Here is a 144,179-nt window from a genome sequence, read left to right as displayed (position 1 = left end):
AAATTTACCAAGCCCACCTATATTTTTAGCTCTCTTTCTCTCCACATCAGCGATTCAGCTTCAAAAGACAAAATTTACAGAAATGAACCACAATCTGGGAGTGGCGCTAGCAAAACCAACGAATGAGAGAATGATGATGGAATTGATTGAATTTACCAATCATACCCCTGCAAGCCACCGAAACATCTCGGATATCTCTTCTCCGACGCGCCCTGTTTCCAAGCTCGAATCGCCGGGGATAGACACCTCGCTCCGGCAGCTACTTCCAGTGTAGAATCTTCCAGAGCTCCGAAATGACATATCTCGGGACGAGAGGGTGCTGGACAGTTGATCAATGTAGTCTTTGAGCCAGCTCGACTTTCCCGAGCCGACCTCCGCGGCGAGGATCGACGGCGGAATTGACGGTTCCGGCTCTGCCACTACCAAGACGACCTCATCTTTCTCTCGCTCAGCATTGCTCAGCCGCACTTCCGACGTCTCCTCATCTGCACTGTAATCGAAGGAGCCGACGGAGTAGGAGTGTCGATTGGGGGAATTCGTCGTTGTCGTCTGATTGTTGTTGCGGAGGCTCACGTTTCCGATTTCGAGACGGAAGCGTCCGCTACCGTTCGCTGTGGCTGGTTCGGCATTGGAGGAGACGAGCATCATGAGCTCGGCGTCGGAAGCGGCGATCGAGGAGCGACATAGCGGGCAAGTCTGCTGCGACTTTAGCCACGGGTCGATGCAGACGGAGTGGAAGGTGTGGCAGCAGAGCGGGAGGAGGTGGACCTCGTCGCTGGGCTCGAATTTCGACAGACACACGGCGCAGTCGGCGGAGATGGTAGAGGAAGATCGGCGGGCGATGGAGGAGAAGGTGTAGAGAGGGAGGGAAGGAGAGGTATCGGGATTGATTCGGCGAGTGGATATGCGGCGGGAGTCGGAGAATGAGTCGGAGGTTGAGGGAGCAAGGCGACGGATGCACCGGCTGTTGAGGTGGCGGAGGATGAGGCAGATTGAGGCCACGAGCGTGGCTGCGAGGATGACGATGATGATGAGGAGGTTCGGGCTTAGGGTTTTGAAGGAGGAGGAGGATTTTCGGTGAGGTAGTAATGGCGGTGACGGCGCTGGTGCTGGTGCTGTTGTTTCCGACATTTTAGAGAGAGAGAGAGAGAGAGAGAGGGTGAATAAATTCCTTGTTTGCTTTCGGTTTTTATTTTGGAGACTGGGAGGGGGATGGTACGTGCCTATCACGTGATGTGGATGGTGTTAGGAATGTCGGTACTACAAGATAGAGAATGCACAAAGTAAAGTAGAAAATGGACGCCAAGAATTTATGTGGTTCGGCAATTTATGCCTACGTCCACCAAACAAGGAATCTTCACTATATGAAAAAAGATGAATACAACAAGAGTAGTCTTACCAAGCCAAAGACAAGGCTTGATGGATACAAGAAAGTATAACACACACTTTCTATCACTCTAAACTTCACTCACACAATGTGTAGTGGAACACTCTCACTCTCACTCTTGGAGTGGAACTCTAGCTTTGGACTTGATCCTTTGCTACTCACTCTTATCTTGATTTGTTACATCACACCCATATTTATAGGTGAGGGCTTGGCATTCTACTAGTTTCTAGTTCCTTCTTCAAACCTCTAGTATAGAAAAATCTAGACTAGCCACATACTTGTAGCTTCTAGATCTTTCCATTTGCAACCAAGGAAGCTAGTACTCTCTAGCTTCTTCCATCAACTTAATAACATGCTAGAATTGTCTAGCAAGCTCCAGCCTCATCTCTTGCTTACTAGAATATTCTAGAACATTGATCATGGGCTGGACCATATACCAACAATCTCCCCCTCCAGTCCATGAGGGAGGAATTCCGATCATGACTCCAAGTTACCTGGAGTTCATCCCAGCAGCCTTAATGCAGAATTCCAACTTTGATTTTGTGACTACCTTTGTCAACATGTCTGAAGAATTATTATCGGTATGAATCTTCTTCAGCTGTAGCAACTTGTTCTCGATAGCGTCTCTAATCCAGTGATAACGAATATCAATGTGCTTAGTGCGTGAATGATATGTAGTGTTCTTGCTCAAATCCAGAGCACTCTGACTATCACAATAAACGCCATAATCACTTTGCTTCAAACCCAACTCTTGGAGAAACCGCTTCAGCCACAACAACTCCTTGCATGCTTCTGTAGCGGCTATGTATTCAGCCTCGGTTGTAGACAAAGCAACACACTTTTGCAACTTGGATTGCCAAGACACGGCTCCCCCTGCAAAAGTAAACAAGTACCCAGACGTAGATTTTCTGCCATCCAGGTCACCTCCCATGTCAGCATCTGTAAATCCTTCCAAGATTGGTTTGGAACCGCCAAAGCACAAGCACATCTTAGAAGTCCCCTTCAAATATCTGAGAATCCACTTAACAGCTTCCCAATGGTCTTTCCCTGGATTAGAGAGAAACCTGCTCACCACACCTACTGCATGAGCAATATCTGGCCGTGTGCACACCATTGCATACATGATACTTCCTACTGCTGAAGAGTAGGGAACAACTGCCATTTTCTCCTTTTCTTCATATGTTTTTGGACACGACTCTTTGCTCAACTTGATATGATTGGCTAAAGGTGAGCTTACCGATTTGGCTGCTTTCATGTTGAACCTTTCAAGCACCCGTTCAACATATTTTTCTTGTGACAGCCACAACTTCTTGGATTTTCTGTCACGAATTATCTCCATGCCCAAAATCTGCTTGGCTGGCCCTAAGTCCTTCATGTCAAAGGACTTAGATAACTCTTCTTTGAGCTTTTTAATCATAAAAGCATCTTGACCGACAATCAACATGTCATCAACATAAAGCAACAAAATGATGAATTTACCTCCAGAAAATTGTTTGATATAGACACAAGAGTCAGCATGAGTTCTCTTGTACCCATTACTCACCATGAATGAGTTGAACTTCTTATTCCACTGTCTCGGAGCCTGCTTAAGACCATATAAGCTTTTCTTGAGCTTGCACACCAAAGTTTCTTTACCCTTGACTTCAAAGCCTTTGGGTTGCTCCATATATATCTCCTCTTCTAAGTTACCGTGGAGAAATGCAGTTTTAACGTCTAACTGCTCGAGCTCAAGATCCATGCTTGCTGCCATACCAAGGATAACTCGAATGGAAGTCATCTTCACCACCGGTGAGAAAATCTCATCAAAGTCAACTCCTTTCTTTTGACCAAAACCTTTGACAACCAAACGAGCCTTGTACCTTGTCATGTTGTCGTCATTTTTCAATTTGAACACCCACTTGTTTTTCAATGCTTTTCTGCCCTTTGGAAGCTCCACCAGCTCATAGGTATTATTCTTTGATAAGGAATCCATCTCTGACTCCATTGCCTTCATCCATTTATCACTGTCGTTATGAGCTCTGGCCTCCTCATAAGTTTCGGGCTCTCCATAATTAGTCAACATGATATACTCTGATGAAGAATACTTGGTAGACGGTCTTCGACTTCTGCTGGATCTTCTGACCTGATCTTCATTCTCTTGCGGGGCTAGAGGCTCCCCCTGATTGGATTCTCCTTGAATCTGCTCTTCTTGACTAGGCTCCCCCTGATCAGCAATCTCATGGTCTGGCACATCTTGATCAGGCTCCTCTTGATCAGCATTATCTGATTCTGCAGGCACTTCATTGGCAGTTGCTTCAGGGATGTCATCGTGACTTTCTTCATCTGAAGCTAATGGATCAACTCCTCTGACTGCGCCATCTGGTTGTGCCTCTTTATCCGAATCCCCAATTGTTTGATCTTCATAAAAGACCACGTCTCTACTTCGGATAAACTTCTTCTGGTATGGGTCCCATAATCTGTAACCAAAATCTTCACCGCCATAACCAAGAAAGATGCACGGTGTAGCTTTGTAGTCTAACTTCGATCTCTGCTCTTTGGGCACATGCACAAAAGCTTTGCAACCAAACACCTTCAGATGAGAGTAAGACACATCATTACCAGTCCATACTCTCTCTGGAACATCAAGACCTAATGGTACTGATGGAGATCGGTTGATCAAATAGCAGGCTGTCCTTACAGCTTCACCCCAGAACTGCTTAGATAACTTTGCAGTCCTCAACATACACCTGACTTTCTCCATGATGGTTCGGTTCATTCTTTCAGCAACACCGTTATGTTGTGGAGTTCCAGGAACTGTCTTCTCATGACGTATGCCATGTTTTACACAATACTCTCTAAACTGGTGAGATGTGTACTCGCCGCCGTTGTCGCTACGAAGGCACTTGAGAGGTTTCCCAGTTTCCCTCTCCACCATGGCATGGAACTCCTGGAATGTCTGAAACACCTGGTCTTTGGATTTCAACAAATACACCCAAACCTTTCGTGAAGCATCATCAATATAAGTAACAAAATATTTATTTCTTCCGAGTGACTCGACTTCCATGGGACCACACACATCTGAATAAACAAGATCTAACAAATTTCCTTTCCTTGTAGATGGAATCGAAAAACTAATTCTTCTTTGTTTTCCTAATAAACAGTGCTCACAAGAGTTTAACGACGTACCTTTGGCAAAGGGAATATGAGACTTCTTTGCCAAAACTTGTAGGCCTTTCTCGCTCATGTGGCCTAGCCTCTTATGCCACAAGTCTAGAGATGAGTCTTCCACAGCATTCAACTCACCTTTCAAAACCTTGGCATTTGACCGGTACAACGTACAACAAAGTCGTGCTCTTGCTACCACCATTAAGCCTTTAGTAAGTTTCAATTTTCCTTCGCCAATATGGTGATAATATCCTTGTCGATCAAGGGTACCGATGGATATCAGATTGAGACGTATATCAGGAATATGTCTCACATCTTTCAACATCAATTGGCAGCCGAGATTAGTTCTTAAGCAGATATCACCAATTCCAAGAATTTTGGAATAGCTTTCATTCCCCATCTTCACTATGCCAAAGTCACCTTCTTTGTATGTACTGAAGAACTCCCGTTTGGACGTAGCATGGAAGGAAGCTCCATTATCAAAGATCCATTCAATGTCTCTGTCAGAGTTGCCCATATGCAGACATTCACCAACAGACAATATTTCTGGTACATCACCACATATGACAGCGGTGGTATTGCCAGTATCATCTTTCTTCTGATTGTTTCCTTCCCTTTGCTCTCTCTTCCAAACTCGACAATTTTTCTTCATATGGCCTTCTTTGCCACAATGGTGGCATGCACCCCTGAACCTTGACTTGGATCGGCTAGGACTCCTGCCATGACCTCTAGGCCCTCTACTCGTGCTTCTTCCGCGGTTCTCTGTGACAAATACTTGGCTGCTATCTGTGCCAGAAGTCTTTCTCCTTGTTTCTTCATTGAGCATGCTATTTTTAACATTATCAAGAGTAAGAACACCATTAGAAGCAGAGTTACTTATACTCACCACAAAGGTCTCCCAACTGTCTGGCAAGGATCCAAGTAACAAGAGCGCTTGTAGCTCGTCCTCGATCGTCATTTTCATAGTAGCCAACTGGTTGATGATATTCTGGAAATTGTTCAAGTGTTCTGCTACACTTAAACCATCCTTGTACTTCACATTGATGAGCTCTTTGATCAAGAAGGCTTTCTTGGCTGGGGTCTTCTTCTCGAACAAGGACTCAAGCTTCGTCCAAAACTCGCGAGCATTGGTTTCATTAGACACATGGTGAAAAACACTATCATCCACCCATTGTCTAATTGTGCCAATAGCCTTGCGATTCATCTTCTTCCACTCGGCATCGGACATGCTCTCGGGCTTAGCGGCATCTCCTTCAATTGGCTCATGCAAATCCTTGCAATAGAGAATGTCCTCCATCCTTGGCTTCCATGTTACCCAATTGGAGTTGGTGAGTTTGATCATAGTGCCACTTCCTTCCATCTCGTAGTACGAGCCAACCGGGCTCTGATACCACTTGTTAGGAATGTCGGTACTACAAGATAGAGAATGCACAAAGTAAAGTAGAAAATGGACGCCAAGAATTTATGTGGTTCGGCAATTTATGCCTACGTCCACCAAACAAGGAATCTTCACTATATGAAAAAAGATGAATACAACAAGAGTAGTCTTACCAAGCCAAAGACAAGGCTTGATGGATACAAGAAAGTATAACACACACTTTCTATCACTCTAAACTTCACTCACACAATGTGTAGTGGAACACTCTCACTCTCACTCTTGGAGTGGAACTCTAGCTTTGGACTTGATCCTTTGCTACTCACTCTTATCTTGATTTGTTACATCACACCCATATTTATAGGTGAGGGCTTGGCATTCTACTAGTTTCTAGTTCCTTCTTCAAACCTCTAGTATAGAAAAATCTAGACTAGCCACATACTTGTAGCTTCTAGATCTTTCCATTTGCAACCAAGGAAGCTAGTACTCTCTAGCTTCTTCCATCAACTTAATAACATGCTAGAATTGTCTAGCAAGCTCCAGCCTCATCTCTTGCTTACTAGAATATTCTAGAACATTGATCATGGGCTGGACCATATACCAACAGATGGAATTTGATTATGGTGGAGGTGGAGGTGCTGGTCTGGAATTGAATTCTGGTACCAGTCCAGAGTAAATGCGCGCGGGTTTTTGAAGAGAGACGTGGGAAGCAGGAGGAAGGTTCTGAAGTTACAATTATGCCCCTCTTGTCGCCTGGAAGTTATGATTGTGCCCCTCTGTTGGTATGAGAATGTGATTTGACTTGCGTTTGTGAGTGGTTTATTTTGTTTTTTTTAAACGATAACATAGGTTAAACTGATGGTTGTTAAATAAAAAAGAGAGAGTTAGAGACCGAGTATAAAAATTATTGTTTTTCGTTATTGTAGTAATGCGCCTTTTGCTTATGTTAGTGTTTGACATGTTGGATTTCATTGGATTATTGTAATTGGGATGGTTCCCAATAATTGCTTGTGGCATTTTCCTCGATTCATTTTTTCTATTTTTCTAATTAAATTTGATTTTTACTGGAGATTATTATAAATTTAATCATTAATTAACCATAAAGGTTTTAGTCATACTCATACCCATATGGAAGTTTCGCTGAAGATTAAACTTTCCACGTTTAAAAGGTTTTGTTACATAAGATTATATTTGGAGAGGATATGCAGCATAGACATATAACAGTAATAAATGACGTATCATTTATTTTAATCAAGATGTCAAAGTTGACATGAAAAAAAAAAAGCTAGCTGGCATAGACAAAGAGATTTCAAATTGGAAGCTGCTTTCAAATATGATTTTTGTTATTTCCAAAGGCATTCCACTTGCTTTAACTTAATTGCTAATATACTTGAGAATTATTTTATTATTTTTAAACCAACAACAACCCAACTTTTATTATTTTTGTTTAAAAAAAACATAAATGGAGCAATAATTTTGGTAAATCAGAAGGAAAGAAAATATTGGCAATATGTCAAATTGACTAGTCAGCCATTAAATTGAAATTTGATATTTTAAATTTGACGTCTTCTTTAGAGATGCTCTTAAACCTTCTAATTATCATTAATTATCTTTCATAGATGGCCCACCTTTTGTTTTTTGATACAAGCGATTAGGGATGAGAGATTAAAACACAAACTCGGATGCAAAGGTATGTATAATTAACCACTCGACCTGAAGTCTTTGTGGTTACAACACTAAACCAAGTATTATTCTTTTTAATTTCAAGAATGAAAACTAATGAGAATAATTAGGTGAGGGCGTCTGCTCCACGTTCATTTGTATAACACTTCGCACAAAAGCATAAAACCCTATAGGTTAGTTCATTAAATCTCATTTTGGTCGTCTGGTATTAGAGCTGCACTCGTCAAGCTAAACACGTGTCTTTTTCTTGAACTTCATCAATTGCATTTCTTTTGTTTTCAAATAAAGTTTGCCTAAAAAGAAAAAACGACTAAAGCCAATTACCTCAAGTAACATTGTTCCATGGTAGTAGATGGTACTTAGAATTAGTGGTGGTAAATCAACTTATTGGATTATTAATGCGTACCCATTAAGACTTGTTTAATTTGATATCACCGTAATATAAGAGTGACATTAATAGTGATGATGATGGTGTAAGGTGAAATCAAATTAAATGTCTTAATGTGTACCTATTAACAACTCAATGAGTTAATTTGATACCTCTACTTAGAATCACAACCATTTGATCTGAGAGGAGCTACTACAAAAAAATGTTGGATTAAGACCATCTCTAACCTATGAGATAAAACTTAAAATATAAGCTTTAAAACCCTTTCAAACCTCTCAAACCATCTCCAACCATGAGCTAAAATAAGCCATGAGGAGAAAATATATCTCTAGGTTAGATTCCTCTCAGGATTTAAGTTAGGCTTAAATTATTCTGAACCCACCAAATTATCATATTTCAAACTTTTTTTTTGTTTTTTACTTATAATCTAACAACTATAATCAAATGAGATCAAATCTAATAGTAAAAAAAAAAAAATTTTGACAGCCCAAAATCAAATCAACGTCTAAAATAATTTAAGAAGATTATTTAAATCAAATTTAACTTAAACTTTGATAAATACCTATGTATTTGTATGATTTTCAATCACTTATCGAAATTTAAATATTTTTAGACTAAAAGTTCATAAAAATAAATTAAGATAATCTTGTTAAATTTTATTTTTAAAAAAAAGTTACCGAAAACAAAAAGTTAGGCTAAAATCATTATTTAATCATCACATGCTAAAATTTTAAGTCACAAGGGTTGGAGAAGAAAAACAGTTTCTGGCTTATGGCTTAAATTTTTAAGTTTTATCTCCAAGAGTTGGAGATGATCTAAGTAGCAACAAAACGACGTTGGATACTTTTTGCTCCACATGATCCAGATCCTTAAATCAGTTTCTTTCTGGTACTAATTAACCATTGATTAAATTTGATCTGATGGAGCATGTTCGTATTAGTCATTTATCACTGGATTAGTGGACTAATTAAATTAGTATTTGACATTCTTTTGGTACTTTGTCATTATTATCAGAAATTCTTTTGGGTACTCGAAATCTAATAAGAAAATAGAAAGAAAAATAAAGCATATGGTATATAATTATTTTAAATAATGAGATTTTCTAGGAGCATGAAGTGCAGTGCTTTCTGGTATGGAAATGGAATGATCCAAATGAACTGGAAATTTGGAGAGACTCTCTCTCGCTGCCACCACCAGTACTAGTAACTAAAAAATAATTAGGGACTTGTCAAATCTATGAAAAAATTGTATTGAAGAGACAATCGTTTTGAGTGCCAATAACAGTTGTAGAAGATTGATTTCTATAACATCTTCCTCTTGAATATAATGTAGTGCAAGAAAACAGATTGTATGCCATATGCTTTTAGTAAGTTTAATTGACGAGAGCTTGGAGAGGTTTTTTTTTTTAGAATTAAAATTTCACCCTCATCTATGGAACAAGAATATTAGGTTTCATTAAAATGTTTGGAAAGATTAAATCATTTCACACAATTGTGCTAAGAAAGTGTGCGGAAATTATTTGTTAAAATAGGATTGTGAAATTGACAGAAAATGACTATGAGGCATGTTAATACGTTTTCTATAAAGTAATATTTGCCCCACTCTAATATGATTTTGTTAATCGGTATAAAGCAAATCACTTTCAGAATACAACAAAATTTGAAATTTTAGTTTAATAAGAAATGAAATTCCATGAAAAGAAACTCTATGGTTATGTTGGATGAGAGAAAAAGGATGCTGGGTATTTATGGAAGATGATGACACCCATTCAAAGGGTTGACATGCATTCAATTTGGGGTGAAAGTGGTGCATCCAAAAGTCATATATGTTCATTAGATAGAAACTGTTATAGTTTATCACACCACATCTTTTTTTCTGGCAGCTATTGAAAGAATCATGTCTAAAATTTCTGACAAATATATATATGTTCGTATATTTTAAAATATCCCACATCATTTATTCTCCCTCATGTGTGTAGTTACGATTAAGCCACGTTAATATTTTATATTATTATTCATTTTTGTCTTATTATCTTTATAAAAAAATTAATATAAAATGTTGACTGGCTTAACCGTGATCACACAAACAAAAGGGCATGACACCGAAAATGAAAGGGCAGACAATCCTTGTCCTTCTCAAATACAGAAGACAAGTCAGATTGATAAAGAGAGTTCCAACAACTTTGGGTTCACATGAATACGTAATGGATGATGCAATGACTTAAAGCCACACACAATGTATCATTCCCTTGTCACATTTCGAAAATAAAACCAAGATAAGAACTGCCTGGGGATTAATTAATATATTCATTTATTTAATTAATCAGTCAAGGATGCGACTATTAATTACAATAAAATGGTCAATTCATCTTTCAATGAAATTTACACTAAAATTCCATGTAATTTAATGACTGATGTAGCATTGATAGATGCTTGATCATTTATCTACGTGGAGTGCACATCCAAATCTTTTGGTTCTTGTAAATTAAAGTAATAAGCATTGATGACCCTACTTAAGCAAAGTCAAACTACAATTTGTTGTCGTTTTTGGCCATACAGGCTCATGCATCTACGTACGACAGCAAATACGGCCGCGACTGAAGTGGACTAAAACGACCAACGTCCCTACAAACCCGCAGATTCACGACATAACAAAACTGGATACTAGTAGCTTCCATTCGTGCTTTCTCGCATTCCAATTTCCATGCCTGGGACTAAAATTCCTACTAAATATGTGTATTTTCTAAGAGAACTATTATTGGTATTCTAAAAATTGTTTTCTTCCTTCAAACTTTCTATATTTGAAAAGAAAAATACACTTATAAAGAGTGTAGAATAAAATTTTTGAAGTGCCAATAATACTTCTCTTTTTTAAAGTGAGAAGTTGCTTGACGTTTTCTTAGCTAATTAGTTACAACATATTATTGAGGGTTGTGATTATTTTTAAAATATTCTCGTTAAATTATTATATAAAGATTACGTGACTAACATTCCTACTAAATATGTGAATTTTCCAAAGTGGGAAGTTGCTTGACGTTTTCTTAGCTTTTTTTTTTTTTTAACAATTGATATTATCTACACTAAGAGAGAGTGGTGGAGTTAACCTCACAATGGGTTAGCAATAATATGATTCAAATTCATCTTTAGCGATAATCAAATCTAAGACCTCTCACTTACAAGTAAAAAGGAATATCACTAGACCGTAATACTAAGTGGCTTTCTTAGCTCATTAGTTATAACATATTATTGAGGATTATGATTATTTTTATGATATCCTCGTTAAATTGTTATATAGCGACCACGTGACTAACATTCCTACTAACTATGTGGATTTTCTAAAGTGGGAAGTTACTTGACGTTTTCTTAGCTAATTAGTTATAGCATATTATTGAGGATTGTGATTATTTTAAAATATCTTTGTTAAATTGTTATATAATGATCACGTGACTATCTTTTCAAAAAAAAAAAATTGTCAAAGTGATTTCACTTAAAGAAGATATTGACAAATTTTTACAGAAATATCAAAATGATTTACGGTGAATAAACTCAAGACTTCTTTTATTAATTTTTATTGTCAATAGTCAAAATGATAAGTTATGCCAATTTCGAATATCAGTTTGATTAAAAATCCTTTTCATTTTTTATATTACTCTCTTGAACATTAAATAACCATTTACTATAAATACTCATGTTAATCAAAATCGGGTGAGAAAAAAGGTTGTTTATAGCGTTGTCTGATCATCTTTTATGAGTGGAATATAAGGCCATCTCAAACCTAAGGGCCCAGAAGGCTAGAGAGCCGAAAATAGCTTGAAAATCGTCTCAAACCGACGGCCAGGGCAAAGGACTCGTGGGCCCCACGAGACAAAAAAAGGTCAAAAGGCCAATCGGTTGGCCATCTTTAGCCAGCCAGCTGACTAGCCCACTTTTTTTTTCCGTTCTTTTCCATTTGCCCAACCCACTTTAGGGTTTAGGATTTTTTTTTTTTTTATCCCAGCCCACTTTTTTTTTTGGACGTTTTTTTTTTTAATTTCTAATTGTTTTTTCCTACACCATTTTTCACCATTCTATACTATCTTACCTCATGTTATTTCAATTCTTCACATTCCATACTATAGCCCTTTGGCCCTCGGTTAAAGATGGTTTTTTGTCATAGAGCTATGTTTGACCTATGGTCCTCTGGCCCTTCGGTTAGAGATGGTAAGAAATATGGTCACATACTGTTCATTAAAATATTAATTTCTTTTCTTGGAGGACCATAGAGCTAAAACGAGCCATTTGACCTGCCTTCAGTTGGAGATGGCCTAACTTGCTACGTAGGCAATTAATGGAGTCGAAAATAGTTAGGTATTTGAGTGGTTTAAATTTTAGTAATTTAATAGTTTAAGTAGTAATTTAAAAAAATAGAAAAGTTATGGACGTATTTTATAATTATCTTCTTTTTCTATGGGTAGAGTGAAACAGAAATAGTGGACAGGCCACAGCCCTCAACCAAAACTATATAAAAGGGAAATCTTAGACTTAGTTTTATTAAAACTCCACATATTGTTTATACCCCCATATACTTAATACACTCGATATTTGTTTTTTCAATTAATTTTTACCCTTTTTTTAGAAGAAACAATAGTGATTTTTTTTCAAAACTATCAAGAGTGCATACAATCTTGTATGAGGACATCCGACAATAGATTCAGAGGTTCCTCAAACCAACAAAAGTTAAAATCAGAAATTAAGGCTAACTTGGTCAAACTGTGTGCCACATTTCTGCACCCACATTTTTGTAATACCCTCACAACCCTCATTCTCAATATACACTCCACTTTTCTGCATACTCACCACAGTATTCACATCTTCGAATTATGAGTTTTTTTTGTCTTCCCTTTCACATAATGAATTTTTAAATTTGAGAATCTATCATTGTCGGCAAAAAAATAAAAATAAAAATTTGCAAATCCGTCGCTTTGTAGCAAAAAAAATCTAGAAATACATTAACTTCATGAATACTATTTTGAGAATCCATCATTGCCCCCTTCTGAGTAGGGTTGATAGACAATTGAAATCATTGCCCCCTTCAATTTTTTACATGACGCTGAGTTATTTGATAGTAGGGGTGGGTTCAAAAGACCGAAAACCGAAAAAAACCGAAAACCAAACCGAACCGAAACCGAAAAAACCGAACCGAACCGAATTCTTTTAGTTCGGTTCGGTTTTAGTGATCTAGAAACCGAACCAAACCGAACCGAACCGAATTAATTAAATTACTTTTTTTATTTAATTATTTGTTTTGGATATTATTTTCTAAACCCAATTTGTAAGTTAAAATGTGCTAAACCCAATGTGTTGCCAAACTTTAAGCTCAAAATATTAAAAAAAAGTCCTATAAAAACTCTAAACCCTAACCTATTATTTATCCCCCATATAAGGTTCCGAAGCCAAACCTCATCCTGAAGTACCTACATCCATCTCCATAGCACTGTCTACTTCTGTCTCAGCTTTCTTTTCCAAATCTACTCTCATATAACATGTAACAGAATCCATAAACATTTATTTCGGGTAGATTACTTAGGGAATTTGTGATGGAAAATAATCCAACACACACTAAATAAATCCACCTACGCATTTCTTTTACTAATCAAGTTGTTAACATGCAGTTACAAGCAAACAACCCTGATCTTTGAACAACATCATACAATTTAACTTTTCTAAGTCATTTGCACGATTTTTGTGTTGTGAGGTTGTTAGTTTGGACTTTGGAAGACTTGATTGATGATTTTAGTTCAACTTTAAATGTTTATTTTCATTGTCTTTGATTATAGTTAGAATGCTTATGTTATGATTGTGTTGGATATGTTAAAATTTAAAATTTCAATGTTTTTCATTTTTTGAAAGAAAAAAAAAACAAAAAACCGAAACCGAACCGAAAAAAACCGAAAAAAAAATGAACCGAACCGAACCGAACCGAAATTTCGGTTTGGTTTCGGTTTTGGCAAAAAACCGAACCGAATTAAACCGAACCCACCCCTATTTGATAGCAAAGTCTTTAGCTGTCAAATTTAATAGCAGATGTCAAATTTATTAAATAACTTTTTAATAGACTAATATAATATATAATAAATGTTGTTATGTTTTTTTTTCAATATTTGATTTTTTTTCTTTTGGTCATTAGTTAAATTTGGGGATGGGGGGAATCGAACTTGAGTGAGGTGGGAGTTTTCCTAGCTCTAGTGCCACTGCAAGTCTGCAACTAGGCCACATCATATTTTTCAATATTTGATTGGTTGCCTTAATCATTGGACTCCACAATTTTTTATTTATTAAATGATGTGCATTATTTAACATATGGGGTGAAACAAAATGTTGTACAAAATGTCAAATTGCCACTTAAGCTATCAAACATCATCTTAATGTTTAAATTTGACATCTCTTTTGGAAATGCTCTAAGCTGTCATAGACAAAAAGATTTCAAATTTGAAGCTGCCTTCAAATATGGTTTTTGTTATTTCCAAAGACATTCCACATGCTTTATCTTAATTGCTAGCATACTTAAGTATTATTTTATTATTTTTAAACCAACAACAACCCAACTTTTATTATTTTTGTTTATAAAAAAACATAAATGGAGCAATAATTTTGGTAAATCGGTTGGAAGAAAAATATTGACAATATCTCAAATTGCCTAGTTAGCCATCAAATTAAACTTTGATGTTTTGAATTTGACGTCTCATTTGAAGATGCTATTAGACCTTCTAATTATTGATGTTATCTTGCGAAAAGGTGGAGACAGTAATTGGGTCCGGATTACTGGAGTATATGGAACTCCTTACAGGGAGGAAAAGGCTGATTTTTAGGATTGGATGTCGAATTATTTTACACCTTCTGATATTTCGTGGCTATGTGCCGGGGACTTTAATGAATTTCTTTGGGATCATGAGAAGTCTGGGGGTGTGGAGGTCCTCTACAATAGACCTAGGTATCTGGAGAATTTCATGCAGGCTACTAATTTGTGGGATTTGGATTTTAATGGTCCTGCTTTCACTTGGCGTGGTATGCGCCATGGTCATCTGGTGGAGGAACGGATTGACCGGGCTTTGATCAACGGGCTATGGCAGGATTTGTGGCCTAATTCTTTGGTTACGCATGGGACGGTTATGGGGTCTGATCATTGTCCTCTCATTATTCAATCTGATTCGGAGAGTGTGCGGGGGCGTAGGGCGTTTAAGTTTGAGGCGTTCTGGGCTAAGGAGGATGAATGTAATCAGGTGGTGAGCTCTTGCTGGAATAGGCAGGATCCGGGTGAGATTTTGGTGAGGTGGACGAAAAAAATAAACGATTGCAAATCCAGTCTCATTCGATGGAGCCGTAATAAATTCAAGAAGATGGGTCATCTAATTTAGGAACTCCTTCATCAGTTGCAGGAGCTTCAAAGGGATTGGCGTTCTAATATTGACGTCATTAAGCAGAAAACTCAGCTTGTTGATGAATTAAGGGCTCAGGAGGAAAGTTATTGGATGCAGCGATCTAGAGTTAAATGGCTTCGTGATGGGGATGCAAATACAAAATTCTTTCATAATTCTACTTTGCAACGAAGACGACGCAACCAGATTATCAAAATTAAGGATGAGCTTGGGAATTGGGTGGAGCAACCTGGTCGTGTTTGGAAGTTGGTGGAGGATCATTTTATGCAAACGTTTACTTCTGGAGGAGCCCGGAATTGGGGATCTTTGTTGGAATGTATTAGCCCGAGGGTGACTGAGGATATGAATCAGGCTCTTCTAAAGCCGGTTTCCGAGGATGAAATTAAGGCAGCGATCTTTAAAATGGGTGGTCTTAAAGCTCCGGGACCGGATGGTTTTCAAGGTATATTCTATCAATCCTTTTGGGAGCATGTTTATGCGGATGTTTGTGCTTTGGTGAGGGAGTTGATGCAGGGAACGAGTAGTCCGTCTACTCTTAATGCTACGTATATTGTTCTGATCCCAAAGGTTCCTCACCCTGAGACGGTCTCGCAGTTCCGGCCTATTAGCATGTGTAATTATTCTTACAAAGTGTTGTCCAAGGTTTTGGCGAACCTGTTAAAGGTGATTCTTCCAATGCTTATATCTCCCTCCCAAAATGCTTTTGTGGCGGGTCGTCAAATTCAAGATAATATCGGGATTGCTCATGAAATGTTCCATTTTTTGAAAGGGAGAACAGCGAAACGGAAGTTTGATATGGGTATCAAATTGGATATGCAGAAAGCCTATGATAGAGTAGAATGGGATTTTCTTGATGCGGTTATGGAGAGAATGGGGTTCTGTTGTATGTGGAGACGACTTATTATGGGATGTGTTTTCTTCTGTTAATTTTGTTGTCCTTCTCAATGGGCAGCCAGGTGACAAGTTTGCTCCGTCTAGGGGTCTCAGGCAGGGTGATCCTTTATCTCCATATCTGTTTATTATTCTGGGGGAGGTTCTTTCGTGCATGATTCAAGCAGCGGTTGACGATAAAAGGCTGGAGGGAGTTCGGATTGGTGTCTCGGGGCCCATTATCTCTCACTTGTTTTTTTGCGGACGATACTCTTCTTTTTTTTAGAGCGGAGGTTAATTATTGTAGGAATTTACTTTCTATTCTTGAAAGGTATTGTGAAGCTTTGGGGCAGAAAGTTAATCTGCAGAAATCTAGTATTTATTTGGGGGCGAATGTTCCGAAGGGGGTGGCTGCCAATTTGGGTGGCATTCTTGTTGTGTCTGTGGTGGATCATCCTGGCACTTATTTGGGTGTCCCTGCCATCTGGGGTCGTTCCAAGAAGCGTGGCCTTGCTTATGTGAAGGGCAGAATTTTGAGGAAGCTCCAAGGGTGGAAGCAGAGTGCGTTGTCACGGGCGGGAAGAGAAGTTTTGATTAAGGCTGTGGTCCAGGCCATTCCTGCTTATCCTATGAGCATTTTTAAATTTCCTGCTGTTGTTTGTCAGGAGTTGGATGCCTTGGTTGCGAGGTTTTGGTGGGGAAGCCATGGGGAGGACCGAAAGATTCATTGGGTGTCTAAGGAGGTTTTAGACCTTTCTAAGGATATGGGTGGCCTGGGTTTTAGAAATTTTCAAGAGTTTAAGATGCGTTACTTGCTAAACAGTGCTGGCGATTAATTACGGAGCCGAATTCGTTGTGGGCTCGGGTTATTAAGGCCCGATACTTTCCGCATTGCTTTTTTTGGAGGCTAAAAAAGGGGCTAGGGCGTCGTGGGCTTGGTCCAGTCTTCTCTCGGGCAGGGAGCTTCTTGCCAGCGGATCTCATTGGCAAATTATGGGTGGGGAAGATGTGAGGGTTTGGGTGGATAGGTGGTTGCCCTCTCTCCCTTCGGGGCACCCTATGCCGCTTGGTGAGGTTACTGTTACGTCAAACTTACGGGTTAGCTCCCTCATTGACTCCTCTTCCCGGCAATGGGATTTTGATTTTCTAAGACCGTTTCTTTCTATGGCGGATCAAAGAGCTATTTAGGAAACGATTAGTGGCGACTCGAGGTGGAAGGACCGGCTTGTTTGGGCTACTAACCGAAATGGTAAATACTCTGTGAAATCGGGGTACAGGTGGCTTCAAATTCGTTCTATTGATGTCAGGGATCATCGGCTGCCGGTTGTTCGCTCGATTTCTAAAAATCTGTGGACTTGTATTTGGAAGCTGGAAGTGCCTCCCAAAATTCGGAACTTCTTATGGGTTTCGTTGCATCTTGGCATGCCTACTGTATGGCTCTTTTTAAAAGGAGGTTATCCCCCTCTCCCTCTTGTCCTCTTTGTCGGAGTGCTGATGAAACTGTGGAGCATGTCTTTCTTCGCTGTCCTTGGGTGGCGGCTGTTTGGTTTGGTGGAGCTTTGAATTATAAAGTTGACGCTGCCGGTATTGATTCGTGGGCTCTGTGGTTGCAGACAGTGTTCTCTTCTAATTGGGGATCTTCGGCTGATAGGAAGTGGTTCCAAGCTTACGTTGCGTTTACTTGCTGGTTCATTTGGAAAGCTCGATGTGATTATTTGTTTAATCAGGTTTCTATCAACCCTTCTAAGGTTATTTTTTCGTTGTCGACCGCTTTCGGGAATTTTTTGCATGATGTGTCTTGTTTGGGTGTTGCTCGGCCTGTCTCAGGTTCTCGGGAGGATGCTGCAGTCAGGTGGTGTCCCCCTTCTTCTCCTTTTGTTAAGATCAATGTGGATGCTAGCTGGTCTAAATCTTCTCGGAAGGGTTTTGCAGGGGTGGTAGCTAGACAGGACGGTGGGCTTTTTCTGGCAGCAGTAAGGTCCTCTATTTTGGCTCCTTCTCCTTTTGTGGCTGAGTCTTTTGCGATTCTGCGTGGATGTGAATTGGGTGCCTCGTTGGGTTTCAGCTCTGTTATCATTGAATCTAACTCTCTTCAGGCTATTTCCTGTTTAAATGGTTCTCTTGAAAATGGCAGTTGGGAGGCTTTCCCCATTTTGGCTAGGGCTCAAAGGTTGGGTTCGGCTTTCAAGAATTGTCGCTGGTCTTGGGTTCCAAGATCAGCCAATATGGCAGCAGATGTTCTTGCGTCAGCTGGTCTTACGGAGATGTGTGATTTTGTGTGGGTTGACAGACCCCCATCTTCGTTAGTTCATGTTTTATGTAATGATGGTCTTCCTTGTCCTCATTAGCCGGTTGTGGTGGGTTTGGGGTGACACTTTCTCTTAGTGATTGTGTCGGTTGTTGTATCCCTGCTCACTGCTTTGCTTGGTGCTTAGCTTCGCTGTGTTTGCCTCGTCGTAGGCTCTCTTGCTTCTGTTTGGCTTCTTAGCCTTGGGTTTTCTTAATTTAAAACTCAATTCTTCAAAAAAAAATAAAATAAATAAAGCATATGGTATATAATTATTTTAAATAATGAGATTTTCTAGGAGCATGAAGTTCAGTGCTTTCTGATATGGAAATGGAATGATCCAAATGAACTGGAAATTTGGATACTAGTAATTAAAAAATAATTAGGGACTTGTCAAATCTATGAAAAAATTGCATTGAAGAGACAATCGTTTTGAGTGCCAATAACAGTTGTAGAAGATTGATTTCTATAACATCTTCCTCTTGAATATAATGTAGTGCAAGAAAACAGATTGTATGCCACATGCTTTTAGTAAGTTTAATTGAGGAGAGCTTCGAGAGATTTTTTTTTTTGAATTAAAATTTCACCCCTCATCTATGGAACAAGAATATTAGGTTTCGTAAAATGTTTGGAAAGACTAAATCATTTCATACAATTGGGCTAAGAAATGTGTGTGAAAATCATTTGTCAAAATAAGATTATGAAATTGACAAAAAAATAATTATGAGGCACGTTAATACGTTTTTTTTAAGTGATATTTCCCCCCCCACTCTAATATGATTTTGCTAACCGGTATAAAGCAAATCACTTTCAGAATACAACAAAATCTGAAATTCTAGTTTAACAAGAAATGAAATTCCATGAAAAGAAACTCTATGGGTACGTTGGATGAGAGAAAAAGGATGCTGGGTATTTATAGAAGAGGATGACACCCATTCAAAAGGTTGACACCCATTCAAAAGGGGTGAAGGTGGTGCATCCAAAAGTCATATATGTTCATTAGATAGAAACTGATATAGTTTATCACACCACATCTTTTTTTTTTCTGGCAGCTATTGAAAGAATCATGTCTAACAGTTCTGACAAATATATATATATATATATATATATATGTTCGTATATTTTAAAATATCCCACATCATTTATCCTTTCTCAAAAACAGAAGACAAGTCAGACTGATAAGTTCCACCAACTTTGGGTTCACATGAATACGTAATGGATGATGCAATGACTCGGAGCCACACACAATGTATCATTCCCTTGTCACATTGCGAAAATAAAACCAAGATAAGAACTGCCTGGGGATTAATTAATATATTCGTTTATTTAATTAATCAGTCAATGATGCGACTATTAATTATAATAAAATGGTCAATTCATCCCGAACTTGCAATGAAATTTACACTAAAATTCCATGTAATTTAATGACTGATGTAGCATTGATAGATGCTTGATCATTTATCTACGTGGAGTGCACATCCAAATCTTTTGGTTACTTGTAAATTAAAGCACTAAGCATTGACGACCCTACTTAAGCAAAGTCAAGCTACAATTTGTTGTCGTTTTTGGCCCTACACTACAGGCTCATGCATCTACGTACGACAGCAAATCTGGCTGCGACTGAAGTGGACTAATACGACCATCGTCACTACAAACCCGCAGCTTCACGACAAAACAAAACTGGACACTAGTAGCTTCCGTTCGTGTTTTGTCGCATTCCAATTTCCATGCCTGGGACTAAAATTCCTACTAAATATGTGTATTTTCTAAAGTGGGAAGTTGCTTGACTTTTTCTAAGATAATTTTTTTAACAATTAATATTATCTAAACTAAGGAAGAGTGGTGGACTTAACCTCATAATGGGCTAGCAATAATATGATTCAAATTCGTATTTGGTGGGAATCGAACCTAACACTTACAAGTGAAGAAGAATACCACGTAATACTAAGTGACTTTCTTAGCTAATTAGTTATAACATATTATTGAGGATTATGATTATTTTTATGATATCCTCGTTAAATTGTTATATAACGATTACGTGACTAACATTCCTACTAACCATGTGTATTTTCTAAAGTGGGAAATTACTTGACGTTTTCTTAGCTAATTAGTTATAACACATTATTGAGGATTGTGATTATATTAAAAATATCTTTGTTAAATTGTTATATAGCGATCACGTGACTCTCTTTTAAAAAACATTTTGGTCAAAGCGATTTCACTTAAAGAAGATATTGACAAAATTTTACAGAAATATCAAAATGATTTACGGTGAATAAACTTAAGACTTCTTTTATTAATTTTTATTGTCAATAGTTAAAATGATGAGTTATGCCAATTTCGAAGATCAGTTTGATTAAAATCCTTTTCATTTTTTATATTAATCTCTTGAACATTAAATAACCATTTACTATAAGTACTCATGTTAATCAAAATCGGGTGAGAAAAAAGGTTGTTTCTAGCGTTGTTGTCTGATTGTCTTTTATGAGTGGAATGTAACTTGCCACGTAGGCAATTAATGGAGTCGAAAATAGTTAGGTATTCGAGTGGTTTAAATTTTAGTAATTTAATAGTTTAAGTAGTAATTTAAAAAAAAAATTGAACAGTTATGGACGTATTTTATAATTATCTTCTTTTTATATTGGTAGAGTGAAACAGAAATAGTGGACAGGCCACAGCCCTCAACCAAAACTATATAAAGGGGAAATCTTAGACTTTAGTTTTATTAAAACTCCACTGTTTGTATCCCACATACTACATACTGTTTATACTTTATTTACTTAATACACTTCACATTTATTTTTTCAATTAAATTTTTCTTTTTTTAGAAGAAACAATAGTGATTTTATTTAGAACTATCAAGAGTGCATATAATCTTGTATGAGGACATCCGACAATAGATCCAGAGGTTCCTCAAATCAACAAAAGTTAAAATAAAAAATTAAGGCCAACTTAGTCATACCGTGTGCCACATTTCTGTAATACCATCACAACCATTCGCAATATGCACTCCACTTTTTTTGCATGCTCACCACCCAGGGCAGATCTATTAAAGGACCATGGTGGTCCCGGGACCACCTGGAAGCTCAGATAAATGGCTGTGAGGACCTTCAAGGACCACCCAAGGCTGGGCAGTGGTGGAGAAGAACAACAGTTATGGCTGCTGCACGCTTTGCAAAACAGGATGAGGAAGAAGAAAGCCATTTTTTTTAAATGACTTGGCCAAAATGATGTTGTTTAGAGCTAAGGCATTAAAAAAAAAATTAAAGACTCATGTGAGAACCTTCACGCGATAGAGCACTCACCGTCTTTTGTAGAAAAATCAAACCATTTAATGTTTAATAAAAGCCCAATGACTTTTCATTAGTCAGATTGCTTTCAATCAAATTCACTTTACCAATTCTAATTTATATAATACCTAATTGTTTGCCGCTCTTGTTCCTCACGCTACCCAAGCCAGTCAAAGGCCATCAGCATCAACTTTAGGATTTCTGTAAGTTTTCTAATTTAGTGTTAGGTCTTACTTATTTTTAGTGTTAGTTGATACAGATTTATTGTTAATTTGTTAGGATTTTTAGTTCTAGTTTTTTTTTTAAAGAACACTAATTAAAAACAAAGGGGCCGAACATTGGATACATATAAAGGTCATCAAAATTTTACATCAAAATTTTCACTTTGACATTTTCCAAAACCGAATAAAAGATCATCTCCCAATATTTCTGACTTGGTGAAATATTTTGCATTTTCGGCCGCCGAATGTGTGGAACAAGTATTATGCCCCCCAGGCATAATTTCGGCGTTTAATTCAAACAACTTAGCCGAATAGGATTTCTCCATATCGACTTTATCGCCAATAATCATATCAATTGGCGTAGATTCTTGGGCTAGGCCAATATCTCGGCCTCGTTCGTCATTGGAGCATTCTTTTGACGAATTATTTTCTGAGTCGATTTGTGGCTCAAAAACTTGAATTTCTTCATCTAGGCCTACCACACTTTCAGTCTCGACCGAAAAAATAGGTGGCCTAGGTTTGTCTTCTTGGCCGACCATATTTTCAGCCTCGACCGAAAAAATAGGTGGCCTTTGTTCTTCGGCTAAATTAACAATTTTCTTAGGCCGATGTCTGATTACGGCCGGAGCGGAAAATTGCCCCCCGGCCTTTGGACCTAACCATTTTTCAAATGGAATTGATCTGTAATCAGAAACGTAAGGAAAATTTTCTTTATCTAGCCAGGCATTAAATCGAGCTCTGTCTTCATTTACCCATTGCTCTTGCAGGGTAACATGAGCTTTTATTCTCAACATGCAAGCGAATGACTTTTGCATCTCTCCATGGCCACGAAGAACTTTTTCCACTTCCAAAGATCTTTTACATTCCTCATTGTGTTTTCTCAATTCCTCTAGGAGCTCGTACAATCGGCTACGTTGAGCCAGATTGGAATCTTGATATATCATATGAACTTCGTAGTATTAGCACTGGGTCCCACTGGGCGTGCCAAAATGTTGACCCTAAAATCTACCAAGCCTACGTGGCGCGCAGGCCGAGTATATTCTAAGCTAACTACGTCCTTCGGTGATTGCGGGGCGTGCCAACTCGTCGGCCGAGGCTCGGCCGAGGAGTAAATTTGATGATGCTGCGTTGGGTCGCGCTACTGACTTCTGCGTCTTGCGATTGCGGCCGAGAAAGGAACACGTCTCGGCCTCTTGGGTTCTCGAGCCTGAAGACAAGGCTGCTATTTCTTACAAAGTTCACGAACCGAATTCGGCTTGCAATGTGCCGAATGTAATAACTGTGACACCTCACCTTGCCAAGAAGGCTAATGAGATGACCTCGACCAACAAGGATTCGAAAAACCCTTCTCGACCGAGACTTGGATAAGTAATCGACCGTTCTCGCCGCAGTGCTGTTGATGCCAACGGAAGATACTGCGAGACCGACCGACTCTACGGTGACAGAGCTATCTATGCCGACTTAAGATATCACCGGTTGCTTCCACAGTGCTGTTGATGCCAACGGAAGATGTGTCAGCGAAAAAAGGAAAAGAAAAAGATCTCAAGTTGTGAGAGTTTGCGCAGGGCAATTTTGTATTGATTTTGTGGGGGCTGGAGGTCCTTTGAATGATGCACAGCCTCCTCTATTTATAGCACTAGATACCTTTGAAGTCGAGTCAAAACCCTACTCGAACTAGGTCTTCTTCTCCGGATCAAACACCCACTCGACCAGTCCTATGTTTACTAGGATTGTGAGCCTAGTCCTCTATTGAGCCGGATTCACTTCCGGGTTATTACCCTTGCCGAGACTCCTTATCGCGTTAGGACTCGACTAGTAAATGTAATATGACCTAGCCGACCTAGGTTTAGGAGCCCACGTACTAAATGATCCAAGGCTCCCCTGTCGCCAGGCCTCCCGGGCCGAGAGTGGTTCTATACTCGGCCCAACATGTTAATTTGAGCCCAAACACTCTTACTTGAGGATATAATTTGCATCATATCCATCCCGTTTAAGAATATGTCAAGTTATGATAAAAACCATAATATTATCTTTTAACAAAAATATTTTCACTTTTCCATCCGACGGCTGAGAACTATGTTTACTCTACGGTCTCGATTACACGGGCCGATGATGTAAATTTGGGTCCAAACAAAAGGTCTTTGATGATTCTTTTGTAGCTTTTGACAAAGAAAAGCTAGTTCCCCTTGCTCAATTGTACCCTCATATATTTGGCTAGTTTGAGTCCAAATGATTATTTTGTAGCTTTTGACAAAGAAAAACTACTTTGCCTTGCTCAATTGTACTCTCAAGATTTTACGAAGCAAGACCTATCGGCACTTGAAGATCAACTCGATATTTATATTCATTATATGCGTTCAAGAAGTGACATTTCTCAGTTGCAAAGCATTAGTGATCTTGCTAAGAAAGTGGTGGGAAAAGGGTTGCAGAGTATTTCAATATGTGCATTTACTTATTGAATTGACTTCGGTTTTATCGGTTGCAACTGCTTTAGTAGATAGAGCATTTTTCGCCATGAATATCATTAAGAGTCCACTTTGCAACAGAATGGGGGATCAATGGTTAAATGATAGTTTAGTTGTTTACATTGAGAAAGATGTTTTTTCTTGTATTGACAATGAAACTATCATGACACGTTTTTAAAGTATGAAATCCCGTCGTGGACAAATTTAGTATTTCTAGCTTGTTTAGCACAAAGATTATGAATGAAAAGTTATAGTTTGCCATTTATTTGTTCAAAGCTTTTTTTTTTTGGAATTTTTATATTAGGATCACCCTATGTTAAAATCCTGGATTCGCCACTGCATGAGACAAATACTAAAAATCGGAAAAATTTGGTAGAAAAGCATATAAACAATACCATATACAAGTACCAACACACAATAGCCGAATCTTTTTGATCAGATATGGCTAGGGTTTATTAGGTGTGTGATGCACGTACTTTTGAAAATTATGAACGAAAGTTTTAGTTGATAAATAAACCTAAGTTTAACTACTAAACTTGAATTTGACAAAAAAATAAAAATAAATGAGAAATGGAATATTAAGACATTAGTTTTTACTATTTTTATTACTTGTAAGGTGGTTCGGTATGAGATCCCATACCGAAACCCTTGTCCCGATTCCCAAACCAAAATTTTCGGGAATCCCAATTTCAATATCGATCCCAAACCAAATTTTTGAGAATCCCAATTTTCGGGAATCCCGAAATAGTTTTGGAATTTCGGGACAAATCGGGAATTCCGAAATGGTTTTGGGCTTTTGAACTAAAATTTAACATATTATGCTTTTGGGCTAAAATTCAACCTTTTAACATGTTATGCTTTTGGGCTGCCAGTCTGCCAGTGCCAATCTGTTTGAACATATAACTTGCACCCAGAAGCCAGTCCCCTAAATAGACTGCTTTACATATCAAAACAAAGCCATTGGCCCATTCCTCTACAACGTGGAGAAAAAGTGGCAATTACATAGGGACCAAAATATAATAAAGCTAAAGGGTCTTTGTGCCTTTTGATTCAAATAGGGTCAAAACAAACATAATATTCTCTGCTACAACAGGTCTAATCTAACACACTCCCTCGCTACTTTGTTCTTTTTACTATTAAATCATTTGTACTGCAATATGTGCCACTATTGAAGCCTTTATTTTCTATAAATTGCAGTATTAAATCATTCGTACTGCAATATGTGCAACTATTGAACCCTTTATTTTCTATTGAAGCCTTTATTTTCTATGGACTCCCCTTTATTTTCAACAAAATCCAATGGCCAATTAAAATTCTAAATATATATTTAAAAATTAAATAATATATATATATATATTTTTCGGTTTGGTTTGGGATTATCGAAATCCCAAAAACTTGAGACTGATTCCCGTACTGAAATTTCGGGATCGGTTCGGTATTGGGTACCGAAATTTTCGGGAATTTCGGTTTGGTTTCGGGAATTTTTCGGTTCGGTTTGGTATTTTTGGGATTTTTTTCCAACTTGTAACCTCTAGATAGAAACTAGAGGTTAATTGAAGCACTCTTGCTACTTAACACTACGGTTTAATGATATTCTTCTTCATTTGTAAGTAAGATGTATTAGGTACGTTTCTCGTCAAAGATGAATTTGAACCACATTATTACTAGTCTATTATGAAGCTGAGTCCACCACCCTCTTCTCCTTTAGTGTAGATAATATTATTTCAAAAAACAAAATAAAAATAGAAGCACTCTTGATGGCCAAATATGCATGTGTGTCCTGTGAGTGTTTTAGGTCCATTTATATATGGGACCATTAAATGGTATATATGGCCGTTACTCTAATGACCTGAGCCCTGAGGTTTAGTTAATGTGCACTCGTAGCTCTATATAAGGTGGTGGATAAGATGTTTGGTGGTGGATATGATGTTTAGTCTGCATAAATTACCTCATTTTCTAATGGGAGATCGGAAATCTTCAGATTTCTATATGCTTCTTGGACTTAAAAAATTGAATGATCAATAGAGATGAATAAATATTGTAAGAAGAAAGATTAATAAAACCACTCAAATTTAGGATATGTACTTCTAAAATACGGATACATTGTTATCGTAACGTATCATACTAATAGACTAATAGTGTAACGATATGTATAGGTTTTTTTTTTCCACATAAGAACTACATAATATTAGTGTACATGTACCATATAAGACTATAAGTTGCTCTTCTTTATTAACTGTTCCAAGTTTTCAAGACTTTGTTTCGGTGATGCTATGGACAACCAATTTAGAGTGTCCTTGAATAGAATCATCCTTGTTGTGCAACTGAAATTAATTATGCCCATCATAACCTAATTTTCTAATTTAGTGAAATAACAAATATCCCTAATCTGTTGTCTGTTGATTACTAATAACAGCTTCAAATCTCCCGCACTGATTAATTTTTATTTCAACGATAACTTTACACTGAAGAGGTGGAAGATTTAGACTAAATCATATAATGAGTATACCACAATAATAATGATATCAACTTGTTATCCACGAGATTCAAATTTTTTTTTTCTTTTTTTAACTAATTGTCTTAAAAACATGTAAACATTGTAGCTCTAGCCTAATCCTATATTTACACTAAATGATGGATAAAATAAATTGGTTTCGAACTCACTATGTACACAATTCTAACATGAAACGTCTCACTTGTAAATAAAAAAACTTTTTAGCCAAGATAGTCCATTTGAGATTTGAAATCAATAGAAGACGTCATTGTGTTAGTCCACCATAAATCATTTTGATCATGTAGTGAAAAATTCTATTAAATAAGGACCAAAAGTAACAAAAATACCTTCAATTTAATAAACATTAGCCAAAATGATTTGACAATAATTGATGGTATTTTTATCATTTACTGGAGATTTTTCACTGAATAACCAAAATAATTGATTGTGAACAAACACATAGATTATTTTTATCTATTTTAAATCTCCAAAAATCAAAATAAAGAGATATATCAATCATATTAGCTAAAAACCTAAGATACCAACATGGTAGAGCTTTAGCGCTTGGTAGCCCATAAAATTTAAACTTAATTGAATACCAGAATGACCAGCTGTGCACAACCAGTTGCAATCCTCTCCTCTCTGCTTGTTCTTCGTTTTGTTTTATTTCATTGGGGTCCCCGGGATCATGATCCATGAACTTTCTCTATGTTGGCTTAGAAATTTTTTTCGTTGTGATCAGAATACAAATAATACATCATGTATTATTATATAAGAGATGAAAAATTTTATTTTTTAAGTTATTAATTTTTTAATACACATATCATACTATTTGTATATAGTAACATATAAGGTACTATTCCGTATTTCGATCACACTAAAATATCTCTTGGTAGCTTGAATTCAGAGTCATCATCGTTGTCATACATTTGCTACCATATACGTTGTTTTATGCAACTTAGTGACATGAATGCGTATAATTAAATATATATACAAGTGTCATTTTATTTCAAGACACTTGTCTCTATAATATCCACGTAAATGTGGAAATGTAACAAATAAGAGGACCCTTATTTTGTCTCTTGAAGAATCAAGGACCATGAATATTTATTCCACTTTAATTGCGAAATGAACTTTATCAATCAAATTATTGAACAGGAGGAGTAGTAGTTTTCCAGCAACACATGGACAAATGGAATATGATAGTTGATATGAAAAAGAGAGCTTGTTGGCACTGGAAAAAAAAATAAAAATCATTCTTCACTGTTATCTGTTTAAAAGAATAAAAACACTGATTTTCACCCCTTTTAGCCTCTTTCACACTTAATTTTTATTTCTGGTTATTGAATTGAATGATTAAAGTGAAAATAATGGATAAGACTAAACAAAGGTGTATAAGAGAAGAAAAACATGTGTGTTTATTTTTCTCGAAAAATAAAAAGAAAAAAAAATGCAAGATTACTGTTTTAGAATTCTAATAACAGTTTCCTAAAAAACGCTTTTTAACGGCCAACCATTATTGTCTCTCATCTCAGATGCGGTCGTGTGCTCCGTTTTTTATATTTTCAATTATGCAAATGTTTGAAAGTATTATATTCTTCATTTACCTGATTGTTTTAATGCTTGCATCTGCCTGTGAAAAATGCACATGACTTAACTCTTGCGAATAATGTATATTTACGATATAAATTTTATATCGATATTGTTCAACTTTTTATTCTTCATTTAAAGATCATCTCTATATAAAAAAAATCATCATCTTGAAGATCATTTATGCATCCAAGTGTATGGAATAAATCGATTGTGCGAGTATAAGGAATATATTTATGATAGACCATCCATTTATTTGATACATTAGGATACTAAATAATTTCTAATTCGAATGATTATTTTCTAGAGATGATCTTCATCAAAGATTAAAAAATTACAAGGTTTCGTTTTATACTGTAAAAATACATTATTCGTAAAGGGGAAATATATATCCATTCCCCATGGAAGATGCAAGAATATTACCCTACTTAATTAGTGTAATCCAGGAAAATGTGGAAATTTAAACAAAAAGAGTTTTGAGTCCCTAATGAACGGATTGTTGGGTGTTATTTGATGTCAAATTTCAGCTTAAATTGAGTACCCACCAGGATAATAAGAGGCCCAAAGCACAATCCCGCTCAAGTCTTGTTGGAGTTTGGAAATCAGGCCTATACCATACCTAAACAATGCCATTCTTTTCTGGCCAGGAAACACAGTCCTGATTAAAATGAACGATAGTGCGGGGTGGCTTAAATTCTCAACTTTTATCATACAAAAGGGATGATATGTGACTGTTCTATCACCAGGGACAACATAGGTGGGTTGTGCCAACTTTTTATAGCAAGAAAACTCATGAAAGAACCTAACAACGGAATCAAAGGGGATCAAAAGCAAAAGCATAAATTGGAATCCATAGTTTTTGGTCTATCTGTGTGTGTGTATCACACTCTTCTCAAGTCAATCGTAAAAAAAATTTCGAGCATTCTCTAGGGAAATAAATCAGAGTTGTAACCACGAATCATTAATTGAAGTGCAACTGTTGGAAAAGATAAACAGCACATAGAAAAGCGATGATAGTAACATCGTTCAACAGCGAGGAATCATTCCTTTGACCTGCACTGCATGGTATGCTGCTTCCACTGTAGCAACCTTTCTTTTGATGGATCCCTTCACCGCGATTTTCCAGTACAAATGTGGAGTTTGTCTTCCCACTGCTGAAGAGAACACACCAAAAAAATGGCCCTTTGTGAGCCCGAACCATGCCTACTCCCACCTCAGTATGTGATTTATTTCTCAGAATTGATAAAGCCTTGCTGTCTCGAACAAGAACATGTTCAAACGCCAGTGAGGGCTCGAGATACTTGGATTGACAACCCACAATGTGGGCAGTTATGGTGTCGAAAGTGGGTAGTTCCACACCACAGTTGGGGGCAAAAACTTCGGTGAAGTCATCTTCAGACGGTTTGCAGTTCACGGTATTGTTGCTAGTGCAGTTTCCCTTGCATAACTCAGCATATTGCAAGGCAATGCACCCGAGTCCTGAACTGTCGTTTAGTTTTGGAAGTTTGTGAGCTGTTCGATTGTTGTTGATAATGTCAACAAGATCATTTGCAGGGTTTCCTGAGGGACAAACCGCACTCAATGTCACAAATCAACATATGTTGCCATACAAAATACAATAAACGACACGCTTTAACAAATATGTATTTCTATCTTATGTAATCATGGAATTAAAAATCGATAAAAATCGTTTACACTCAACAAAATGGTGAAGAGTGGAATGGTAATGTTTTAACTCAATCCATATGCATTAATCTTGATAGTTTGGGAATTAAATACCGGCAGGGACAAGGTCACCAATGATGCTATTCTTTCCTACTCTCACCAAGTAGTCCTGCAAGTTAATATTTCACTTCAACTTCAACTTTTCAAATTGTAAAGCCAAAGACCAGTGTGGTGCTAAGGGTCCTACTGTAAGAACCAAGTTATGAAACATCATAAGGACCAACTCGTGTTCATCACATGTAGAGACCGGAATTTCATGATTGGTATAACCATTCATTCGGACTTCTCCCTAGTTCGGTTGGGATTCTTGTCAGTGGTCACTCTGCATTTTGTTAATAATCATAACAGGGGGAAGGAAACACCGAGAGTACCTTGACGAACAACGTTAAGATTGTGGCGGATGAAATGCTTTTGACATTTTTGAATGACGGATTACTATTCGAGAAGTGGAAAGTGAATAAATGCTAGGTCGCTGAGATAAGAAATGCAATTTAATCCTCTAACTTGTAGAACAATAAACTCTTTACTGATGAGTGGCTGCTGCGCATTTCTTATTCAGCACTGGACCTTCTAATTAACCCATCATCAGTGGACAAAGTGCACAAAACAATCTAATAATTATTAGAATGTGAGTATCCAACTACTTTAAATTCCCGTTTTGGGAATCACACTCTAAACCCGCCCCCTCGCGTGTGCGGTTACTTAAGTCAGACACGGGGACAACACTCAGAAACAGTACAAGCAAAAGTACTGATAGAAAATATCAGAAACAGAAGCTCTAATTGAGACAGAGAAAAATAGAAGAAATACAAGACAAATGCAGTAAATATATTGCAATGTGCTACATCAAAGTTGAGTTTGGAGAACAAGCTATAATTTTGGAGGAAATGTATATGCATAGTTCCTAGAAAAAGTAAAAGCTCAAACAAGTTGGAATTTTAGAGGAAAGATAAAAAAAGAATCAGAAAAGTTGAGATTATATTGTACCATGGCTTTTGGAGCAAACAAGAGCTGCTGGTAGCAGATGAGTGAAGATTATGAGCCACCCCCAGCAACAAAGCTGCTGCTTCTTCACCATAATCTCACCTGTGAGAAAAAATGGGGGTTTTGCTTTACTCAGAAAGCTGAGTAGAAAAATATAAACTAAGAAAAAGAAGAGAGAGAGAGAGGAAAGTAGAGAATAATATGAATAGGGTATTGATTACTTTTTCATGAAAAATACAGGAGAGATGTGTTTGGTTGGTGGGAAAATGCAGGAATAGGAGTGGGAAAGCAGAGGGATTTTCCAGGAGGAGAGGAAAAGGGAAAAACGTGTGGGGTGGAAAGTGCTTGAATACTGATGAAGCATTGCAGAGTTTACGGACAAAAAGACGACTGGTGGTGGACCCTTGTAGCCGTTGTGTGTTCTGTGCATGGATTTCTTTTGCATAAGAAAATGCCGAGGATTTGAAAAATTGGAACTGGGTGGGGCCTAATTTTGGGGATTAGTGAAGGGGTGAGAGGGTTTTTGGGCCAAGTGATCACGTCATCCCTCGACCCAATTAGGTGACCACTCGGATCCGGCCCGACGTTATTCTGAGACTGACCTAATTCGGTAGACCGACCTGGTGGCTGCCGAGCCCAAAGAGATGATGCTGAACCCCCAATGTGAAGATTCTCGAATCAATTTGGAGATTGTCGACCTGACACTATAACCTCTGAATTTGAATAACAACTTAGATTGACTAGATATTTAGCCATCGTGGCGTCTTAGTCCAATAAGACAAGTCATGTGTTAATCTCACTCCACATGACATTGTGTTCTTGGACGCACGCCATTGTAACAGTATACCCAATTCACATAAGCCCACCTCCTAAACTTGACTTGGTGATTGTTGTGTTTGATCGGGTGTCGCTAGACTTGACTTGCTAACTGTTGGACACGACTGATTGACCACAAGAGATGACTTGGTAACAGATGGACCTGACCCGAGAATAGCCAGGTGTTGGAGTGAGATTTCTTACGAGAAGAAATACCTCCACAGATTTGTTGATCGCAATCCTCACGTTCACCGAATCCTTCTTTGAGACGTCCCACAATTATTTTCCTCTGTAGCTTGCCCAGGCAGGGTACCTGCAAAAGATACTTCGACGCTCAAGTTAGTTGATTGGTCTCTATTTTTTGGATTCCCTTGGGTGTTTTTTTTCGTCCCTGGTTATTTGGATCCTCTCCCTATTTATAGGACCGCATGCTTAAGGATCAAGTCCCACCACCAGTCCTCCTTCCCACTTCCTTAATGGTCATCCGTTATGTAACTGCATGCCCTGTCAACAAATACCACGTCTCGTCTCCCTCTCCCACTTCTCCTCTGTAGTGGGGAATTATCTAGGCACGTTCCTTGCGTATACTTCTTGTGGGCTTTTGTCTTGCACACCTCTTTCTCCTCGGATGATTGGTATTGGCCCATTGCTATTGGTCCATGAGTCGAAGCCGGATTTTATCTTCCCACACCAGGTCATACACTGTGACCATCAAACCCGACTAGGTTTGACGGTGACTACCGGGTCCAACCCGAGGACAACTATCGGGTCAAGGGTGATCGGGTCGGGCCACTTTTGCATTACCAAAACAGACTTTGACCTACTTCTATTGCCAACAAAGCTTAACTGGCCCAGCCCATGAAATCATATTCGGGCTTTAAACAAAACATTATAGACCCAAAGCCAAGCTCATTTTTGCCAGCGCACACAACATAACAGAAAACGTCGAGGAACCGAACCATCTAGAACTCTGCCTGTTCCCGGTTCAACTACTCTCTCCTTATCTCACACACCACCAGGCACCAGGGTTTAAGATATCTTCCCTCACTTCTTCCATCCCCAACATTTCTTCACTCTCTCTGCACTTCCACCGAAACCCCTCCATCTTTCTTCGAGCTCTGCCATGGCTTCCACTTCCGTCACACTACCAACTCCTTTGCTGTACAAACCTAACACGGCTTCTCTGTCCAACAGCCAGAAGCTACTCCCAGGTGTGTTGAATTTACCTCCTTTCCAAACCCTTTTCTTAGTTTCTTGTATCTTCCCTAAATTTCTGTACTTTTTTTTTAAATTTTATTTATAAAATGTTGTTAATTTTGATAAATTGTGATGGATTTTGCTCAGGTCTGCGAAGAAATTCATTGAGAGTCAATGCAATTGCCCAGAAATGGGAACCCGCCAAGGTTTGTGGGGGGTTCTGTGCATTTAGTGTTTGCTTTTCTCTTTTATTTTGGTGATGAATTGGTGTTTTGGATTTTGTGGTTTTTGGGTGGCAGGTGGTTCCGCAAGCTGACAGAGTGCTTATTCGTCTTGAGGAACTCCCTCAGGTATGCTGGTTTTTGGGCTTACCAATTGTGTTTGAAAGTATGTAGTGGAAACTCGATGCGATTTTCTTTTATTAGTCCGAATGCAAAGCATCTATGTCAATTGAGAACTTGAGCTTTTGGCAGTGACAGGTGTGAAGATCCGTAGCGTTGTCAAATTGCTTAATGTACTGCTACCAGTCGCATTGCTATGACAGTTTCTGAGCATTTCAAATTTTTCTTTCAAATAAAGAGTAATTTTCCTTTGAATATAAATGTGAATCTTTTGTCGTTCTTTCAATCTTTATGTGGTGAAAATCACCCTACAAAACCTAAAATTATATGCTTATATTTGTGTATCACCTCTACGACATCCTCCCATTATCATGTCATTGTGATATCATACCATGATGCATTCAATAACAAATTATGTTAGGCATTGTAGATATATTTGATTGTATAGTATCATCTTGTGGAGTATGTTATTCTTGTATCTGCAGAAATCCATCAAGTTAAGCCATTGTATGAGGTCCTGTGAAATGGGGATAGTGTCATCGGAGAAAACTTGATAGTGGAATGGTACCTGGCCATAGATTTTTTTATAGTTCTTGAGAATCAAGTGGAGATAGCATTATAGTTTGTTAATGATTTTTCACGGATTGAAGACACATTTATAGTATAGTTCTTTACAGTCTCATAGATTTATTCTTCTTCTTCTTTATTGGTTGGAGGCATGGGCAGTTTTCTTCTTTCAAACTCTAACTGAAAGACTGAGTTAACCGTCAAAGGTTATTTCCCTCCAAGATTTTCAGTTAATAGTTTTTTTATGGTTTGTATTTCCTGATTAGGTGGTCCTTCTTAATTTAATAGTCTATCTTTGTTGGATTTTAATCAAGATATGGTAGGAAAGTATTCTGGCATTACCATTTGTCTCGGATCGTATTAGGTGGATTGGGTATAATCTTTTATATGTGTGACTCCTGGATTTTCAAGTTCCAAGTAGTTTGATAACCGGTGTTGAACTTGATGTAGGATCTTCAGATTGACCTGGAGTAAAGCTTGATCAGAGTTGAAAAACTAGTTTGAATTACCAGTTTAAAACTTGAATTAGGGGGATTGGATTTAGGAATAGTACTAACTTTGGTATATAATGGATGGTTGTAGGGTTTATGTATAGTCCTCCATCTGCTTGAATTTTGAGTGTACGAATAAAAATCTTTCACCGTTTGGGATTGAGTTCAACTACAGGTCTTGAACTTGATCCATGATTTGAGCTTGAACTTTAATGGTGTGAGAAGTCATCCCATCGTATTGGCTTGACTCAAGTGACGCTTCACTCACACTGGTGGCAATTTGAGTTATATTTCCCCTTATGTGTCTGCGTGGGTCTGTCATTTGAAGGTGGGCACCCATCTTACCCAAGGTTGGCTTGAACATGGGGCACGTGATTCAAATGCTCTGTCGTGATTGTTGTGTCATGCTTCCTTATGCGGTCAAAGAGATGAAATTACCCTATATACCCTCACAAAATAGTTAGTAATGGTGTTAGTGAGACTTATAGTGTTGTATGCATCTCATGCTTTCTTTTTCATTATTGAGCAAATGGCCCAATAGTATCCCTATCACCATATTAATTGCTTAGAACAACATGTTCCAAAGGATTTCATGAGTTATTTCAATTCGTCTTAACTATGGCACCAAGTAGCCTAGGTTGCACCATGTCCTTGTAAACTGGATCCTTCACAAATCTGTTTAATTCATGGTTTTTTTACTAGACATATATTAAGTTTTAATAGCTATAATGGTTGATTACAATGAAATGCATTCAAAATGAAAACAGTTTTTATTGCCTCTTTTTTTTTTCTTTTTGGACTTGTTGTTTTGCATTTGGTATGCTCGTCACATGAAATACCTCAAGAAATTTCATGTTAATTGCTGGCTGTTAGTTGAGTTGAAAGCAGTGGGTATTACAGTTGACTTCATTGTTTACCTTTTCTTTTTCCTTATTATATCAAATGGAGAAATATATGTGTAGTTGTCTACATAATACCTTATCTGTTATAAGACATTATCTTATGATAAAATGCTCTGTGTCACAGAAATCAGCTGGAGGAGTTTTGCTGCCCAAGTCAGCTGTTAAATTCGAACGCTATCTTATGGGAGAAGTATGCCTACTCTTTCTTTTTTGCATGGTTCTTGTTCTTTACTTTAAAGTAAGAGACTCAGGATAATTTAACAAGCATTGTTATTCTCAGATCCTTTCTGTTGGTGCTGACGTTGGGGAAGTGAAGGCTGGGAAAAAGGTGAGTAATTAAAAAGTTCCCAAATAATGACAACTTTTTTCTGGTGTGAATTAATGTTGATTTTGAAAAGTAGACAAGTTTCTGACCAACTGAAGTTATCTTAATGGAAATGCTTATCATTTTGCAGGTTCTTTTTTCGGACATAAATGCATATGAGGTAAGTAGAATTAGTTTGTGTTGAAAATATCACAGAGTCCTGATGTAGAGAGTCTAAATAAACATTCAAGAATGGACTTCCCTCTATTCTATACATGTTGCCGGGCCACCTTTCTTTCATCTTTAGTTTTCCGAGTACGCTCAATTGTCTTTAGTTTCTTGTTGCATAGAGAACCATTTCTGAGGGTTTATCTTGTGACGGGTCTAGAACCTGCACAATTTTAGTGTAGAACATTGCTGACACAAAATAGCCACACTTTGCTGTGTTGCCGCCCAATAGCGGCCGACTGTAAAACATGGTACAGAATAGAGACATAATAGAACTGAAGTCTATGTTGCGGAAATGTTCTGCTGGTGATGTATGTACTGGCTGCATATGGATGCTTGCACGATGAGTTGACATATTCATGTAATTTTTGTCTCAGGTGGATTTGGGAACAGATGGCAGGCACTGCTTCTGCAAAGAGAGTGAATTGTTGGCTGTAGTCGAATAGAGTTTCAGCTACGCGGGTAGGTACAATGGTTTACAGAACTGTTTCTTTAAAACTTTTCGTTGTCAGGTTGGTTTTCCTTGTAGTGTCTCCAACTTCCAAAACTATATATTCAGTTCAAATTTGTTAACACCACCACACTGTTTATGCATTTAATTGCGTGAATCGTGTATTATTTAACCTCCATTGTGAAATGCAAGCTATGATAATCTAAAGTAACGACGGAAAGCTCGAATAGGGCAAATGTAAAAATGGCGGGGAAGGAAGCTGGAAAAAATTCCTGAAAATCTCGAACCTAACCAAAAAATTCCCGATCCCAAAACCGAACCAAAATTCCTGAAATTTTCGGGATGACATACCAAACCGATCCTAAAATTTTGGTACGGGAATCGGTATTGTCTCCTCAATGTTTCGGTAATCCCATACCAAACCAAAAATAAATATATATGTGTGTGTGTGTGTATTATGCATTTGAATTGTTGCTAACTACTAGTAGCAATATAATTGGTGTAGCCTACAGGTAGTAACCATAGCCCCTTGCACCATTTGTTCAACGCTCCCATCCAACTCTTGGATTTCTGGAATTTTAACTCTGACATTGGTCTACAGGTAGTAACCATAGCCCTTTATCGCTACATCTGCCGGTACGAACTTCCCACACACATTTACCCTCAGCTTCTCAACCAAATGTGTCTATTTCTTCAACATGAAATCAAAAAATTGTATTGTTAGTTTTGGAACTTGTAACTTATTTTTTTGCTTTTGGGTTTGTTACTTATTTTATTTTGGTTGTATGTTAATTTGACTTGGTATGAATGATTGGTAATTTTGAGAATCCCGAAAATTGGAAATACCGAAATTTTGGTTCGGGGTCTTCAAATTCCCATCCCGAAAATTTTCAGTTTGGGACGGAATCTCATTTTTGGTTTGGGATCTCATACCTAATCACCCTAAAGGAACGCTATGTGCGAGAGTATATTTTTTGGTTAGTTTATCAACATATTTACACAAGTTCAGCCATCCAGATATTTCAAAAACTGCCTAATTTGAGAAAACTAAAAATGAAACTTTGAACGAAAGTGAACACCCTAGAACTTGTTGAGAGTGCCAGAGTGTGAATTCTCCGTTGGAGAGATGAGTAGGAAGTATACCAAACGGGTTAGGAAGTTTGGTTAACTTGGAGAGCTTTCGGCTGTCTGTTGCAAATCGACTTGCATTTGCCAGAATGCAGGTTACAACATTTAAGGAAGGAAGGATTTAGTTAACCTTTAAATGGGTAATCTCTCTTATTTTGGGCTTCTTGGAGTCACGTTTGCCATCGTGCTTTGGTACATTTGTAGCGTAAGAAGTGAAAGAAAGGTTCACACTTACAAGTGATTCGGAAGAATTTCTCTGGCTATCTTACCAAAGTCTTGTAAATGCGACTAATGAATTCTCCATTGCCAGCTTGATTGGTATGGGAGGTTTTGGGCCTGTTTACAAAGGAGTACTTGAACAAGGTGAAATTTCATTTGCCGTCAAGGTAATTAATCTCGTTCATCGGGGGATTTCGTAAGTTTCATTGCTTAGTGCGAGGCTTTGAGAAATATCATACAACATAATCTTATGAAGGTACTATGTATATTCGGGGTTTGACTATCGTGGTTGTGAGTTGAAGGCCTAGTATATGAGTTCATGGTTAATGGGAGCATTGAAAGACCAAGTATCTTGAATTTTTCTAAAACGTTGAGTATTGCAATTGATGTTGCTTTTGCATCGGATTATCTGGATCATCAATTGTGAGACGCCAACATTCCACTGCAATCTCAAAATCAGTAATGTTCTTCTCAACGATGATATTGTGGTAAAAGAGAAAAAAAATTTGCCTTCTTCAGTCTTGACGAATTTGTATCTATAAAACAAGTAAAAACTTGATTAAAGACCAAAGCTATGCATGCTCAAGAGGTGGGGGGAGTGGGGTTGGTCAATGGATCTTTGATGCCTGAATCTGTTTCTCTGAAATAAGAGAGAGTTTAGGGCTTCATTGTGTAGCAAAAGCTTGCCAGAATTCGGTACAAAATGGGATATTTATAAAGCATAAGGTTGGCCGCATGTGTAGGGTTTGCCTTGACACGTATGGACATTTGATTGGCCAAGGTGCATAATCTGTTGGATGGATGAGGAAAGAATTTCCCAAAGATATTATTTAATTAATAATATCTTGGGATTATCTTATAATGTCCTTAATTGGATGTGATTGTGATTCCTTACTTGATAGAGTTGGTCATCGAAAGTATAAAGATAAAATTTAGTAATTAATCTTATATTTAATACATTTGACTTGTCTCTCCACCATGGGCATGAGAGCTTGATAACGTTGTAGTCAACTGCTCAGACCTTTAAGGATGTTGAACTTCGCATGGATTAAATGTTGGCCTCACCAATTTAATAAGGGCATTCTCATTTTTCGCTGGTAAAACTCATCTTAAGATAGGTTCCAAGGAGCTAAATTCCTTGAGATGTACAAGCATGCAATCTCATCCGGAGTCCGCATAAAGCAGGTGAAGGAAGGAAGAAGCCAGGAGCTGATTGCCGAGGTTGCTAATGCGGGAAAGAGAGCCATCAAGTTTCATCCGCACTACTTTGTTATCTTCCATCGAGCCGAAGGCATAGCGACAACCATTGGTGAACAATGTGTGAACAAAAAAAATCACAATAAAGAAACACTAATTTACATTAAGTCTAATAAATTATAATAATTTCTAAAAAAAAAATTATTAGATGACATTATTTTATAAATTCAAACAAAAATACAAAACAAATTTCTAAAAATTCTAATATTCTTAAAAATTAAATAATTCCTAAAAGTCCTACAAATTTCTAATATTCTGAAAAGTTTCTAATATTTCCTAAAATTTCTAATATATGTTATATTTCCTAAAAATTTTCCCCCATCCTTCAACCCCAGCCCCCAAATCATGATAATTTCCTAATGACCAGTCAAGCCTTATCTTAATTTCTAAAACCTAATGGCATTTCCCAGCCTCATCCCTGGAGCCATTTCAGTCTCCCAAACTCCTTAGTTATCCCAAACGGACCCATGGAGGGGTCCTTGGATTCAATTTGCATTCTCCTTATCTTGATTCCTTACCACACTTTGCACTCTCCTTATCTTGATTCCTAACCACTATATATGATCAGTCTATCATGGCACCTTCCAAAACTAGAGACAATGTAGTTGACCCATACGTAAACACTTCTATAATCTGGAACCAGATACAAAACTAATGTACAAATGTTGATGAACAAAAACTGATCATCTTAAAGTTGGGTCTAACCCTGCCCAAGCTCATAGAGGACTTAAAACCCTTCTCTCTTTTGGATCTCCATTTATCTTTTGGTGAGCCTTGAAAAAATAAACAAAGAGTCATTTGAAAGTGGTAAATATGGGTATGGTACGAACCAAACCCCATCTGATGCTTAGTTAGATACTTAATATATAGTAATAGTGTAAAATGAGTTGGTGAATAACAGCTTTCGTGGTTACTTAGTGAAAGAATTGTACATTATATGAATTTCCGAATTATGTTCCAAAAAATTTGAGATTACTCGAATTCTAAAAATTTTGAATTTGAATTTTTTTATCCGTTCTGATCCTGATTCAAAAATTTTCAACTGATTATTTCCGATCCGATTCATGCAAAAAAAACACCCGCAAAATGTTAAACAAAACCGACCCCAGTACTGGGGCATCACTAGCTAGGACAGTAATTGTGTGTTTTGAGTGATGAATATGTCTCAACGTATGGGGTGGGTGTTGGGTCCTTGCTGCGTCTAAACTTGCATTATGCGGCAAGTTGCTTATAAATTAGATGTATTCTCCTAAGAGCTGCTGTAAGCATATAACAAGTAGCAACCACCATGGGGATGAACAAGTTATTTTCAGTTTTGCTTTCCTCGTATTTATGCTTTCATGTCCTTATTTTTCACTCATGCCTTGCCTTGAGACTGAGTGGAAATGAGACAGATCGACTGGCCTTGCTTGAAATCAAGGCGAGGATAACCTATGACCCTCTTGAAACCTTGACTTCATGGAACGAAACCAACCACTTCTGCAATTGGCGTGGTGTCACGTGTGGTCGTCGTCACAAGAGGGTCACGGTGTTGAACCTGCAGTCCTTCAAACTTTCAGGCTCTCTGTCACCACATGTTGGGAACCTGAGTTTTTTGAGAGTACTTTCTCTCACCAACAATAACTTGAGCCACCAAATTCCTCCAGAAATCGGCCGTCTCTCAAGATTGCAAGATATAGTTTGGGAGAATAATTCCCTTACCGGTGAAATTCCCTCAAATTTATCCCGTTGCTCTCAACTAACCAGAATTGCTTTTGGTGGGAATTTTCTGGTAGGAAGACTTCCTGAGGAGGTTGGCACTTTGTCGAAGTTGAGAATAATTTCGATACTCTACAACAAACTTACAGGAAGTATCCCCTATTCCTTTGCCAATTTATCATCTCTTGAGTTGCTTGTTGCACCTAATAATGATTTTTATGGGAGTATTCCAGATATCTTTGGTCAAATGGCCAATTTTAAGGTTCTTGCTTTGGGTCTTAATAGCTTCTCAGGTGTGATCCCTCCCTCACTCTATAATCTCTCTTCCATTAGTGTCCTTGATGTTACAGTTAACAGAATCCAAGGCACTTTACCTCCAAACGTAGGAATTGTCTTTCCAAGTCTAGAACATTTTGGGGTCGGCCACAACAAATTTAATGGACCTCTTCCTATTTCGTTATCTAATGCCTCAACTCTATCTTCTCTTTGGATGGAAATAAACAAATTTCAGGGGAAAGTTCCTTCTTTGAAAAATTTAGTTAATCTTGAGTCCTTAAATATTGCTTACAACGATCTTGGAAGGGGGGAAATCGATGACTTGAGCTTTGTTTGTGATCTGACTAATGCTACCCGTTTACAAAGACTGCTGTTCGATACAAACAATTTTGGGGGCAGTTTAACTCAATGCATGGCCAACTTGTCTTCTTCTCTTGTATACTTGCACGCAGAATACAATAAAATATCAGGAAGCATCCCCCATGGGATTGGAAATCTGGCTAGCCTAGAGAGCATTTGGTTTGCTCAGAACCAATTTTCAGAAAGCGTCCCCACGGACGTGGGAAAGCTTCGGAAGTTATACGAATTAGATTTGGGTTTTAACAATCTCTCCGGCTATATCCCGTCGTCATTTGGGAATTTAAGTGAACTATATATATTGAATTTAGCCGGTAACAAACTTGAAGGCAATATTCCCTCAAGTTTAGGTAAGTGCCAGAAATTGATTACCTTGATTCTTGCTAATAACAACCTCAGTGGTCTCATATCCCCTCAAGTCATTGGCCTGTCATCTTCCTATGTGGAATTGGATTTCTCTAAAAATCAGTTGACTGGTTTCCTTCCCAAAGAAGTAGGAAATTTGATAAATCTGGAGTATTTTCGTGTTTCTCAAAACATGCTGTCTGGGGAAATTCCAACAAGTCTTGGTAGTTGCATAAAAATTGAATCTCTAGACCTGCAAGGAAACTTCTTTCAAGGGACGATTCCATCATCTCTGAGTTCACTTAGAGGAATCAAAGAATTACATCTTTCTCGCAACAACTTGTCAGGCTCGATTCCAGAATTCTTAGAGCGTCTTCAAGTTTTGCAATCTTTGAATCTATCTTATAACAACTTTGAGGGCATGGTACCAATGAAGGGGGTTTTCAGGAATGCAACTGCCACATCGATTGAAGGAAATAGCAAGCTTTGTGGGGGAATTCCTGAATTGCATTTGCCAAAGTGCAAACTCCAACATTCCAACAAGGGAGGATTAAGCCCAAAAATGAAATTGATAATTTCTCTGGTTTGTGGGATTCTTGGGGTTACTTTTGCACTAGTCTTTTTGTACCTCCGTCGGCCACAGAGGGCAAAAATAGAGCGGACTTCAAGTGATTCAGAAAAATTTCTCTCAGTCTCTTACCATAGTCTTCTCAAAGCTACTGATGGATTTTCCTCTGTCAACTTGATTGGTATGGGCAGTTTTGGGTCTGTCTATAAAGGATTACTTGAGCAAGGTGAAACAATTGCTGTCAAAGTACTCAACCTTGCTCGTCTCGGAGCTTACAAAAGTTTTATTGCTGAATGCGAGGCTTTAAGGAATATTAGACACCGTAATCTTGTCAAGGTACTCTCGGCATGTTCTGGTTTTGATTATCGTGGTCACGACTTCAAGGCCTTAATTTATGAGTTCATGGTCAACGGGAGTTTGGAGGAATGGTTGCATCCAACTCATACAATTGGTGAGACAAGTCAGAGGCCAAGGAGCTTAACAATTTCTCAGAGGTTGAATATTGTTATTGATGTTTCTATGGCACTGGATTATCTCCATCATCATTGTGAGACGCCAATAGTTCATTGCGACCTCAAACCCAGCAATATTCTTCTCAATGAGGACATGGTTGCACATGTAGGTGACTTTGGGTTGGTGAGGTTCCTACCAAAAGCTGCTGAAAATTCTTCGGGAAATCAATCAAGTTCTTTAGGGATCAAGGGAACTATTGGTTATGCTCCTCCAGGTAAATACACAGTTGTTTAATTTTTCCTAGCTAGTATTTTAAAATTGTGCAGTATTTATTTTAAATTTTTCAAACATGAAATGGGCTTTTAGCACTTCACTAGAAAATTAGGATCTAATGTTCTGAATTGTGGAATGCAGAATATGGCATGGGACATGAAGTGTGGACACAAGGTGATGTGTACAGCTTTGGTATCCTCCTATTGGAAATATTTACAGGAAAGCGACCAACCGATAACATGTTTGAGGGAACTTCAAACCTTCATAACTTTGTGAGGGCAGCTCTGCTGGAGAAAGTGGAAGAGGTTTTGGATCTCGTTCTTGTTCAAGAGAGCAATTGTCATGACGAGGCTAGCAAAGGGAATCAAGTCCAAATTGAAAAAAGTTTAATGTCAGTTTTAGAAATTGGTGTTGCTTGCTCAGCGGAGTTGCCTGGAGAAGATTGGACATCAGCGATGCTATGGCACAAATCTGTCGGATCAGAAACAAACTTCGAGCAAATGGAATATGTGAATAGAAGCTTATTGTTAGTACGTGGTATAGCATGTAATATTAATATATTTTATGTGAGAGTTCTCGTATTTGTTAGATAAAAAAATACAGTACATATGGCTAGTTGATCAATGCTTGCCAAACAAACTTATTTGCATACGAATTATGCTTGATCGATGAAATTCTAGCTTTACCAAACATTACGGGACGAATGCTCTGAAAGAATACAAATAAAAATTAAAAAAAAAAAAAGTTGTGGAAAGTGTTCATCTAATTGCAAACCTATGTAGGAAAATATTGGAATTCCTCCTCAATGTTGAGAGGTTTATCCGTGGTTGAAAATGGGAAGCATTCCATTGTAGTTTTATTGCTCATTATTTTTGGATAAAAATGGTGAAGACAGAATTTAATATAAAATTGATGAAATTCCTCTAGAATTCAACCGTCTGTGCAGACTGCAACACCTACGGTTGAAAATGGGAAGGTACACGTGTTTGTTTCCGCAGAAGAATATTTCAATAATTTGAGGGACGAAGATAATAACATCAAGACGTATGGTGCTCTTTTGAATTGCTAATTTTAATTTATTTACATTTGTGACCATTATTAACTTTTGATGATTTTTTTATAATTTATTTTTTAATTGTTGAAATTTGAATCAAAACCGCAAAATTGGGGGTTTTGATTTTTGCTAGGTATCTGAAATGGGGTTCTCTACCCTGCCTTCTGCAATTTGCTTCACCGTGGCAATAACTTTAGTGTTATCTTCCATGCGTAGAAGCCACTCGATTTATTGTCTGAATCTTGCAATGTTGTGATTATCTTCCAAGGTAAATGACTTTTGTTTGTCTCGATTGGTCTGAGTTTCAAATTTTCAGTTGGATTGTTTGTTTTGGTTTCATTTGCTTCGCATGATATGAGCTTCAAAAGATTCAAATTCAAATTTATGTAATTGGTAAGTGTGGGTGTCAACACCCAATTATTGTTAGCTTTCACCTACTTAAAAGGCTAAAGCATCTTTCTTTTTTACTATCTCATTGCTTATTTTCACCAAATTTACAGTTTCTTCTCTCTCTGTATCTCTCAGCTACATCGATAACAAGAGGAAGTACAAAGGGATGAATTTGGTTCCCACTTTTGAGGTTCCTTCCATGAGCAGGCACCCAAAAACTGGACTGGTGAGCACATAAAATTGATTTTTTTTTCTTCTTAATTTGATATAAAGTTTGGAATTTGAATTGTGGGTTGGATTTAATTGTTCATTTAATTTGATGGGTTTGGTTTAAATGGAGAGACTCTGCTTTCATAAATGGATAAAATATTGATTAAATTTTAATTAAGATACGCCGATGGCTGAAGTTACTGCTTCTGTTAATGGGGATGACGGAAATCGACCTGACTTCAGATTGAAACGATATGATTATTTTAGCAATGGTGAGAATTTAGAACTCAGAACCCGTTTTTAATCTTTTTGCTAATTGTTTTAATGCATATGAGATAGGGTTTCTGCTTTCGAGGGTCCCTTTTTGATCTTTAGAGACTGCTCGATTTGGTAGTGTCAAATAGTATATGTATTTCCATGTTCATTGTGTCAGCATGTTGTTGCAGTAGTTTAATTGGATGTGATATAAGTTGAGGTGTTCACATGAAACCAGACACAAGGAGGTGTCCTCGGTTTCTCGAGATAAAGTCATAGTTTGATTTATGCTATAAATGATGAATCTTTGTACTTTAGAATTTTGATTTAAGAGATTCGACCAAGAAGTAAGCTCTGGTTGGTGGATCTAGCAGGAACTGAGCGTGTAGCGAAGACAGAAGTACAAGGAGAATGACTCAAGGAAACTCAAAACATAAATAGATCTCTGTCTTCCCTTGGTGATGTCATATCTGCACTTGCAACTAAAGCTCACACATACCTTTCAGGTTAATGAATAATTCTTTGTTTATATTGGCCAAGTTGCCACCAATGCATTCAGCTATTACTTTCTTTTACTAAATTATGTGTTATGTGCAGGAACTCGAAGCTTTCCCACTTGCTTCAAGACTCTCTAGGTACTTCATTTGGATCACAGTAGAATCAACAATTCTTATTCTGAGTTGTTTAATATTCCAAGTTCATATTTTTTTTTTATTCTCTGGTTTCTTGGATGAAATTATACTTAAACTAATGAGTATCATTCGTTGTTTCAGGAGGAGACTCGAAGACACTCATGTTTGTTCAGATAAGCCCTAATGAAAATGATGTGAGTGAGACACTTTGCTCACTGAACTTTGCAAGTAGAGTGAGAGGGATAGAGTTGGGTCAGGCAAAGAGGCAACTGGACACTTCTGAACTTTTGAGATACAAACAGATGGTAATTTACTGTACTTGACGCTACTTATTTCTCTTTCTTAGACGAAATTATCCATATGTCAAATAAACCATGGTGGGTAATTTCACTTCATTATAAATAACACTTCCATGTGCTTATTTCACTTCATTATTTTTTGCATTCCAATTGGTCTTTGTTTCATTCTCAGACAGTTATCGGCATAGATAAAGTAAATTCCGTTCTTGGCTCTCTTTTTCTTTACTGTAGCATCTGTTTGTCCATTAATGTAAATTTGGGTTATGTTAGATTTTTCAATTTGATTCTCCAATATAATTTTTTGGTGACCGTGTTAAATTTGAGGATTAAATTTATATAAAACATGACATAGTATGCCATAACACATTTATGTAAATGTAATTGAAGAGGAATGTATGCATTAGTATGCCATTAGTATGGCATGGAATGGCATCGGATACTATTTAGCTAGATTGTTCCAGGTTCAAGCTTATCCAGTGACTGCCTATCATTTTCTTATTACTAATCTCCTTAGAGATTTGATCAAAATTAATAATTTTTCCAAGACGGCTGAGAGAATTATTATGTGTCACCTGTTGACAGCCTTTTAAATAGTAAAATGCTGCTTAAATATTCATCACCTTAAGGTTTTCATGGTTATTTGAGAATATCATATTTAGGTCACTAGAATTCTTTATATAGGACTGACTGGGCTCCTATTTTAAATGACAGGTCAATCCCCAATTTTATGCATTTAAGCGGATCACCCTCCTCTTAACCCAGGAGTTTAATTTCGCTGACAGCATTCACACTTGGGATACACTTTCAAGTGATCTGAGGGTCCCCAGTTAGTATTATATATCCTTTTGGAGTGTATAGACTGAAGAGTCTGTTTTCAAGGCATGAAATGGAAAAAATTTGGCTTTTGGTTTTCGCCTCCTGAATTATCTGAGCGATTGATTACATTAATGTGTGTAGTACATGGTATTTTTAAGCCCGAGAAGGACTAAATTACTAATTTATACAAATTTTCTTATGAGAAAACTTTCTATATGTTTTCTCACTCTTCTTAGTTTATCATTGAACTTTATACTCCTTTCATTCATTAATTTATGATTTGGGTTGTTTTTCTTTTGTGATTTCAGTATTTAGGTCTTTAGTGACTGCACAATTTCATGGTTTTTTTACTATTTCAGAAGTAATTGATAGAGTTGGATGTGATTCTACTAAAGTTAGAAATCGTTGTGTCCTTCGAGCAAACAAGTCTGCAGATACCCATTTTGTTTTGATTTGGGCACCTTCTACCAGACTGTACAGGACATAAAAAAATGATTTGATTGTGCTGTTATGTATTTTATTTGTATTTTTTATGGCGGTATCATTTTCTCAACAAAATAGAAATCACTTAAATAAATAAACCACTCAAGCAATGAATCTTCAATGAGAACTTATTATCTTCTCATGTTGGACAAACCAGCAGGTGTTTCTTCACAAAATTTACTTGCCCATCTCTTAGATGGACATAAGGAACATCAATTGTGTGTCTCTTACTTTTTTTGGTTTAGCTTTAAGTTATGATTTCTGATACCGTAATGAGTTTTTTCTCATAATGCATATGAAGACCTTTGACTCTGTTGGTTCTATGTTTGAACTTTGAAGCCAGAAAAACTCATATGTTGCTTTTGCAGTTTGATTAGTAGTTGTTAATTAGAATTGGCTAAATCTTTTACTAAGAATTTGTTTTTACTCACTCTGTTGGTTCTTCTTCATATAAGTATATAGAAATTGCATCAAAGACTAATTAGAATTAGTCAGCTTATGGGTGTGTTAACATGTTTAAGTAGTAGTACTTAAACTCAAAAGATGCTGGAGTATTTCTATCATTAATAATTTGTATCGAACTCAGCATTTCATAAGCATCGAACCTGAGAGCTTTGTGGAAAGGAATAAAACTAGTTTGTACTATTTTATGTATATTTGATTACATTGCTTATAATTAGTAATAATTACATTTTATGGACATTGTAGCTTTCATGGAGTCCCCTGCTCAAACATGTGTCAAGCCGAATGACAATGGACTATAGATATCAAACAATGTGGCTCACAGAATTAAGCAAGAGATTTAGGATGGTCAGTTTGTGGATACACCCATTTTAATTTTCAAATTAATTTAGTAATTGTTTGTGAATGAATTCAATTAGAACTCACATTTCTAATTTTTTTATTTCATTGGACTATTAAACTGTCTTTTCACTTTGCTATGTTTTAAATACATATTCAGCTGACAATGCAATAACTTTTTTACAGTATCACTAACAACTCCCTTTCATAAAACCGAGAATGTAAATAGAATTAGTATATATGTTGTAAGATGCCAACCATTTATATTTTTAGGAGTATTACTTAATTGAATTTGGCACTGCAAAACCAAATGTTGCTGTAATTGTTACTTAGTTGGATTGGGTTTGGGACAAGTTAGGGTTGCATTCGGTGAGATCGACGGCTCAGTGTGGGATTGGTGAGGGGAAGACATGCGGCTTGCAAAGAGGATGTGAGACAGAGGAAATGACAGAGGGGGAGGGGGAGAGAGAGAGAGAGAGAGGAATTCGGTGAAGGGAAGGCATGCGGCTTGCAGAGAGGAGGGAGGGAGGGAGGAGAAGATGAAAAGCAACCGCAACAAGTTCATGGACAGGGTTGCAGCAATGAAGACCCCTCGACAGCAGCTTCAAGTCAACCTGGGTAAAGTCATGGGCTTCAACCCTTATTAAAGCTTCCCTTTCATCCCCTTCTCCAGGTTAATTTTTATTTATATTATTCAATTTATCTCTATTTTTGGTGGCATTTTATGCTCAGAAGAATCACATTTCTGATGACCTCTGGGAGAGAATGATTAGTTGGATGTTTAAGCTTTTGATAGGATAGAAATTTAAACATTAATTTGTGTTTGTGTGTTTATCTCTCTATATATTATTATACATATGTGTAATCATTTGCTGCTCTACTTATTTATCATATTTTTTATTTGGGTTTCTGAAGTTCCGGGACGAGTTCGCCTCGGCCAAAATTGATGCCTTACTTCGATTCCAAACTCTCCAAAACTGCCTTCTTTATAGATCATCAAAGCAGTGCTGAAATTTTGAGAAGGTATATTTAGAAACAATTATTGAGTTTTACCAATAATTTTGCTCATTTTTTTCTTCTTGATCTTATGAAATTTAGGTTTCTGAGTAATGGGTTAGGAATTAATTCTTAATCAATAATAGGTATTGAAGTTGAGTTGCAAATAGTGTTGAAAGTATTAGATGATCTTAGTTGCGTGAGATTATTGTGTTTCTAATCCACCAAATTCATTTTAAATATAGTGGTGATTCTTGGTGTACCTGAATATCTCTAATGGAGGATGAAACTGTTTTTTGGTGTTACAATTAATTTGTGTTTCTTTTAATTTTTCCATCCTTTGACTATTACTTCAATCTAAAGTAAGGATTGAAATTGGCACTATTCAAATGAACAGTGTTTCAATCTGGATTTCACTTTAATTACAACTATGCCATTACTGTTCGGGTTGATTTTAGGTTAGCAGGCCAACCCAAAGCCAGGCCCAAATGTGTTGGTTTTAGCTGAGAAGCTTGGCCCTCAGTGAGGCCCAAATTATTTAATTACAGTTTTGCCCATCAAAGATTACAATTCGATGGTGAGGATGGTGTATTAGGAAGGGCAAATTGGTCCTCTTGCTTTTGGGCGAGATAGGGGTAACTGGGTAGGTTTCATATGCTTTCGTTGAATCAGGGTTTCAGAGAGAGAGAGAGAGAGAGAGAGAGAGGTGGGTATGGTCAGACAAGAGCAAATGGGTTGTCGGGATTGGGATTTCAGGGAGACGAGGTAGGCGTCATGAACAAACCCTACTGAGAGCGGGGTGTGCCCGGATCTTGCGTTGCATGCCTCAAATCCAAAGATAAGTTCCTTTTTAAAAATGTATTCTTTAATGGTAGCTTAAATTTTCGAATTGTTTAGCATGTTAGGTCCGGTTTTGGGGGTTTATCAGTTTATAAAGAGAGATGGATAGGGAGATAGAGATAGAGAGAGAGGAGAAATTATTGCTGTGTGCATTTTTTGGGTGTAAGGATTGAAATTGACACTATTCAAATGAACAGTGTTTCAATCCGGATTTCACTTTAATTACAACTATGCCATTACTGTTTGTGTTGATTTTAGGTTAGCAGGCCGGCCCTAAGCCAGGCCCAAATGTGTTGGTTTTAGCTGAGAAGCCCGGCCCTCAGTGAGGCCCAAATTATTTAATTACAGTTTTGCCCATCAAAGATTACAATTCGATGGTGAGGATGGTGTATTAGGAAGGGCAAATTGGTCCTCTTGCTTTTGGGCGAGATAGGGGGTAACTGGGTAGGTTTCATTTGCTTTTGTTGAATTAGGGTTTTGGAGAGAGAGAGAGAGAGAGAGAGAGAGAGAGAGAGAGAGAGAGAGAGAGAGAGAGAGAGAGAAAGGGTGGGTATGGTCCGACAAGAGCATATGGGTCGTCGGGATTGGGATTTCAAGGAGACGAGGTAGGGGTCATGAACAAACCTTACTGAGAGCGGGGTGTGCCAGATCTTGTGCTGCATGCCTCAAATCCAAAGATAAGTTCCTTTTTTAAATTGTATTCTTTAATGGTAGCTTAAATTTTCGAATTGTTTAGTATGTTAGGTTCAGTTTTGGGGATTTCTCAGTTTATAGAGAGAGAGAGAGAGAGAGAGAGAGAGAGAGAGAGAGAGAGGAGAAAGTATGGTTGTGTGCATTTTTTGGGATTGTAAGGATTGAAATTGGCACTATTGAAATGAACAGTGTTTCAATCCAGATTTCACTTTAATTACAACTATGCCATTACTGTTTGCGTTGATTTTAGGTTAGCGGGCCGGCCCTAAGCCAGGCCCAAATGTGTTGGTTTTAGCTGAGAAGCCCGGCCCTAAGTCAGGCCCAAATTATTTAATTATAGTTTTGCCCATCAAAGTTTACAATTCGATGGTGAAGATGGTGTATTAGGAAGGGCAAATTGGTCCTCTTGCTTTTGGGCGAGATAGGGAATAACTGGGTAGGTTTCATTTGCTTTCGTTGAATTAGGATTTCGGGGAGAGAGAGAGAGAGAGATAGAGAAAGAGAGAGAGCGAGAAAAGGGTGGGTATGGTCAGACGATCATATGGGTCGTCGGGATCGGGATTTCAGGAAGACGAGGTAGGGGTCATGAACAAACCCTACTGAGAGCGGGGTGTGCTGGATCTTGCGCTGCATGCCTCAAATCCAAAGATAATTTCCTTTTTTAAATTGTATTCTTTAATGGTAGCTTAAATTTTCGAATTGTTTAGTATGTCAGGTCCGGTTTTGGGGGTTTATCAGTTTATAGAGAGAGATGGATAAGGAGATAGAGATAGAGAGCGAGGAGAAAGTAGGGCTGTGTGCATTTTTTGGGATTAATTAATGGGTTAGTGTGCTCTTCTTAAAATTAATGGGTTAGTGTGCAGGGTCAGTGAGGAGAGAATGACAGAGGGATGTATGGGAGGGTATGGGTTTTCTTTTTTTTTCCTCTGATTCAACAAGTTATGCACTGTTTGAAAATAATTGTTTATTGTTTTGTTTTCCGTTTGCTTTGTTAAAACCATCATTCGAATTTTTTGGTTTCACTGTGCTCATTTATGTGCTTCTTCATAATTTTGTAGTGTTTGCTTCTCATCCCTATGTTGGTAGATTTTTTTCCCATTTCTTGGTTCCTTATGTATTCATTGGTACAAATCTGTCTAATTTTTGGTTGTGTGATGATCCTTGTAGGTGAACTGTATGAAGGTTTTTTTTTGAGACGAGTTAAGAAGATCCAGCTGAAAAAGCATACAAGATAGAGAACTTGTATGCCGCTTTATTTTTTGTGTTGGATTTTGATGTTTCTGTGCTGCTATAAAGTTGATTTTATTGTGCTCTAAATCTGTTTTGTAAATGTGTTTAAAGATTGGACATGTTATTGAATATTACCCATGTTGTTTGAATTGGATATGTAGTTGAATATTAGGTAGTTGGCTTGAATTTGTGCTTAGGTTGGTTTAAAACCCAGGTTGAGTGAGTTTATCGGTTTAATTGGGGGAATGAAAAAATAAAGTTGGCCTTTCATTGAAGATGCTCAAGCAATTCGAGTTTGTTTTATTAGAAAGATGGTTAAACATTCTGTTTTATTGGGAACATTCTCGCATAGAATTCATCTAAAGGAAGGTTTAGGTTCTTTGAGGCTTTTTATCTGGTTATGTCAATTTGGAATAAAGGAAACAACAACAACAACAACAAAGCCTTTTCCCACTAAGTGGGGTCGGCTATATGAATCCTAGAACGCCATTACGCTCGGTTTTGTGTCATGTCCTCCGTTAGATCCAAGTACTCAAGTCTTTTCTTAGGGTCTCTTCCAAAGTTTTCCTAGGTCTTCCTCTACCCATTCGGCCCTGAACCTCTGTCCCGTAGTCACATTTTCGAACCGGAGCGTCAGTAGGCATTCTTTGCACATGTCCAAACCACCGGAACCGATTTTTTCTCATATTTCCTTCAATTTCGACTACTCCTACTTTACCTCGGATATCCTCATTCCCAATCTTATCCTTTCTCGTGTGCCCACACATCCCACGAAGCATCCTCATCTCCGCTACACCCATTTTGTGTACGTGTTGATGCTTCACCGCCCAACATTCTGTGCCATACAACATCGCTGGCCTTATTGCCGTCCTATAAAATTTTCCCTTGAGCTTCAGTGGCCTACGACGGTCACACAACACGCCGGATACACTCTTACACTTCATCCATCCAGCTTGTATTCTATGGTTGAGATCTCCATCTAATTCTCCGTTCTCTTGCAAGATAGATCCTAGGTAGCGAAAACGGTCGCTTTTTGTGATCTTCGCTAGATTGCTCCGGTCATTAGTGTGGATAAGTATATAAATGGATAGAGATAGGAAAGCAAACACAAGATGTACGTGGTTCACCCAGATTGGCTACGTCCACGGAATAGAGGAGTTCTCATTAATTGTGAAGGGTTTACACAAGTACATAGATTCAAGCTCTCCTTTAGTGAGTACAAGTGAATGATTTAGTACAAATGACATTAGGAAATATTGTGGGAGAATGATCTCGTAATCACGAAACTTCTAAGTACCGGAGTGTGGTATCGTCTTGACTTACCTTATCTGTCTCATAGGTAGATGTGGCATCTTTTCTAGAAGTACTATTCCTCCATCTAGGGGTGGTATCTTTAACTGGTGGAGATGCACAAGGTAATGTATCAATTTCACTTGAAGCTTACTTGTAGTTTCAGGCTTGATCAAGCGTGATACAAACCATGTAGTAGGAGTCCCCCAAGTCGCCGAGCTAGGGGATCTGCTGAAAGAGGTGACAGACAAGGTAATCAATCAGAGCTCCGGCTGATTGTTCACATTCTCCCTATCTTGCAGGCAGCATGAAGGATAAAGAGAAGAAAAATGAGAAGAGATGATATGGGATACTTTTGCTTTTGAAGAAGTAACTTTCCACAGGCTTATTCTTGAACTGGGCTGGAGGGTTTTCTGGTTTCCTCCAGAGTATAAGGCCGACTGAAGAATTTGAGGGTCAAAACAAGTCCATCAAATCTAGAGTACGTTCGACCCTGCTGATATGGGATACTTTTGCTTTTGACAGAGTAGTGGATGTATCGGCACGTGTGCTGTTACGCTTGTCTCCACATGCTTCTTTGTATCCTTCTCACTTGCCCTATCTGTTCCTTAGGCAGATGCGGTATCTTCCCTGGAAGCATAAGATGTTGAAGATGAGTACTCGAGAGCAATGCCAGGTAAGTACTCAGGTAAGGGGTTCCAGGCAGTCAGTTCATGGCTGGAAGCTTGATTCCAAATGCTGACTGATTGCTCTCTTTCTCCTTGTCTTGCAGGTAAGAACAAGGCCAAAGGAAAAGACAGGGAAAAAGCATGATATGAGATACTCTTGCTTTTAACCCTGATGATATGAGATATTCTTGCTCTAGTATAGCTTGTTTGCAGAGGTATTATCGGGGGGAAAGAAAGTTGAATATTTCGAAAGGCTTCGTTGGGAGTGCCCTCTCAGATAAGAGGAAGAGTTGAGCATTTTTGCAGGTCTGCCTATCCGTTGGGGATGGAGGTCGACATATATAGGAGTCTCCCTAACATCAAGTAATAATGCTATTCCTTTACCCTGCTTGGTTATAGCTCGGTAGTGGGAGCTGCCAGCTTCACATGTTTTAACTCTGTCAGAGCACTTTGAAAAAGTGGTCTGTGGTATCTGGAAAGCTGATGTTGCGTGTGAAGATTACAGACAAGCTTTATCCAAGGAGATCCAGCTCTTGAAGTTGGGAAAGTGGTGCCTTTTCGGTTTTCGAACAAGCAATCCTGTCGGGGATCTGGCTCTCGAGATTCGGAGAACGATGCCTCTTCGATTTTTGAGAAAGCAATCCTGCTGGGGGTCTGGCTCTCGAGATTCGGAGAGCGGTGTCTCTTCGATTTTTGAGAAAGTAATCATGTTGGGAGTCTGGCTCTCGAGATTCGGAGGGCGGTGGTGCCTCTTCGATTTTGGAGCAAGCAATCTTGTTGGGAGTGTTTTCTCGAATGTGAGTAAAGGTTGGGCATGTTTGCTAGTCTACCTTGCCACGAAGCACAGAGGTTGACACACAAGGACTTTCCAATTATCCAGTAGTGTTACTGTTCCTTTACCCTCTCTTCGATTTTTTAGAAAGTAATCATGTTGGTAGTCTGGCTCTCGAGATTCGGAAGGCGGTGCCTCTTCGATTTTGGAGCAAGCAATCTTGTTGGAAGTGTTTTCTCGAATGTGAGTAAAGGTTGGGCATGTTTGCTAGTCTACCTTGCCACGAAGTACAGAGGTTGACACACCGGGACCTTCCAATTATCCAGCAGTGGTACTGTTCCTTTACTCTTGTGGGTAATAATATCGTAGCTAGACCTTCAAAATTTATGTGTCTAAACTTTGTTAGTGTTGTTTCTTTGCTATTCTTTTACCATTCTTGGTCAGAACGATGTAGTGGGAGCTGCAAGCTTCACGTGTCTCAACTTTGTCAGATAACTTTGGCAAAGTTATCTGTGGTACCCATGAGCTACTGTTGCGTGTGGGAAGTGGGTGATTGAACAGTACGATTCATGTGCTTTCTACTTCACCAGAAATCTTCGACAGAATGCCCATAATTTCCGCAAAGCTGAGTGTGCGTGTGGCAGGTGCTGACAAGGCTGGAAAAGTATGTGCCTCTTCGATTTCTGAGATCGACCCTCGTGGTCTCTGAGCAGCCCAGCTTTTGAGAAAGCAAGCCTCTTCGATTTCTGAGATCGGCCTTCATGGTCTTTGAGTAGCCCAGCTTTTGAGAAAGCAAACGCCTCTTCGATTTCTGAGATCGACCCTCGTGGTCTCTGAGCAGCCCAGCTTTTGAGAAAGCAAACGCCTCTTCGATTTCTGAGCAGGCGCCTCTTCGATTTTTGAAGCTTCGTCGAGTGCAGATTTTTATACGGGCTGGCATTAAGTTCCAAAGCACACTTGAATCTCCACCAGTAGAAGCTCCATTCTTGCACTTCTAAGATCTTGATTTGTCCGACCTCTTCTCTCTTCAACACCTTTGAAAATGTCTGGCCCCTCCGACCGTCGTTTTGACTTGAACCTTGTTGAAGAGGCAGCCCCGCCTTCTCCAGACAACATATGGCGCCCATCCTTCGTCAACCTTACTGGTCCTCTTACCGTTGGGGATTTCGTGATGAAGAATGATATGACCGTTGCGGTAGTGGCCAGGAACCTTCTCACTCCCAAAGATAACAGATTACTTTCCAAACGGTCTGATGAGTTGGCTGTTAAGGATTCTCTGGCTCTCAGTGTTCAGTGTGCAGGTTCTGTGTCTAATATGGCCCAACGCCTATTTGCTCGAACCTGCCAAGTTGAATCATTGGCGGCTGAAGTGATGAGTCTCAAACAGGAGATTAGAGGGCTCAAGCATGAGAATAAACAGTTGCACCGACTCGCACATGACTATGCTACAAACATGAAGATGAAGCTTGACCAGATGAAGGAATCTGATGGTCAGGTTTTACTTGATCATCAGAGATTTGTGGGTTTGTTCCAAAGGCATTTATTGCCTTCGTCTTCTGGGGCTGTACCGCGTAATGAAGCTCCAAATGATCAACCTCTGATGCCTCCTCCTTCTAGGGTTCTGTCCAGTACTGAGGCTCCAAATGATCCCCCTCCGGTGCCTTCTCTTTCTGGGGCTCTACCGACTGCTGAGACTTCTCCTAAACAACCTTTGTGAAGGCTCCCTCTTGTTTGTTTATTTTGACTCATGTATATGTACATATTTGTAACTTATCGGGGATATCAATAAATAAGTTTTCCTTCATTTCAACGTATTGTGTTAAATACACCAAAGCCTTCTTTGCTAAGTTCTTTGAATTTTCTTTTGTTGAAGTTTGTATGTTGAAGCTTTGTGAGTGGAGCATGTAGGTTGAGGTAGTGTTCCCTTAATTTCCCGAGCGAGGAAAACTTCTCGATTGGAGACTTGGAAAATCCAAGTCACTGAGTGGGATCGGCTATATGAATCTTAGAACGCCATTGTGTTCTGTCATGTGTCATGTCCTCCGTTAGATCCAAGTACTCTAAGTCTTTTCTCAGGGTCTCTTCCAAAGTTTTCCTAGGTCTTCCTCTACCCCTTCGGCCCTGAACCTCTGTCCCATAGTCGCATTTTCGAACCGGAGCGTCAGTAGGCCTTCTCTTCCAAAGTTTTCCTTCAATTTCGGCTACTCCTACTTTACCTCGGATATCCTCATTCCCAATCTTATCCTTTCTCGTGTGCCCACACATCCCACGAAGCACCCTCATCTCCGCTACACCCATTTTGTGTACGTGTTGATGCTTCACCGCCCAACATTCTGTGCCATACAGCATCGCCGGCCTTATTGCTGTCCTATAAAATTTTCCCTTGAGCTTCAGTGGCATACGGCGGTCACACAACACGCCGGATGCACTCTTCCACTTCATCCATCCAGCTTGTATTCTATGGTTGAGATCTCCATCTAATTCTCCGTTCTTTTGCAAGATAGATCCTAGGTAACGAAAACGGTCGCTCTTTGGTATTTCTTGATCTCCGATCCTCACCCCTAACTCGTTTTGGCCTCCATTTGCACTGAACTTGTACTCCATATATTATGTCTTTGATCGGCTTAGGCGAAGACCTTTAGGTTCCAACACTTCTCTCCAAAGGTTAAGCTTTGCATTTACCCCTTCCTGAGTTTCATCTATCAACACTATATCGTCTGCGAAAAGCATACACCAAGGAATATCATCTTGAATATGTCTTGTTAACTCATCCATTACCAACGCAAAAAGGTAAGGACTTAAGGATGAGCCTTGATGTAATCCTACAGTTATGGGAAAGCTTTCGGTTTGTCCTTCATGAGTTCTTACGGCAGTCTTTGCTCCTTCATACATATCCTTTATAGCTTGGATATATGCTACTCGTACTCATTTCTTCTCTAAAATCCTCCAAAGAATGTCTCTTGGGACCCTATCATACGCTTTTTCCAAATCTATAAAGACCATGTGTAAATCCTTTTTCCCATCTCTATATCTTTCCATCAATCTTCGTAAGAGATAGATTGCCTCCATGGTTGAGCGCCCTGGCATGAACCCGAATTGGTTGTCCGAAACTCGTGTCTCTTGCCTCAATCTATGCTCAATGACTCTCTCCCAGAGCTTCATTGTATGACTCATTAGCTTAATACCCCTATAGTTCATGCAATTTTGTACGTCGCCCTTATTCTTGTAGATAGGCACCAAAGTGCTCGTTCGCCACTCATTTGGCATCTTCTTCGTTTTCAAAATCCTATTGAAAAGGTCAGTGAGCCATGTTATACCTGTCTCTCCCAAAACTTTCCACACTTCGATTGGTATATCGTCTGGGCCTACTGCTTTGTTCAACATTTCCTGTCATATGGTTGCTACAACCACTATCAATGTACCAATTTCCATTCACCCTTGCCTCAATAATGGCACTGTTAGTATATAACAGGTTTCCAGTAACTTCCATTTGATTAACACAATTTGCCTTCTAGATAGCCTTGTCTATTGTACATTCCTTGGCCCAATGTCCAAATTTGTCACAGTTATAGCACTTAGGCTTCCCGTTATATCGACATTCACCAAAATGGAATTTAGAACACACTTTACACTGTGGTTTAACTGCATCTTGCTTTATGGACCCTGAAGGAGTTGATTCTGTGCAGGACCAGGAAATGTTTTATGTTGGAACCTAGGCTTAGACTCCCATTTCTTCCCTTTTGAATTCAAGTTTTTATGTGGTTTGAATGCATCAGAGTGAACATTACTATTGTTTTGCCATTTTGAGCTCACAGAGAGTGAAGCAAAAGCCCTCTCAGTGGTGTCAACACTTTGTAAATTGAACCGTTGCTCTTGACTCTTCAAGATTGCTACAACCTCCTGCAATTCCACAGTCTTTAAACATTTTGTATTCTCAATAACCAGGCATATAAGATCATATGGCTTACGAAGACTAATCAAAACCTTCTGCACAAGTCTTTCATTAGAAAGAACTTCACCAAATGTTTTCATCTGATTGATCAAGTCATTTAGCCTAGTAAGATATCCAGATAGGGTTTCATCATCACGCATTCTAGTATATTCGAACTCATGTCTCAGATTTTGCAATTTTCCAAACCTTACCTGATCACCATCGTGATACTCTCCATACAACAATTTCCATGCCATCTTTGCGTATTCGGCATTGGCGATTCAAGAGAAGATTTGATCCGTAACTGCATTTTAAATAATTCCCAAAGCCTTTGCGTCTTTCATCAACACATCAGCCATTTCTTCATCTCCTTCACCATTTGATGATCCTTCAACCTTCTTCTTCTTCTTCGAATCGTGAGTTATAACTCATTTTTCAACCAGATTCCACAACCCATGTGATTTGAAGATCGTCACCATCTTGATTCTCTAGAACTTGTAGTTTTCACCGGAGAAAATTGGAGTTCTCACTTCCGAGTCTCCAGATCTAAACATTTTGGTCCGAATGAGTTGATTATCCTTCTCAGATGGTAACGAGACTCCAACGACCTTCACCAAGCTTTGATGTTGCTAAGAGGATTCACAGTTTTAAGCCCAGGCTCAATTGATCGAACCTGGCTCTGAGGCCATGTTAAAGTTTTAGTTTTAGGGAGAGTATGAATCGAAGAAGGAATGAGAGGAGAAATAACAGAGAATTGACAATGGTGATGGATGCGTTCTTCTCTGCAAGTCACAGAGAGAATGTTCTAAGTTGATTCTTTTTCAATTGCACACACTATTATGCATAACGGTTAGTTATGCTGAGGAATCCCACCAATACATCAAAAGGATCCCAGCCACACATCTAGCTGGATTCAAGGTGGTTTATCCACATGTCACTTAGACAAAATTACAATGTGAGCCCTACACTTGGCAATATTAACCAAAGTGGATACACAACTAAATACAAGGCTTATTTCTACTAAATTCAAAATTAGCTTAAAAGCTTATACACTAACCAATTAAAGTGTTGCAATTTAAATTTACAATTTCATAAGAACAATGAGATTAAATGGGAGAATAATATTGCTACTTTTCTATGGGGTACATCCACCGAAAATTAATAGGCCCAGTAAGTATCACTTCATCTACTAAGTGGATGATATGTGATGTGAATGTGTAATTAATTTGAAACTGATTTGGCATTGAATTTTTTAAGTTGGAACCTATTAACCCCCTCTAGGTCAAACTATTACCCATCCTAGAAGTTTCAATTGGTATCAAAGATTGTCACTAGACGTAATTAGTGAGATCTGAGGGACTACTGTGATGAATTGTGCTATGGTTCAGTTTCTCATCCACCACACTTTGATGGTGACAACTATGTTGCGTGAAAGGCAAAAATGAAATCATTTATGTGGGCACAAGATGACAAGGTGTGGCATGCTATTGAAGAAGGTTGGGAACCTCCAATGATCGAAGAGACCAAAAGTGAAGTAGAGTTCTCTGTGTCTATATCTAATCTTAATGGAGAAATGATGAGCGTATAACTCTAGAACTTTTAACCAAAGAGCTCTGAATGCTTTATTCACAGCCGTTTCGCCTAAACAATTCAATTACATAAGCAAGTGTTCAACTGTGAAAGAAGTTTGGGACATTCTTGAAGTTACTCATGAGGGTAACTCAACTGTTAAAGAATCCAAGCTTCAACATCTCATCACAAAATTTGAAAATATCGCAATGTCTGATGATGAGAGTTTCTTTGACTTTTATGCTAAGCTTAGCATAATTGCCAATGGCTGCTACAATCTTCATGACAATATTCTAGAGTATAGGATTGTGAAAAAGATCTTAAGATCACTTCCTATAAGGTTTCATGCGAAGAGAACAAAGATTAAGGAATCAAAATATCTAAAGATTAAGCAATTGATTATGTCTATGCAATCGTATGAGTTAGAGCTTCCTGATTCCAAGAAGATAAAAAACATTGCTCTTAAAGCTCTCAAAGAAGAAGAAAGTGATCGCTTAATTGAAGACATGTTTGAAGATGAATTGGTTGAGTTAACCATGCAAATTAGAAGGTTTCTTAAGTCTCAGAATTCCAAGGGTTGTGAGTAACGAACCAACTCAAGTTCTAACTCAAGAAACTTTTGTTCTCTAGATTTCTCACATGACAAAGCATCTAGATCCTCTAGAACTAGTGGACATAGGAGTTCTAACAATAGATTTCAATGCCATGAGTGTCAAGGGTATGGACACATTGCTTCTGAGTATGCAAACACTATCAAGAGAAAGGAGAAGAAGAATAGGGCAATGAATGTCACTTGGAGCGAAGATTATGGGATGCATCTACATCGGAAAATGAGAAGGATACAGTTACTTTCCACCTCCAAATCGTTTATATTGACTGAGTTCTGTCTTTGCATATGTTTTCATTCATGTATGCTTGCATGTTCATTTAGTATAGATATTGCATCTTTTTCTTCTTGTTAAAAAAATATGTGAGGTAAAATGAAAATTTCATATGAGTTCTAGTTTTGTTCATTTGATAACATGGCACTAGCATGATATGTTTGACAATTGTTGACAATAGCTTCATGTTGATAATATACGAATCTTAATGAGCTAAACACGTTTAACTTCAATAAATCTGCACCCATGTGAGCTTTTGTGCCTAAATATAGTGTGCATTTTTCATACTCTTATTTTTCTCATGTGTGAAATCTTGTGTGTTTTGCATCTCTAGAACTTACCTTGAGACCTCTCAAAAGTTTGTGTCATATATAGCTCTATTTCAGAGATGATAGTAGGCATTACGACTTACCACCATTGCTATATATGCTAGTGCCTTACATATTTTTTCTCTAGTTAACCATTTTGAGCCTTTATGTAAGCCGTTTGTTCTTAACCCTACATTTTCCTTACCTAGCCTCTTATATTTAAAATGCCTTACCCTACTATGAAGCTGGTAGAGTATGTTTTTCAAAGCAGAGAGATCAAGGTTGTTCAAATGTTTAAGACACAAATTTTGTGAAGAAAACCAAATTACAAAGTGAAGAGCAAAAGAAGAAAAGGGGAAAAGAGGTTATTTTGAGCCACAATTAAGCTGGCAGCATCAGAAGAAATCAAGTGTGTTGTTGTAAATGAAGACAAGAATCATTAGAAATCAATTATGCAGTAGTATTTCGTTCATGTTTCAAATCCAACTGCTCAATTTACTGCTAAATTGCATGGTTCATTGTTACATTTCTCTCTCTCGGTTACATTCTCCACCACCCTATTTGTTTCTTGGACTTTGTCTTTCCCATATCCATCATTTGTTTATCCAAGTCCCTAAAGCCCCGTTACAACCATTTGCAAAGACCGACTTGATCCAAAAAGGTAAATTTTGATGTGTGGAGATGAGATCAATTTGCAAGTCTATGATAGAGCATTCATGTAAAGATCTTTTGTGTATACACTTCACCCCCAAACACTTTAAGTGACAAGTGGAGCGTATGTCTGGTAAGGTTAAGGGTTAAAGTTAATTTGATCATGTAAGACTTAATTACATTGTGTAACATCAATTTTCGGCTATATTGTTCAAATATGTTATGTTTTAGAGAATGTGCTAGTTTGTGAAGAAGGATTCAAAACTACATGTGTTTTTGTACTCTATCATTCTTGTTGGTATAATGATTGGCTTCTCATACAAATTAATATATATATATATATATATATATATATATCATTTGCATGCTGCATTTCATTATTTTTTGAAAAGCATTTGTTTAGGGGGAGCATAACAATTTGAAGATGTGTTTCTTTCGATGTTTATATATTTATGTTTCATCAACTATTGCTTTGTTTTACTTTCCTCTTCTGAATTCGTCCTCACTTTCAAGCTTCATTCTTTTGAAGTGATTCCAATTCCTAGTAAGGAAATTTTTTTCCGTCTCATCTTGTATACATAGATAATTTATCTATTCATAGTAATCATAATTACTCTCAACGAATTTCATATTTTGGAACCATTGCATGATGTCATCTACACCATTGAAAGAATTATCAAATTCAATAGAAAGAATCACTAAAATTTTGCAAATCCTAAAACTCAAGTAAGAGGTAGGATAGAATAGAAACAAATATGTTATAGAGAATAATAGAGTTTTACCAACCTTATTGTCTTTATTCAATAAATTTGGAATTTAGAATGGCTAAATATATGAAATTCAAGAAGAACAGGGGGAATAGTTCTGCCAGGGCATAAGTGAAAGACGATTATTTTTTTTAATTAAAGTGAATGATGGGTTTTAATTTAAATGTTATTGATTTGTGATAAATGATCATTTGAAATATTATACTTAATTTTGGGATGAGATATGTTGGATGAAAAAGATAGATAATGATTGATTTTTTAATTTTTTTTAAGTATTGAGAAGGGTTGCAAAGCAATAGAAATAAGTGTACTACTAATCTTATTTTTTAAAGTCAGCTAGGGTAGGCCTTGGACTACTATAGTCCTTATGTGCCTCCGTCAGTGGTTTTACCATTGTTAGTTTTGTGAGTTTATGTTTCCTTAGAGCAACCTTGATCAAGATTGCATTTGTGACTCTCAATGCCAATTGAAGGCTCCAACAATCATCCGAGAAGACCTGATACGACTATTTCTTAAGCTTTACACATCAAGGGGAAGTATCGTAGTTAATATTATTTAGGAATGTTGTTTTGTAAATCTAGAAGTAGGATTCCAATAAGATTTGGAAATCAAATCCCTGTATGACTTGTATTACTTGTAGGGCAAGTAAAGCCCATGTAATTAATATAATGAAAGGTGTAAGGCTACAAGAGAAAATAAGCAATTACAGACAGTTGAGAGCGCTTTCTCTCTTGTAGTCCCTTTCCTACCCTCACTCTCTAAATTTTTTCTTAAGAAGTTTATTAGAAAGTTATATATATATATATATATATATATATTTTTTTTTTTTTTTAATAATGCGATAGAGTTGGTGGGTTAGACAAATAATTGTTAGGTGCAAAGGGATCGGTGAAAAAGTTTGATATTTTGATAAAAAAAACATTTCTAATTTGAAATCCAAACTGGCAATGTCCAACACTAACTTGACCCAGCCAAAGTCTACGAGCACACACTTTTTCCAACTTAACGTGTAAGGTAAGCTGGAAAATAGAAACAAAACCAACCCCTTATTTAAAGCTTGTCGGCCGGTAATGATTTATGAATGCCAGCTATATATCTACCAGTTTACCATGGCACTGTCCAATACTAGAGTGTAGAGACAATATGGTCAACCCATATATATCAAGTCCAGTCCATAATATATACATACATGTATATATATATATTAAAACTACAGTGTTTGTGAATTAAATAAATAATTGTTAAGAAAGAAAAAAGTCTGCTAAAATTATATGGATGGCAATTTCCAACCCTAACTTGACCATGGCAAAGTCTACTAGCACACTTTTTCCAACTTAGCTTGTAAGCTAAGCTAGAAAATAGAATCAAAACAGTTTAGAAGCTACTTTCCAACCTTATTTCAAGCCGGTCGGCCAGTAATATTTGATGAATGCGACAGCTATATATCAACCAATCTACCGTGGCACTTTCCAACATCAGAGACAATATAGTTGACCCAACGAGTCAAGTCCAAATATTTAAAAATTTGGAATCAGATAATTTACAACCAAAGTGTTGATGCACAAAAGCTGATCACCTTAAAGTTTGTCTTGTAGAATTATCAGAGTAATGGGCTGAATGTTTATTTCTAACAATATCGATATTGTTATCAACTTGATAATTACTATTTGCACAATTCATCAGTTGTGGAGTATTATCACAAAAAGCCTCGGTGTTAGCTCGAATGAGGTAATGATACTTAAACTCTTCTTTTGTCATTGATACGATCGACGTGAGACATTTTAACACGCTCCCTCACATGAAACCCAATTAGTGTGTCACACGTAGAAGATACACACATCAACAATCACGCAGAATTAAGGGAACTCACCTACACGCAGGGCCAAATCACCAACCATTATCGCGTGAAAAGGTCCCTCCTTTGACAAATTTGCATTAGCTTGAGTGGTTAATGCTTTCTGACAACCATCTCAGAAGTGGGGGAATTGACAACTCGACCTTTCTCTGTGATTTGAGCAAGGAAGAAAATATCGGTAATATCGGAAATATCGGTAGTCCGAAAACACAGAAATATCGATGGAAATATCGGGATAATATCGATATCGATAAAAATTACATGGAAACCACGGAAATTGTAAGAAAAACTTGGAAATTTTTATTGAAACTTTGCAGGATGTTTATTTAGTCAATTATCTATTAGTTTATCACAAAAAATTGGAAGGAAATGCATTGCATGATGGATTTAACATTATCAAGTAGTAATTAATTATAGCGAGCTGACAAACATTGTGAGTGTAGAAAATATGTAGTAATTAATTAAAGAAGTCTAAACACACCATAATTATTTATATATAATGAATTAGTACAATATTTTACACTTTATACATTGCATTTTTGGTTCTTCTCTGACAGAATTTGGTCTTCACGTGGAGAAGAAGATAAAGTAAGCAGATTTTTTGGTTCTTCTCTGACATAATATTTGGTTCTTCTGAGCAAAGTCACTTCCAAATCTTTCATACAAAACCGTGTGCCACACACACACACCTCAAAGTTTTTTTCTTTTTCTCTCGGATAACACACACACACACATAACCATACACACACACACACACACAAAGCCATGGTTTCATACAAAACCGTGTGCCACACACACACACACACACACACACACCTTCAATGTTTTTTTTTCTCTCGGATAACACACACACACACACACAATCTCTCGATCCTTCTCCCTCATTCCGCACTCACACTCCACCACAAACGCACTTCGAGACCCCCACACCATACCACACACGCACACAGAGACTGAGCTCAGTCTCTCTCTCGGTCATTCCTTCTCTCTCGAATCGTCTCGATCCTTCATTCTCTCTATTCTCTCTCTGAGTCTTCTCCCTTCCTGTAATTGTTCTCAGTCTTCTCCCTTCCCCCTTCTCCAGTTCTTCCACACACACACACAGACATCATCTCTCGAATCTCGATCCATCTCTCGATCCTCCTCGTCCGTGTCTCCCTCTGCTTCTCCCATCTCACCCGCCCTAAACCCAGCCGTCGACACCACTCCATAACCGCCTTCTAAACCACCTTGTTCCATGGAGAAGCCGTGTCGTTAGTCCCAGTCGTCAAGTCGTAACTGTCGCGTCATCGCAAATAAACGGTTGTGGAGAAACTGAGCGGAGGCAGCGGACACCGGACGATGGACCGGAATTCATCGTAGTCGTCGGTGAGGAGCACGACGTTGTCCCAGCCGTCTTGGATTCGTGAGGAAGACGACGTTCCCAGGCTCCTTCCTACTTCTCTTCTTCTCGGCTTGTAATTTAATTTTTGTACAGATTTCGAATTTTCTGCATGTAATTTCATTTTTGTACTGAATTCGATTTTAGGGATTTAGGAATTAGAGATTCAGTTCATTTGCTTTGAATTTGAATTTGGGGATTTAGGGATTCAGTTCATTTGCTTTGAATTCGAATTTGGGGATTTAGGGATTCGGTTAATTTGCTCGGATGTTCTTCTCCGATTTGAACAGTGCCAAAATATCGTGATAGTTTCGAAAATATCGCGATATTTTGACGAAAACAATTTGGATAGTTAAAAAAATATCGGACAAAAAAAAAAAACGATAATATCGGCGAAATATCACCGATATTATCGATATTTTCTTCACTGGATTTGAGCAATGCCACCCATTTAGAATTTCTCGAAATGTTTTTTTTTTTTTTGGGTCAAGAATTTCTCGAAATGTTTACCAACAAGTTTGGGGTCACGTTACCTCAATGCATAGGAAACCTATCTTCTTCTCTTCAAATATTCCATATTACACAAAATAAAATATTAGGAAGTATCCCGAATGAGATTGTAAATTTGGCTAACTTGGAGGTTTTGGGGATGCTGAGAACCAATTATCAGGTCACATTCCCCTGGGTGTAGGAAAGAAAGCTTTACAAGTTATATCTATTAAATTTGAGTAGGAACTCTTTGTGTGGCAATCTTACATCCTCTTTCGGAAATTTAAGTCAATTAAATGAGTTAAGCTTAAAAGGCAACAACTTCCAGGCAATATCCTGCCAAGTTTAATAGAGTGTCAGAATTTGAGGCTCTTATATCTTGGTGAGAACAGTTTTAGCGGTATCATATCGCAAGAAATCATTGGTATGTTGAACTTGTATATATTTAGTTTACCTCAAGATCATTTTCTCAGCTCCCTACCAGAGGATGTAGGAATTTTAATAAATCTTGAGTACATAGATATCTTTGAAAACATGTTATTCAATGAAATTTTGTCAAGTCTTGTTAGTTGTATAAAATCAGAGTACATAGACATGCATCAAAATTTCTTCCATGGGACGATTCCATCAACTTTAAGTAGCACAATAATCCTAATTCTTGTCGTGCGGCTTGTTCTTGGCAATCGACACTGAAAATCTTAAACCTAACCACCTAAGCCTATTGCAACCATGGGAGAAAAGACAATATTGTCTTTTTTTTGATCAAGTATCTCTCTCTGTTGATCGGGATAATTCAGGAAATTTGGGAAGAGTCTAAATTGCTTCTAGAGATCATGACCACATGACGCATGACAAGTCTCTCTTTCATCCATGATTCATCCTCCAAAAGAGAGTGTCGTCACTGCCAATGGAAATATTATCTCAGTAGTAGAGGCTGGTCTGATTGCACTCACCCCATCATTATCCTTACACAATACCTTGCTTCTTCCAGAATTATCAATTCATCTTTTATCAGTCAGTCAAATTACCGATCGATTGGGTTATATCGTACTAATGTTTCTATTTTTTTGCTTACTTCCGGATATCCAAACTAGAGTTGTAATTAGGCATGGTACTAAGAGAAGGGGGTTGTATTATGTCGACAATGTGGCTCCTAGCAGAGTGAATCAAGTACGCAGTGGGAATGGTGACAAGATTAAGAAGATTTAGTTAAGGCATCGGTGACTTGGGCATGCCTCGTTTGGCTATTTACGGAAGTTGGTTATGTTATTATTTACTAGTATTTCAGACTCTGATAGCAGTCTACGTGTCTTTCTTTCCCTATATGAGTTGCTCGAAGAAACATAAAGAATTAGATTTCAGGAGGTTTAGTTGGATCTTTTTCAACCACCACGGGGTGGCCTAGCGGTTGGGGATGAATTCTAGGCCCATATTCCATATGGCATGTCCTGGGTTCGATTTTTGGTGCTAGTGAATTGCACGATGGTGGTCAGGGGGAGGCTAAAATGCCTCTGTGAGTCTTCCCTGCCCCCGGAAGGATGGACTATCATGGCAAAGTCACCAGCTGGTCTCCTTTTATTAAAAAAAAAATTGGATCTTTTTCTAATGACTTAGTGGTTAGACGCGGATAGAGAACCGGAAGTGGCTCTGATCACTTGGTCAGTACCAATCCTAAGACCAAATGCTATCTCAAAAAAGTACATAGAAAGTGTTGAACGCTAACCTCGGGACCCTTAGCTTCGTCTTACCCCTTTAGACAATATGGCTTTCCTGAGTAATGCGTGAACAGCTAAGCAGTAGCTCTCTTTGCTCACTATAATCTTCCAACTCTCTCTTTGTTTTTTTTTTCTTCCTAAAGAACCTCGATATTATAAGGAGTGCACAATAAGATTTTATAGTATTAATAAAATAAGTTTTTTTTTTTTTTTTTTACTAAAGATATTATTTAAAAGTCCCTTCAAAATTGGGGCCATGTGCAATTGCACCTTTTGGTCCCCAAAGCCGCCTCTGCCGCAGTGGTTGTTTGATCTCAGCCTTGCTCATACCTAAGTTCCCATTACCTATTCTTTTGTGTATATCCTCAATCCATTCACAAGACGCAAGCACGCACCCAATCTGGAACTAGAGGAGTGAGGACGAACATAATTTGTTGGCATAAACAAATGACACAATAATACACCAAAATTAGGTATTGTCATTATACAATACCAAAGCTAACTATTGTTTTATTGGCATACTATCCATATGAACAGGAACGAGCAATTTTCGATGTATTCGAACACGATCATGTGGTGTTATTATTTCACTCAATTTATAACTCATGAATTTGTTTTTTTTGTTTTTTTGTTTTTATCAATATACATAAGAAGTAAGATATATAAACCTTGTCGTCCATCTTTATTATAACACGTAGAATAATACGCCACATAACTTGTATTTTTGGTACCCATAAAAATTTCTCAACGAGAACAACACATTCATCAAGTTAGTCGCTGTGTCATACGGTTTATAATCAAAGAGAAAAATTTCATACAAAACTAATATCTCTCTTTTTCATTTGTTTTTAAGTTAAAGAATGAATACAATAACTTCAAAAAAGTGAACATTCTTAATATTAGTTCACAAAATTAGATTTATATTGAATTTATTCAAAAAATTAAGAGAAAAGATATATTTTTTTGTCAGGACATCCCTCATCGAGTACGATAGCGATTGGGGTGGCTGTTCCACTACGTACAGAGCACTCTGATTAGGGATTATAAATTGGATGCTGCTGAAGCTGCTTGACAAACAATCAATACAGCTCAGCTTTTTTACAACTCCATTTCTACGTTCGCACAAAACAAATATCCTCATCATCGTGGGGATGGGGTTTTACAACTCCATTTCTGCCGTGTTTTTGTCATCCTTTTTTATGCATGCTTTCATACTTCACTCTTGCCTTCCTTGTTTCGCCCTTCCGGGAAATGAGACAGATAGACTCGCTTTGCTTGAAATCAAGGCTAGCATAACTCATGACCCTTTTAAAGTCCTGACTTCATGGAATGAAACCATCCACTTTTGCTCGTGGCATGGCGTTACATGTGGTCGTCGTCATAAGAGGGTCACAATGTTGAGCCTGCCGTCCTTGAAACTTGGAGGATCTATACCACCACATGTTGGGAACTTGAGTTTTTTGAGAGTCGTTGATCTCCAAAACAACAGCTTAGGCCATGAAATTCCTCCAGAATTCAGCCGCCTGCACAGATTGCAAGACCTCTTGTTAAACAACAATTCATTGAGTGGAGAAATTCCCACTAACTTGTCGCGTTGCTCTCAGCTCCTCAGGCTCGATGTTGGTTTCAATGTGCTGATGGGAAAGATTCCAAAGGAGCTTGCCCTCTTGTCAAAGTTAAGACTTTTCCACATCCACTTTAACCACTTTACAGGGGGAGTCCCTCCTTCTTTTAGCAATTTATCATCTCTTGAACAGTTCTCCGCATCTTCTAATAATTTGAGTGGCACTGTCCCGGATATTTTTGGCCGAATGACCAATCTTAGCTTTCTTGCTTTCGATGTAAATAGCTTTTCGGGTATGCTTCCCCTCTCAATCTTTAATCTCTCTTCTCTCATAGTCCTTTCTATGGTAATAAATGAAATCCAAGGGAGTCTACCCTCAAACTTAGGTATGGTCTTTCCGAGTCTCCAAGTGTTTTCCTTTGACGACAACCAATTCAGTGGATCTATTCCTGTTTCCTTATCTAATGCGTCAAATCTAATTGAATTTTCAATGGGAGGTAACCAACTGCATGGAAAGGTCCCTCCTTTGACGAATTTGCATAAGCTTAAGCGGTTACTCCTTGCTGAAAACCATCTCGGAAGTGGGGGAATTGATGACTTGACCTTTCTCTGCGATTTGAGCAATGCCACCCATTTAGAAATTCTCGAAATGTTTAACAACAATTTTGGGGGCACGTTACCTCAATGCATAGGAAACCTATCTTCTTCTCTTCAAATTTTCAATATTGCTCAAAATAAAATATTAGGAAGTATCCCAAATGAGATTGCAAATCTGGCTAACTTAGAGCTTTTGTGGATGTCTGTGAACCAATTTTCAGGTCACATTCCCCCTGGTGTAGGAAAGCTGCACAAGTTATATCAATTATCATTGGGTGGGAACTCTCTCTCTGGCAATCTTCCATCGTCTTTCGGAAATTTAAGTCAATTAAATGAGTTAAACTTAGAAGGCAACAAACTTCAAGGCAATCTCCCGCCAAGTTTAATTGAGTGTCAGAATTTGAGGATCTTATCTCTTAGTGCCAACAGTTTTAGCGGTATCATATCGCAAGAAATCATTGGTCTGCTGAACTTGTATGAATTGAGTTTAGGACAAAATCATTTTATAGGCTCCCTGCCAGAGGAGATAGGAATTTTAATAAATCTAGAGTATTTAGATATCTCTGATAACATGTTATTCGGTGAAATTACGGCAAGTCTTGTTAGTTGTATAAAATTAGAGTACCTGGACATGCATGGAAATTTCTTCAATGGGACGATTCCATCAACTTTGAGTTCACTAAGAGGTCTTTCAAAATTGTATCTTTCTCACAACAACTTGTCAGGCACAATTCCAGAATTCTTAGAACGTTTGAATTTTTTGGAATCTCTAAATCTATCTTATAACAATTTTGAGGGCATGTTGCCGATCAAAGGAGTGTTCAAGAATGCAACGGCGACATCAGTTGAAGGAAATAGTAAGCTTTGTGGGGGCATACCTGAGTTTCATTTGCCAAAGTGCAAACTCCAGCATACAAAAAAGGAAGCATTGAGCTTAACCATGAAATTGGTTCTCTCCCTCGTTTGTGGGATTCTTGGAGTTATTTTTGCACTAACCTTTTTGTATCTTTATTGCTCATGGAGGGACAAAAAGGGTCACACTGCAAGTGATTCAAACAAATTTCCCCAAGTGTCTTACCAAAGTCTTCTAAAAGCAACAAATGGATTCTCCTCAACCAACTTGGTCGGTATGGGCAGTTTTGGGTCCGTTTATAAAGGAGTACTCGAGCAAGGTGAAACTACAGTTGCCATCAAGGTACTCAACCTCATTCGTCGCGGAGCTTACAAAAGTTTTATTGCTGAATGCGAGGCTTTCAAAAATATTAGACACCGTAATCTTGTGAAGGTACTCTCGGCATGTTCTGGTTTTGATTATCGCGGTCACGACTTCAAGGCCTTAATTTATGAGTTCATGGTTAACGGGAGCTTGGAGGAATGGTTGTATCCAATTCATACAATTGGTGAGACAAATGAGAGGCCAAGGAGCTTAACAATTTCTCAAAGGTTGAATATTGTTATTGATGTTGCTATGGCATTGGATTATCTCCATCATCATTGTGAGACACCAATAGTTCATTGCGACCTCAAACCCAGCAATATTCTTCTCAATGAGGACATGATTGCACATGTAGGTGACTTCGGGTTGGTGAGGTTCTTACCAAAAGCTGCTGAAAATTCTTCAGGAAATCAATCAAGTTCTTTAGGGATCAAGGGAACTATTGGTTATGCTCCTCCAGGTAAATACACTTGGTAGTTTATTTTTTTCCTAGCTAGTATTTTAAAATTGTGCCGTATTTATTTTAAATTTTTCAAACATGAAAGCTTTTAGCACTTCACTAGAAAATTAGAATCTAAGGTTCTGAATTGTGGAATGCAGAATATGGCATGGGACATGAAGTGTGGACACAAGGTGATGTGTATAGCTTTGGCATCCTCTTGTTGGAAATATTTACAGGAAAAAGACCGACGGATGACATGTTTCAGGGAACTTCAAACCTTTATAGCTTTGTGAAGGCAGCTCTGCCTGAGCAAGTGGAAGAGGTTTTGGATCCCGTTCTTGTTCAAGAGAGCAATCATCCTAACGAGGGGAGGGCAAGGAATCGTGTCCTAATCATAGAAACTTTAATCCATGTTTTAGAAATTGGTGTTGCTTGCTCAGCGGAGTTGCCTAGAGAAAGATTGAACATCTGTGATGCTGTGGCACATATGTGTCGGATCAGAAACAAACTTCGAGCAAATGGTATATGTGGATAGAAGCTTATTGTTAATATGTGGTATAGCATGTAATAGTATTGATGTTATGTGAAAGCGTTTTTGTATTTGTTAGATAAAAAAAGGCAGTACAAATGGCTAGTTGATCAATGCTTGCCAAACAAACTTATTTGCATCAAATTATGCTTGAACAACGACATTCTAGCTTTGCCAAACATTACAGGACGCACACTCTGAAAGAATTAAAAATTAAAATTAAAAAACAAAGTTGTGGAAAGTATTCATCAAATTTCAAACCTATGTTGGAATTCCTGCTCTATGTTGAGAGGTTTATCCATGGTTGAAAATGGGAAGTGTTCCATAGTAGTTTATTGCTTTTTTTATTTTATTTTATTTTAAAACCTCGACGATACGAGAGGAATTTTATTAATAACAAAAAATAAGTTACACCTAGTCAGGGGGCAGGGGGCATAAACCTAACTCCTTGTAATACAAGAAAAAAGAATAAAAAATACATGAAAAGGAGGGGAGACATAAACCTTACTCTTCTATAAACGAAACAATAAAGATACAAAAATATGCATTCATCGGTCATCCATTCATCAACATTTATCTGAGCATTCATCATCTACACGAATCCAGAAAAGAATTTGAGGCTGAGTTCAGTCATACTTAAAGTGGGGATTGCGGGGAAGACCCCTGTGTTGCTTGGAAATCCCTTTCGCTCACTCACTCTCATATTTCATTAAAATATTGTTTTACGTATAAGTTTGGGGGTGGTCCAGGCAACACAGAGGTGGACATTCATCAAAGCCATGTCACAGATCCAGTATCATGCACAGTTTTTGCTCAATATTTGTCACATGGAGGCATGCAACCACATAGAAAATTACATGAGCATTGACGAAATTTTTAGGTGTATGAATGCATAATAGAAACATTTCACAAATCCGTATGATTTTCAGAGATACTAAACCATGCTTAATTTTAACGCAGTGGAGGGATTTGATCTACCTTTCATTTTGTAGATCCGAGGTCTGGCAGCCATCTACAGCAGCTCCATGTGTGAGCCATTGCTCCTTGCAGTTCCTATTCCCCCTTGGCCTTACTCGGGTCCCCAAGTCTGCATACAGAAAACATACATGCATGAGTCAGAATTTCGTTTTCATTTCACCTTCGGTCATGAAAACGAAAGGGAAAAATAGTTGGATGGATTTTTATTTCAGATATCGCCAAGTGGAGACCATAATCGCAGAGAGAATGAGAGCTCTTTACCTCGGGTTTCGTAGAGGAATGCACGATGGTGACAATCTGGGCTAGAATCAAAGATCGCCATGGCTGGGTTCCCTTTTTGACAGAGACGGAGCTGGATTCATGTTTTGACGTTCTGGGTTGTAGATAGAAGCTAGGATTTCAGTCCTATGAGAAACGAAGAGAGAGAGGAAATGAAGGAGATAGCTTTCACGGCTCTGGGCTCGTGGGTAGTGAGAGAGAGAGAGGTTCTCAAACGGCGCTAGTTAGGAGAGACGAGGAATTGGGCATCTGGTCGCTAAAATGGGCCTCTATTTCATGCTCCCTGTCACAGGTTCAGCTCTCCAGAGCGCTGAAATTTTGCTTCTTTTTCCAATATTTTGTTGTTTCTTTCTTTTATTTTCTATTTCTATTTTCCTAGTTTATTTTCTTTGTCTTTGTTAGCTATTTTTCAGTTTTTAAGGTTTTAATATTTTTGTTTTCTTTCTTTATTTTTTCCGCATCTTGAGGATAATGTGTGATTTAAGTTTGGTGTGGAAAAGTAAAATTTTTAGATTTCTAATTTTTAAGTATGCTAAAATTTTTCATTCTTTTTAAATTAATATTCATAGATTATTTTAAACATTATAACAAATGGACTTGGTAGAGATTAATCTCACAGTATAATCTTTTCTAATTATTGTTGTTTAGGCACTAATTCATGAGTTATCCTTTGACAATTAGCACATTGTACATGATTTGTGGGGGTGAGATTGAAGCACTTGCTAGCTTTCCGTCTGAGTTAATTTTTTTTTTGTTCTATAAAAAAGTAAAGTTTAGTTATTGTTATAAATAAAGTAATAATTGTTCCACAAGAATTTGCTGAGTAACTTGGCCAGTCCTGCTTGATCAGCAGTGATTCTCGCATCAAACAATAGAGTCTTAGCATGAGGTAAGGTGGTTAGTTGGTTTCGTAGTTTTTTCAGCTTGAGTTAGCAAGTCTTTAGGGTGTTCTACACCTAGTGCCCTTAAGCCCTTGTAGTTTGGGAGTCATTGATCTAAAACTCATTACATGGGTTGGATCGAAAGCTTAAGTGACCTAACATTGCACAACCACTACTATTACGATAAAAAAAAATTAAAAAGTCGGAAAGAAGAAAAAAAAAAGTTATGTTTGAAGTTAGTAAGTATTAAATAAAAAGGATGAGTGGTAATGGTTTTAGTCGAGTCTCTTTAACTATGTTGGTTCACTTTACACCAAAAGAAGTTTATGAGTTCTTTTCCAATTAATTCTAAATGGCTTAGACTCTGTGATGGTATTAGTTGAAATTTTTGAAAAGATGTTCAATTTTAACATTTTCTATGGATTCCAACTTAAAGGTGAAAATTGTCTTAGTCAAGTTTTGTTAAAGTTTTTAGTTTTTTAGTTTTTATTTTTTGTTTTTGAGTTTTGTTTTGCTTGAGGACAAGCAAAAAGCAAAGTTTGGGGGTATTTGATGAGTCCATATTACACCATATATTTTACTCTATTCTTAGTTGTAGTTTATTGGTTATTTTGGTAGAATTTTGATAATTTGTTATGTATTTTCAATGTAAGGCATGCGACTTCCTCTTGAGCAAAAAGTGATCAAACAGATGAATTTTATAGTGATTCCAATTGAAGGATGTTCGTGAGTCTTTCAAGATCATTCGATCAGATTTTTCTACCAAGTTGTTTAACTGTGGTGAAGAAAAGAAGGCCCAGCTGCTTTTCTAGATTGACGTTTTTGAACGTTTTGGATATTTTGGAGGTCAAGATGGAATATTTTGAGGAAGATTCCTTTTGGGGATTTGATGGGGACAACTTAAGCTTTCAAAAGAGACCTTTTGGGACCAAATCGGAGTTGATTTGGTCGGTCAAAAGTCTGATTTTCTGAGAAGTCTGAATTTCAGTTCAATAGGAAACCTTTTATTTGCTGGTTTATTATTTTATTATGTTTCCTAGTTTTATGCTAAGACCTTTTCTAGGTACGATTTTATTTTGCAATAGTATAAATAAGGCTTTTTAGCCATTAGGGTTACAAACGCATTATTTTTGGAGAATTTCAGACTTTTTACTTACAATGTGTTTTCTATCCATGTTCTTATAATATTTGTTCTATGATTGTTCGTAGCTAATTTTTTTTGCTAAGGCGATGCCTTGATCCTTAGCATGAATATGTAGTCTTTATTTAATTGCTTATGATATTATGTATGTGTGCCTTGAATTATTAATCACTGTGTTTAAATTGTTTCTATGTATTAATGATTCGCGACCATTATGATATTTAGATAAGTAATCGGATGCAATTTCTGTAGGAATATCACCCTGAAATTAAGGAATGCTTCTTGTGGTTAATAATTGTAATTTCACTTAGGATGAACACCACGTCTTAAGGGTTGCATGGTTTTTCAAAGTGTTTTCATAACGCTTAATGAGTTTTTCATGTTCATATTTGATCCGAACGTCTGGACGGATTGCATGTTAGATATACGTTCTATGTTGGAGGTTCCAAGTAGGACATATATTAGGAAAACCTGACCTTCGAAATATGCATGGGTAATTCATAAGTAATTGGAAGAACTACGTAAGATTGTTACGGTGACGGCGGAACTCCTCTTCTTTCATTTAGGAAAGCAGACTTCACATCTAGCTAGAACAAACTGAATCCCTTTTGTGCAGCCAAAGCTATCAAAGTTCTAAACTGGTGCAAATGTTTTATTGTAGTTGATGATTCAATATTATACCATATATTTTAGGGAACTTTAACGAAAACTCCCGGTATTATTCACTTTAACGAAAACCACATTTTTACACTAAAAAGTCAATCATGATACTATTCACTTTACCCTTTATTTTGTTCTTATCATTAAAACTCAAAGTTTTCAAACCCTTTTCATTAGTTTTCCTTATATTTTACCCTATTCTTAGTTATATTTTATTGATTATTTTGGTAGAACTTTGATACTTTGTTATGTATTTTCAATGTAGGACATGCAACTTTCTCTTGAGCTAAAGTGAACAAATGGACGAATTTTGGAGTGAATCCAATTGAAGGATGTTCGTGAGTTCTTCAAGATGATTATGTCAAAATTCCAGATTTTTCTACCAAGCCATTCGCACGGCAGTAAAAATCAGATTTTGACTGACCAAATCAACTCCAATTTAGTCTCAAAAGCTCCCTTTTGAAAGCTGAAGACGTCCCCAACTTTAGCTTTGGATGTTAATTGTTTGAAAACCTAACTACCTAGTGTTTGTGATCAATTTAATTATGTATTAAAGCACAATATATTATGGGACATGAAGTTTGGACAAGATGCGATGTGTACAGCTACGGCATTCTCTTATTGAAAATGTTTACAGCAAAAAGACCAACAGATAACATGTTTCAAAGATCTTCAAACCTGCATAACTTTGTTAAGGCATCTGGTAGATATTGTCGATCCCTCGTTCAAGAAAATGTTGAGGGTGATCAGATGAATGCTAGCAATCACAATAACGAGAATATCACCAGCATTGGCATCTAATTTGAAGAAATCATTGTTGAGAGAGGGTGGACACTGGTGACGCGACACAATTGCGTCAGATCACAAAGAAGCATACTGAGCAGCATTGGCATGTCAAGTTAGTAATGTTTCTTATGTAAAACTAACTTTTCCTTGGTATTTTGTTTGATCAATAAACACAGAATTGCTATTTGCTCGCAGATGACAATCTGTTCCCTTCGATCAATAAAAACAGTATTACTCAAATCTTTGTAACTACATTCTGAACCGGAAGCCTTCTCGCTTTCTACTGTCTAGCTAAATTACCTAAATGGAATACACATCAAAACATACATTTCCAACATGTAAATGAAAATCGGGAGTTAAAACTCAAAATAAGCGCAACTCAATCATCCCTTCTTTTCTTTTTGGGGAATATCAAGCAACGACCTTCCCTGTTCTTAAAAGTCTCAAGGAGTAGCTCAAGCTGTATATGAAATCCTCAATATGTGGGGCGTGTTTCCAGCACAAAGAGTCGAGTGCAACCCTGGAATCCGGTCTAAAGACGATTGACCCATAAATCTACAAAGGAAAGGTATTGTGTCAATAACAATTGGATTTTCATCCCAGTAACCAAAACATTCACCCCAGCCACGCATGTTAATAGCCATATAAAGGAGCTCAGCTTTTCATCCTCTCATTTTAAAGTTCTATGCTGATCTAATAGTCGTACAGTACAGATACATCAGCAGAAAAATGACTGCAGATTATTGAAATTAGACAGGGCAGACACGTTTCCACAAGTACCAATTAGCAAATGACAATGCAGGTTTTGCAACACATTGTGCATAGCATTTAAAAAATTCTCTTACAACTTAAGGTGCGAAACATTTAAAAAGTTACGGTATAAATAGAAATACCTGGTGCTGAAAGATTAGATTGATCCTAGGGGAGGACATCGGATCTGTTGCACTATTAGCAGAGGAACTCTTCAAACCATTAATCACCCTTTCAGCCAAAGCTGAAGCTGAACAAATATCCAGGCGAGTGTCAATCCTGGTCGGATCACCATAGAGCTCTCTAAATTTTCCATGCTGGAAAGTATAACAGAGACAGCCGAAAAAATCAGCATGGAATGGACTTCTCTTCTTATTGCTCCTAAAATTGCCCTTGTCTCCCCTCATATCAACTGCCACTGGGTTGTACCCATCCTGAAACCAGGCAGTGCAGCTTCCACCTAAAATGTAATGCCACCATTGACCACAAGAAGTGAGAATGGCATTACAATTTCATTTTGCAAACAAAAGGGAACTGTAGCACAAACAATGATTAATTTTGACAATTATAGAATTTCGTATCTGGCCTTCCCTGGGGCAAACATCAGGAAATAGTTAAAGTAAAAACCTAAAGATACCGCATACTGTCGGCAACAGATCTGGACTCATAAACACAAAATAAAAACATTGAATTGTTCTGTTAGAATTTGTCTCTAGAATTATTTTTTATTACTATTATTTTCTTTTACTGCAGTCACACCGACCACCACGGAACACCATGAAAGGAGGTGACATACTCCTTAAGTCTACTGGCTTTTAATATACTAAAGTAGAAAACTACACACATACAATATAAACGAAACTAAGAGGTACCAAAACACGTATACATGTATAAAAACATGCAAATGTATAAGCTAAAAATTATAAGATACACCTGAGTATTAGTATGAAACTTCCAAAAAAATGTAAAGAGATTATACAAGTTATCACAGAAAATACGAGTAACGTGTAAAATTACCAAAGATTCCAGATACTGCAGCATGAGATTCTTTAAGACGCATATCATAAGATGGCCGCCAACACCAACCCTTTTCTTTCTGTATCATGATGTCTTTTTGTGTCTCATTTTGCCTCCAAAGATCTTGGCTTTTTTCAAAAGAAAAGGCAGCGTTTGCGCAGAATCCAGGCATTAGAGAAATAGGTGCTTCACCAACTATGGAATTAACTGTCTGGGGATGACCACCGTTTTTACGTACACATCCAGATTCGGAGACAAGTGATGACATATCTAAGGAAATTGACTCAGGCACATCCTAGTACTTTCCTTTATGGTCAATGAACAGTTCAGGCCGTGCAGCCTCAAGTGTAATATCATGGTAAGGAAGCTGCAAACATCTTAAAGGTTGAGAAAATTTAATAGATGGCTCATAATTTAAACAATAAGACAAATAAGGGAAATATCTAATCTCTGGTTTTCCGAAAAGCCCCTCGTACCGACATGAACTTTTTCACTAAAACAGCTTAGGCAGCATATGTGCAATGTTAAAGGTATAGATATTAACTTTTTCGGTACATGGCTCTTAATTTATAGACATGAAACTTTCCAATTTTATCTATGTTCCGTGCAATGTTATCAAGGCATGTAACCTATAAATAAAAGTGGTAAACAGAAGAAACTTGTAAATTAAGATGTTTGAAGCATGTTGATATATATATATATATATATAAACCTATATCCAAGGTATGTTCAGTAAAGAAATGAAAAAATTGTGGTCTCATTTGGTCTCTAAGATTGGATTGAAATGGACAACCCACTATACTCAAGGTATGTTGACGAAAGAAATGAAAAAATTGTGGCTTACTTGAAGGTAGGAGATGGATTATTTTCCATTTCAATCCACCAAAATGGTAAGGATCAGAAGAGGATTATTTTCCATATCCCCCTTCTAATCACCTCAACATGAAAAATCATTCACTCTATCTTTAATATACCCTGAATATGGTAGTTTGTCCATTCCATTCCAATCCTAGAGACCAAACAAGGCCCTATTTTTCAACAATTAAGAAATTAGGAAACAATACTTTAAGATTATACATGCTGACAGAGTCTGGTAAGGTTCAAGTGATACATCCCTATAATTACTTATTTTTAACTTCAATTCCTATAAGAGAAATTTGACATATGAAAGGAAAAAAAAAAATCGCAGTTGGTAAACAAATTATCCACCTAGCCATAGTACAACCTAACAACAAAGCCTTTTTCCACTAAGTGGGGTCGGCTATATGAATCCTAGAACGCCATTGCGCTCGGTTTTGTGTCATGTCCTCCGTTAGATCCAAGTACTCAAGTATTTTCATAGGGTCTCTTCCAAAGTTTTCCTAGGTCTTCCTCTACTCCTTCGGCCCTGAACCTTTGTCCCGTAGTCATATTTTCGAACCGGAGCATCAGTAGGCCTTCTTTGCACATGTCCAAACCACCGGAACCGATTTTCTCTCATATTTCCTTCAATTTTGGCTACTCGTACTTTACCTCGGATATCCTCATTCCCAATCTTATCCTTTCTCGTGTGCCCATACATCCCACGAAGCATCCTCATCTCCGCTACACCCATTTTGTGTACGTGTTGATGCTTCACCGCCCAACATTCTGTGCCATACAACATCGCTGGCCTTATTGCCGTCCTATAAAATTTTCCCTTGAGCTTCAGTGGCCTACGACGGTCACACAACACGCCGGATGCACTCTTACACTTCATCCATCCAGGTTGTATTCTTCTGTTGAGATCTCCATCTAATTCTCCGTTCTCTTGCAAGATAGATCCTAGGTAGCGAAAACGGTCACTTTTTGTGATCTTCGCTAGATTGCTCCGGTCATTAGTGTGGATAAGTATATAAATGGATAGAGATAGGAAAGTAAACACAAGATGTACGTGGTTCACCCAGATTTGCTACGTCCACGGAATAGAGGAGTTCTCATTAATTGTGAAGGGTTTACACAAGTACATAGGTTCAAGCTCTCCTTTAGTGAGTACAAGTGAATGATTTAGTACAAATGACATTAGGAAATATTGTGGGAGAATGATCTCGTAACCACGAAACTTCTAAGTACCGGAGTGTGGTATCGTCTTGACTTGCCTTATCTGTCTCATAGGTAGATGTGGCATCTTCTCTGGAAGTACTCTTCCTCCATCTAGGGGTGGTATTTGTAACTGGTGGAGATGCACAAGGTAATGTATCAATTTCACTTGAAGCTTACTTGTAGTTTCAAGCTTGGTCAAGCGCGATACAAACCATGTAGTAGGAGTCCCCCAAGTCGCCGAGCTAGGGGATCTGCTGAAAGAGGTGACAGACAAGGTAAGCAATCAGAGCTCCGGCTGATTGTTCACATTTTCCCTATCTTGCAGGCAGCATGAAGGATAAAGAGAAGAAAAATGAGAAGAGATGATATGGGATACTTTTGCTTTTGAAGAAGTAACTTTCCACATGCTTATTCTTGAACTGGGCTGGAGGGTTTTTTGGTTTCCTCCAGAGTATAAGGCTGACTGAAGAATTTGAGGGTCAAAACAAGTCCATCAAATCTAGAGTACGTTCCACCCTGCTGATATGGGATACTTTTGCTTTTGACAGAGTAATGGATGTATCGGCACGTGTGTTGTTACGCTTGTCTCCACATGCTTCCTTGTATCCTTCGCACTTGCCCTATCTGTTCCTCAAGCAGATGCGGAATCTTCCCTGGAAACATAAGATGTTGAAGATGAGTACTCGAGAGCAATGCCAGGTAAGTAATCAGGTAAGGGGTTCCAGGCAGTCAGTTCCTGGCTGGAAGCTTGATTCCAAGTGCTGACTGATTGCTCTCTTTCTTCTTGTCTTGCAGGTAAGAACAAGGCCAAAGGAAAAGACAGGGAAAAAGCATGATATGGGATACTCTTGCTTTTAACCCTGATGATATGAGATATTCTTGCTCTAGTATAGCTTGTTTACAGAGGTATTATCGGGGGGAAAGAAAGTTGAATATTTCGAAAGGCTTCGTTGGGAGTGCCCTCTCAGATAAGAGGAAGGGTTGAGCATTTTTGCAGGTCTGCCTGTCCGTTAGGGATAGAGGTCGACATATATAGGAGTCTCCCTAACATCAAGTAATAATGCTATTCCTTTACCCTGCTTGGTCATAGCACGGTAGTGGGAGCTGCCAGCTTCACATGTTTTAACTCTGTCAGAGCACTTTGGAAAAGTGGTCTGTGGTATCTGGAAAACTGATGTTGCGTGTGCAGATTACAGACAAGCTTTATCCAAGGAGATCCACCTCTTGAAGTTGGGAAAGTGGTGCCTCTTCGGTTTTCGAACAAGCAATCCTGTTGGGGATCTGACTCTCGAGATTCGGAGAACGATGCCTCTTCGATTTTTGAGAAAGCAATCCTGCTGGGGGTCTGGCTCTCGAGATTCGGAGAGCGGTGTCTCTTCGATTTTTGAGAAAGTAATCATGTTGGGAGTCTGGCTCTAGAGATTTGGAGGGCGGTGCCTCTTCGATTTTGGAGCAAGCAATCTTGTTGGGAGTGTTTTCTCGAATGTGAGTAAAGGTTGGGCATGTTTGCTAGTCTACTTTGCCACGAAGCACAGAGGTTGAAACACAGGGACTTTCCAATTATCCAGCAGTGGTACTATTCCTTTACCCTCTCTTCGATTTTTGAGAAAGTAATCATGTTGGGAGTCTGGCTCTCGAGATTCGAAGGGCGGTGCCTCTTCGATTTTGGAGCAAGCAATCTTGTTGGGAGTGTTTTCTTGAATGTGAGTAAAGGTTGGGCATGTTTGCTAGTCTACCTTGCCACGAAGCACAAAGGTTGACACACAGGGACTTTCCAATTATCCAGCAGTGGTACTGTTCCTTTACCCTCTCTTCGATTTTTGAGAAAGTAATCATGTTGGGAGTCTGGCTCTCGAGATTCGGAGGGCAGTGCCTCTTCGATTTTGGAGCAAGCAATCTTGTTGGGAGTGTTTTCTCGAATGTGAGTAAAGGTTGGGCATGTTTGCTAGTCTACCTTGCCACGAAGCACAAAGGTTGACACACAGGGACTTTCCAATTATCCAGCAGTGGTACTGTTCCTTTACCCTTGTGGGTAATAATATCGTAGCTAGACCTTCAAAATTTATGTGTCAAACTTTGTTAGTGTTGTTTCTTTGCTATTCTTTTACCCTTCTTGGTCAGAGCGATGTAGTGGGAGCTGCAAGCTTCACGTGTCTCAACTTTGTCAGAGAACTTTGGCAAAGTTATCTGTGGTACCCATGAGCTACTGTTGCGTATGGGAAGTGGGTGATTGAACAGTACGATTCATGTGCTTTCTACTTCTCTAGAAATCTTCGACAGAATGCCCATAATTTCCGCAAAGTAGGTGCCTCTTCGATTTCTGAGATCGGCCCTCGTGGTCTCTGAGCAGCCCAGCTTTTGAGAAAGCAAGCCTCTTCGATTTCTGAGATCAGCCTTCGTGGTCTTTGAGCAGCCCAGCTTTTGAGAAAGCCAACACCTCTTCGATTTCTGAGATCGACCCTCGTGGTCTCTGAGCAGCCCAGCTTTTGAGAAAGCAAACGCCTCTTCGATTTCTGAGCAGGCACCTCTTCGATTTCTGAAGCTTCGTCGAGTGCAGATTTTTATAGGGGGTGACATTAAGTTCCAAATCACACTTGAATATCCACCAGTAGAAGCTCCATTCTTGCACTTCTAAGATCTTGATTTGTCCGACCTCTTCTCTCTTCAACACCTTTGAAAATGTCTGGCCCCTCCGACCGTCGTTTTGACTTGAACCTTGTTGAAGAGGCAGCCCCGCCTTCTCCAGACAACATATGGCGCCCATCCTTCGTCTCCCATACTGGTCCTCTTACCGTTGGGGATTCCGTGATGAAGAATGATATGACCGCTGCGGTAGTGGCCATGAACCTTCTCACTCCCAAAGATAACAGACTACTTTCCAAACGGTCTGATGAGTTGGCTGTTAAGGATTCTCTGGCTCTCAGTGTTCAGTGTGCAGGTTCTGTGTCTAATATGGCCCAACGCCTATTTGCTCGAACCCGCCAAGTTGAATCATTGGCGGCTGAAGTGATGAGTCTCAAACAGGAGATTAGAGGGCTCAAGCATGAGAATAAACAGTTGCACCGGCTCGCACATGACTATGCTACAAACATGAAGAGGAAGCTTGACCAGATGAAGGAATCTGATGGTCAGGTTTTACTTGATCATCAGAGATTTGTGGGTTTGTTCCAAAGGCATTTATTGCCTTCGTCTTCTGGGGCTGTACCGCGTAATGAAGCTCCAAATGATCAACCTCTGATGCCTCCTCCTTCTAGGGTTCTGTCCAGTACTGAGGCTCCGAATGATCCCCCTCCGGTGCCTTCTCTTTCTGGGGCTCTACCGACTGCTGAGACTTCTCCTAAGCAACCTTTGTGAAGGCTCCCTCTTGTTTGTTTATTTTGACTCAAGTATATGTACATATTTGTAACTGATCGGGGATATCAATAAATAAGCTTTCCTTCATTTCAACGTATTGTGTTAAATACACCAAAGCCTTCTTCGCTAAGTTCTTTGAATTTTCTTTTGTTGAAGCTTGTATGTTGAAGCTTTGTGAGTGGAGCATCTAGGTTGAGGTAGTGTTCCCTTAATTTCCTTAGTGAGGAAAACTTCTCGGTTGGAGACTTGGAAAATCCAAGTCACTGAGTGGGATCGGCTATATGAATCTTAGAACGCCATTGTGTTCTGTCCTGTGTCATGTCCTCCATTAGATCCAAGTACTCTAAGTCTTTTCTTAAGGTCTCTTCCAAAGTTTTCCTAGGTCTTCCTCTACCCCTTCGGCCTTGAACCTCTGTCCCATAGTCGCATCTTCTAATCGGAGCGTCAGTAGGCCTTCTTTGCACATGTCCAAACCACCGTAACCGATTTTCTCTCATCTTTCCTTCAATTTCGAAGAGGTCGCACTTGGTGCGATGGCAAGTGCCTTCGTCCATGAGCGGTAGGTCTCGGGTTCGAGACTTGGGAGCAGCCTCTCCATAAATGGGGGTAAGGCTAGCCGACATTCACCTCTCCCAAACCCTGCGTAAAGCGGGAGCCTTGTGCACTGGGTACGACCCTTTCCTTCATTTTCGGCTACTCCTACTTTACCCCGGATATCCTCATTCCTAATCTTATCCTTTCTCGTGTGCCCACACATCCAACGAAGCATCCTCATCTCCGCTACACCCATTTTGTGTACGTGTTGATGCTTCACCGCCCAACATTCGGTGCCATACAACATCGCCGGTCTTATTGCCGTCCTATAAAATTTTCCCTTGAGCTTCAGTGGCATACGGCGGTCACACAACACGCCGGATGCACTCTTCCACTTCATCCATCCAGCTTGTATTCTATGGTTAAGATCTCCATCTAATTCTCCGTTCTTTTGCGAGATAGATCCTAGGTAACGAAAACGGTCGCTCTTTGGTATTTCTTGATCTCCGATCCTCACCCCTAACTCGTTTTGGCCTCCATTTGCACTGAACTTGCACTCCATATATTCTGTCTTTGATCGGCTTAGGCGAAGACCTTTAGATTCCAACACTTCTCTCCAAAGTTTAAGCTTTGCATTTACCCCTTCCTGAGTTTCATCTATCAACACTATATCGTCTGCGAAAAGCATACACCAAGGAATATCATCTTGAATATGTCCTGTTAACTCATTCATTACCAACGCAAAAACGTATGGACTTAAGGATGAGCCTTGATGTATTCCTACAGTTATAGGAAAGCTTTCGGTTTGTCCTTCATAAGTTCTTACGGCAGTCTTTGCTCCTTCATACATATCCTGTATAGCTTGGATATATGCTACTCGTACTCCTTTCTTCTCTAAAATCCTCCAAAGAATGTCTCTTGGGACCCTATCATACGTTTTTTCCAAATCTATAAAGACCATGTGTAAATCCTTTTTCCCATCTCTATATCTTTCCATCAATCTTCGTAAGAGATAGATTGCCTCCATGGTTGAGCGCCCTGGCATGAACCCGAATTGGTTGTCCGAAACCCATGTCTCTTGCCTCAATCTATGCTCAATGACTCTCTCCCAGAGCTTCATTGTATGACTCATTAGCTTAATACCCCTATAGTTCATGCAATTTTGCACATCGCCCTTATTCTTGTAGATAGGCACCAAAGTGCTCGTTCGCCACTCATTTGGCATCTTCTTCGTTTTCAAAATCCTATTGAAAAGGTCAGTGAGCCATGTTATACATGTCTCTCCCAAAACTTTCCACACTTCGATTGGTATATCGTCTGGGCCTACTGCTTTTCTATGCTTCATCTTCTTCAAAGCTACAACCACTTCTTCCTTCCGGATTCTACGATAAAAAGAGTAGTTTCTACACTCTTCTGAGTTACTCAACTCCCTTAAAAAAGCACTTCTTTCATGTCCTTCATTGAAAAGATTATGAAAATAACCTTTCCATCTGTCTTTAACCGCGTTCTCTGTAGCAAGAACCTTTCCATCCTCATCCTTGATGCACCTCACTTGGTTTAGGTCCCTTGTCTTCTTTTCCCTTGCTCTAGCTAGTTTATAGATATCTAACTCTCCTTCTTTGGTATCTAGTCGCTTATACATATCGTCATAAGCCACTAACTTAGCTTCTCTCACAGCTTTCTTCGCCTCTTGCTTCGCTTTTCTATACCTTTCACCATTTTCATCGGTCCTATCCTTGTATAAGGCTTTACAACATTCCTTCTTAGCCTTCACCTTTGTTTGTACCTCCTCATTCCACCACCAAGATTCCTTTTGGTGTGGGGCAAAGCCCTTGGACTCTCCTAATACCTCTTTTGCTACTTTTCGGATACAACTAGCCATGGAATCCCACATTTGGTTAGCTTCCCCCTCTCTATCCCACACACACTGGGTGATTACTTTCTCTTTGAAAATGGCTTGTTTTTCTTCTTTTAGATTCCACCATCTAGTCATTGGGCACTTCCAAGTCTTGTTCTTTTTTCTCACTCTTTTGATATGTACATCCATCACCAACAAGCGATGTTGATTAGCCACGCTCTCTCCTGGTATAACTTTGCAATCCTTACAAGTTATACGATCCCCTTTCCTTATTAGAAGAAAATCTATTTGTGTTTTTGACGACCCACTCTTGTAGGTGATCACATGTTCTTCTCTCTTCTTAAAGAAGGTGTTGGCTAAGAAGAGATCATATGCCATTGCAAAATCCAAGATAGCTTCCCCATCCTCGTTTCTCTCCCCAAAACCATGGCCACCATGAAAACCTTCATAGTTGCCTGTCTCCCTGCCCACGTGTCCATTTAAATCTCCTCCTATAAATAACTTCTCCGTCTGAGCAATTCCTTGCACCAAGTCTCCAAGGTCTTCCCAAAATTTCTCCTTCGAACTCGTATCCAACCCTACTTGAGGTGCGTACGCACTAATCACATTGATAAGTTCTTGTCCTATTACAATCTTGATTGCCATGATTCTATCTCCTACCCTCTTGACATCTACAACATCTTGTGTCAAGGTCTTGTCCACGATGATGCCAACACCGTTTCTCGCTCTATTTGTGCCCGAATACCATAGTTTAATCCCTGAGTTTTCTAGATCCTTTGCCTTACGACCAACCCACTTAGTTTCTTGTAGGCACATAATATTTATCCTTCTCCTCACCATAACTTCTACTACTTCCATAGATTTTCCCGTCAAGGTTCCTATATTCCACGTTCCTAAACGCATTTTGCTCTCTTGAACTCTACCCTTCTGTCCTAGCTTCTTCACCCTTCCCCGTCTAATAGGATCAAAATACTTCTTTTGTGTGTCCCGTGTAAAGTTGATAGGAGCATATGCTCCCAAACAACTTTGAGTGGAGTCGTTCGAAAAGAAGTTTCTATAGCCCCCTTGCTCATTTAACACTGCATCCGGCTGCCGATGGAGATACAGCGACCCTTGCTCACTTATCACTGTACTCGGGCCACACAGCGCGCCACTTACGGGTGACGCCCTAGCTTTAGCGCGATTTCGTTCTGGATTCATTTTCATAAGGATTCGACGTAATCATGGAGTGCCGGCTGTCGACTACTTGACGCCCTCCCCTCCTCCTTTATCCGGGCTTGGGACCGGCAATGTAAGATAAACTTACACGCATTTACTTTCCTGTTTTGACCTTTAATCAAATTGTTTAAACAGTCAGAATTCCTTTTGTCCCTTGAGGGATTTATGGGTGTCAATTTCTTTTTTTACACCTAGCCATAGTAAATGTAAAAAAAGAAATTGACACCCATAAATCCCTCAAGGGACAAAAGGAATTCTGACTGTTTAAACAATTTGATTAAAGGTCAAAACAGGAAAGTAAATGCGTGCCTTATGAAAGAGCACCAATTTGTTGTAGCGTCCTTTTTTCTCACCATGCCCTTCTGTGCTCAACTTTATGGATGATAACGGAGACAAAAGAAGCTGTGTGCATAATCCAAACGAATAAAGTGACTTGTCCAATACATGCTTCACCACATCTTTCAATGTAGGGACCCCCATCTCATCATTGGTAAATTCAGCTTTAATAGAAGAAAAAAGTTTCTTCGGGCGGAACTGCCCAATTAATCCAAGCCACCTATTTTCACGCAGATCATGTAACAAGGGAATTAGTATGTCGGACAACTAAGAATGCTAACCGGATTTGATTAATATGAGATGACTTTGGTCTAAGCATAGTAACTCTTAATTCACTCCTCCAACAGAAAACATGCTCAAGGAATTAGGACATTAAACTCAACACATTTGGATCAGTAATTTCAAAAATACAATGCATTTACACAGTACATTCATTAGCGAGGATATTGTTCAGATTTCAAAACATCGAAACAAACTTTTTCACCTAAGAAATCCCATAAAAAATAGGGATAATCCCAACCAGTGCTCTGATAAACCTGTTAAAGCTTTGATGCTCTCGAAAAACATAAGAACCCGCTTGCAAATCAGTAAAATAACAACAACAACAACAACAAAGCCTTTTCCCACTAAGTGGGGTCGGCTATATGAATCCTAGAACGTCATTGCGCTCGGTTTTGTGTCATGTCCTCCGTTAGATCCAAGTACTCTAAGTCTTTTCTTAGAGTCTCTTCCAAAGTTTTCCTAAGTCTTCCTCTACCCCTTCGGCCCTGAACCTCTGTTCCGTAGTCACATCTTCGAACCGGAGCGTCAGTCGGCCTTCTTTTGCACATGTCCAAATCACCGGAGCCGATTTTCTCTCATCTTTCCTACAATTTCGGCTACTCCTACTTTACCTCGGATATCCTCATTCCCAATCTTATCCTTTCTCGTGTGCCCACACATCCCACGAAGCATCCTCATCTCCGCTACACCCATTTTGTGTACGTGTTGATGCTTCACCACCCAACATTTTGTGCCATACAACATCGCTGGCCTTATTGCCATCCTATAAAATTTTCCCTTGGGCTTCAGTGGCCTACGACGGTCACACAACACGCCGGATGCACTCTTTCCATCCAGCTCGTATTCTATGGTTGAGATCTCCATCTAATTCTCCGTTCTCTTGCAAGATAGATCCTAGGTAGCGAAAACGGTCGCTTTTTGTGATCTTCGCTAGATTGCTCCGGTCATTAGTGTGGATAAGTATATAAATGGATAGAGATAGGAAAGCAAACACAAGATGTACGTGGTTCACCCAGATTGGCTACGTCCACGGAATAGAAGAGTTCTCATTAATTGTGAAGGGTTTACACAAGTACATAGGTTCAAGCTCTCCTTTAGTGAGTACAAGTGAATGATTTAGTACAAATGACATTAGGAAATATTGTGGGAGAATGATCTCGTAATCACGAAACTTCTAGGTATCGGAGTGTGGTGTCGTCTTGACTTGCCTTATCTGTCTCATAGGTAGATGTGGCATCTTCTCTGGAAGTACTCATCCTCCATCCAGGGGTGGTATCTTTAACTGGTGGAGATGCACAAGGTAATGTATCAATTTCACTTGAAGCTTACTTGTAGTTTCAGGCTTGGTCAAGCGCGATACAAACCATGTAGTAGGAGTCCCCCAAGTCGCCGAGCTAGGGGGTCTGCTGAAAGAGGTGACAGACAACGTAAGCAATCAGAGCTCCGACTGATTGTTCACCTTCTCCCTATCTTGCAGCAGCATGAAGGATAAAGAGAAGAAAAATGAGAAGAGATGATATGAGATACTTTTGCTTTTGAAGAAGTAACTTTCCACATGCTTATTCTTGAACTGAGCTGGAGGGTTTTCTGGTTTCCTCCAGAGTATAAGGCCGACTGAAGAATTTGAGGGTCAAAACAAGTCCATCAAATCTAGAGTACGTTCCACCCTGCTGATATGGGATACTTTTGCTTTTGACAGAGTAATGGATGTATCGGCACGTGTGTTGTTACGCTTGTCTCCACATGCTTCCTTGTATCCTTCGCACTTGCCCTATCTGTTCCTCAAGCAGATGCGGAATCTTCCCTGGAAACATAAGATGTTGAAGATGAGTACTCGAGAGCAATGCCAGGTAAGTAATCAGGTAAGGGGTTCCAGGCAGTCAGTTCCTGGCTGGAAGCTTGATTCCAAGTGCTGACTGATTGCTCTCTTTCTCCTTGTCTTGCAGGTAAAAACAAGGCCAAAAGAAAAAACAGGGAAAAAGCATGATATGGGATACTTTTGCTTTTAACCCTGATGATATGAGATATTCTTGCTCTAGTATAGCTTGTTTGCAGAGGTATTATCGGGGGGAAAGAAAGCTGAATATTTCGAAAGGCTTCGTTAGGAGTGCCCTATCAGATATGATGAAGGGTTGAGCATTTTTGCAGGTCTGCCTGTCCGTTGGGGATGGAGGTCGACATATATAGGAGTCTTCCTAACAACAAGTAGTAATGCTATTCCTTTACCCTGCTTGGTCATAGCACGGTAGTGGGAGCTGCCAGTATCACATGTTTTAACTCTGTCAGAGCACTTTGAAAAAGTGGTCTGTGGTATCTGGCTCTCGAGATTCGGAGAACGATGCCTCTTCGATTTTTGAGAAAGCAATCATGCTGGGGGTCTGACTCTCGAGATTCGGAGAGCAGTCTCTTCGATTTTTGAGGAAGTAATCATGTTGGGAGTCTGGCTCTCGAGATTCGGAGGGCGGTGCCTCTTCGATTTTGGAGCCAGCAATCTTGTTGGGAGTGTTGTCTCGAATGTGAGTAAAGGTTGGGCATGTTTGCTAGTCTACCTTGCCACGAAGCACAAAGGTTGACACACAGGGACTTTCCAATTATCCAGCAATGATACTGTTCCTTTACCCTCTCTTCGATTTTGAGAAAGTAGTCATGTTGGGAGTCTGGCTCTCGAGATTCGGAGGACGGTGCCTCTTCGATTTTGGAGCAAGCAATCTTATTGGGAGTGTTTTCTCGAATGTGAGTAAAGGTTGGGCATGTTTGCTAGTCTACCTTGCCACGAAGCACAGAGGTTGACACACAGGGACTTTCCAATTATCCAGCAGTGGTACTGTTCCATTACCCTTGTGGGTAATAATATGGTAGCTAGACCTTCAAAATTTATGGGTCTAAACTTTGTTAGTGCTGTTTCTTTGCTTTTCTTTTACCCTTCTTGGTCAGAGCGATGTAGTGGGAGCTGCAAGCTTCACGTGCTCAACTTTGGCAAAGTTATCTGTGGTACCCATGAGCTATTGTTGCGTGTGGGAAGTGGGTGATTGAACAGTAAGATTCATGTGTTTTCTACTTCCCCAGAAGTCTTTGACAGGATGCCCATAAATTTCGCAAAGCTGAGTGTGCGTGTGACAGGTGCTGACAAGGCTGGAAAAGGCTGGAAAAGTAGGTGCCTCTTCGATTTCTGAGATCGGCCCTCGTGGTCTCTGGGAAGCCCAGCTTTTGAGAAACCGAGCGCCTCTTCGATTTCTGAGATCGGCCTTCGTGGTCTTTGAGCAGCCCAACTTTTGAGAAAGCAAACGCTTCTTCGATTTCTGAGATCAACCCTCGTGATCTCTAAGCAGCCCAGCTTTTGAGAAAGCAAACGCCTCTTCGATTTCTGAGCAGGCGCCTCTTCGATTTCTGAAGCTCCGTCGAGTGCAGATTTTTATAGGGGCTGGCATTAAGTTCCAAAGCACACTTGAATCTCCACCAGTTGAAGCTTCATTCTTGCACTTCTAAGATCTTGATTTGTCCGACCTCTTCTCTCTTCAACACCTTTGAAAATGTCTGGCCCCTCCGACCGTCGTTTTGACTTGAACCTTGTTGAAGAGGCAGCCCCGCCTTCTCCAGACAACATATGGCGCCCATCCTTCGTCTCCCCTACTGGTCCTCTTACCGTTGGGGATTCCGTGATGAAGAATGATATGACCGCTGCGGTGGTGGCCAGGAACCTTTTCACTCCCAAAGATAACAGACTAGTTTCCAAACGGTCTGATGAGTTAGCTGTTAAGGATTTGCTGGCTCTCAGTGTTCAGTGTGCAGGTTCTGTGTCTAATATGGCCCAACGCCTATTTGCTCGAACCCGCCAAGTTGAATCATTGGCGGCTGAAGTGATGAGTCTTAAACAGGAGATTAGAGGGCTCAAGCATGAGAATAAACAGTTGCACCGGCTCACACATGAATATGCTACAAACATGAAGAGGAAGCTTGACCAGATGAAGGAAACTGAGGGTCAGGTTTTACTTGATCATCAGAGATTTGTGGGTTTGTTCCAAAGGCATTTATTGCCTTCGTCTTCTGGGGCTGTACCGCGTAATGAAGCTCCAAATGATCAACCTCTGATGCCTCATCCTTCTAGGGTTATGTCCAGTACTGAGGCTCCAAATGATCCCCCTCGGGTGCCTTCTTTTTCTGGGGCTCTACCGACTGCTGAGACTTCTCCTAAGCAACCTTTGTGAAGGCTCCCTCTTGTGTGTTTATTTTGACTCATGTATATGTACATATTTGTAGCTTATCGGGGATATCAATAAATAAGCTTTCCTTCATTTCAACGTATTGTGTTAAATACACCAAAGCCTTATTCGCTAAGTTCTTTGAATTTTCTTTTGTTGAAGCTTGTATGTTGAAGCATTCTGAGTGGAGCATGTAGGTTGGGGTAGTGTTCCCTTAATTTCCCGAGTGAGGAAAACTTCTCGATTGGGGACTTGGAAAATCCAAGTCACTGAGTGGGATCGGCTATATGAATCTTAGAACGCCATTGTGCTCGATCCTGTGTCATGTCCTTCGTTAGATCCAAGTACTCTAAGTCTTTTCTTAGAGTCTCTTCCAAAGTTTTCCTAGGTCTTCCTCTACCCCTTCGGCCCTGAACCTCTGTCCCATAGTCGCATCTTCTAATCGGAGCGTCAGTAGGCCTTCTTTGCACATGTCCAATCCACCGTAACTGATTTTCTCTCATCTTTCCTTCAATTTCGGCTACTCCTACTTTACCCCGGATATCCTCATTCCTAATCTTATCCTTTCTCGTGTGCCCGCACATCCAACGAAGCATCCTCATCTCTGCTACACCCATTTTGTGTACGTGTTGATGTTTCACCGCCCAACATTCTGTGCCATACAGCATCGCCGGCCTTATTGCCGTCCTATAAAATTTTCCCTTGAGCTTCAGTGGCATACGGCGGTCACACAACACACCGGATGCACTCTTCCACTTCATCCATCCAGCTTGTATTCTATGGTTGAGATCTCCATCTAATTCTCCGTTCTTTTGCAAAATAGATCCTAGGTAACGAAAACGGTCGCTCTTTGGTATTTCTTGATCTCCGATCCTCACCCCTAACTCGTTTTGGCCTCCATTTGCACTGAACTTGCACTCCATATATTTGGTCTTTGATCGGCTTAGGCGAAGACCTTTAGATTCCAACACTTCTCTCCAAAGGTTAAGCTTTGCATTTACCCCTTCCTGAGTTTCATCTATCAACACTATATCGTCTGCGAAAAGCATACACCAAGGAATATCATCTTGAATATGTCCTGTTAACTCATCCATTACCAACGCAAAAAGGTAAGGACTTAAGGATGAGCCTTGATGTAATCCTACAGTTATGGGAAAGCTTTCGGTTTGTCCTTCATGAGTTCTTACGGCAGTTTTTGCTCCTTCATACATATCCTTTATAGCTTGGATATATGCTACTCGTACTCCTTTCTTCTCTAAAATCCTCCAAAGAATGTCTCTTGGGACCCTATCATACGCTTTTTCCAAATCTATAAAGACCATGTGTAAATCCTTTTTCCCATCTCTATATCTTTCCATCAATCTTCGTAAGAGATAGATTGCCTCCATGGTTGAGCGCCCTGGCATGAACCCGAATTGGTTGTCCGAAACCCGTGTCTCTTGCCTCAATCTATGCTCAATGACTCTCTCCCAGAGCTTCATTGTATGACTCATTAGCTTAATACCCCTACAGTTCATGCAATTTTGTACGTCGCCCTTATTCTTGTAGATAGGCACCAAAGTGCTCGTTCGCCACTCATTTGGCATATTCTTCGTTTTCAAAATCCTATTGAAAAGGTCAGTGAGCCATGTTATACCTGTTTCTCCCAAAAGTTTCCACACTTCGATTGGTATATCGTCTGGGCCTATTGCTTTTTTATGCTTCATCTTTTTCAAAGCTACAACCACTTCTTCCTTCCGGATTCGACGATAAAAAAAGTAGTTTCTACACTCTTCTGAGTTACTCAACTCCCCTAAAGAAGCACTCATTTCATGTCCTTCATTGAAAAGATTATGAAAATAACCTCTCCATCTGTCTTTAACCGCGTTCTCTGTAGCAAGAACCTTTCCATCCTCATCCTTGATGCACCTCACTTGGTTTAGGTCCATTGTCTTCTTTTCCCTTGCTCTAGATAGTTTATAGATATCCAACTCTCCTTCTTTGGTATCTAGTCGCTTATACATATCGTCGTAAGCCGCTAACTTAGCTTCTCTGACAGCTTTCTTCGCCTCTTGCTTCGCTTTTCTATACCTTTCACCATTTTCATCGGTCATCTCCTTGTATAAGGCTTTACAACATTCCTTCTTAGCCTTCACCTTTGTTTGTACCTCCTCATTCCACCACCAAGATTCCTTTTGGTGTGGGGCAAAGCCCTTGGACTCTCCTAATACCTCTTTTGCTACTTTTCGGATACAACTAGCCATGGAATCCCACATTTGGCTAGCTTCCCCCTCTCTATCCCACACACATTGGGTGATTACCTTCTCTTTGAAAATGGCTTGTTTTTCTTCTTTTAGATTCCACCATCTAGTCCTTGGGCACTTCCAAGTCTTGTTCTTTTGTCTTACTCTTTTGATATGTACATCCATTACCAACAAGCGATGTCGATTAGCCACGCTCTCTCCTGGTATAACTTTGCAATCCTTACAAGTTATACGATCCCCTTTCCTCATTAGAAGAAAATCTATTTGTGTTTTTGACGACCCACTCTTGTAGGTGATCACATGTTCTTCTCTCTTCTTAAAGAAGGTGTTGGCTAAGAAGAGATCATATGCCATTGCAAAATCCAAGATAGCTTCCCCATCCTCGTTTCTCTCCCCAAAACGATGGCCACCATGAAAACCTCCATAGTTGCCTGTCTCCCTGCCCACGTGTCCATTTAAATCTCCTCCTATAAATAACTTCTCCGTCTGAGCAATTCCTTGCACCAAGTCTCCAAGATCTTCCCAAAATTTCTCCTTCGAACTCGTATCCAACCCTACTTGAGGTGCGTATGCACTAATCACATTGATAAGTTCTTGTCCTATTACAATCTTGATTGCCATGATTCTATCTCCTACCCTCTTGACATCTACAACATCTTGTACCAAGGTCTTGTCCACGATGATGCCAACACCGTTTCTCGTTCTATTTGTGCCCGAATACCATAGTTTAAACCCTGAGTTTTCTAGATCCTTTGCCTTACTACCAACCCACTTAGTTTCTTGTAGGCACATAATATTTATCCTTCTCCTCACCATAACTTCCACTACTTCCATAGATTTTCCTGTTAAGGTTCCTATATTCCACGTTCCTAAACGTGTTTTGCTCTCTTGAACTCTACCCTTCTGTCCTAGCTTCTTCACCCTCCCCCGTCTAATAGGATCAAAGTACTTCTTTTGTGTGTCCCGGGTAAAGTTGATAGGAGCATATGCTCCCAAACAACTTTGAGTGGAGTCGTTCGAAAAGAAGTTTCCATGGCCCCCTTGCTCATTTAACACTGCATCCGGGTGCCGATGGAGATACAGCGACCCTTGCTCACTTATCACTGTGTTCGGGCCACACAGCGCGCCACTTACGGTTGACGCCCTAGCTTTAGCGCGATTTTGTTCTGGATTCATTTTCATAAGGATTCGACGTGATCATGGAGTGCCGGCTGTCGACTACCTGACGCCCTCCCCCTCCTCCTTTATCCGGGCTTGGGACCGGCCATGTAAGACATAGGCGGAGTTGCAAATCAGTAAAATAACAAGGCAACAAAAAATTCATGCTTTATGTGCCATACCACTAGAACTAGGCCAACGAGCTTTGTTCGGCTGTCAAGTTTTCCACTCAAGCTCTCTTTCTCACATCAAATAATTTACCAATAACCCAAAGTTTATACAACATACCAACATCTTCCTAAATATCAAACAAAGAACAAACCAAACCTAGAAGCAGAGGCTCCTTAGCAATTAGTAACATAAAAATCGTTTACAAAAATAAGAATTTGGGGAACAAAGAAAATGTTCATTTCTCAGGAAACAGGAGACAAATTATCTTTCCTAACCTTTTTCCTTAACCCAATTCAACCCCATAACAACAATTTCAATTGCTCTTCTCTCCAAACTTTCCCGGCAACCAAACAAACAACAAACGAATCACACCAATTTCCCATCATTTTCTCAGTAACCATACAAACCACAAACCAATCCATGGAAACACGTAAAACGAAAAAGAATATCCATTAAATGGAAAATAAAATAAATTTGAGAAAACCCAATAGGCAATAGCTAAGCAAATAAGTTGTAGCAGTGTACCAGTTAGAGGTAGCTGGTCTGAGCAAGAGGGACTGGAGAGAGAAAGACCAAGTCCCTGTTAGAATTGGGGTTGTAGGAAGGTATAACACCCAGAAGAGAGAGTTGCTGAATCCTAAGGGCTCGGTTGGCTCGAGCACCATTGAGAGGAAATGGGTCACCAGGAACGGCCTGTTGAAAGGTAATCTTGCTTCTAGAATGGTTGGTGCATGCATTGAAAATGCTAGACAATTCTAGCATGAATATGGCATGTGTTCATTATGTTCATAAGCAAAGTCTATGTTGGTGGGCTACTTTAAGAGAATCAAGAATAATGGCTAGGATGATTTCACACTTGGTATTCACACTTGGTATGGTTGGTTATGCTTGCCTATAAATATAGGTGAGTGTGTTGTAATGTAAGATATAAGAAGAAGAAAAGAGAAGTGAGAAAGAAGAAGAAGAAGTAAGAGAGACAAGAAGGCTCTCTAAAGTGAGAATAAGTAGAAGAAGCATTCATAGCTTCCAAGAGTGTTTGAGTGATTTCTCTTGTATTAGTTTGTGTGAGAATAAGAAAAGTTTTGAGTGTTACCTTGAATATTCTTTTTCTCTTGCCTATCAATTTCCGCTGTGTTACATTCTTATTTGTGAGATAGACATCTCCAAAGTAGAGAAGTCTTTTAAATCCCAACAAAGTGGTATCAGAGCCATGGCTAACAACGCTATGGCTGCCTTCCAAGTTCCAGTGCTCAACAACAACAACTTCGATAATTGGAGTATCAAAATGAAGGCCCTTTTGGGAGCACATGATGTATGGGAAGTCGTGGAGAAAGGCTACATTGAGCCAGAAGATGAAGCTACTCTGCCCCAACCCCAGAAGGAGAGTTTGAAAGACTCAAGAAAGAGAGACAAGAAGGCTCTCTACCTCATCTACCAAGCATTAGATGACAATGGTTTTGAGAAGGTCTCAAGTGCAACCTCCGCCAAGCAAGCATGGGAGAAGCTTCAAACCTCTTACAAAGGAGCCGAACAAGTGAAAAAGGTTCGTCTTCAAGTATTAAGAGGTGAGTTCGAATCTTTACAAATGAAAGGGTCTGAATCAATCTCCGATTACTTCTCAAGAGTTTTAGCCGTTTCCAATCAATTAAAAAGAAACGGTGAAAAATTAGAAGATGTTAGAATTATGGAGAAGATACTACGCTCGTTGGACCCCAAGTTCGAGCACATTGTTGTGATAATTGAAGAAACTAAAGACTTGGAAGAAATCAGTATAGAGCAATTAATGGGTTCGCTACAAGCATATGAAGAGAAACATAAGAAGAGGCAAGGGAATGATGAGCAGCTTCTCAAGATACATATTCAGCCAAAGAAGAAAGAAGAAAGCTTCGACAACGAGAGAAGCCAGTACGGAAGAAGTCGTGGCCGAGGTCGCGGACGTGGACATGGGCGTGGACGAAGTTGGAACTTCAACAACCATAGCAACTACGAAAGAGGAGAAAGCTCAACAAAAGGTCGTGGGAGAGGACGTTCAAACTTGAGGTATGAAAAATCTCAAGTTCAATGCTATAATTGTCAAAAGTTCGGGCATTATGCTTGGGAATGTAAAGCTCCAAACAACAGACTTGATGAGAAGGTCAATTATGTGAAAGAAGATAAAGAAGAGAATGGCGTTGTGCTACTAGCGTGCAAGAACAATGATGGAGACCAAGACTATACATGGTATCTTGACACCGGCGCCAGCAACCACATGTGTGGAAAAAGAAGCGTGTTCGTAGAGCTCAATGAATCAGTGAGTGGCAACGTTTCTTTTGGAGACGAATCCAAAATACCCGTAAAAGGAAAAGGTAACATCCTTATTCCCCTTGAAAATGGCGGTCACCAATTAATTTCAAATGTCTACTACGTGCCCAATATGAAAAGCAACATTTTGAGTTTGGGTCAACTCTTAGAAATGTTGGAAATGTGCCCTAAAGCCAATCATGTGATGATACTTTACGGACATTTCACATGTTAAACTAATCTAGTTTAACATATAAAGGGCATAGATTATTGTTTGAGCCGTCTCATATAAATGTTATATGCTTAAACGATAAAGTCCAAGGAATATGTGATTGGGAGAATGTAATCTAATGAAGTTAGATTCATGAGACCATTCTTTCGTAGACACATCCTAAACGTTCCTGATCATAGGATTGCCAATTGGGCGTTGACAGTCCGTTAAGATCAGTACGTACTATGTCTTCTCTCAGGGAGAGTGATTAGTCTCGAGTCATTGGTGTGTGTGACATCAAGACAAGTACGGTAGGTGCTCAATAGAGAATGAGTTCACTGAACGCGATCAACGAAGAGTTCTCATATTCCATGTCACGTGAGAACTCATGGTTGGGATAATGCAAAGTAGTCCTTTGACCTGAGGCATCATAGTTGTCTTGTGGTTAAGTCCTTGATCTTTGATTATGTCAAAGTCACTCCATCAGGAGGGTGTCCACGGCATCGTTGGGGTCAAGCCACTTAGCTATGGAGACAAGTGAATGCGCAACAAGGGATATCTAACCTTCAAACCGTTTGAGGGAGAATACTCTATGATATGATTTGAATCTCTGGTCAGAGTATGAATGAGATTTGGGAATGCGTTCCGAATCACATTCAAGGTAATCATATAAGCACAAGACACACATTGGATAGTAGACATGAGCAAATGAACTATCAAACCAAACAATGTGGTCAAGAGTATTAGATTAGAGAAAGACCGTATTGCATTTGTAATCCCGAACTGAATAGGTTCTCTAACCTCTTCTGATTAGCTTAGGTAACCATGATATGCTGCTAGGTGTCACTCATGGTTTGTGGAAGCCCTAAACGTGTATAATCACTAAAGGGAGAATTGAAAATAGTTTCAATTCACAATCGATGTAAAATGGTTTTAATCGCCCACTACCTCGCTAAAAGGAACCTAATGGATCGCACACCATAAGAGGTGGAGATTGAAGATTAAACGGAAATGAGTAAGAATGATTAAATGGTTTAATCATTTATTTATGGCAAATATTAATTAATATGTTAATCAAACGAATAAGTTCGTTAAAGACTTCGGGATAGTTTTGGACCTTAAGGCCCAATGGGCTTCGAACGTCAAGCCCATTAACTTAAGTTGTATGACAATTTAATGAATAAAGATTCATTAAAGCCCAAAAATCCCAATATGGCCGGCCATAGTGTGATGAATTAGGGTTTTGGTTATTTAGGTCACTTAAAGAAGTGACTATATAAATGACTTTATAGCCAAATATTCATTAAGGATTAAAAGGGTTTATTTTTGGGGAAAATTGGTGAGAATTGTCTCTCCATTTTCTCTCTAAAGAGGCCAACACCTTGGAGGGTACATCTAGCAATCCTACTACTCCAAGGTCACTCATTTCTTCTACAATCTAACCTTGGTGAAGAGACTTAGAGGTTCTCAATTTTGGGAACTTAGAGAACCTATTCTTCCATCCAAATCCATGGATCTAAGAAGCAAGGAATGAAGGCCCTATCTCTTTGGGTGATTAGCCTTTGCTTATGCAAAGAGGAATCTACAAAGGTATTAATTTCAACTCACTTTGTTTTGAGTTGATTATTGGTTCACCAATCTACTAGGCTTTGAATTTCATGGTCATGTTTTGTTTTTGAGTGCATACAAGCATGATTCCGCCTTTAATTGTTAATTGCATGCTATATGATGTTGCTCAAATGAACATGTTTTCACAAAATAATCCTTCAAGTGGTATCAGAGCCTAGGTCTAGTAGTTGGTGAATCCTTTTGTGTTTTGTAGTTCATAAGTTTGTGATTTAAAAGTTGTAATTGTTACAAGCTTTATTCTTGCTTCTTTGAAAGTAAATTTTGTTGGAAAATTTGCTATCTCAAATGTTGTAGATGTTGTTCATATGAGCATGAATATTGGAGCTAAAATTTGGTGCCATGCTTTTGGGAAAATTCGGCCAAAACCAAAGGGTGGATTTTTGGGTTCTTGTTTGACTTGTTAAAAGTGTTTTAATGTGTTCTTTGGAACCCCTAAGTACCCTAGTTTGGTTAGATGTTATTTCCCTTAAGTAAGAATGGTTTTGGAATGTTTTTGGGTGAAAAAAGTTCATGGAAAAATTTGGGTTTTTCATGGATGTTCTTCATTGTTCTTGATGTTCTTGCCAAGAACAAAAAGGTTTGGTGTTTTGATTCAAAGTTTTGATTTATTTCATAAAGTTTATGTGATATGTTTTTAAATGATTTATCATGTATTTAAAGTGTTAGATATTTGTATAAATGATGATTGAAATAATTGTGATTGAATTATTTCAAAAACTTATCTTACATACACTTGCATGATTAATTTTGACAAAACTCACAAATCAACACACACATCACTCTTATCCTCTCCCCAAAACCGGCCACTCCCTCAAAGGGAGTACTTTTGGGGCTTTTATGCAATTACATAAAGTTTTGATACTTTTGTGTATTTGCACTTTGGCCCAAAAGTTTACGTTTTTACGTTTAGGTCCAAAAACGCTAAAGGACAAATTGTTTTGTTCCTTTAATGAAGTTTTTGCATTATTAAAAGTTTGGGTTCTAGTTGTATTTACATGAAGTAGTGACTTTTGTGTATTGTACAAAGTGACCCCAAAAGTTTTTGTTATTGCAATATGGCCCAAAAGTTGAGGTTAATTGCATGATGGCCCAAATAGGATGAGAACAAAATTGTTTTGTTTCTTTAAATGAGAATTGGATTTTCATTTTGTTTAGCTCCATTTAAATCAATTTTATGGATACAAAAACCAAATGAAAATGTTGCATTCAAATTAATTAGTTAAAGTGTTAATTAATTAAAGGGTGATTATGAACCTAAGCCTAATATAATTGAGCTATGTGAAAGGCGTTTCAAATTTGTTTGAACCATGGGAATGTGTAGATTAGATTTTGGTTGTAATTTGATTTGATCAAATGTTGTAAAAGGGCTTAAGCTCTTCTTTACTTTAAAGTAATTTGTTATATGCAAATGTTGTAATGAGCATAAGCTCACCTTTACTTTGAAGTACTTCTTTCTTGCTTTATACGATATGCATGAAAATGAAGTAGTTGGGTCCAACGCCCCTAAGACAATACGCCTTAATGTGATTAAACGCGTAACTAAAATCAATCACCATCCCTAGACCGAGATTTAACACAAGGCTCGTGTTGAATCTAAACAAAGGTTCATAATCATCCTTAGGCCCTAAGGCAACTATATATAGTCCATCAAATGAATGCAAAGTTTATGTTAGTAGTATCATATACTCTTGCTTTAAAAATCGTTTTAAAAGCATAGTGGGAGTATTATGTACAACTAAAACAATGAGATGGACCAATAGTTGTAATAGGACCAAAATTGTTTTAATAGAGATTAAAATGTATGTTTATATGTGATGAGACCTAAAACCCTCAACCAAACCAATATTAAGTTGATAAGCGGAAAGTGCTTAGAACACTCTTTCGTGGCCTTCCACCGTGGTGGGATCCAATCGTTTATGACTTGTACACCGGCTTCACCCTATCATGGGGGAGTACAAAGTGCATGCTTATACTCAGGAGGAATCCATATACATATGATGAGGTTGGTGTAGGCAACGAGGATGGCCGACATCGTATCATCGTGAGGCTATTCTTGAACCCCTTCACGAACTAAGCATGGTGGGAATGACTTAACTAAGTGAAATGGAGCCAACATCATATCATTGTGAGGTGACATTCTCTAGAGGCCAAATAAGATGGGTACTTGCATTAGTTGCAAATGAGTAAGCGTACTCTCTCATTATTATTGTTGCTAGCCATACATCGTATCATCGTGCGGTGGGCTGTGAGCCTCCCATAACCTACTAGGAGTTTCATCCAAAACTCTCGAATTCCAATGAGGGATATGGAATTTGCCAAAAATAGTGGGTGGTGCTATTTTGATTTAAAGACCCGAATCAAATGGCTTAAAATCAATCAATCTATATTCGTTATGTATTTGTTTACCAATATATTTGCAAACGCTATCCAACACTTGACAAAACCGAATGTTTTAGTTTCCGGACTTGGTACCACAATCCCAAAGAATGTCTTAAATGGATTGTATATGTATCTAAGTAGTCTCATCCTCACAATCTTCCTATTGATAATGTATCATTAGAAGAATATGTTAGAAAAGGTCTATCATAAAGAGGACAACACTTTTAATGTCATAATTCTTCAATTACAAATTGTTGTATGAAGAAATAGGAGTTGCTTTGAACAACCCTTAGTCAATGCAAACACTTAGTGCTTGTTTCTTTGTTAAATGAACAAAGAACTTGAGAAGAAAGCACAAAGGCATGGACACTTAATGTGCCATAATTCTTCACTTACAATTTGTTGTGTGAAGAAATAAGAGTTGCCTTGTACAACTCTTTAAAGTTTGTAATTATGTTTAGAATATAATGGTTGATTGACAAAAATAGTCCACTAACATGGACTTATGATGATTTTGAATCATTGAATGTTGAAGTGATAAACCACTTAACGAGACGGAAACTAGGCACGGACTTCACCTTTGTTTCCCTATCCTAATGGTTCACTAAGTTTATTGTAAACTATGTAGTGAACAATAACCACATGCTCTCCAAAATGTTTGATGTGTATAACACAATTGAAAAAGGTTTCAAGAGAGATAGTGGGAGTTTAGGGACCATGACTAATGTAGTCAAAGGTGAAAGTCAAATAAAGAAGATAAATAACTCCAAGGGAACAAACTTTCTTTATGAAAGGATGGACATTGGAAGGGGTATTTGCAAGAAATGTCTTGCAAGTGTCAAGAACACACCTTTCGAAGGTGTTGTAAAATGTTCTTGAAAAGTTCAAAACAGTTGGTTCTTCTACTTGAATGCTTGATTCCGTATTAGTAACTATGTTTTACAATCGTTGTAAAAGTGTGGCTAATAAGAAGTAGAAGATTAATGAGAGAAGAGAAAGTACTTCACATTCGAAACGTGAATCAAATGTAGATCTCTGCGAAAGCAGATGGTACTTACTTCCTCATATGAACTACCAAAGAAATTGGAAAAACATAGATTGTCTTTATATTCCAATTTTAAGGAACTAAATTCCGTCACTATGTGAAATGGATAAATGTTTTGTTTGACAAAACAATGTTCTTTATTAATCAATGATTGGATTATGGTAATCTAATTAATTATCTCTATAGTAGAGATAATATGGTAGTGTTAACTGTTTAGAAAATAATGATGCTTAAAACCCAAAAGGTTGCAAGGTAGTGACTAATCCCAACTAAAGTTGTGATACCTTTAAAACATAAATTACGAGTTGGTCATAGATGGACGCTTTGGATCGTTAGATCCGGATCCAATACCTTCTTGTTAAAATTGTATAAAGGCGAAATGTTCGAATCTTTATTCTTTTGGAAAGAAAAAAGAATCACAAAGTTGTTGAGGGTAATTCACTTAGATGTTAGTGGTATTTGTCCACAAACATAATACTACTCATATTGGATAACATTCACCGAAGATCACTCTCGGTTGAACTATAGTTTATTTTGAATAAACACAAGTCCGAATACTTTGCAAAATGTTTCAAAGAATTCAAGTAATGTAAGTTGATGAGTAAGACGTCTAAAGTATTTACCTCCTTAGATTTGATCCAAGGAAAGGTAACACTTTAGATGAGTTTCCTTGAAAGATATCAAGGAAAATAGCATCAAAAGATAATGTATTTCTCCATTAGGAGAAGAACGAACTCGAATAAGTTTTAGTTCGTTAGATATTATCTATTACCCATATATAGGATATATACTTCTAAAACAATATGATTGTCAATGAGAAGATCTTCCAATATTTTCATGACTCCATAAGATGTAGTTGGAAAGAAAGACAAATCTTAAGCATGTTAAAGATTTGGGGTTGTGTGCTAACAAGCAATATTTGTTTGATAACAATCTTGTAGGATATCCTTAAAATAACTTTTGGATATCGCTTCTATAAACCAACTAACAAAGGTTGTTTTGTTGGGTAGTTCATTATAATTCTACAATGTGATTTGCCTAAGAGCAAATGAACGAGAGATAGAACTCGAAGAATGGGTTCTTTGAGAGACAAGATAGTAATCAACAAATATAACAACCTAGTTCCTATACCACAAGCTCCAAAGTAGTCGATAAGAATGAAAATCCTTATGACTACATTGAGTGCATATACGATATATACTCAAGGAAATGGTAAAGTACCATTTGACTCGAAATAATGAAACCTTCATAAGCTAATTGGTAGCTTAAGGTGACTACAATCAAAGAGAATGGTTGACTTTAAAGGAACCATTTTTGACGTAGTCTTAGTTTCAATTAATTCGAAGATTGCTAGCTACAACTAAATGGTGATTCAATGTTTGGACATAATATGGGTTTCCGAAACCATTATTAAGATAGTCTTGATAATATATGTCTAAAACTATAAATCACAAGACATGTAAGTTGTAGAGATCCATCCATCATGGATCTTAGCAAGTTAGTGGGAGCTATTTGCATTTTATGAGAAAAGGATCAAATCGTTTGATTTCTCATAAAGATGTAAATGAATCTTTTGTTTACTAGTTTTAAAAAAAATTAGTTGGAGTTAATCATGTTCCTAAAATTTAAATATATATGATATATTAATTTTGGAAATGAAAAGAATACTTCTTCGTTAAAGTTATGACTTTAAGCATTCTATAAACGATAGAATGTATATGGGAGATATAGTCTATATACATGGGATGGAAATCTATAATGATATATTTCATGATATAATTGGATTATATCAATCCCTAATAATAGACAATGGATGCTAGGAAGTTTCTCATATGATGATAAACTTCAATAAGAAGGACGATTCTAGTGAGACTAGCAAGTTGCCCTTCTCAAAGGGAATGTGCCCCTTTGACTCCCAAAGAAATAATGCGTAAATAGAATCCTTTATGCATACGCAGAAAGATGATTTATGTATTTCATATTGTATGAAAAACATTGATATGAGTTGTACCTAGAACGGTACAAGACGATATCAGTGCAAGCCCAGGATCAGAACCATGGCAACTGTCAAGTGAATCCTTAAGTATTTAAGAAATACTAAAGGATAAATTCCTCAAAGATCGAGGAAGAATCAAAGTAACGTAATGGAAGCGTAAATGTATTAGATTATGAATCTAATCCATCATTGGATGTTTCTTCATTATGAATGAAGAGATAAACGAATATCTCTTTATTATGACTAAAGAGATATTTGGATGGAAACATTAAAGTAATGACTTTAGTGTGTTCCATTATGAATGCAAGATATATTGCCATATAGAAGTTTACAACAATGTTGTTTGGATGGGAAAGTTCATTTATGAACTCTCTATTCGGTTCCAACCAGAAAGTGTATGACACTAATGGGGCGATAGCTCAAGCCTGGGAATCAAGGTCTCATCAAGATCCGAACTCAAATGAGAGACTGAACCACATGATTGAGAATCATGTATAATGGTGACGTCGTTATTCTCAAGGTTGCTTCTATGGATAACACATATAGATGTCCACTGTCTAGGCCTACTATTCAACCATTTATGAAATGACTATAGAAAAGGTATCATCAAGATGACCAAGCTGATTGGCTCTAGTGCAAGTGGGAGATTGTTGGAAATGTGCCCTAAAGCCAATCATGTGATGATACTTTACGGACATTTCACATGTTAAACTAATCTAGTTTAACATATAAAGGGCATAGATTATTGTTTGAGCCGTCTCATATAAATGTTATATGCTTAAACGATAAAGTCCAAGGAATATGTGATTGGGAGAATGTAATCTAATGAAGTTAGATTCATGAGACCATTCTTTCGTAAACACATCCTAAACGTTCCTGATCATAGGATTGCCAATTGGGCGTTGACAGTCCGTTAAGATCAGTACGTACTATGTCTTCTCTCAGGGAGAGTGATTAGTCTCGAGTCATTGGTGTGTGTGACATCAAGACAAGTACGGTAGGTGCTCAATAGAGAATGAGTTCACTGAACGCGATCAACGAAGAGTTCTCATATTCCATGTCACGTGAGAACTCATGGTTGGGATAATGCAAAGTAGTCCTTTGACCTGAGGCATCATAGTTGTCTTGTGGTTAAGTCCTTGATCTTTGATTATGTCAAAGTCACTCCATCAGGAGGGTGTCCACGGCATCGTTGGGGTCAAGCCACTTAGCTATGGAGACAAGTGAATGCGCAACAAGGGATCTCTAACCTTCAAACCGTTTGAGGGAGAATACTCTATGATATGATTTGAATCTCTGGTCAGAGTATGAATGAGATTTGGGAATGCGTTCCGAATCACATTCAAGGTAATCATATAAGCACAAGACACACATTGGATAGTAGACATGAGCAAATGAACTATCAAACCAAACAATGTGGTCAAGAGTATTAGATTAGAGAAAGACCGTATTGCATTTGTAATCCCGAACTGAATAGGTTCTCTAACCTCTTCTGATTAGCTTGGGTAACCATGATATGCTGCTAGGTGTCACTCATGGTTTGTGGAAGCCCTAAACGTGTATAATCACTAAAGGGAGAATTGAAAATAGTTTCAATTCACAATCGATGTAAAATGGTTTTAATCGCCCACTACCTCGCTAAAAGGAACCTAATGGATCGCACACCATAAGAGGTGGAGATTGAAGATTAAACGGAAATGAGTAAGAATGATTAAATGGTTTAATCATTTATTTATGGCAAATATTAATTAATATGTTAATCAAACGAATAAGTTCGTTAAAGACTTCGGGATAGTTTTGGACCTTAAGGCCCAATGGGCTTCGAACGTCAAGCCCATTAACTTAAGTTGTATGACAATTTAATGAATAAAGATTCATTAAAGCCCAAAAATCCCAATATGGCCGGCCATAGTGTGATGAATTAGGGTTTTGGTTATTTAGGTCACTTAAAGAAGTGACTATATAAATGACTTTATAGCCAAATATTCATTAAGGATTAAAAGGGTTTATTTTTGGGGAAAATTGGTGAGAATTGTCTCTCCATTTTCTCTCTAAAGAGGCCAACACCTTGGAGGGTACATCTAGCAATCCTACTACTCCAAGGTCACTGATTTCTTCTACAATCTAACCTTGGTGAAGAGACTTAGAGGTTCTCAATTTTGGGAACTTAGAGAACCTATTCTTCCATCCAAATCCATGGATCTAAGAAGCAAGGAATGAAGGCCCTATCTCTTTGGGTGATTAGCCTTTGCTTATGCAAAGAGGAATCTACAAAGGTATTAATTTCAACTCACTTTGTTTTGAGTTGATTATTGGTTCACCAATCTACTAGGCTTTGAATTTCATGGTCATGTTTTGTTTTTGAGTGCATACAAGCATGATTCCGCCTTTAATTGTTAATTGCATGCTATATGATGTTGCTCAGATGAACATGTTTTCACAAAATAATCCTTCAAGAAAAAGGTTATGATTTTCATACAAAAAATTATATCCTTTTTCTTAGAGATGACAAAGGAAGATTAATTGCCAAGGCGAAAATGTCAAAGAATAGGATGTTTCCCATGAACATTCAAAACGATGTTGCAAAGTGTCTCAAGATATGTTACAAAGACATATCTTGGCTTTGGCATCTTCGTTTTGGGCATCTTAACTTCGGGGGATTGGAGTTATTATCTAAGAAGGAGATGGTGAGAGGATTACCGTGCATCAGCCACCCTGATCAAGTTTGTGAAGGATGTTTACTTGGAAAACAATTCAGGAAAAGCTTTCCAAAGGAGTCGACCACAAGAGCCCAGAAGCCACTTGAGCTCATTCACACCGATGTGTGCGGTCCTATAAAACCAAGCTCTTTGGGTAAAAATAATTATTTCCTTCTCTTCATTGATGATTTTTCAAGAAAAACCTGGGTTTATTTCTTGAAGCAGAAATCAGAAGTCTTTGGAGCATTCAAGAAGTTCAAAGCCGCCGTAGAAAAAGAGAGTGGTTGCAAGATCAAAGCCATGAGATCTGATCGAGGAGGAGAATTCACTTCAAAGGAATTTCAAGAATTTTGTGAAGCCAATGGAATTCGTCGACCTTTGACAGTTCCAAGATCCCCTCAACAAAATGGTGTGGCGGAAAGAAAAAATCGAACTATCCTCGACATGGCTCGAAGTATGCTCAAAAGCAAGAGATTGCCTAAGGAGTTATGGGCAGAAGCTGTAGCATGTGCTGTCTACCTATCCAATCGATCTCCAACAAGAAGTGTGTGGGGAAAGACTCCGCAAGAAACATAGAGTGGAATAAAACCAGGTATCTCTCATCTAAGAGTTTTTGGAAGCATAGCCCATGTACATGTACCAGACGAGAGGAGAGCCAAACTCGACGACAAAAGTGAGAAGTTCATCTTCATCGGCTATGACTCAAATTCAAAAGGCTACAAGTTGTATAATCCAAACAATGGAAAGACGGTGATCAGTCGAGACGTGACGTTCGACGAAGAAGAAGAATGGGATTTTGGCCCGCATGCAGGAGATCTTCATTTATTTCCTCAATTTCAAGAAGAGAATGAACAAGGGACGATGAAGCAAGCAAGAGAGGTTCAACAAGAATCCACTACTCCACCTGCTTCACCAATATCAACCAATCATGGCAATTCACCAGCATCAACATCATCAAGTGGGAGCCTAAATGAAAGAGAAGTACCACGCACAAGAAGTATACGAGATCTCTATGAGGTAGCTGAAAGACTTGATAATCCTACACTTTTCTGTCTCTTTGCTGATTGTGAACCAGTCGACTTCCAAGAAGCAGTACAAGATACTAAGTGGAGGAAAGCAATGGATGAAGAAATCAAAGCAATCGAGAAAAATGAAACATGGGAACTCACTGATCTTCCAAAAGGACACAAAGCCATCGGAGTCAAGTGGGTGTACAAGACAAAGAAAAATGCCAACGGAGAGGTCGAAAGATACAAGGCGAGACTAGTGACGAAAGGTTATAGTCAAAGAGCCGGAATCGACTATGATGAGGTATTTACACCCGTTGCTCGTTTGGAAACGATACGATTGCTAATTTCTTTGGCAGCTCAAAACAAATGGAAGATTCAACAAATGGATGTGAAGTCCGCCTTCCTAAATGGAGTCCTTGAAGAAGAAGTCTACATTCAGCAACTATCAGACTGAGAAACTCAATCGGCGTCACAAGCAAGATTAAGGGGGGATGTTGAAAGGTAATCTTGCTTCTAGAATGGTTGGTACATGCATTGAAAATGCTAGACAATTCTAGCATGAATATGGCATGTGTTCATTATGTTCATAAGCAAAGTCTATGTTGGTGGGCTACTTTAAGAGAATCAAGAATAATGGCTAGGATGATTTCACACTTGGTATTCACACTTGGTATGGTTGGTTATGCTTGCCTATAAATATAGGTGAGTGTGTTGTAATGTAAGATATAAGAAGAAGAAAAGAGAAGTGAGAAAGAAGAAGAAGAAGTAAGAGAGACAAGAAGGCTCTCTAAAGTGAGAATAAGTAGAAGAAGCATTCATAGCTTCCAAGAGTGTTTGAGTGATTTCTCTTGTATTAGTTTGTGTGAGAATAAGAAAAGTTTTGAGTGTTACCTTGAATATTCTTTTTCTCTTGCCTATCAATTTCCGCTGTGTTACATTCTTATTTGTGAGATAGACATCTCCAAAGTAGAGAAGTCTTTTAAATCCCAACACGGCCATGGCGGAGCCCTCAAGGGTCTGAGGTGAAGAAACGTTCAAGTCCCAGAAGGTTGAGTCCATTGCCGTCCTCAGGTTCACCATTGTTGGCTGTCGAAAGAGTGAGGGAGCACGAATTCTTTTTGGTTTCGGTTTTGGGGTTTAAGTGGTGGGTTTGTGATGGTTTTATTTTTCTCTTCCTTTGGGTCCTTATCTGTCTTGAAATGAGCATGAACATGGTGTATCCTCTTTATCGCATTTCGTGCTCATGACATGATATTAAGTGGAGAAAAACTTATGAGTTATAATTGTTTCATTGGCTTGAGACTCTACCATGGCGATGTATCACTATCATGGAAGTACTTTGCGAGAAAGAGATTGGTGGTTGAGAAATCCGCAAAATCCACCATGGTGTGAAAGGAGAAGGTGGTGATGGAGTGTTCATATGTTATGTTTCAATGAAGGATGGTACTAGTTTAAGGGAGGTGAATAGGTTCCAATTTATAAATTTAATGTTAATTTCGATTCTCAAATTAATTTTCATGTTCACATCATATGAAATATCCTACATAATAAACAAATAAAATGTACACACGGAAGTAGGAAAATCCTCAGGCTCCCTCCCAAGTCCCAAGTCAGGACAAATGAGGACGGAAAGACTTACAAAACTCATCAACTAGTAGGCAATTTTATCTCCATGCTTTGCTACTCAAACTAACTCCGCCTGTGTAAGTTTATCTTACATTGCCGGTCCCAAGCCCGGGTAAAGGAGGAGGGGGAGGGCGTCAGGTAGTCGACAGCGGGCACTCCACAGTTACGTCGAATCCTTATGAAAATGAATCCAGAACGAAATCGCGCTAAAGCTAGGGCGTCACCCGTAAGTGGCGTGCTGTGTGGCGCGAGCACAGTGATAAGTGAACAAGGGTCGCTGTATCTCCATCGGCACCCAAATGCAGTGTTAAATGAGCAAGGGGGCCATAGAAACTTCTTTTCGAACGACTCCACTCAAAGTTGTTTGGGACCATATGCTCCTATCAACTTTACACAGGACACACAAAAGAAGTACTTTGATCCTATTGGACGGGGGAGGGTGAAGAAGCTAGGACAGAATGGTAGAGTTTAAGAGAGTAGAATGCGTTTAGGAACGTGGAATATAGGAACCTTAACGGGAAAATCTATGGAAGTAGTGGAAGTTATGGTGAGGAGAAGGATAAATATTATGTGCCTACAAGAAACTAAGTGGGTTGGTCTTAAGGCAAAGGATCTAGAAAACTCAGGGTTTAAACTTTGGTATTCAGGCACAAATAGAACGAGAAACGGTGTTGGCATCATCGTGGACAAGACCTTAACACAAGATGTTGTAGATGTCAAAAGGGTAGGAGATAGAATCATGGCAATCAAGATTGTAATAGGACAAGAACTCATCAATGTTATTAGTGCGTACGCACCTCAAGTAGGGTTGGATACGAGTTCGAAGGAGAAATTTTGGGAAGACCTTGGAGACTTGGTGCAAGGAATTGCCCAGACGGAGAAGTTATTTATAGGAGGAGATTTAAATGGACACGTGGGCAGGGAAACAGGCAACTATAGAGGTTTTCATGGTGGCCATGGTTTTGGGGAGAGAAACGAGGATGGGGAAGCTATCTTGGATTTTGCAATGGCATATGATCTCTTCTTAGCCAACACCTTCTTTAAGAAGAGAGAAGAACATGTGATCACCTACAAGAGTGGGTCGTAAAAAACACAAATAGATTTTCTTCTAATGAGGAAAGGGGATCATATAACTTGTAAGGATTGCAAAGTTATACCGAGAGAGAGCTTGGCTAATCAACATCGCTTGTTGGTGATGGATGTACATATCAAAAGAGTGAGAAAAAAGAACAAGACTTGGAAGTGCCCAAGGACTAGATGGTGGAATCTAAAAGGAGAAAAACAAGTCATTTTCAAAGAGAAAGTAATCACCCAGTATGGGTGGGATAGAGAGGGGGAAGCTAGCCAAAGGTAGGATTCCATGGCTAGTTGTATCCGAAAAGTAGCAAAAGAGGTATTAGGAAAGTCCAAGGGCTTTGCCCCACACCAAAAGGAATCTTGGTGGTGGAATGAGGAGGTACAAACAAAGGTGAGGGCTAAGAAGGAATGTTGTAAAGCCTTATACAAGGACAGGACCGATGAAAATGGTGAAAGGTATAGAAGAGCGAAGCAAGAGGCGAAGAAAGCTGTGAGAGAAGCTAAGTTAACGGCTTATGACGACATGTATAAGCGACTAGATACCAAAGAAGGAGAGTTGGATATCTATAAACTAGCTAGAGCAAAGGAAAAGAAGACAAGGGATCTAAACCAAGTGAGGTGCATCAAGGATGAGGATGGAAAGGTTCTTGCTACAGAGAATACGGTTAAAGACAGATGGAGAGGTTATTTTCATAATCTTTTCAATGAAGGACATGAAATGAGTACTTCTTTAGGGGAGTTGAGTAACTAAGAAGAGTGTAGAAACTACTCCTTTTATCGTCGAATCAGGAAGGAAGAAGTGGTTGTAGCTTTGAAGAAGATGAAGCATAGAAAAGCAGTGGGCCCAGACGATATACCGATCGAAGTGTGGAAAGTCCTGGGAGAGACAGGTATAGCATGGCTCACTGACCTTTTCAATAGGATTTTGAAAATGAAGAATATGCCAACTGAGTGGCAAAAGAGCTAATGAACTATAGGGGTATTAAACTAATGATTCATACAATGAAGCTCTGGGAGAGAGTCATTGAGCATAGATTGAGGCAAGAGACACGGGTTTCGGACAACCAATTCGGGTTCATGCCAGGGCGCTCAACCATGGAGGCAATCTATCTCTTATGAAGATTGATGGAAAGATATAGAGATGGGAAAAAGGATTTACACATGGTCTTTATAGATTTGGAAAAAGCGTATGATAGGTCCCAAGATACATTCTTTGGAGGATTTTAGAGAAGAAAGGAGTACGAGTAGCATATATCCAAGCTATAAAGGATATGTATGAAGGAGCAAAAACTCTCGTAAGAACTCATGAAAGACAAACCGAAAGCTTCCCCATAACTGTAGGATTACATCAAGGCTCATCCTTAAGTCCTTACCTTTTTGCGTTGGTAATGAATGAGTTAACAGGACATATTCAAGATGATATTCTTTGGTGTTTGCTTTTCGCAGACGATATAGTGTTGATAGATGAAACTCAGGAAGGTGTAAATGCGAAGCTTAACCTTTGGAGAGAAGTGTTGGAATCTAAAGGTCTTCGCCTAAGCCGATCAAAGACAGAATATATGGAGTGCAAGTTCTGTGCAAATGGAGGCCAAAATGAGTTAGGGGTGAGGATCGGAGATCAGGAAATACCAAAGAGCGATCGTTTTTGCTACTTAGGATCTATCTTGTAAAAGAACGGATAATTAGATGGAGATCTCAACCATAGAATACAAGCTGGATGGATGAAGTGGAAGAGTGCATCCGGCGTGTTGTGTGACCGCCGTATGCCACTGAAGCTCAAGGGCAAATTTTATAGGACGGCAATAAGGCCGGCGATGCTGTATGGCACAGAATGTTGGGCGGTGAAGCATCAACACGTACACAAAATGGGTATAGCGGAGATGAGGATGCTTCGTTGGATGTGTGGGCACACGAGAAAGAATAAGATTAGGAATGTGGATATCAAAGGTAAAGTAGGAGTAGCCGAAATTGTAGGAAAATTGAGAGAAAATCGGTTACAGTGGTTTGGACATGTGCAAAGAAGGTCTACTGACGCTCCGGTTAGAAGATGCGACTACGGGACAGAGGTTCAGGGCCGAAGGGGTAGAGGAAGACCTAGGAAAACTTTGGAAGAGACTTTAAGAAAAGACTTAAAGTATTTGGATCTAACAGAGGACATGACAAAGGACCAAGCACAATGGCGTTCTAAGATTCATATAGCCGACCCCACTCAGTGAAGAAGGTTTTGGTGTATTTAACACAATACGTTGAAATGAAGCAAAGCTTATTTATTGATATCTCCGATAAGTTACAAATATGTACATATACATGAGTCAAAATAAACACACAAGAGGGAGCCTTCACAAAGGTTGCTTAGGAGAAGTCTCAGCAGTCGGTAGAGCCCTAGAAAGAGAAGGCACCGGAGAGGGATCATTCAGAGCCTCGGTACTGGACAGAACCCTAGAAGAAGGAGGCATCGAAGGTTGATCATTTGGAGCTTCATTACGCGGTACAGCCCTAGAAGACGAAGGCAATAAATGCCTTTGGAACAAACCCATAAACCGCTGATGATCAAGTAAAACCCGACCATCAGATTCCTTCATCTGGTCAAGCTTCCTCTTCATGTTTGTAGCATAGTCATGTGCGAGCCGGTGCAACTGTTTATTCTCATGCTTGAGCCCTCTAATCTCCTATTTGAGACTCATCACTTCAGCCGCCAATGATTCAACTTGGCGGGTTCGAGCAAATAGGCGCTGGACCATATTAGACACAGAACCTGCACACTGAACACTGAGAGCCAGAGAATCCTTAACAGCTAACTCATCAGACCGGTAGTCTGTTATCTTTAGGAGTGAGAAGGTTCCTGGCCACCACCACAGCAGTCATATCATTCTTCATCACGGAATCCCTAACGGTAAGAGGACCAGTAAGGGATAAGAAGGATGGGCGCCATATGTTGTCTGGAGAAGGCTGGCTGCCTCTTCAACAAGATTCAAGTCAAAACGACGGTCAGAGGGGCCAGAAATTTTCAAAGGTGTTGAAGAGGGAAGAGGTCGGACAAATCAAGATCTTAGAAGTGCAAGAAGGGAGCTGCTACTGGTGAAGATTCAAGTGTGCTTTGGAACTTAATGCCAGCCTCTATAAAAATCTGCACTCGACGGAGCTTCAGAAATCGAAGAGGCATTTGCCCAGAAATCGAAGAGGCGTTTGCTTTCTCAAAAGCTGGGCTGCTCAGAGACCACGAGGGCCGATCTTAGAAATCGAAGAGGCATTTGCTTTCTCAAAAGATGGGCTGCTCAAAGACCACGAAGGCCGATCTCAGAAATCGAAGAGGCGCTTGCTTTCTCAAAAGCTGGGCTGCTCAGAGACCACGATGGCCGATCTCAGAAATCGAAGAGGCATTTGCTTTCTCAAAAGCTGGGCTGCTCAAAGACCACGAAGGCCGATCTCAGAAATCGAAGAGGCGCTTACTTTCTCAAAAGCTGGGCTGCTCAGAGACCACGAGGGCCGATCTCAGAAATCGAAGAGGCATCTGCTTTTTTCAGCCTTGTTAGCACCTGTCACATGCACACTCAGCTTTGCTGAAATTACGGGCATTCTGTTAAAGATTTCTGGTGAAGTTGAAAGCACGTGAATCTTACTGTTCAATCATCCACTTTTCACACGCACCATCAACTCATGGGTACCACAGATAACTTTGCCAAAGATCTCTGACAAAGTTTAGACACGTGAAGCTTGCAGCTTCCACTACATCGCTATGACCAAGAAGTGTAAAAGAATAGCAAAGAAACAGCACTAACAAAGTTTAGACATATAAATTTTGAAGGTCTAGCTACCATATTATTACCCACAAGGGTAAAGGAACAACACCGCTGCTGGATAATTGAAAAGTCCCTGTGTGTCAACCTCTGTCCTCCGTGGCAAGGTAGACTAGCAAACATGCCCAACCTTTACTTACATTCGAGAAAACACTCCCAACAAGATTGCTTGCTCCAAAATCGAAAAGGCACCGTCCTCCGAATTTCGAGAGCCAGACTCCCAACATGACTACTTTCTCAAAAATCGAAGAGACACCGCTCTCCGAATCTCGAGAGCCAGACTCCCAGCAGGATTGCTCTCTTAAAAATCGAAGAGGCACCGTTCTCCGAATCTCGAGAGCCAGATCCCTGACAGGATTGCTTGTACGAAAACCGAAGAGACACCGCTTTCTCAACTTCGAGAGCCAGATCTCCTTGGATAAAGCTTGTCTGTAATTTTCACACGCAACATCAGCTTTCCAGATACCACATACCACTTTTTCAAAGTGCTCTGACACACGTGAAGCTGGCAGCTCCCACTACCGTGCTATGACCAAGCAGGGTAAAGGAATATCATTACTACTTGTTGTTAGGGAAACTCCTATCTGAGAGGGCACTCCCAACGAAGCCTCTCGAAATACTCAGCTTTCTTTCCCGCCGATAATACCTTTGCAAACAAGCTACACCAGAGCAAGAATATCTCATATCATCAGGGTTAAAAGCAAGAGTATCCCATATCATGCTTTTTCCCTGTCTTTTCCTTTGGCCTTGTTCTTACCTGCAAGACAAGGAGAAAGAGAGCAATCAGTCAGCACTTGGAATCAAGCTTCCAGTCAGGAACTAACTGCCTGGAACCCCTTACCTGATTACTTACCTGACATTGCTCTCGAGTACTCGTCTTCAACATCTTATGCTTTCAGAGAAGATACCACATCTGCCTGAGGAACAGATAGGGAAAGTGAGAAGGATACAAGGAAGCATGTGGAGACAAGCGTAACAGAACACGTGCCGATACATCCACTACTTTGGCAACAACAAAAGTATCCCGTATTAGCAGGGTCGAACGTACTCTAGATTTGATGGACTTGTTTTGACCCTCAAATTCTTCAGTCGGCCTTATACTCTGGAGGAAACCAGAAAATCCTCCAGCCCAGTTCAAGAATAAGCCTGTGGAAAGTTACTTCTTCAAAAGCAAAAGTATCTCATATCATCTATTCTCCTTTTCTTTTCTTTATCCTTTATGCTGCCTGCAAGATAAGGAGAATGAGAACAATCAGCCGGAACTCGAAATCAAACTTCTGATCTGGGACTGATTGCTTGGAGCTCTAATTGCTTACCTTGTATGTCACCTCTTTCAGCAGATCACCTAGCTCGGCGACTTGGGGGACTCCTACTACATGGTTTGTATCTCGCTTGACCAAGCCTGAAACTACAAGTAAGCTTCAAGTGAAATTGATACATTACCTTGTGCATCTCCACCAGTTAAAGATATCACCCCTGGATGGAGGAAGCGTACTTCCAGAGAAGATGTCACATCTACCTATGAGACAGATAAGGCAAGTGAAGACGAGAGCTTGAACCTATGTTATTTGTACTAAATCATTCACTTGTACTCACTAAAGGAAAACTTGAACCTATGTACTTGCGTAAACCCTTCACAATTAATGAGAACTCCTCTACTCCGTGGACATAGCCAATCTGGGTGAACCACGTACATCTTGTGTTTGCTTTCCTGTCTCTATCCATTTACATACTTATCCACACTAATGACCAAAGCAATCTAGCGAAGATCACAAACTTAATACTTTCTATTGTACCAAAGTCCTCACTGATTTTGTGCATCAACAATCCTTAAGTCTTTACCTTTTTGCGTTGGTAATGGATGAGTTAACAGGACATATTCAAGATGATATTCCTTGGTGTATGCTTTTCGCAAACGATATAGTGTTGATAGATGAAACTCGGAGGGGTAAATGCGAAGCTTAACCTTTGGAGAGAAGTGTTGGAATCTAAAGGTCTTCGTCTAAGCCGATCAAAGACAGAATATATGGAGTACAAGTTCAGTGCAAATGGAGGCCAAAATGAGTTAGGGGTGAGGATCGGAGATCAGGAAATACCAAAGAGCGACCGTTTTTGCTACCTAGAATCTATCTTGCAAAAGAACGGAGAATTAGATGGAGATCTCAACCATAGAATACAAACTGGATGGATGAAGTGGAAGAGTGCATCCGACGTGTTGTGTGACCGTCGTAGGCCACTAAAGCTCAAGGGAAAATTTTATAGGACGGCAATAAGGCCGGCGATGCTGTATGGCACAGAATGTTGGACGGTGAAGTATCAACATGTACACAAAATGGGTTTGGACATGTGCAAAGAAGGCCTACTGACGCTCCGATTCGAAGATGTGACTACGGAATAGAGGTTCAGGACCGAATGGGTAGAGGAAGACCTAGGAAAACTTTGGAAGAGACCCTAAGAAAAGACTTAGAGTACTTGGATCTAACGAAGGACATGACACAAAACCGAGCGCAATGGCGTTCTAGGATTCATATAGCCAACCCCACTTAGTGGGAAAAGGCTTTGTTGTTGTTGTTGCTTTGCTACTCAAACTCTCTTCAGCCTTCAAGTGGATGTGGCACGATACTTACGGAGTCAAGTGCAACCCTGGAATCCACTCTAAAGACAATTGGCCCATAAATCTACAAAGGAAAGGTAATGTGTCAATTACAATTGGATTTTCATAAATCTACAAAGGAAAGGTAATGTGTCAATTACAATTGGATTTTCATCCCAGTAACCAAAACATTCACCCCAGCCACGCATGTTAATAGCCATATAAAGGCATCCTCTCATTTTAAAGTTCTACGCTGATCTGATAGTCGTACATTAAAACACATGAGCAAACGACTGTACAGATACATCAGCAGAAAAATGACTGCAGATTATAGAACTCAGACAGGGCATACACGCTTCCACAAGTACCAATTAGCGAATGACTATGCAGGTTTTGTAACATATTGTGCATAACTGCATTTAAAAATTATCTGCCAACTTAAGGTGCACAACATTTAAACAGTTAAGGTATAAATAGAAATACATGCTGCTGAAAGACTAGATTGATCCTAGGGGAGGACATCGGATCTTTTGCACTATTAGCAGAGGAACTCTTCAAACCATTAATAAACCTTTTAGCCAAAGCTGAAGCTGAACAAATATCCAGACGAGAAGCAATCCTGGTTAGATCACCGTAGAGCTCTCTAAATTTCCCGTGCTGGAAAGTACAGCAGAGAGAGCCGAAAAAATCAGCACTAAATGGATTTCTTTTCTTATTGCTCCTAGAATTGTCCTCGTCTCCCTTCATATCAATTGCCACTGGGTTGTACCCATCCTGAAACCAGGCAGTGCAGCTTCTACCAAAAATGTAATGCCACCGTTGACCAGAAGAAAAGTGAGAAATGGCATTACAATTTCATTTTGCAAATAAGATTCATATAGCCGATCCCACTCAGTGACTTGAATTTTCCAAGTCTCTAACCGAGAAGTTTTCCTCACTCGGGAAATTAAGGGAACACTACCCCAACCTACATGCTCCACTCAGAAAGCTTCAACATACAAGCTTCAACAAAAGAAAATTCAAAGAACTTAGCGAAGAAGGCTTTGGTGTATTTAACACAATACGTTGAAATGAAGGAAAGCTTATTTATTGATATCCCCGATAAGCTACAAATATGTACATATACATGAGTCAAAATAAACACACAAGAGGGAGCCTTCACAAAGGTTGCTTAGGAGAAGTCTCAGCAGTCGGTAGAGCCCCAGAAAGAGAAGGCACTGGAGGGGGATCATTTGGAGCCTCAGTACTGGACAGAACCCTAGAAGGAGGAGGCATCAGAGGTTGATCATTTGGAGCTTCATTACGCGGTACAACCCCAGAAGACGAAGGCAATAAATGCCTTTGGAACAAACCCACAAATCTCTGATGATCAAGTAAAACCTGACCATCAGTTTCCTTCATCTGGTCAAGCTTCCTCTTCATGTTTGTAGCATAGTCATGTGCGAGCCGGTGCAACTGTTTATTCTCATGCTTGAGCCCTCTAATCTCCTGTTTGAGACTCATCACTTCAGCCGCCAATGATTCAACTTGGCGGGTTCGAGCAAATAGGCGTTGGGCCATATTAGACACAGAACCTGCACACTGAACACTGAGAGCCAGCGAATCCTTAACAGCTAACTCATCAGACCGTTTGGAAAGTAGTCTGTTATCTTTGGGAGTAAGAAGGTTCCTGGCCACCACCGCAGCGGTCATATCATTCTTCATCACGGAATCCCCAACGGTAAGAGGACCAGTTGGGGAGACGAAGGATGGGCGCCATATGTTGTCTGGAGAAGGCGGGGCTGCCTCTTCAACAAGGTTCAAGTCAAAACGACGGTCGGAGGGGCCATACATTTTCAAAGGTGTTGAAGAGAGAAGAGGTCGGACAAATCAAGATCTTAGAAGTGCAAGAATGAAGCTTCTACTGGTGGAGATTCAAGTGTGCTTTGGAACTTAATGCCAGCCTCTATAAAAATCTGCACTCGACGGAGCTTCAGAAATCAAAAAGGCGCCTCCTCAGAAATCGAAGAGGCGTTTGCTTTCTTAAAAGTTGGGCTGCTTAGAGATCACGAGGGTTGATCTCAGAAATCGAAGAGCCGTTTGCTTTCTCAAAAGTTGGGCTGCTCAAAGACCACGAAGGCCGATCTCAGAAATCGAAGAGGCGCTCGCTTTCTCAAAAGCTGGGCTCCCTAGAGACCACGAGGGCCGATCTCAGAAATCGAAGAGGCACCTACTTTTCCAGCCTTGTCAGCACCTGTCACACGCACACTCAGCTTTGTGGAAATTATGGGCATTCTGTCAAAGACTTCTGGGGAAGTAGAAAACACATGAATCTTACTGTTTAATCACCCACTTCCCACACGCAACAATAGCTCATGGGTACCACAGATAACTTTGCCAAAGTTCTCTGCCAAAGTTGAGCACGTGAAGCTTGCAGCTCCCACTACATCGCTCTGACCATATTATTACCCACAAGGGTAAAGGAACAGTACCACTGCTGGATAATTGGAAAGTCCATGTATGTCAACCTCTGTGCTTCGTGGCAAGGTAGACTAGCAAACATGCCCAACCTTTACTCACATTCGAGAAAACACTCCCAATAAGATTGCTTGCTCCAAAATCGAAGAGGCACCGTCCTCCGAATCTAAAGAGCCAGACTCCCAACATGACTACTTTCTTAAAAATCGAAGAGAGGGTAAAGGAACAGTACCATTGCTGGATAATTGGAAAGTCCCTGTGTGTCAACCTCTGTGCTTCGTGCCAAGGTAGACTAGCAAACATGCCCAACCTTTACTCACATTCGAGAAAACACTCCCAACAAGATTGCTTGCTCCAAAATCGAAGAGGCACCGCCCTCCAAATCTCGAGAGCCACTCTCCCAACATGATTACTTTCTCAAAAATCGAAGAGACACTGCTCCCCGAATCTCGAGAGCCAGACCCCCAGCATGATTGCTTTCTCAAAAATCGGTGAGGCACCGTTCTCCGAATCAATCGAAGAGGCGCTCGCTTTCTCAAAAGCTGGGCTGCTCAGAGACCACGAGGGCCGATCTCAGAAATCGAAGAGGCATCTACTTTTCTAGCCTTGTCAGCATCTGTCACACGCACACTCAGCTTTGCAGAAATTATGCGCATTCTGTCGAAGACTTCTGGTGAAGTAGAAAGCACATGAATCTTATTGTTCAATCACCCACTTCCCACACGCAACAATAACTCATGGGTACCACAGATCACTTTGCCAAAGTTCTCTGCCAAAGTTGAGCATGTGAAGCTTGCAGCTCCCACTACATCGCTCTGACCAAGAAAGGTAAAAGAATAGCAAAGAAACAGCACTAACAAAGTTTAGACACATAAATTTTGAAGGTCTAGCTACCATATTATTACCCACAAGGGTAAAGGAACAGTACCACTGCTGGATAATTGGAAAGTCCCTATGTGTCAACCTCTGTGCTTCGTGGCAAGGTAGACTAGCAAACATGCCCAACCTTTACTCACATTCGAGAAAACAGTCCGAACAAGATTGCTTGCTCCAAAATCGAAGAGGCACCGTCCTCCGAATCTCGAGAGCCAGACTCCCAACATGACTACTTTCTCAAAATCGAAGAGAGGGTAAAGGAACAGTACCATTGCTGGATAATTGGAAAGTCCCTGTGTGTCAACCTTTGTGCTTCGTGGCAAGGTAGACTAGCAAACATGTCCAACCTTTACTCACATTCGAGACAACACTCCCAACAAGATTGCTTGCTCCAAAATCGAAGAGGCACCGCCTTCCGAATCTCGAGAGCCATACTCCCAACATGATTACTTCCTCAAAAATCGAAGAGACACTGCTCTCCGAATCTCGAGAGTCAGACCCCCAGCATGATTGCTTTCTCAAAAATCGAAGAGGCATCGTTCTCCGAATCTCGAGAGCCAGATACCACAGACCATTTTTTCAAAGTGCTCTGACAGAGTTAAAACATGTGAAACTGGCAGCTCCCACTACCGTGCTATGACCAAGCAGGGTAAAGGAATAGCATTACTACTTGTTGTTAGGGAGACTCCTATATATGTCGACCTCCATCCCCAACGGACAGGCAGACCTGCAAAAATGCTCAACCCTTCATCATATCTGAGAGGGCACTCCCAACAAAGCCTTTCGAAATATTCAGCTTTCTTTCCCCCCGATAATACCTCTGCAAACAAGCTATACTAGAGCAAGAATATCTCATATCATCAGGGTTAAAAGCAAGAGTATCCCATATCATGCTTTTTCCCTGTTTTTTCTTTTGGCCTTGTTTTTACCTGCAAGACAAGGAGAAAGAGAGCAATCAGTCAGCACTTGGAATCAAGCTTCCAGCCAGGAACTGACTGCCTGGAACCCCTTACCTGATTACTTACCTGGCATTGCTCTCGAGTACTCATCTTCATCATCTTATGTTTCCAGGGAAGATTCCGCATCTGCTTGAGGAACAGATAGGGCAAGTGCGAAGGATACAAGGAAGCATGTGGAGACAAGCGTAACAGCACACGTGCCGATACATCCATTACTCTGTCAAAAGCAAAAGTATCCCATATCAGCAGGGTGGAACGTACTCTAGATTTGATGGACTTGTTTTGACCCTCAAATTCTTCAGTCGGCCTTATACTCTGGAGGAAACCAGAAAACCCTCCAGCTCAGTTCAAGAATAAGCCTGTGGAAAGTTACTTCTTCAAAAGCAAAAGTATCTCATATCATCTCTTCTCATTTTTCTTCTCTTTATCCTTCATGCTGCTGCAAGATGGGGAGAAGGTGAACAATCAGTCGGAGCTCTGATTGCTTACCTTGTCTGTCACCTCTTTCAGCAGACCCCCTAGCTCGGCGACTTGGGGGACTCCTACTACATGGTTTGTATCGCGCTTGACCAAGCCTGAAACTACAAGTAAGCTTCAAGTGAAATTGATACATTACCTTGTGCATCTCCACCAGTTAAAGATACCACCCCTGGATGGAGGAAGAGTACTTCCAGAGAAGATGCCACATCTACCTATGAGACAGATAAGGCAAGTCAAGACGACACCACACTCCGATACTTAGAAGTTTCGTGATTACGAGATCATTCTCCCACAATATTTCCTAATGTCATTTGTACTAAATCATTCACTCGTACTCACTAAAGGAGAGCTTGAACCTATGTACTTGTGTAAACCCTTCACAATTAATGAGAACTCTTCTATTCCGTGGACGTAGCCAATCTGGGTGAACCACGTACATCTTGTGTTTGCTTTCCTATCTCTATCCATTTATATACTTATCCACACTAATGACCGGAGCAATCTAGCGAAGATCACAAAAAGTGACCGTTTTCGTTACCTAGGATCTATCTTGCAAGAGAACGGAGAATTAGATGGAGATCTCAACCATAGAATACGAGCTGGATGGAAAGAGTGCATCCGGCGTGTTGTGTGACCGTCGTAGGCCACTGAAGCTCAAGGGAAAATTTTATAGGACGGCAATAAGGCCAGCGATGTTGTATGGCAGAGAATGTTGGGTGGTGAAGCATCAACACGTACACAAAATGGGTGTAGCGGAGATGAGGATGCTTCGTGGGATGTGTGGGCACACGAGAAAGGATAAGATTGGGAATGAGGATATCCGAGGTAAAGTAGGAATAGCCGAAATTGTAGGAAAGATGAGAGAAAATCGGCTCTGGTGATTTGGACATGTGTAAAGAAGGCCGACTGACGCTCCGGTTCGAAGATGTGACTACGGGACAGAGGTTCAGGGCCGAAGGGGTAGAGGAAGACCTAGGAAAACTTTGGAAGAGACTCTAAGAAAAGACTTAGAGTACTTGGATCTAACGGAGGGCATGACACAAAACCGAGCGCAATGGCGTTCTAGGATTCATATAGCCGACCCCACTTAGTGGGAAAAGGCTTTGTTGTTGTTGTTGTATAGAATTCCGTATCTGGTCTTCTGTGGTGCAAACATCAGGAAATAGTAAAGGTAAAATCCTTAAGAGATTGCACACTGTCGGCAACAGACCTGGACTAATAAACACAAAACAAAAATATTGGATTGTTCTGTTAGAACTTTTGTCTCTAGAATTATATTTTATTACTATTATTTATGATGTTTTTTTTTACTGCAGGCACATCTACCTACAACCACGGAACAGATGAAACGAGGTGACATACTCATTACATATGCTGGGTTTAATATTAAAGTAGAAAACTACTACACATACAATATAAGTGAAACTAAGAGGTACCAAAACATGTATACATGTATAAAAACAGGCAAATGTATAAGCTAAAAAGTTATACGATATTGCACCTGAGTATTGGTATAAAACTTCCAACAAAAATGTAATGAGATAATACAAGTTATCACAGAAAATATGAGTAATGTGTAAAATTACCAAAAATTCCAGATACTGAAGAATGAGGTTCTTTATGACGCACATCATAAGATGGCCGCCAAAACCAACCCTTTTCTTTCTGTATCATGATGTCTTTTCGTGTCTCATTTTGCCTCCACAGATCTTGGCTTTTTTCATAAGAAAAGGCAGCCTTTGCGCAGAATCCAGGCATTAGAGAAGTAGGTGCCTCACCATCTACGGAATTAACTGCCTGGATGTTTTTAGGTAGACCAATGCGGTACCACAATCCAGAACCGGAAACAAGTGATGACATATCTAAGGACATTGACTCAGGCAAATCCCAGTATTTTCCTTTATGGTCAACGAACAGTTCAGGCCATGCAGCCTCAAGTGTAATATCATGGTAATAAAGCTCATAATTTAAACATGAAGATAAATGAAGGAAATAAAGGTACAGACATGAACTTTTTCACTAACACAGCTTAGGGAGCACATGTGCAATGTTAAAGGTACAGACATTAACTTTTTCTGTACATGGCTCTTAATTTGCAGACATGAAACTTTCCACTTTTATCTATGTTCGGTGCAGTGCATATGTGCAATGTTGTCTAGCCATGTAACCTATATTTAAAGGTGGTAAACATAAGAAACTTGTAAATTAAGCCGTCTGAAGCATGTGATAAATATGACCTATATCCAAGGTATGTTCAGGAAAGAATTGAAAAAATTGTGGCCTCATTTGGTCTCTAAGATTGGATTGAAATGGACAACCCACTATATTCAAGGTATGTTGACGAAAGAAATGAAAAAAATGTGGGTTACTTGAAGGTAGGAGATGGATTATTTTCGACTAGATACCAAAGAAGGAGAGTTGGATATCTATAAACTAGCTAGAGCAAGGGAAAAGAAGACAAAGGACCTAAACCAAGTGAGGTGCATCAAGGATGAGGATGGAAAGGTTCTTGCTACAGAGAACGCGGTTAAAGACAGATGGAAAGGTTATTTTCATAATCTTTTCAATGAAGGACATGAAAGGAGTGCTTCTTTAGGGGAGTTGAGTAACTCAGAAGAGTGTAGAAACTACTCTTTTTATCATAGAATCCGGAAGGAAGAAGTGGGTGTAGCTTTGAAGAAGATGAAGCATAGAAAAGCAGTAGGCCCAGACGATATACCAATCGAAGTGTGGAAAGTTTTGGGAGAGACAGGTATAACATGGCTCACTGACCTTTTCAATAGGATTTTGAAAACAAAGAAGATGCCGAATGAGTGGCGAATGAGCACTTTGGTGCCTATCTACAAGAATAAGGGCGATGTACAAAATTGCATGAACTATAGGGGAATTAAGCTAATGAGTCATACAATGAAGCTCTGGGAGAGAGTCATTGAGCATAGATTGAGGCAAGAGACACGGGTTTCGGACAACCAATTCGGATTCATGCCAGGGCGCTCAACCATGGAGGCAATCTATCTCTTACGAAGATTGATGGAAAGATATAGAGATGGGAAAAAGGATTTACACATGGTCTTTATAGATTTGGAAAAAGCGTATGATAGGGTCCCAAGAGACATTCTTTGGAGGATTTTAGAGAAGAAAGGAGTACGAGTAGCATATATCCAAGCTATACAGGATATGTATGAAGGAGCAAAGACTGCCGTAAGAACTCATGAAGGACAAACCGAAAGCTTTCCCATAACTGTAGGATTACATCAAGGCTCATCCTTAAGTCCTTACCTTTTTGCGTTGGTAATGGATGAGTTAACAGGACATATTCAAGGTGATATTCCTTGGTGTATGCTTTTCGCAGACGATATAGTGTTGATAGATGAAACTCAGGAAGGGGTAAATGCAAAGCTTAACCTTTGGAGAGAAGTGTTGGAATCTAAAGGTCTTCGCCTAAGCCGATCAAAGACAGAATATATGGAGTGCAAGTTCAGTGCAAATGGAGGCCAAAACGAGTTAGGGGTGAGGATCGGAGATCAAGAAATACCAAAGAGCGACCGTTTTCGTTACCTAGGATCTATCTTGCAAAAGAACGGAGAATTAGATGGAGATCTCAACCATAGAATACAAGCTGGATGGATGAAGTGGAAGAGTGCATCCGGCGTGTTGTGTGACCGCCGTATGCCACTGAAGCTCAAGGGAAAATTTTATAGGACGACAATAAGGCCGGCGATGCTGTATGGCACAGAATGTTGGGCGGTGAAGCATCAACACGTACACAAAATGGGTGTAGCGGAGATGAGGATGCTTCGTTGGATGTGTGGGCACACGAGAAAGGATAAGATTAGGAATGAGGATATTCGGGGTAAAGTAGGAGTAGCCGAAATTGAAGGAAAGATGAGAGAAAATCGGTTACGGTGGTTTGGACATGTGCAAAGAAGGCCTACTGACGCTCCGATTAGAAGATGCGACTATAGGACAGAGGTTCAGGGCCGAAGGGGCAGAGGAAGACCTAGGAAAACTTTGGAAGAGACCCTAAGAAAAGACTTAGAGTACTTGGATCTAACGGAGGACATGAAACAGGACAGAACACAATGGCGTTCTAGGATTCATATAGCCGATCCCACTTAGTGACTTGGATTTTCCAAGTCTCCAACCGAGAAGTTTTCCTCACTCGGGAAATTAAGGGAACACTACCTCCACCTATATGCTCCACTCACAAAGCTTCAACATACAAGCTTCAACAAAAGAAAATTCAAAGAACTTAGCGAAGAAGGCTTTGGTGTATTTAACACAATACGTTGAAATGAAGGAAAGCTTATTTATTGATATCCCCGATAAGTTACAAATATGTACATATACTTGAGTCAAAATAAACAAACAAGTGGGAGCCTTCACAAAGGTTGCTTAGGAGAAGTCTCAGCAGTCGGTAGAGCCCCAGAAAGAGAAGGCACCGGAGGGGGATCATTCGGAGCCTCAGTACTGGACAAAACCCTAGAAGGAGGAGGCATCAGAGATTGATCATTTGGAGCTTCATTACGCGGTACAGCCCCAGAAGATGAAGGCAATAAATGCCTTTGGAACAAACCCACAAATCTTTGATGATCAAGTAAAACCTGACCATCAGATTCCTTCATCTGGTCAAGCTTCCTCTTCATGTTTGTAGCATAGTCATGTGCGAGCCGGTGCAACTGTTTATTCTCATGCTTGAGCCCTCTAATCTCCTGTTTGAGACTCATCACTTCAGCCGCCAATGATTCAACTTGGCGGGTTCGAGCGAATAGGCGTTGGGCCATATTAGACACAGAACCTGCACACTGAACACTGAGAGCCAGAGAATCCTTAACAGACAACTCATCAGACCGTTTGGAAAGTAGTCTGTTATCTTTGGGAGTGAGAAGGTTCCTGGCCACTACCGCAGCGGTCATATCATTCTTCATCACGAAATCCCTAACGGTAAGAGGACCAGTAGGGGAGACGAAGGATGGACGCCATATGTTGTCTGGAGAAGGCGGGGCTGCCTCTTCAACAAGGTTCAAGTCAAAACGACGGTCGGAGGGGCCAGACATTTTCAAAGGTGTTGAAGAGAGAAGAGGTCGGACAAATCAAGATCTTAGAAGTGCAAGAATGGAGCTTCTACTGGTGGATATTCAAGTGTGCTTTGGAACTTAATGTCAGCCCCTATAAAAATCTGCACTCGACGAAGCTTCAGAAATCGAAGAGGCGCCTGCTCAGAAATCGAAGAGGCGTTTGCTTTCTCAAAAGCTGGGTTGCTCAGAGACTACGAGGGTCGATCTCAGAAATCGAAGAGGCGTTTGCTTTCTCAAAAGCTGGGCTGCTCAAAGACCATGAAGGCCGATCTCAGAAATCGAAGAGGCGCTTGCTTTCTCAAAAGCTAGGCTGCTCAGAGACCACGAGGGCCGATCTTAGAAATCGAAGAGGCACCTACTTTTTCAGCCTTGTCAGCACCTGTCACACGCACACTCAGCTTTGCAGAAATTACGGGCATTCTGTTGAAGATTTCTGGTGAAGTAGAAAGTACATGAATCTTACTGTTCAATCACCCACTTTCCATACGCAACATTAGCTCATGGGTACCACAGATAACTTTGCCAAAATTCTCTGACAAAGTTGAGACACGTGAAGCTTGCAGCTCCCACTACATCGCTCTGACCAAGAAGGGTAAAAGAATAGCAAAGAAATAGCACTAACAAAGTTTAGACACATAAATTTTGAAGGTCTAGCTACCATATTATTACCCACAAGGGTAAAGGAACAGTACCACTGCTGGATAATTGGAAAGTCCCGGTGTGTCAACCTCTGTGCTTCGTGGCAAGGTAGACTAGCAAACATGCCCAACCTTTACTCACATTCGAGAAAACACTCCTAACAAGATTGCTTGCTCCAAAATCGAAGAGGCACCGCCCTCCGAATCTCGAGAGCCAGACTCCCAACATGATTACTTTCTCAAAAATCGAAGAGAGGGTAAAGGAACAGTACCACTGCTGGATAATTGGAAAGTCCCGGTGTGTCAACCTTTGTGCTTCGTGGCAAGGTAGACTAGCAAACATGCCCAACCTTTACTCACATTCGAGAAAACACTCCCAACAAGATTGCTTGCTCCAAAATCGAAGAGGCACCGCCCTCCGAATCTCGAGAGCCAGACTCCGAACATGATTACTTTCTCAAAATCGAAGAGAGGGTAAAGGAACAGTACCACTGCTGGATAATTGGAAAGTCCCTGTGTCAACCTCTGTGCTTCGTGGCAAGGTAGACTAGCAAACATGCCCAACCTTTACTCACATTCGAGAAAACACTCCCAACAAGATTGCTTGCTCCAAAATCGAAGAGGCACGGCCCTCCGAATCCCGAGAGCCAGACTCCCAACATGATTACTTTCTCAAAAATCGAAGAGACACCGCTCTCCGAATCTCGAGAGCCAGACCCCCAGCAGGATTGCTTTCTCAAAAATCGAAGAGGCATCGTTCTCCGAATCTCGAGAGCCAGACCCCCGACAGGTCTGTAATCTTCACACGCAACATTAGCTTTCCAGATACCACAAACCACTTTTTCAAAGTGCTCTGACAGAGATAAAACATGTGAAGCTGGCAGCTCCCACTACCGTGCTATAACCAAGCAGGATAAAGGAATAACATTATTACTTGATGTTAGGGAGACTCCTATATATGTCGACTTCCATCCCTAACGGACAGGCAGACCTGCAAAAATGCTCAACCCTTTCTCTTATCTGAGAGGGCACTCCCAACAAAGCCTTTCGAAATATTCAGCTTTCTTTCCCCCGGATAATACCTCTGTAAACAAGCTATACTAGAGCAAGAATATCTCATATCATCAGGGTTAAAAGCAAGAGTATCCCATATCATGCTTTTTCCCTATCTTTTCCTTTGGCCTTGTTCTTACCTGCAAGACAAGGAGAAAGAGAGCAATCAGTCAGCACTTGGAATCAAGCTTCCAGCCAGGAACTGACTGCCTGGAACCCCTTACCTGATTACTTACCTGGCATTGCTCTCGAGTACTCATCTTCAACATCTTATGCTTCCAGGGAAGATACCGCATCTGCCTGAGGAACAGATAGGGCAAGTGAGAAGGATACAAGGAAGCATGTGGAGACAAGCGTAACAGCACACGTGCCGATACATCCACTACTCTATCAAAAGCAAAAGTATCCCATATCAGCAGGGTCGAACGTACTCTAGATTTGATGGACTTGTTTTGACCCTCAAATTCTTCAGTCGGCCTTATACTCTGGAGGAAACCAGAAAACCCTCCAGCCCAGTTCAAGAATAAGCCTGTGGAAAGTTACTTCTTCAAAAGCAAAAGTATCCCATATCATCTCTCCTCATTTTTCTTCTCTTTATCCTTCATGCTGCCTGCAAGATAGGGAGAATGTGAACAATCAGCCGGAGCTCTGATTGCTTACCTTGTCTGTCACCTCTTTCAGCAGATCTCCCAGCTCGGCGACTTGGGGGACTCCTACTACATGGTTTGTATCTCGCTTGACCAAGCATGAAACTACAAGTAAGCAAGCTGGATGGATCACAAAAAGTAGCCAATCTGGGTGAACCACGTACATCTTGTGTTTGCTTTCCTATCTCTATCCATTTATATACTTATCCACACTAATGACCGGAGCAATCTAGCGAAGATCACAAAAAGTGACCGTTTTCGCTACCTAGGATCTATCTTGCAAAAGAACGGAGAATTAGATGGAGATCTCAACCATAGAATACAAGCTGGATGGATGAAGTGTAAGAGTGCATCTGGCGTGTTGTGTGACCGTCGTAGGCCACTAAAGCTCAAGGGAAAATTTTATAGGACGGCAATAAGGCCAGCGATGTTGTATGGCACAGAATGTTGGGCGGTGAAGCATCAACGTACACAAAATGGGTGTAGCGGAGATGAGGATGCTTCGTGGGATGTATGGGCACACGAGAAAGGATAAAATTGGGAATTAGGATATCCGAGGTAAAGTAGGAGTAGCCAAAATTGAAGGAAATATGAGAGAAAATCGGTTCCGATGGTTTGGACATGAGCAAAGAAGGCCTACTGACGCTCCGGTTCGAAAATGTGACTACGGGACAGAGGTTCGGGGCCGAAGGAGTAGAGGAAGACCTAGGAAAACTTTGGAAGAGACCCTAAGAAAAGACTTGAGTACTTGGATCTAACGGAGGACATGACACAAATGAGCGCAATGGCGTTCTAGGATTCATATAGCCGACCCCGCTTAGTGGGAAAAGGCTTTGTTGTTGTTGTTGTTGATGTCTTATCCCCCTTCTAATCCCCTTAATATGAAAACTCATTCACCTTTATCTTTAATATACATTGAATACAGTAGTTTATCCATTCCATTCCAATCCTAGAGACCAAACAAGGCCTTATTTTTCAACAATTAAGAAATTAGGAATAATACTTTTAAGATTATACATGCTCACTGATTCTGGTATATGTTCAAGTGATTAATAGCTCATGTAGATACATCCCTAGAATTACATATGTTTAACTTTAATTCCTATATGAGAAATTTGTCGTATGAAAGATAAAAAATCGCAGTACGATGATACTACAACGGATCAACCTGGCATGAACAAACCCCAGGAAGAACATTAAATCTAACAACTGCAATCAGTAAACATATCATCCACCTACACCCATAAATCACTCAAACTCGCTTCACGAACCTGGAAAACAAAAGATAACATGAATTCTGACTGTTTAAACAATTTGATTAAAGGTCAAAACTAGGAAAGCAAATGTGTGCCTTGTGAAAGAGCATCAATTTACTTTTTTTTCTCACCATTCCCTTCTGTGCTCAACTGTATGGATGATGACGGAGACAAAAGAAGCTGTGCGCATAATCCAAATGAATAAAGTGACTTGTCCATGACATGCTTCACCACATCTTTGAATGTAGAGACCTCCATCTCGTCATTAGTAAATTCAGCTTTAATAGAAGAAAAAGTTTCTTCGGGCGGAACTGCCCAAAACTCAACGCATTTGGATCAGAAAAAAAATGCATTTTCAATGCATTTACACAGTACATTCATTAGATACGATATTTTTCAAATTTCAAAACATCGAAACAAACTTTTTCACCTACAAAGTCCCATAAAAAGAAAAGTTGGATAATCCCAACCATTGCTCCGATAAACGTGATAAAGCAAAGGAAACTTTGATGCTCTCGAAAAACATAAGAACCCCCTTGCAAATCAGTAAAATAATGAGGCAACAAAAAATTCATGCTTTATGTGTTATACCACTATAACAAGGCAAACAAGCTTTGTTCGGCTGTCAAGCTTTCCACTCAATCTCTCTTTCTCACATCAAGTAATTCACCAATAATCCAAATCTTATATAATATATACCAACATCTTCCTACATATCAAACATAGCACAAACCAAGCCTAGAAGCAGAGGCTCTTTAGCAATTAGTAATATAAAAATCATTTACAAAAATACGAATTTGGAGAACAAAAAAAAGGTACATTTCTCAGGAACAGGAGACAAATTATCTTTCCTAACCTTTTTCCATTACCCAATTCCACCCCATAACAACAATTTCAATTGCTCTTCCCTCCAAACTTTCCCAGCAACCAAACAAACAACAAACGAATCACACCCATTTCCCATCATTTTCTCAGTAACTATAGAAACCACAAACTAATCCACGGACACGTAAAACGAAAAAGAATATCCATTAAATGAAAAATAAATAAAAAGATTGAGAAAAACCCAATAGGCAATAGCTAAGCAAAGAAGTTGTAGCAGTGTACCAGTTAGAGGTAGCTGGTCTGAGCAAGAGGGACTGGAGAGAGAAAGAACCCAAGTCCCTGTTAGAAGTGGGGGATTAGGAAGGTATAACACCCAAAGGGAATCCATTTCCCAAAGAGAGAGTTGCTGAATCCTGAGGGCTCGGCTGGCTCGAGCACCGTCGAGAGGAAATGGGTCGCCGGGAACGGCCTTGGCGGAGTCCTCTGGGGTCCGAGGCGAAGAAATGTTCAAGTCGCAGAAGGCTGTAGGTTTAAGAGGCGGGTTTGTGATTGTTTTATTTGTCTCTTTGTCCCGTTCCGTGCTAATGACACAATCTTACGTAGAGAAAAGGTTACGTAGCTATAATTGTTTTATAGCAAACTAATGAAAAGGGTTTGAAAACTTTGAGTTTTAATGATAAGGACAAAATAAAGGCTAAAGTGAATAGTACCAGGATTGACTTTTTAGTGTAAAAATGTGATTTTTCGTTAAAGTAAACAGTACCAGGTGCTTTTCGTTAAAGTTCCTTGTTTTATTCTTTAAGTGAAAGGGGAATGACACTATCACGAATCAACCAATCTCCTCCACCTTTTCCTTCCTGCTGCAGTGCTCCATTTTCGAAAGCCTTCCTCCTCTTTCAACGAGATTCTTCAATCAAACAAAACCACCGCCAACTCTGTAAATTGCTTTTCCACCTGTACCCAAATTCGACGACTAGCTCACACGCGAGAACCGCGACGCGCCACCAGTCCATCCTTGCATTTTCCAAAACCCTCTATACGGAAGGTAAGCAATTTATCCTACTTTAGATTTTAAAAAATTCTTTTCCAAAGAAATTAATCTTCTGGTGATTTTTCTAGGGTTCCAAAGATTGAAAAAATTATGGGTTCTTGAAGGATTGGAGTGAGTGAATCTTCCCCTCTGCCTCTTCGCCTCATCTGGCAAAACATCGTCCCCTTTAGCTCTGTTGCTCACAATTAACAGAAAAATATTCGAAACCTAAAACCCTCAAATCAGCAAAGCGAATTCCCACACTTAAACCTCGAAACCAACAAATCGATTTCAAGTGTTAAGCGGCTAGGTTCTAGGTCTTCTAATTCTGGCGAGCTGTTTTCGTACGAACGCCGGCAAACCGTACTATGTCGTCGTCTTGCCTTCGTCTTTCAGTTTCGAAATTCCAATTTAAGGTATGAGGGGTTTCAAATTTATTTATACAATATCCATCGATGAAGCAGAGTGGGTAGGATCAGTTGCTCCTTTTACAAATTGTAATCACCGCCAATTTTCCCACTTTTACAAATTTATTTATACGACAATTTTTTTTATTTTTTTATTTTTATCTCCTTTTTCTCTGTTTAGCGGTCGATGAAAGCAGAGTGGGTAAGATCAGTTGCTCTGCAGCCTCACCCTCCAAACGCTACCCCATCACTTTGCTTCTCGGCGATGGCATTGGTCTCAACCTCACCCCCTCCATCGATGGTTTCTTTTAATTCTGCTTCCGTTTTCTTCCTTTTCTCAATTTTATTTCCATTTTACCTGTTTGGTTCCTGAGAAACGGTGGGAAAATTAAAAGGAAAAGTCTTTAATTTTCCCATATTTTCTTTGGGTCAATGTTTAACATTTTGAGCTGCTCTGTGTGTTGTATAATCGAGTAATTTTGTTGGGATTAGTAATTATATAACATTTGGATATTTGGATTTGACTGGAGTGCCATTACATGATGAGACCCTTTTGTCAGCTAAGCAATCGATACAATTCTTCTAGGAGCAGTTGGGCATAGGTCATGATTGTCCTTCTCAATCTGTTTTATTTCTTAGTTATTATCCTTTTCAAATGATATAATTTAGTTAATTCGATTATGGTTTTTGTTTCAAATTTTGGCTTCAATCTCTTTACTTTGATTCTAATGAATGAAGTGAATTGTTCCCAAAATTTCAAGTTTTTCATGAATATGTTGCATTTCTTTAAAGCATGATTTGATTTTTTATTGTAATTTCAACATTTTGGATCTCTATATGCCTTTTTATTATATTATTGCTGATTGGATCTGAGTGTAGAATTTGGAATTTGTTGAGGGGGCCTAATGTTACCATTGATGAAGTATGCGCTTTTGGAAGGAAAGTAGTGATATTTAATTATTGCTTATTGCATTTTGTCCAATTTTACAGCGAACGCGGTCAAAGACAGATGGAGAGGTTATTTTCATAATCTTTTCAATGAAGGACATGAAAGGAGTGCTTCTTTAGGGGAGTTGAGTAACTCAAAAAAGTGTAGAAACTACTCTTTTTATCGTCGAATCCGAAAGGAAGAAGTGGTTGTAGCTTTGAAGAAGATGAAGCATAGAAAAGCAGTGGGCCTAGACGATATACCAATCGAAGTGTGGAAAGTTTTGGGAGAGAGGTATAACATGGCTCACTAACCTTTTCAATAGGATTTTGAAAACGAAGAAAATGCCAAATGAGTGGCGAACGAGCACTTTGGTGCATATCTACAAGAACAAGGGTGACGTACAAAATTGCATGAACTATAGGGGTATTAAGCTAATGAGTCATACAATGAAGCTTTGGAAGAGAGTCATTGAGCATAGATTGAGGCAAGAGACACGGGTTTCGGACAACCAATTCGGGTTCATGTCAGGGCGTTCAACCATGGAGGTAATCTATCTCTTACGAAGATTGATGGAAAGATATAGAGATGGGAAAAATGATTTAGACATGGTCTTTATAGATTTGGAAAAAGCGTATGATAGGGTCCCAAGAGACATTCTGTAGAGGATTTTAGAGAAGAAAGGAGTACGAGTAGCATATATCCAAGCTATAAAGGATATGTATGAAGAAGCAAAGACTGTCGTAAGAACTCATGAAGGAAAAACCGAAAGCTTTCCCATAATTGTAGGATTACATCAAGGCTCATCCTTAAGTCCTTACCTTTTTGCGTTGGTAATGGATGAGTTAACAGGACATATTCAAGATGATATTCCTTGGTGTATGCTTTTCGCAGACGATATAGTGTTGATAGATGAAACTCAGGAAGGGGTAAATGCAAAGCTTAACCTTTAGAGATAAGTGTTGGAATCTAAAGGTCTTCGCCTAAGCCGATCAAAGACAGAATAAATGGAGTGCAAGTTCAATGCTAATGGAGGCCAAAACGAGTTAGGGGTGAGGATCGGAGATCAAGAAATACCAAAGAGTGACCGTTTTCGTTACCTAGGATCTATCTTGCAACAGAACGGAGAATTAGATGGAGATCTCAATCATAGAATACAAGCTGGATGGATGAAGTGGAAGAGTGCATCCGGCGTGTTCTGTGACCGCCGTATGCCACTGAAGCTCAAGGGAAAATTTTATAGGACGGCAATAAGGCCAGCAATGCTGTATGACACAGAATGTTGGGCGGTGAAGCATCAACACGTACACAAAATGGGTGTAGCGGAGATGAGGATGCTTCGTTGGATGTGTGGGCACACGAGAAAGGATAAGATTAGGAATGAGGATATCTGGGGTAAAGTAGGAGTAGCCGAAATTGAAGGAAAGATAAGAGAAAATCGGTTACGGTGGTTTGGACATGTGCAAAGAAGGCCTACTGACGCTCCGATTAGAAGATGCGACTATGGGACAGAGGATCGGGGCCGAAGGGGTAGAGGAAGACCTAGGAAAACTTTGGAAGAGACTCTAAGAAAAGACTTAGAGTACTTGGATCTAACGGAGGACATGACACAGGACCGAGCACAATGGCGTTCCAAGATTCATATAGCCGACCCCACTTAGTGACTTGGATTTTCCAAATCTCCAACCGAGAAGTTTTCCTCACTCGGGAAATTAAGGGAACACTACCTCAACCTACATGTTCCACTTACAAAGCTTCAACAAAAGAAAAATTCAAAGAACTTAGTGAAGAAGGCTTTGGTGTATTTAACACAATACGTTAAAATGAAGCAAAGCTTATTTATTGATATCCCCGATAAGTTACAAATATGTACATATACATGAGTCAAAATAAACAAACAAGAGGGAGCTTTCACAAAGGTTGCTTAGGAGAAGTCTCAGCAGTCGGTAGAGCCCCAGAAAGAGAAGGCATCGGAGGGGGATCATTCGGAGCCTCAGTACTGGACAGAATCCTAGAAGGAGGAGGCATCAGAGGTTGATCATTTGGAGCTTCATTACGCGGTACAGCTCCAGAAGACGAAGGCAATAAATGCCTTTGGAACAAACCCACAAACCTCTGATGATCAAGTAAAACCTGACCATCAGATTCCTTCATCTGGTCAAGCTTCCTCTTCATGTTTGTAGCATAGTCATGTGCGAGCCAGTGCAACTGTTTATTCTCATGCTTGAGCCCTCTAATCTCCTGTTTGAGACTCATCACTTCAGCCGCCAATGATTCAACTTGGCGGGTTCGAGCAAATAGGCGTTGGACCATATTAGACATAGAACCTGCACACTGAACACTGAGAGCCAGAGAATCCTTAACAGCCAACTCATCAAACCGTTTGGAAAGTAGTCTGTTATCTTTGGGAGTGAGAAGGTTCCTAGCCACCACCGTAGCGGTCATATCATTCTTCATCACGGAATCCCCAACAGTAAGAGGACCAGTAGGGGAGACGAAGGATGGGCGCCATATGTTGTCTGGAGAAGGCGGGGCTGCCTCTTCAACAAGGTTCAAGTCAAAACGACGGTCGGATGGGCCAGACATTTTCAAAGGTGTTGAAGAGAGGAGGTCGGACAAATCAAGATCTTAGAAGTGCAAGAATGGAGCTTCTACTAGTGGAGATTCAAGTGTGCTTTGGAACTTAATGCCAACCTCTATAAAAATCTGCACTTTACGGAGCTTCAAAAATCGAAGAGGCGCCTGCTCAGAAATCGAAGAGGCGTTTGCTTTCTCAAAAGCTGGGTTGCTCAGAAACTACGAGGGTCGATCTCAGAAATCGAAGAGGCGTTTGCTTTCTCAAAAGCTGGGCTGCTCAAAGACCATGAAGGCCGATCTCAGAAATCGAAGAGGCGCTTGCTTTCTCAAAAGCTAGGCTGCTCAGAGACCACGAGGGCCGATCTTAGAAATCGAAGAGGCACCTACTTTTTCAGCCTTGTCAGCACCTGTCACACGCACACTCAGCTTTGCAGAAATTACGGGCATTCTGTTGAAGATTTCTGGTGAAGTAGAAAGTACATGAATCTTACTGTTCAATCACCCACTTTCCATACGCAACATTAGCTCATGGGTACCACAGATAACTTTGCCAAAATTCTCTGACAAAGTTGAGACACGTGAAGCTTGCAGCTCCCACTATATCGCTCTGACCAAGAAGGGTAAAAGAATAGCGAAGAAATAGCACTAACAAAGTTTAGACACATAAATTTTGAAGGTCTAGCTACCATATTATTACCCACAAGGGTAAAAGAACAGTACCACTGCTGGATAATTGGAAAATCCCTGTGTGTCAACCTCTGTGCTTCGTGGCAAGGTAGACTAGCAAACATGTCCAACCTTTACTCACATTCGAGAAAACACTCTCAACAAAATTGCTTGCTCCAAAATCGAAGAGGCACCGCCCTCTGAATCTCGAGAGCCAGACTCCCAACATGATTACTTTCTCAAAAATCGAAGAGACACCGCTCTCCGAATCTCGAGAGCCAGACCCCCAGCAGGATTGCTTTCTCAAAAATCGAAGAGGCATCGTTCTTCGAATCTCGAGAGCCAGATCCCCGACAGGATTGCTTGTCTGTAATCTTCACACGCAACATCAGCTTTCCAGATACCACAGAGCACTTTTTCAAAGTGCTCTGACAGAGTTAAAACATGTGAAGATGGCAGCTCCCACTACCGTGCTATGACCAAGCAGGGTAAAGGAATAACATTACTACTTGTTGTTAGGGAGACTCCTATATATGTCGACCTCCATTCCCAACGGACAGGCAGACCTGCAAAAATGCTCAACCCTTTCTCATATATGAGAGGGCACTCCCAACGAAGCCTTTCGAAATATTCAGCTTTCTTTCCCCCCGATAATACCTCTGCAAACAAGTTATACCAGAGTAAGAATATCTCATATCATCAGGGTTAAAAGCAAGAGTATCCCATATCATGCTTTTTCCCTGTCTTTTCCTTTGGCCTTGTTCTTACCTGCAAGACAAGGAGAAAGAGAGCAATCAGTCAGCACTTGGAATCAAGCTTCCAGTCAGGAACTGATTGCCTGGAACCCCTTACCTGATTACTTACCTGGCATTGCTCTCGAGTACTCATCTCCAACATCTTATGCTTCCAGAGAAGGTACCGCATCTGCCTGAGGAACAGATAGGGCAAGTGAGAATGATACAAGGAAGCATGTGGAGACAAGATAGGGAGAATGATGCCTGCAAGATAGGGAGAATGAGAACAATCAGCCGGAACTCGAAATCAAACTTCTGATCTAGGACCGATTGCTTGGAGCTCTGATTGCTTACCTTGTTTGTCATCTCTTTCAACAGATCCCCTAGCTCGGCGACTTGGGGGACTTCTACTACATGGTTTGTATCGCGCTTGACCAAGCCTGAAACTACAAGTAAGCTTCAAGTGAAATTGATACATTACCTTGTGCATCTCCACCAGTTAAAGATACCATCCCTGGATCGAGGAAGAGTACTTCCAGAGAAGATGCCACATCTACTTATGAGACAGATAAGGCAAGTGAAGATGATACCACACTTCGGTACTTAGAAGTTTCATGATTACGAGATCATTCTCCCACAATATTTCCTAATGTCATTTGTACTAAATCATTCACTTGTACTCACTAAAGGAGAGCTTGAACCTATGTACTTGTGTAAACCCTTCACAATTAATGAGAACTCCTATATTCCGTGGACGTAGCCAATTTGGGTGAACCACGTACATCTTGTGTTTGCTTCCCTATCTCTATCCATTTATATACCTATCCACACTAATGACCGGAGCAATCTAGCGAATATCACAAAAAGCGACCGTTTTCGCTACCTAGGATCTATCTTCCAAAAGAACGGAGAATTAGATAGAGATCTCAACCATAGAATACAAGCTGGATGGATGAAGTGGAAGAGTGCATCCGGCGTGTTGTGTGACCGTCGTAGGCCACTGAAGCTCAAGGGAAAATTTTATAGGACGGCAATAAGGCCAGCGATGCGGTATAGCACAGAATGTTGGGCGGTGAAGCATCAACACGTACACAAAATGGGTGTAGCGGAGATGAGGATGCTTCGTGGGATGTATGGGCACACGAGAAAGGATAAGATTAGGAATGAGGATATCCGAGATAAAGTAGGAGTAGTCGAAGGGACATGACACAAAACCGAGCGCAATGGCGTTCTAGGATTCATATAGCCGACCCCACTTAGTGGGAAAAGGCTTTGTTGTTGTTGTTGTTTGCATTTTGTCCAATTTTGTGGGAACAATTCTGAATTAAGTGTGTGCTTGATCCGAAAAAGTCTTAGAACATTGCAATTCTTGCTTATTGCATTGTGTCCAATTTGGAAGGTAAGTTGTGATTCTGTAAAGATGTATTGAAGGGCCATTTGTTTAGTTCGTTAGTGGAATTTCGTTGTTTATGTATTTCCGATAAACTTTGTATAATTGATAATTAAGGTTTAAATGTCATAAGGTTCCCTTGGTTTAGGATTGACAAATAAGAAGGAATTGAAGAAGTGGGTTTAGGTTAGTGGGGAGAACTGTTACAGAATTGTACTTCTTGTTATTGCAGGGAAATGAAACAGAATTGTCCCTTCTGCAAAATTATTGAGTGGTAGCAATTTGCAGATTCCCTATTCAATTGAAGTAATTTGTTTCAAATTTTATTTGTCTTCCTGTAATTTTCTGAAAAAAAAAAAAGATTGTTTTGTTGCAAAAAGCAGGGCTATGCTCCCATCTCTTCAAGACTTGAAGATTTCTATATTCCTCGGCTTTATCTTTCAATTCAAGTGTTTTGTTATTTGATTGCATTGTATTTCTTGATTTGAATGAAATAGATGCATCTAGTCCCGCAATTAAACATGAATTTCATGGAGTCTCGTAAACTTAATCATAATTGGTAATTTTGATTAATTTTTTAAAGTTTTGACTAATCAAAACAGTTTCAATATACTTATTGTAAGTGCTATGGATAGTTGGTTAGACATGGTTTATCACTACTCCAATGACTAGAAAACACTCAAGTAACATGTACAAATTTCTTATGATTTCACAATTTCCATGAATATTTCATGCCTTTTGTTATGTTTACTAGATTTCTAGTATCATCATGTTACTCCCCAAATTGTGAATTCTGTGTTTTTCCACATCCAATTTCTAAAAATGATTTCCATCCGTCTAGAGATAAAAAAATAAAATAAAATAATTGTCTATTGGTTCCAAAAAAGGCCGAGATGATAGTGGTTGGTATACTAATACTACTCTACAAGAAAATTTTGTTCAAACTCTTTTTCTCAGTGTACTTACCATGGTACGCTTCTATCATCAGTCACCACCGGTTTGCAGATGAGTTCCTCTTGTAAAAAGAGGGAAGGTTTGCATCTTTCACTCAAATAAATGACTGCTAAATTTTGTCTTTACAGGAGGCTTGATTGATAGTGACTCTTTAAACCACAAGAGGAACACTTGATCCAATGTCGTTCAAGTCAGATTACAGGTGAATGCCTAAATTTTTGTACTTCAATGGATTCATCAATTCTTTTTTGGTTGTTAATTGTTGTTTTCAGTTTATTTTCCTTACAGCTGTTGTATTAGGATTTTAAACTCAATGGTAAAATTGCGTATAGGCCTTTTTGGTTGTATATAAGTTCTTACTGTGGAGTCAATACAAACCTGCCTTGTACAAATTTAAACAAAACTATTCCCAATGTTTCCAGCTATTCATTTATCAACTTCAACGTTTTTAAAACCCGCAGCGAAGTGTGGGTACTTTTGCTTGTGAATATCTAAGCGCGCACGCACATATATAAATTGCATTAGAAGACGTCAAATAGACTTAAAACTCTAAAAGATTGAGAAAAATGCATATGATCACATAAAAATGAAAATATTTGAAAATTATCAAACGAGACAAACCAAATTTTCAATAAATAAATTCCGAATGAATATTATTAAACCCAATTAACAAATGAGCCCTAACTACATGAATGCATATTTATGACACACTCACTCGGGTGGATGTCTCTAAAATATTTGACATACCTTGTGATTGAGAACACAAGAGACAAACTTAGATTTAAATAGTTACAACCGAAACATGTGAGTCTAAGAAATTACATATTCATGGATTTTGTTAGGAATCATCAATTTTACTCTAACACTATGTTTGAATAAAGAAATTTAAGATTACTGAGGAGTTTTAAAATGATGGAAATTGAAGTGACGGGATTTTATTTTCTAGAATTTGTGAATTTTCTTGGTTGGTTAACCTAGAAGAATATTGGAATTGAACATGGAATTTGTTATTTTTAAACTCTCAAACATTGAAATTGAAAATGACACCTATTTAAATGAAATTTAAACTTGAGAATTGGAGGTCCCAAATTCCAAGTTCTTTTTCCGCGTGAAAATTGAAAATTTCTATTTTAATGAATCCAAACAAGGGAAATGGTGCGTATATTATGTGGAAAGAAATTCCATGACTTTTCCTAGGGTACGGGAAATGTATTTTTCTATTGTCATGTTTAGTGACGGGAAATTAAATAGCAAAGAAGTAGACAATTTAGTCTTTCAGTTTAATGATGAGGATAAAGTGTCGCTCAATACTACGGTCTAATGATATTCATCTTCACTTGTAAGTGAGAGGTCTTAGGTTCGATTCTCATCAAAGGCGAATTTGAACCACATTATTGATGCTAGCCCATTATAAGATTTAGCCCACTCCCCACTCTCTTAGTCTAGATAATATCATTTATTAAAAAAATGATGAGGATAAAGTATGAAAATAAAAGTTTGGTATGAAGATTTATTTGTGGGTATAATTGGGTTTCTAATATTAAAAACAAATGTCCATTTGTTGCAATAAATGTTGAGAAAAGAAAGAAAAATAAAAAAATAAAATCAAAAAGTTTTCTTTTTCCTTCTATTTTCTCATCACTAATATTACATTTTTCCAAGCATGAACTTGCTGAAGGTTGGAATTACAGTGGTTTCTCATTCCCCAATCTCTTTTCTTGCCAACCAAACGCACCCTAATTGATGCAGGAAAGAACCAAGGATCTCGAAGAGACTGGGGATAGGTACCTGGGATTCCCTCAACCAAGGGCAAGGGAGCTCGCTCGATGTTGTTAATCGTGAATTCACTTACACAACCAAGCCAAATGCTTGACTTTTAGAAGGAGAAAACACTCACTTCAACTGCACAAAACAAATAATATTTTCATTCAATCAAGTTTGCCATTCAAGGTTTTCTAGTACAATGTTTATAAGGGTTGACAAATTAATAGACCCTAAATTTCTATAACACCCTTACAAATCCCAAAATAACTTAACAAATTCCAAAGTAATTAAAATACAAAACCTTTGTTATTCCAAAGCATGTTAGGGGTTTTCAAATTGTTTTCTTCAAGTCTGCATCCCGCATCGCTAACAGAAACACATCTATATATGTATATGATCTATTAATTCGTTTAGATCCTATTTAATTTAGGGTAATGTTAGGGAGACCAAAATTTTTAAACCAAATTTGCAAACCAAATGATATGGTTGTTGATGATTGGACTATTAACTAAATGTCGATTAATGTGCTTGTTTCTTGTTAATGAGTCATTTAGTTTACACATTTGGTTTAAAAATTTGGTCTCCCTAACATTACCCTTTAATTTAACATGAAGTTGGTCTTTGTGGATACTCCAACCTTAAAAACTTTTTTTGGAATTAACCTCAAATTTATTTCGAATTTCGGAATTTGAATCTTCAA

At 39.3% G+C, this 144,179-nt stretch overlaps 6 protein-coding genes, 3 long non-coding RNA genes and 1 pseudogene across 12 annotated transcripts in view; 6 read left to right on the top strand and 4 right to left on the bottom strand.

Moving 5' to 3' along the window:
* LOC103445073 (E3 ubiquitin-protein ligase ATL4-like) overlaps window positions 1-1,155 on the bottom strand; it is a 1,521-nt gene extending 366 nt beyond the window's left edge. The window contains exon 1 of the mRNA XM_008384041.4: window positions 1-1,155. This exon is cut by the window's left edge and continues 366 nt beyond it. Coding sequence (XP_008382263.3) covers window positions 160-1,131 — 972 coding nt within the window. The 5' untranslated portion in view covers window positions 1,132-1,155 and the 3' untranslated portion in view covers window positions 1-159.
* Window positions 1,156-29,512: 28,357 nt separating this feature from the next.
* Window positions 29,513-31,677, bottom strand: LOC114826000 (uncharacterized). Its single transcript, XM_029105511.2, has 3 exons — window positions 31,539-31,677; window positions 31,321-31,419; window positions 29,513-30,168 (listed from the first exon to the last, which is right to left on the bottom strand). Exons 2-3 carry the CDS (start codon window positions 31,409-31,411, stop codon window positions 29,570-29,572), a joined length of 690 nt encoding a protein of 229 aa, XP_028961344.2. The 5' UTR covers window positions 31,412-31,419; window positions 31,539-31,677; the 3' UTR covers window positions 29,513-29,569.
* Window positions 31,678-33,053: 1,376 nt separating this feature from the next.
* Window positions 33,054-37,465, top strand: LOC103445034 (10 kDa chaperonin 1, chloroplastic-like). 3 transcript variants are annotated; one of them, XM_070824600.1, is made up of 8 exons: window positions 33,054-33,344; window positions 33,478-33,536; window positions 33,630-33,680; window positions 35,756-35,821; window positions 35,912-35,959; window positions 36,087-36,116; window positions 36,541-36,629; window positions 37,220-37,465. In XM_070824600.1, the coding sequence occupies exons 1-7, from the start codon at window positions 33,257-33,259 to the stop codon at window positions 36,607-36,609; spliced, it is 411 nt and encodes a 136-aa protein (XP_070680701.1). In that variant the 5' UTR covers window positions 33,054-33,256; the 3' UTR covers window positions 36,610-36,629; window positions 37,220-37,465. The 3 variants fall into 3 exon arrangements, with proteins under 3 accessions (XP_070680701.1, XP_070680702.1, XP_070680703.1); XM_070824601.1 differs by having other exon boundaries at window positions 37,216-37,465; XM_070824602.1 differs by having other exon boundaries at window positions 37,131-37,465.
* A 2,893-nt stretch (window positions 37,466-40,358) lies between these two features.
* LOC114825996 (probable LRR receptor-like serine/threonine-protein kinase At3g47570) lies at window positions 40,359-43,872 on the top strand. The gene is made up of 2 exons (XM_029105506.2): window positions 40,359-43,189; window positions 43,330-43,872. The coding sequence occupies exons 1-2, from the start codon at window positions 40,507-40,509 to the stop codon at window positions 43,779-43,781; spliced, it is 3,135 nt and encodes a 1,044-aa protein (XP_028961339.2). The 5' UTR covers window positions 40,359-40,506; the 3' UTR covers window positions 43,782-43,872.
* Window positions 43,873-44,115: 243 nt separating this feature from the next.
* LOC139197358 (uncharacterized) lies at window positions 44,116-47,083 on the top strand. Of its 2 annotated transcripts, XR_011582683.1 has the most exons (7): window positions 44,116-44,510; window positions 44,768-44,858; window positions 45,022-45,114; window positions 45,472-45,603; window positions 45,695-45,732; window positions 45,871-46,034; window positions 46,740-47,083. It is a non-coding gene; the product is annotated as an uncharacterized lncRNA (long non-coding RNA). The 2 variants fall into 2 exon arrangements; XR_011582682.1 differs by lacking the exon at window positions 45,022-45,114 and having other exon boundaries at window positions 44,245-44,510.
* A 22,160-nt stretch (window positions 47,084-69,243) lies between these two features.
* Window positions 69,244-72,572, top strand: LOC114825998 (probable LRR receptor-like serine/threonine-protein kinase At3g47570). The gene is made up of 2 exons (XM_029105507.2): window positions 69,244-72,001; window positions 72,142-72,572. The coding sequence occupies exons 1-2, from the start codon at window positions 69,316-69,318 to the stop codon at window positions 72,516-72,518; spliced, it is 3,063 nt and encodes a 1,020-aa protein (XP_028961340.2). The 5' UTR covers window positions 69,244-69,315; the 3' UTR covers window positions 72,519-72,572.
* Window positions 72,573-73,273: 701 nt separating this feature from the next.
* Window positions 73,274-74,096, bottom strand: LOC139197357 (uncharacterized). The gene is made up of 2 exons (XR_011582681.1): window positions 73,752-74,096; window positions 73,274-73,599 (listed from the first exon to the last, which is right to left on the bottom strand). It is a non-coding gene; the product is annotated as an uncharacterized lncRNA (long non-coding RNA).
* Window positions 74,097-77,448: 3,352 nt separating this feature from the next.
* Window positions 77,449-111,256, bottom strand: LOC103412062 (protein TRIGALACTOSYLDIACYLGLYCEROL 4, chloroplastic-like; annotated as a pseudogene).
* LOC139197497 (uncharacterized) lies at window positions 97,110-110,121 on the top strand. The gene is made up of 2 exons (XM_070825062.1): window positions 97,110-98,856; window positions 109,301-110,121. The coding sequence occupies exons 1-2, from the start codon at window positions 97,629-97,631 to the stop codon at window positions 110,119-110,121; spliced, it is 2,049 nt and encodes a 682-aa protein (XP_070681163.1). The 5' UTR covers window positions 97,110-97,628.
* A 22,605-nt stretch (window positions 111,257-133,861) lies between the features above and the next one.
* Window positions 133,862-134,987, top strand: LOC103447318 (uncharacterized). The gene is made up of 3 exons (XR_531044.3): window positions 133,862-134,074; window positions 134,149-134,475; window positions 134,648-134,987. It is a non-coding gene; the product is annotated as an uncharacterized lncRNA (long non-coding RNA).
* The last annotated feature ends 9,192 nt before the right edge of the window (window positions 134,988-144,179 follow it).

Source organism: Malus domestica, chromosome 07 (assembly GCF_042453785.1).
Source record: "Malus domestica chromosome 07, GDT2T_hap1".
NCBI classification, from domain to species: Eukaryota; Viridiplantae; Streptophyta; class Magnoliopsida; order Rosales; family Rosaceae; genus Malus; species Malus domestica.
The sequence above is the reverse complement of the archived record's forward strand: the minus strand, read 5'-3'. Positions and strand labels throughout refer to the sequence as shown.

Coding starts and splice junctions, on each gene's coding strand:
- LOC114826000 (XM_029105511.2), bottom strand. CDS start 31,411: ATGGTGAAGAAGCAGCAGCTTTGTTGCTGGGGGTGGCTCATAATCTTC. Junction 30,169..31,320: donor TGTTTGCTCCAAAAGCCATG/GTACAATATAAT, acceptor TTTGTCCCTCAG/GAAACCCTGCAAATGATCTT.
- LOC103445034 (XM_070824600.1), top strand. CDS start 33,257: ATGGCTTCCACTTCCGTCACACTACCAACTCCTTTGCTGTACAAACCT. Junction 35,822..35,911: donor AACGCTATCTTATGGGAGAA/GTATGCCTACTC, acceptor TGTTATTCTCAG/ATCCTTTCTGTTGGTGCTGA. Junction 35,960..36,086: donor AAGTGAAGGCTGGGAAAAAG/GTGAGTAATTAA, acceptor ATCATTTTGCAG/GTTCTTTTTTCGGACATAAA.
- LOC114825996 (XM_029105506.2), top strand. CDS start 40,507: ATGGGGATGAACAAGTTATTTTCAGTTTTGCTTTCCTCGTATTTATGC. Junction 43,190..43,329: donor TATTGGTTATGCTCCTCCAG/GTAAATACACAG, acceptor TGTGGAATGCAG/AATATGGCATGGGACATGAA.
- LOC114825998 (XM_029105507.2), top strand. CDS start 69,316: ATGGGGTTTTACAACTCCATTTCTGCCGTGTTTTTGTCATCCTTTTTT. Junction 72,002..72,141: donor TATTGGTTATGCTCCTCCAG/GTAAATACACTT, acceptor TGTGGAATGCAG/AATATGGCATGGGACATGAA.
- LOC139197497 (XM_070825062.1), top strand. CDS start 97,629: ATGGCTAACAACGCTATGGCTGCCTTCCAAGTTCCAGTGCTCAACAAC. Junction 98,857..109,300: donor AAGCAACATTTTGAGTTTGG/GTCAACTCTTAG, acceptor TACATGTACCAG/ACGAGAGGAGAGCCAAACTC.